Source organism: Megalobrama amblycephala, linkage group LG10 (assembly GCF_018812025.1).
Source record: "Megalobrama amblycephala isolate DHTTF-2021 linkage group LG10, ASM1881202v1, whole genome shotgun sequence".
Lineage (NCBI taxonomy): Eukaryota > Metazoa > Chordata > Actinopteri > Cypriniformes > Xenocyprididae > Megalobrama > Megalobrama amblycephala.
Genome location: NC_063053.1, coordinates 20121799 through 20265977, shown reverse-complemented (window position 1 = coordinate 20265977; position 144179 = coordinate 20121799). Strand labels below are relative to the sequence as shown.

Here is a 144179-nt window from a genome sequence, read left to right as displayed (position 1 = left end):
TTCGCAGTTGTGTCCAGCATGGAAAAGCAACACAATGTTAATTCTGGTTTTAGCTCTTTTCTGATCCAGACGTTTTTTAGTCGTAGCCTTTTCTAAAGGCCCGTTCACACCAAGAACGATAACTATAACGATAACTATATTTGCATCCACACCAAAGAACGATAACGGTCTGTTTTTTTCTGCGGTTTCAAAGTGTGTACGACATGTTTTTGCTGTTCTTGTTTCATTTACACAGCTTTAACCAGCAGATGTCCTCAGCATGCTATGTTTCGAGTAAATAGCTAGTGTAATCGATCTAATCTAACAGTGAATTTAGCTGACAAAGTCAATATAGTGTAATCAAAACAACACCTAGTCTTTTTCACTGCAACTTACATTTACATTTATGCATTTGGCAGATGCTTTTATCCAAAGCAACTTATTGCATTATACTATACATTTTTTGTATCTGAGTATGTGCAATCCCTGGGATCGAACCCATGACCTTGGCATTGCTAGTGCCATGCTCTAACCACTGAGCTGCAGGAAAGCAAGACAATGCTGGATACCTGAGGTAATTTTTATGTTACACTGTTTGCTAGCTTGGCATATTGATCTCCTTGTATACTTATCACCATTTATTCTGAGGGTATGACTGATAGTTTTCCATATATCCATTTTCTTTAAAGTATCTTTGAAAAGGGGGCTTGACTTGTCAAAAAGTGGTGGCTTTTTCTGGACCGTGGCTGTTAACTTCTCCGCAATGTCATCTGCCATTTTAAATGTGCGAGCACTTAAATTAGAACGGATTCTGATTGGCTGTCAGTGTTTTATCGTTCAACAGCTGGAAAAAAAAATAGTCCTGAAAGTGATCCCAACGATATTGTTTCTCTATATCGTTATCGTTATAGCTATGGTGTGGACTCTGCTATTCTTTTATATTTAGAATGATTTTTAGAACTATATCTTTATCATTATCTTTATATACCGTTCTTGGTGTGAACAGGCCTTAAGACTGTTTTTCTTTTCATTGCCAGTGCCACTTGATGTAGGTTCAGAAGGAAAGTTGGGTTGTTGCTGTTTACCTGCCATTCTCCTTGGTCCTGCACCTTCCACAGATTATATATATTTATATATTTTTTTTAGTGATGGCTATCAGGATATGAGGAGACTTTCAACCAGCATAACAAAAATGTAGAGAATCACCTATTGCACCTTAATAGATTGTGTATTTAAACATTTATGTAGCAAGAAAACAGGTTGGAACAGATTCTAAATGATGGAACAATTATGAATGCAGCCAAAAAAAAAGCAAGAATTTGCATTGTAAAACAAACATTTTTGGACTGCGCACAAAAAATTACGATCTGTGTCACTCAGTTTGGATACACATGCAGTTAACAGTATCCCTCAGCCATGTCCTAGTGTTTCCTGTGGCCCCTGTTCTGTGTCACCGCTCCCTCAACATACAGTAGGCACTGTGTGGACACAGAGAACAGCCACCTGGGTTTCTCACAGAGAGTCGTTAGAATCCTGCAATTCCATGGAAACTCTCTGGTGTTTAACTTAAGTTTGAGCTCTGTGTCCGTGAATGCTAAATCAGGTCGTTCTGGCAGACTGTAAGGGTCTGGTTAGATCAGGTGCAGTATGTTAAAGTGAGACACCTGCAGACACTCAAAAACATTGTTTCAATAATTGTGTAATTGTCTGATTTCAGCACAATTCTGGATATTAACATAGTTTTGTTTCAGACAAATAGTCTTTAGTACATTCTAACCTCATTTTAGATGCAATTTGTAGTGCAATTTGAGAAATGCACAGCACAAGTCTGTATATAAGCCAGAATGTGACTTGGCTCCTTAATGATCAGGTTATGGAAGATGTTTTATACATACTTTGACTTGTGCTCAGCTGTGGGGGCAAATCATACCAAGTACAGTTGTAACCCCAAAGCCAGAACGCAAAGTTTCTGTTTCCTTGGATCGCGTTCAAAACACACAGCCCATTCTGTCGGAGACTGTGCTTCCAGGCTACCTTTGCATGAGCGTTTTCAAGCTGGGAAAATTTGTAGCAGATGCCACCTGCCTCATCCAATCAGTCAGCCTGACGGTTAACCATCCACCTGATTTGTACAGCAGCCAAGCGTTGCCCTAAAAATGCTACACCGGGGTCAACTCAAGGTGTGTGTTTTACTGTAGCTCATGCAGAACACAAAAGGGGTCATCATGAAAGTTTAGGGAACACATGTCAAATTTTATCACAAAAAAAAACTAAAAGTATTGCAATTTTAGTACAATGACAAGTGTTTCTTATGGATATTATATCTGCTGTAGACACGTATGGTTAGAAACCTGTTAGGTCACTAAGTTTTATCCCCAATAAGGTATTGCTTTCCTCCTGAGGGGAAAACTTTCATAATGGCTCATTATGGCATTTCAGGGTCTGAGAAAAATAGTAAATCTCAAAGAAAACACCGCTAATGTGACTGTTTTTCATTTTTCATGTTATCTGATAAGCTAGCTTTAGTAATTCATCAGGCCTGACAGGCAGAGGGAAGGTGCTGAAATGTGTATTAATGTAGCTCAGTTATGAGGAAATGAGCTGGAGTTGTAGCCAGCTCTGTGGTGGCGCACTGCGGCCTGCCAAGGGTGGAACGGACCTCTAACATGAGCTCCCCATGCTCGGCCTGTCCTTTCCAAACCGACACCGCTGACCTCTCCTTGATGACTCACTCTGGCCAAGAGGACAGCGCTGCCTTGCGGCAAGAAAACCCCTGATTATGTCAGTATACAGGCACTGTCAAATAAATACAATGGCTGTGCAGCCAAGTTGTTATCTCTTTGTGAATCTGTATCTGTTCACAAAATGATCTGTATCTGTGTTTGGATAGAATTGGATGTGGGCAGGGATTAAACAAGAAGTTATTCATAAAATTTCTACAAGCCTTAAAAGAATTTAAAGAAGAGGTTCTTGGAAGCTTTGAACATTAGGGGTTAATAAGGTTTAAAACATTAACATTTCAAAACATAACATGATATTTAAGCATTATCACACAAGCAAAAAATATTTCTGGCATTAATGTGGCATTTCTTTTGGCATTAGTTCAATATACAAGTTAATTCTGAATAACTTTTAAACACTATATTGTCATTCTTGTTTTGCTTCGCCAACAAAAATAGTTCCAGGCAATGCCACAGCAGAAACACATAGTAGTGTTTTGTTCCGTATCAGCACTTTTGAAGGAATAATTTCTGTGAATGATTGAATTGACCAAAATCGCATACTCTCTAAGTAGGTACTACTTTGTGACCATTAAAAAGTGTGTTCTATATGAATGTGTATGTGTGCTACAGTACATTCATCATTTTGTCATTCACAAATCCTCTCCAGTGGCCTCATGGGATAGTAAAGTATCCAATGAATGTGCACTTCAGAATCTCACTAGAGGTAGTTGTTCCTCCAGGTACTTTTTGCCTACTATTTTATGAATACTAAAACTAAGGACATACTACTTTATTCACATATTTTATTCACTATATAGTATGGAAGTATGCATATTCGGATATAAAAAAAAAATGTCTACACATTATTCTGTGGTAATGTGTCTTCTAACATACTCATTGTACCATTTATACTAAAGCATGCTATTGGATGTCCAAAAAAAAAATTTGCATTTGGGAAAAGCACTGAATCTCTGTGCCATTCCAAATAAGGAAATAATTATAATGCTTGCTTGTATCTGCTCTAAGACAAAACACTGGTATGAGCTGCCAGGAAGGTTTATTTTAGGTTTACCTTTGGATTGAACTCAAGCTCTTGAGGACCTTCCTTAACTAAAGTTGAAGAGTGTGAAACAAAGTTCTAGCTGAAGAGTGATCACCAGCAGTCAGATGAGAATTCCCACTTGAACAAGGGACTTCATGATGCACTTGTGACCTCATTCTGTCTGTGCTTAGCAAGAGTTAATCGAAGACATTTGTCTTTTGACTGACCCACTCCACCCACCCCATTCTGTGGTGACTGTTTCTGCACAAATCTCTAACCAATCATACTGGTAATACCACCGCTGTTGGATAATTATCCCCCTGGGGACCTGGGAACCCTATGCTATGTAGTTTCCTTCACTTGCTGGCCTCAGTCAGGCTGGGCCAAGCGGATGGCAGGAGGGTAAACAAGTTGCTTGGGTTTGTGCCCAAATGCCCTAGAAGCCTCATTTTGATAAGTCCCATTCAAGAACAATTTTCCTCGTTTCTCACTGGAAAAGAAGAACTTGTCAGGCAGAAACTTTACAACTAAAGTAATGACACTTTAGGGATATCCCCGCAAGACAAATAGATGAATAAAAGTTTATGCTTTAGACGTAAAGCTAATCTGTGTTGGAAAGCAATGTGTCCATGCATTTGAATGGAGTCTGTGGCTCAGCTGCCAAGCCAGATGTCAAGGCCCTGCGTGAAGGATGTTGGACGTACAGATTACGGAGAATTATTTGGATTGCCCGTCAGGCCACAGAGCAGACACACATCTGTTTTTATTCAGGGATCTTGAACAATCTGTGCACTGCGCTGGCTCTGCAGGCGTGGAGCCGCGTCCCTCTGCGGGATTCACCTACCCTGAGAACAATACTCTGGACCTGCTTCTGATAGTATTTCAAAATGCCTGAAAGATAAGGCTGAAGCTTTGCACCCTCTTTTTCTCTTCGTAGAGAGTGTAATTTACGGTGCGCTCCCTAAATTAGAAGTGCGCTGAAACGTTGGTTTCCCAAAAGGCACATTTGTTCATCTCAGGATAAGCGAGGAACACCCGGGTCGAATGCTCTCGGGGAGAGGCACGGTGAGAGGAGGTCTAGTTATTGTTGGGACGGCACTGTGATGAAGTGTTTAGAATTGTTTTTCCTCTTGGCCCTTTTTGTCACAAACTGTAAACTAGAGCCGTGATCAGCCAAGCGGTAAGTGTTTCCATCAGCGTTTCCTGGGTGAAAAGCAACGACCCTTCATAACACTGTTTGGCAGCCGTTCCAGCACTGCGTGATTTTGGAACCAAAACGCCAGGAACCAAATATTTGCAGTCGGTAGGGCCTGCCTGGAGATTCACCAATTAGGGAAAAAAAACACCAAACAGCTTATTTTCATTCTGATCGTTGATACTCATGTTTACTTTTCAGCTCATATTAAAAGTCCCAATTGATTTCACTCCTATTTTCACAACCCAGGACGGTGTTGTTTTGCAACTTAGTCTTTCCAAATAGTCTTTGCACTTTCTATATTAAAACCAACTTTTTTCAATGTTTTCATAATTTTGCTACTTTTACTTATGCTACTTTTCAAATTACTTTTATCTAAAGATTTACATTTCACCCTAGTCCCAGGGCCAGACTTAAAATCTTAAAATACAAAAATCTATCGTAATAATATGAAATATTAAAATGATTAGATTTAAATTTATGTTAATCTGAACAAATGTGAAATAAACCATTTCAGTATTTATGGTGTGAAAAATATTTCAATTCTTCAGAAGTCATTTCTGAACTATTGCTTCTAATAATTTTTTTTTTTATCAAAAGTTACTGTACTTGTTTACAGCAGGTGACAATAGAAGAATGCTTGAAATTATATGAGATGAGATGTGTGAGGAAAACAAACCAAACAAACAAACAAACAAAACAGTAAAATTAGCCTTAGCATGGCCATTTTTATTCCATAAATGTTAAAATATGATTTCAACGTCATTTACTATTACACAGGATGCATAAGTGAGATAAATGACAATGACTGTGGTCGGAATGTCCAGGGCGTAAATGAAAAAAAAAAAAAAAATTTGATTGATAAACGAGAATGTCAGAAGTTTCCTGTGATGCATATACTGTATGTCCATTGTTGGACATTGTTAGTGGATAAATAAAGTTTGAGTTTGAAAATTGTGTTTTAAGAGAGTTCATTTTCTAATAAGAGTCTACAGAGCCAAAAGTGCCCAAAGTTGAAGAAACAACCTTTCATTTACATTACATTTATGTTCTTAGCAGATCAACAAATCAAATTCCAATACAGCACACAAATCACCCTCAGCCTGCAGAAACATGTTCTAAGTGCTTGCATGGTTAGTATTTCCAATCAAAATGCATTGGCACAATTTACAAACACTGGCAAGCTGAAAAGGTGAAGTAGTTCATTTAATGATTAAAGCCCCCAATCAAACATATGTTACACCACAATCACTCTGCAGTGAACCAAAGCTGAATACGTAACACAAACATCCTTCAGAAGTTTTTTTTTTTTTTTTTTACCAAATAGATTTCTACATGCCCTCTTGCATTCAAATAATTATATTCTGCATTAAAGCACATGGGAATGTGATTAATTCATTAGATTTGAAGGCTATAAAAAAAGTCTGTTTTAATTATTGTTTTAGATTATTTTATCATTTCTGACAGGCATATGGTGCATCCTGGGATGAATTCTGCCACTTTGAAGCAGATCCTCTCACAAATACATCCAGGGGATTGGTTCTTTTCTCTGGATCTGAAAGATGCTTACTTTTACATCCAGATAGCCCCCCATCACAGGCGCTTCTTGAGATTTGCCTTCGAGGGGATGGCATATCAATATACAGTCCTTCTGTTCGGGCTGTCCCTAGCTCCCCTCACTTTTACAAAGTGTATGGACATGGCTCTTTCACCTCTGAGACAAATGGGAGTCTGCGTGCTAAATTATCTCAACGACTGGCTCACTCATCCTAGTGTCACACAGGTCCCTCCTCCTCAATCATCTAGAGTGTTTAGGGCTCAGGGTCAACTTTGCCAAAAGCTCATTGTCCCCCATCCAACGTATCTCGTTCCTGGGGACAATTACTGACTCGACCAATATGAAGGCCATAGTCTCGCCAGAGCGCGTTCTGGCCATACAGCAGATTGTGGCAACCTTCACAGCTGGGAATTCTCTGTCACTCAGGGTATTTCAGAGGATGCTTGGTCTCATGAGTTCAGCTTCACCAGTACTACAGCTGGGCCTGCTTTGCATGCACCCACTACAGTTCTGGCTGAAGCCCAGAGTCCCGCCCCATGCCTGGCGTCTCGGACGCCACTGCATCAGGGTAAATCAGTCGTGCGTCACGGCCCTTGCCCCCTGTTGGTACAGGCAGGGCATGACAATGGGAATGACTGGCAAAAGGAAGGTCATCTTCACAGATGCTTGCAAGACAGGTTGGGGAGCCCTGTGCGACAGGCACCCGGCCTTTGGCACCTGGACGAGCACAGAAAGCGAGCTGCACATCAACAGTCCAGAAATGATGTTGGTATGTCAAGCTCTTCATGCTTTCCTGACACTTCTGGTGGGACACCACGTCTTAGTCTGCTCGGACAACATGACGGTGGTCTCCTTCATAAATCACCTTTACGCTCTGGTGACGGGTTTACTGGAGTGGGCTCAGTGCCACTTGCTCTCCCTGAGAGCAACACATGTGCGGGGCGTACTGAACATAGGGGTGGACATGTTGTCATGGAGCACTCTCCCCTCAGAAGAGTGGAGGCTCCACCCCAGACAGTTTAGGTGATATGGAATATCTTTGGAAAGGCAGAGGTCGACGTCTTCACCTCCGAAGACAATTATCCCTGCCCAGCTTATTTTTCAAGGAGCAAGGATGCGCTGGCCCACAACTGGCCCAGCCTTCTCCTGTATGCTTTTCCCCCAGTCACTCTGATTACCCAGGTCATCAAGCGAACCAGGGAGGGGAAACACAGGGTCCTCCTGGTGGCCCCTCTATGGAGGAACCAGCACTGGTTCCCAGACATTGCCCAATTGCTGTCAACAGCACCATGGCCAATTCCCCTGAAACAGAACCTTCTCTCTCAGGCGAACAGAACAGTCTGGTACCCCCGTCCTGAGCTGTGGGCCCTACATGTGTGGCCTTCCGATGGGAGCCAGCAGATCTCCCAGAGAGGGTCCTGAACACCATTTCACAGGCTAGAGCTCCGTCCACAAGATGTCTCTACACACTTAAGTGGTCAGTCTTCACCGCTTGGTGCACAACCCGTGGTGAAGACCCGTTCACATGCAACATATCTCTGATATTGTCCTCTCTGATAAGTCCTTCAGGACTTATTGGATAGAGACCATACACCCTCTACCCTTAAAGTCTATGTTGCGACTATAATAGCCTCTCATGCTCCTATAGCTGGGCAGACAGTGGGCAAAAACAACCTAGTTGTTCATTTCTTGAAGGGCTATAGAAGAATGAACCCTTTTTGAATGAACCCTCACCCCTCCACTGTCCCCACGTAGGACCTGTCAACGGTTCTGAGAGGGCTGAAAGGCCCTCCATTTGAACCACTTCTGGCTGCCAATTTGCGTCCCCTGTCACTAAAGACCACTCTGCTCCTAGCTCTGGCAGCTCTGGCATCCCTTCTTGCCTTGAGTTCGGGCCCAACAACTCCAAAGTCATCCTGAAACTAAGACATGGTTATGTCCCTAAGATCCCCTCCACCCCATTCAGGGCACAGGTTGTTACCCTCTCCGCGCTTCCTCCATCACAGGATGAAGTTGAATTTGCTCTGCCCAGTCAGAGCCCTAAGAACCTACATTGACCGTTCCGCCTCATTTAGGCAGTCGGAACAGCTCTTTGTATGCTTCGGAGGCCGCATCTAAGGTCACCCAGTCACTAAGCAGTGACTATCCAGATGGATAGTTGATGCAATAGCACTTGCCTACTCCTTCTTAGGACTCCAGTGTCCTATTAGTTACAGCACACTCCACTAGGGGCATGGCCTCTTCTTGGGCCTGGTCCAGTGGTGTGTCTATTGCAGAAATTTGTGGGGCCACCTAGACATTCCTGCGTTACAGGCTCAGGTGCTTTCTGCGTGACTCTCAGCATGAAGCTGCACTATACACGGACGACTCGGGCTATGCCTGGGTCGCCGGCTTTAGCTTCACTGCTCCTCTACACGATCTTAGTCCCCATTTGGGCACCCAGGCTGTGTAGGGCTCATGGAACGACTGTAGTATATTCATTCCCGACTCAGGTCTGGGCCACTTGCGTGACCTTTATGTGTCTGATCATAAGCCCTTCCAGTACTTACATTGGATGCATCCATCATTCCCCCTCATAGCACAGCGTGATTGTACTGTCCCCTATGCGTCTTAGCCTACAGCTAGTAATACAAGTGTAGTATCCAAAGGGAACATACTCGGTTATTTATGTAACCTCGATTGCCTTAGACACGGAATGAGTACTACGTACTTTGCCGCTTCATTCGAATAAAATCAGTCTGCCTAGGTGAGACGCTCGCTTATATAGCGAGTTGCCACACCTCTTTTGGCAGGCTCTGGCAGATTCATTCACCATATCCATTCACGTACCAATGGTCGTGCATTTTCAGTGTGTGATTTAAAAAGGCTTCAGAAGTCTGAGAAAAGGAGTTTTTCCCATGAGTCTTAGCCTACGACTAGTAGGCGCAGTACTCGTTCCATATCTAAAGGAACCGAGGTTACTTAAGTAACTGAATACGTTCTCGCATTCTTAATCATTCAGTGTTTCCTGCAACGTTTGAAGTGTGGTGATATGGCATAAGAAATAATAATACACCCGTCACCTGAGTTGTGAGCTTGTATTCTGAAATAAATGTGATATGGACAAAAGTCTGTGTACAGGAATGAGATGACAATACATCTTTGACAATACAAGAAAATACATCTTTCTACTAAATTGTGCTTGCAGTCTGCAGGATAAAACAAACAACAAACCAATATAGCACAAACAAATTAATCTTTGAGTCGGTTCTTTTAGTGAATCAGAAATATACAGTGCAACTAGTGTAGACCAACTGATTCCCGAATAAATTTCTCGAGCCGGGTCTCTTGGCCCAAAAAGAATCACAAGGTACAGTCTCACAAATCATACTAAATGATGTCTTTTTTGCTTAAATTACCAGCTGAATATACCAATGGTCTATCAAAAATAAAATACAAATATGGATAAATGTTCAAATGTGATAACCTATTAGTTAGTACAGCTATGATTTTTGCTTTAGATGCATTTGGTCAGGGTTAAAAACCTGAAACTTTTAATCATATCAGTGGATTTATTAGACCTTATGCGCCAGAAAAACAAGTGCACAGTCATCTTTAGAATTTTGTGTTTGAATATATTTCTATGGCATCGCTGTCGGAAAGTAATTAGTTGGTAAAGTGGATTTACTTATTGTAGAGTTAACTAAGGTTACCATGAGCATTATACATTTTTAAATGGATGTCATAAGAAATGTAAGTTACTCTGTAAGATTTTAAAACGAACAGTTCATTCATAAATCCATAAGATCTTACCTTCATGTTGCTGAAATACAACCCGGAAGACAAAACACAACAAGCGCAGTGCTAAAAAGGGACGAGGCTACATAGGTCTATAAATGGGGCATATTAGGTTTAACAAACTACTTTTTTTTTCTTTTCTTTTCTTTTTTTTTTTTTTGACTGTGCAACAAGGCATAACATCAACGAGGATCTTCAATGTTTTTCTGAAAACATTAAGTGTCCTTGCTTGGGTGATGTGGGAATGAGAAAATTGTGATGCAATAGTTTGTATTCTGCCAATTTGACTTTCTCCCACATCTGTCATTGAAATAATTTCACATTTGTATTCCGTTACACATTGTTGATAGAGATCATGAGGTTAGATGTGCTCCATGTTTCTGGTCATTTGTCAGCTAAATGAAGTCTTTCAGAGTAAGTGTAAGTAATATATTCTTGGGGAAAAATGAATCAATCACATTATGGGTACAGCTCTTCGTGTGTGTTTATATATCCACCAGAGATCTTGCAATCTTCCTCTTTCAATGACCAAATAATCATCTCTGAATGTGAAGTATCTCCGTGTGTGTGTGTGTGTGTGTGTGTGTGTGTGTGTGTGTGTGTGTGTGTGTGTGTGTGTGTGTGTGTGTGTGTGTGCGTGCGTGTGTGCGTGCATATGTGTGTGAATGCTTGTATTGCCTTACACTGGATCAGTCCTTATCTCCACCAATCTGACATTAGTGCCAGATGCCTGACCGTGGTTAAAACGTCATAACAGCACTCTTGAGGGTCGTCCATCTCCAAGCTGCAGAGAAGTGTGTTTTCTGTCGCCCTCAACTCTGTGTGTGTAACCACGGTGATGAACTCTGATGCCTCCGCTGGGAGTTTAGAGTGAAGAAACCTTGAGGTGTTATTCCTCAGCACTCACAAGAGGTGTGTCTTTGCGTGTGTTTAAAAAGGTGTTATTCTTTCATTCGTTGGGGAGTTGCTAAACTTTGTTCCTGAACCCTGATTTAAACCTTTGTAATCTTCCGTAATTACAGAAAAATGTGCGCACTGTCTCAGCTGGAGATGTGTGGTACTGTGTTTCTTAATCTGAACTTGTGGTCATGGGGAAAGATGTTGAACAGGGTGGAGTGTGATGACGAGATGTATTTAAACCCCATCACTCCTGATGACGACTATAGCAGAGGGATATATATCCAATGTGTAGATATATTGATTAAAAGTTTTATTGTGAAGTGTGATTGATCACGTTAGATTTTTATATGAACACTATACAGTTGTTAAAGTTTGATATCTGCAAGTTTTTTTTTTGGGGGGGGGGGGGATTTTTTGTGGAAACCATGACTTTTTTTCAGGATTCGTTGGTGAACAAAAAACACCATTTACACTGTAAAAAATTATCATGATTTTAATGGTAAAAGACTAAAAATGCTATGTTAAAAAACAGTTAAATGGTGTACAGAAAGTTTCCGTACTATATACGGTGAATAGCTATAACGTAATTTTAAGTATAAGTAAAGTTTACAGTTTTTGGAAGTAAAAAATAACAAGTCATTGTATAATTTACAGTGAAAAACCATAAATTGACATTCCCACAATTCCCTGCATGACACTTCACATTTGTTGTATTTTTGTTGAAATAACTCTTTCTTCTTAGTTTTTCTTAGTTTTTTTCTAATCAGTTATGTACATTAGGGTTTTATGTTACATCTAATGTTATTAAATTGATGTTTATTGCATTTTTAAAATGTCGTGTTACCATGATGGTGTTTAGTGTGTGTGTGAATGACACTGTGTGCACCTTCTATATTAGTACTGTCCTTCTCAGCTTTTGGAAAGCTGCTTGTGATGAGCTTGGATTCATCATGTGACTCTCATCACCACTCTGTTTAGTGCTTGTCAGTGTATTATAAAGGTACACAACAGATATTAGTACTTCAATAGGTTGGAAAATTAACATTATATCAGTTAATGAAATACATTTTTTTACTGAAAGTTTCAGTGTAATATGTAAAATCTAAAATGTTGCTACTGTATTTTTTACAGGTAAATGTATGGAAACCACAGCTGCCAGGTTTTTTTTTTTACTATAAATTTAAAATATTTTTTTTTACAGTGTGTAAAAAAACAGTAATCATAATTATTACAATATAAACCCTTAAATTATAAGATTTTGAACTGTAAAATAGACAGTAAACTAAGTGCTGTCACGTAAAACCTAAAATGTTGCTACTGTATTTTTTACGGTAAGGTTCTGGCAACCACAGCTGTCATTTTTTTCCGTAAATTTTATGGGAATTTTTTTACAGTTAAATTTTTTGTAGCAGTGTAGTCTTTACTGTAACTTTTGATCAATTTAATCATCCTTGCTGAATGGAAATATTAATTTCTTTAAAAAAAAAAATCTTACTGACCACACATTTACATCATGCTTAAAATTCTGGGCTGATTTCAAATCCTTCAGTGGTGGAGAAAGATTTTTGGGCCAAAATGGGACAGTTACAGCATTTACCAGCATACTAACAAGCCAAACCTTGACCCATTGACTTCTAATAAAACATGTACAGGTGAATCTAAAAGAATATTTTAATTACCGAATAGCTACAGTATATGACTCATCTATAGGTTCATTCATTATAACTCAATAGGGGTGTATTTTGCCTGTGTTGCTTTTAATTTTTTTTTTTATTTGTTTTTTTTTCACTGTTTGGCATTGAACACAGACCCGACAGCAGGATTCTATCTTTCTCCTTTTCTTTCTTCTCTTCTGCCTATTAATATCATCACAGCAGCTCTGATCCACATAAACTTTTACATTTGGCTCTTTTAATAGCTGCCATTTCTTTTATGCTTTGACGTTATTTTCCAGAAACTGTAATAATTAAAAAAAAAAAAAGAGAGAGAGAAAAAGAGCTAATAGAAAATTCTGCTGGGGAACTCAAAAAAAATAAAAAAAAATAAAAGGCAATTGTTTTCATGTGACACTACAGAGGGGCCTGGGAGAGCCGTAAGCTTTGTTTAAGTGTTTTCATTTTAAATTACAGATCCTGCGAATAGAGGCCATGGCAAAGTGAACTGTGAATGGGCGGAGAACAGCAAGGACTCCAGCTCTGACCTGAGGGGAAAAGCACAGCCCTGCCAAGAACACAAAGAATGACAGCGACTATGCTGAGCAATCCCACATTAAAAGTGCCAACCTGCCTGCATGGAGGGAAAATGGATTGCCTCTTTAAGATCAAAACTCCAGTCTCCTGATGCAAGTAGTGATTTTGCATTTGCATGCGAGTGTTTAGGACCTCGTTAGTTCTCAGACAGATGTGTAAATGCATCGGTTAATGCTCCAACACTGATCATTCATGCCTGTAAAATACGGAGAAATGCTTTTAATAGAACTGATGCACTTGACTCAGCTTTACCAGTGTCTTTGTAATGCCTCCTTTCCTCTAGTTTAAATCAGTCTCTTTCCACCCATGGTATAATGATTGTGGTATTGAGTGTCTAAATTGCATCTTAATGAGAAGGCTGGAGGTGCAGTAGATCTCTGCATTCGTTTTGGTGGAATTATTTGGCCCCAGCCTCAAAGACGGGTTCATGTTTATGAGAGACTCTGGCACGGGCCTCTGGGGTCTAGTACAGGACTGCTGTTGTTGTTTTGTAACAGTGTGGGTGTGATTTCCCCAAAGCAGTTTGACTTCTGAGAGAGAGAACGAGAGCTCTGTGGAGCATGCAGAGTAGTTAATGTAAGCCATGTTAGGGTAATTATTATTTGTTCATGAGTGTGACTGTGTTGGTAACCTAATATTAGTGTGATTCAATCTTAGAAAAATTTGCATGTTCATTAATTCTAAGAAGACAGGAAATCCTTTACATTACATCACAAAGATCTGCTGTCATCCTCCCTCGGGCTTAGCGGACATGTGTTTTTAACATGCATTAGAACAGTGAGACATCTCTGAGGTTTGAAAGTGCTGTGTTATGGGCTTTTGTGTGTGTCTATGAGGTGTTTCAGAAGATGGTGTAAGCCTGTAAATGGCAAGTAATAGTCAAAAACAAGAGGTGTCATACAAGATCACAAGATGTTCGTGGGACCTTAAAAAGTCTTAAAATGTCTTAAAGTTTTCCTAATATAAGACCTTAAAAGTATTAAATTGTCTTAAATTCAGATTCGGAATTCGGAACGTCAAAACATCCATGGCTATATGATACGAAAACTACGTTTAAAGAAAAACGATAAAGAACGTACGATAAAGAAAACCAGCGTCTCGCTAGTGAAGTTTTGATGAATGAGGATTGCAATCAAGGTAAAGACGATTGCGGTGACTTACAGGAATCGTACAGTAAGCACCCATTATATTGATGCACAAACAAACCATGTGTGCGCTTTCTATGCACTGATCGCACATTGTATTTATGCACATTTACACATTTCATTACATTCACGTTGTTTCCACATATTCAGAATAATGTTTTGATTTTTCATGATTATTTTGCTGTGTTTAGTAATTCTGAATGGTTCTGTGACACTGTAGTAGATAAATGCAGTCAGGTCAAGGTGGTTGGTTTAGGGTTTTTTTTTTTTTTTTTTTTTTTTGGCATCTCCATGTGGTCCTGTTCTGTATCGCAACTTGACTAAAATGTGAACACGCTCTTTGCTGTTGCACTGTACACACACTATACACTGTGAATTCTGAATTTTCCTGTAATGTGTACTTTGGGAGTCTCCAAGCGTCCTTTTTTGGAAAGACACCTAAATTTACCTTGAAAAAAGCTTGCAGAACATACAGTTTTGTGAGAATCACCCTTCAATCTCATGGTTTACTTTGCTGGATATGGCAAATGATGACAAAATTAATGTGTTAAAGGGGTCATGAAAATCTGAACTTTTCCGTGTTTAAAGGGATAGTTCACCCAAAAATGAAAATTTGATGTTTATCTGCTTACCCCCAGGGCATCCAAGATGTAGGTGACTTTGTTTCTTCAGTCGAACACAAATGATGATTTTTAACTCAAACCATTGCCGTCTGTCAGTCTTCTAATGCGAGTGAATGGTAACACAATTTATAATTCAAAAAATATGCATAAACAAATCCAAATTAAACCCTGCGGCTCGTGATGACACATTGATGTCCTAAGACATGAAACGATCGGTTTGTGTGAGAAACCGAACAGTATTTATTTTACCTCTAATACACTACATCCTCTAATACATGTCCAACTGTGTTCAGCATTCGCTTAGTGAGGTCTGATCGCGCTCTGACAGCGGAAGTAATGTCTGGCACTCATTGAAGTATACACGCGAGACATCACTGCCGTTGTCAGAGCACGATCAGACCTCACTAAGCGAATGCTGAACGCAGTTGGACATAGTGGTGTATTAGAGGTAAAAAATGATATAAATAATGTTCGGTTTCTTGCACAAACCGATCGTTTCGTGTCTTAGGACATCAATGCACCGCCATGAGCTGCAGGGTTTAATTTGGATTCGTCTATGCATATTTTTTGACTCTTATAAATTGTGTTACCATTCACTCGCATTATTTGACTGACAGACGGCAACGGTTGGAGTTAAAAATCAACATTTGTGTTCTACTGAAGAAAAAAAGTCACCTACATCTTGGATGCCCTGGGAGTAAGCAGATAAACATCAAATTTTCAATTTTGGGTGAACTATCCCTTTAAGTGCTATAATCGGATCCCCAGTGGATCTACCAACCCAGAAAACATGAAAAAGGACAACCCAGTAACTTTGTTTTGGCAAGCCTTTCTCTGAAAGCATGTGAAAAAACAAGCCGCTCAGATTTCGCTCCTCTTGTGACATAGAAAGGGGACCTTATTATAATATTACCGCCCCTTAATCTGCACATTTCCACCCACAGTGTCTTCATTTTGTTTTCTCTTTTGGAAAGAGGGCAGGGAGCAGCAGCTCATTTGCATTTAAAGGGACACACAAAAACAGACAAGCTATAATAAATGATCTGTGGGGTATTTTTAGCTGAAACTTCACGGACACATTCTGGGGACACCAGAGACTTATATTACATCTTGTGAAAAGGGACATAATAGGTCAAATTGTGTATGCTTAATTTCACAATAAGTGTGCAATTAATCACAATTAAAAATGGTAATCTATTGACAACCCATTTAGCCCATTTAGAGTCAGGTATTTCCATTGCAGGTTTGGTCTTAAATTTCATATAAAGTGGTATTAAAAAGGTCTTAAAAAGTCTTAATTAAGTGTGTTAACATGCACATTAAAAGTTTGATTTCAGTCATAAAGCAATTAATCATATTTTTAAAAACGCAAACACTTTAGTCCTACTGAAATCAGTCCGGTTTTTGCTTAGTCGATACATTGTCCGATTGATGAAACGGTATTTTTCAATAGAAATGATCCAATGATGAAAATGAGTTTGTTATGAGTTTGTGTGAGTTTGCTCACACTCTCAAACATAAACTTTTGATTCTGAATCATAAAGTTTGATTTCAGTCAGACTAAAGCAATTAATAGCCTTTTTTAAAATGTGAATGTTTTAGTCCGACTGAAATCGGTCTAGTTTTTGCCAAGTTGAAAATACCTGAGATACCCCATCTGATTTGCCGCACATTTTATTTTTTAATAGAAATGAGTTTGTAAAGTCCAAAATTCTTAAACAGTTCATTCAGCCGACATGTTGGCATATAAAAACAACAATCAAGGTCAAACGAGGTTCTGACCTTCTGCTAAACTTCTCATGTAAAACGATAACAGCATCTGTGATGCTTTGCTGTTCGAAATATTTCAACAATCAATTCGCCAAATCCACAAGCAGTAGAGCCAGGCAGTTCTAACTACACTTCCCAAAACCGCAGGAACAAGCAGGTCCCTGGACTGCTCTGCATCTCTTGTCCTGACATCTCTATCCCACCCAGGCCTCCGACCAAAGCCCAAGCGGTTACGGCAGCTCTGCGTTCCACTTCTGGTGGTGGAGTGAATGAAATAACAGTTTAGAATCGCCCACAGATCTCTGGGGAGTGACCGAATCCATGGATACCCAGATCCTAAACCAGAAAATGTGGGTGAAGAGGTTGTGAAATGCCTCAATAGAGTTGTTTTAAGCTGTTGGAAAATTCACATAATCTCTTTGCTCACCTTGTAAAACCAGGTTTGGCACCTCAATGCTAATGAGAAGCGACGTTTGTGTTGTGTCAATTCGACCCTGGATGCGTATAGGAGAGAAAAGAGTTTATGTAGAGATTAGAGTTGATCCTTTAAGTGCAGCTGTCTGAACAGAGGTGCTTTATCGCTATTGAAGCTGGCTGGCGTTAATGCTACATGCGCTATCTTTCAGTAAAAGTGTAAAGACTCCGGGTCTGTCTGACAAAAGCCTGACTCTAAGTTACTCAACACATGTGAGCTTTTCTTCTCTAGAGCTGCACCTGAGGTTGAAGGTCTTTTTTGAACATCTCTCATTTTATTACTGGACATTTAAGGGCAAGATATGGAGAAGAGAGGGAAACAAGATCAGGAAATGTTGAGTCAGATTCATATTGTCCATTTGAGCAGCATGGCAGACACCGCTAAGCTACGGCTCTGGCAACTAAGACTCTTTACCTCAACAAATTAATAAGTCATTTCCTTCGATTTTTAATTTATAATTGATTGTAATCATATGTTTTGTCTGTGCATTTGTTTTTATTATTAATGTACACATGCATCAGGCAGACACCTTTGGCCGTTGAGTCTCATCTTGCTGTTTTTTAGCATCTTGCATCATGACTGACACATTTTTAAGATGCCATGTAAAGTTCATGTTACTGGGTGTTTCATGTTTTTCAATACTGGAATTTCTAAATTCAATATAATAATTAAAAAAAAAAAATCAAAACTTCCATATACAGGTGCTGGTCATATAATTAGAATATCATCAAAAAGTTGATTTATTTCACTAATTCCATTCAAAAAGTGAAACTTGTATATTATATTCATTCATTACACACAGACCGATATATTTCAAATGTTTATTTCTTTTAATTTTGATGATTATAACTGACAACTAAGGAAAATCCCAAATTCAGTATCTCTGAAAATTAGAATATTACTTAAGACCAATACAAAGAAAGGATTTTTAGGAATCTTGGCCAACTGAAAAGTATGAACATGAAAAGTATGAGCATGTACAGCACTCAATACTTAGTTGGGGCTCCTTTTGCCTGAATTACTGCAGCAATGCGGCGTGGCATGGAGTCGATCAGTCTGTGGCACTGCTCAGGTGTTATGAGAGCCCAGGTTGCTCTGATAGTGGCCTTCAGCTCATCTGCATTGTTGGATCTGGCATATCGCATCTTCCTCTTCACAATACCCCATAGATTCTCTATGGGTTAAGGTCAGGCGAGTTTGCTGGCCAATTAAGAACAGGGATACCATGGTCCTTAAACCAGGTACTGGTAGCTTTGGCACTGTGTGCAGGTGCCAAGTCCTGTTGGAAAATGAAATCTGCATCTCCATAAAGTTGGTCAGCAGCAAGAAGCATGAAGTGCTCTAAAACGTCCTGGTATACAGCTGCGTTGACCTTGGACCTCAGAACACCAGCAGATGACATGGCACCGCAAACCATCACTGACTGTGGAAACTTTACACTGGACCTCAAGCAACATGGATTGTGTGCCTCTCCTCTCTTCCTCCAGACTCTGGGACCCTGATTTCAAAAGGTAATGCAAAATTTACTTTCATCAGAGAACTTAACTTTGGACCACTCAGCAGCAGTCCAGTCCTTTTTGTCTTTAGCCCAGGCGAGACGCTTCTGACGCTGTCTGTTGTTCAAGAGTGGCTTGACACAAGGAATGCGACAGCTGAAACCCATGTCTTGCATATGTCTGTGCGTAGTGGTTCTTGAAGCACTGACTCCAGCTGCAGTCCACTCTTTGTGAATCTCACCCACATTTATGAATGGGTTTTGTTTCACAATCCTCTCCAGGGTGCGGTTATCCCTATTGCTTGTACACTTTTTTCTACCACATCTTTTCCTTCCCTTCGCCTCTCTATTAATGTGCTTGGGCACAGAGCTCTGTGAACAGCCAGCCTCTTTTGCAATGACCTTTAGTGTCTTGCCCTCCTTGTGCAAGGTGTCAATGGTCATCTTTTGGACAACTGTCAAGTCAGCAGTCTTCCCCATGATTGTGTAGCCTACAGAACTAGACTGAGAGCCCCTTTAAAGGCCTTTGCAGGTGTTTTGAGTTAATTAGCTGATTAAAGTGTGGCACCAGGTGTCTTCAATATTGAACCTTTTCACAATATTCTAATTTTCTGAGATACTGAATTTGGGATTTTCCTTAGTTGTCAGTTATAATCATCAAAATTAAAAGAAATAAACATTTGAAATATATCAGTCTGTGTGTAATGAATGAATATAATATACAAGTTTCACTTTTTGAATGGAATTAGTGAAATAAATCAACTTTTTGATGATATTCTAATTATATGACCAGCACCTGTATACTGCCATATATAATTTTTTCTTATCTCATTATTTTATTTATTTATTTTTTGATAATTTTGGTGATTTTGTTGCAATAGCTTACAGCACAAAGAGGCTTTATTTGAAATTTTGAACTGAATTTACAAAAAAAAAAAAAAAAAACAAGTAAACAGTCAATAATAAAATATGAATACATAAATGGCACACAATAGCACAAATAAATACAATAGAATAAAGAGACAAATGAAATAAACATGGCTTTATGTTTTTCAGGTGAGTCTAACAGTAGTATTCAGGTAAGAAATACCTGATGTTTTTTTTTTCTTAACTTAAAGGGCACCTATTATGCAAAATTCACTTTTACATGGTGTTTGACCATAAATGTGTGTTGGCAGTGTGTGAGCAAAACCACCCTAGAATGAGAAAAATCCACCCAGTGGTTTTTTTACAATCTCAATAATTCATAAGCACTGTCTCAGAACGCCCTGTTCTAAGATTGCTCTCACTGTGACATAGAATTGCGCTAAGCCCCACCCACGTGGTTTGATTGACAATCTGGTTTTGGCATAGACCCCGCCCTCGGTGATCGGTCAACCATCCTCCATTGTTTCAACGACAGCCGGTAATGTCTCCTAAGAAACATAAGTGTTCTGTTGTGGGATGCAATAATGAACATAGTAGTTTTCACTTACTTCCGACATCAGAGCCACTGAAAACGCAGTGCATGGATTTTATTTACGAAGGAAAGGCGCCACTCAAAATTCCAAAATACGTTTATGTTTGCGCGAATCATTTTTTGACTGACTGTTTTGAGAACGAGGGTCAATTCAAAGCAGGTCTTGCTTCAAAGTTAATCCTCATTTGTATAGTGTGTATCCACACGTATATATATATTTTTTAAAGATATTGTATTAAAAACTGTGCATGTTTACTTAGCAAACGTTATCACAGTATTTGTGTTTGTAGTTTCAAAAAATTGCGCGAACGTTATCACAGTGTGTGTGTGTGTGTGTGTGTGTGTGTGTGTTGCACATCCATTATTGCAAAGGGGACGCGATTAAAACTCTATAAGTACATAAATGTATCAAATAACCATTCAGAGACGTCCTTCTCCATTCTCAATTGTGTTTCTTCTGCCGGAGTCTCTTCATCATCTGGGTCTGATTCCGGTTCAAACATGTACGGCTGAATGCCATACAAAACAGCGGGTCTCTCACTCTCAGCCATTCTGCTTCTACCGACTGTTTATTGCCATAGGTATGCAAGTTACGCCCTCATCCAAAGGCAGGGCGGGGATATGCAGCTCATTTATATTTAAGGTGGTACACACCAAAACAGCTCTTTTTAAAACAGGCCCCAAAAATGACATTTTCAAATGGTTATAATAAATTAACTGTGGGGTATTTTGTGCTGAAACTTCACAAATACATTCTGGGGACACCCAAGACCAATACTACATCTTGTAAAAAGGGGCATAATAGGTGCCCTTTAAGTTTAAGGTTTTCATCTAATGTTTATATTTTATTTTATTTCAGCTTTATTTCAATGACTGAAACTGATTTTTAATAGTTTTAGTTAATAACAACACTATTCTGCTTTTAGAACTGTTCTGACATTTTTGTTGCCTGGCAAGGCCAGACTGATATATCTTCTACAAGATATTTCAGTCTGGTCAGTCCGCCCTCCGTCGCGATTCGAGTCAACTCCAAACGTACCATGCAATCAGATTAGTTTATTTCAGTGACGCAAACAGCGTCACTCTAGTGCGGCGAAAGTCCCTTCAATATCAACAAAGATTGCGCACGGGAGACCCGAGAGTTCGTTCTATTCAGCCGTGAATTCAGTTTTAAATTACCGAAAACACATTAATTATTTACTTTTCGCTGCTGACTCTCTTGTCGCTTTGCTAACGTCATATCTGCCCTTCTCTGATTGGTTTACTCCGCTTCTTGTTTGCTCGGATTTGCTCTGCCCTAGAAATCGAATTGATTCAATGGCCGACCAGATTCATCCGCTGGTACAGTGCTTAGGCTGGATTTTCCAGGCAAACATTTTTGGCCACATTCTAAATTTCTCCTTTTGTTTTCCACAGAAGAAGGAAAATCAGGTTTGGAACAACATGTGAGTGAGTAAATGAATTTTCATTTATAGGCCAACTATCTTTTTAAGCACTGGGCTTAAAGAGCTACTTTATGTTTTGATGGACAATTGCTGATTCAAATGTGCAGTAAGCATGTAATTGTATTAAAATACATAAGCCTAATCATTGATAATGAGTAGCTGGAGATGAGAATGTGTTGTGCATTAGACATTCAGGACTTTTCAAAACTCTACCAAGAGTCTCCATAAGACACATGTAGCTGTCTCAGTAGTAGTCTTAGGAAAACACACACTTAGTTACACATATAAAGACAGGTGTCACGCCAACCAGAAACCATTAAAATTGGGTTCTTATAATCTCTTTTATCACACTGGCATGTTCCTTTAAAAACAAGCATGATCTCATGCACTTTTCTTCAGAGAAGACCAATACAGGGCTGTCACACAGACAGGAATCACTGCAGGGGGTTCAGAGGACAGCCATGAGTCACTGTAATCAACACACAACAGACTCTGCCATGATGTCACATTTAGTTTCAAGGCTGATATGAGAGATGCTGATGCTCTTGTTATTTGGGTTGTTATGGTGAGAAAGCAATAAACAAAGATAACTATGGTGTGCTGGCGTTCCAAACTAATATAACTCTTTCTTCTGCGGAGCACTATAGGAGAAATTCTGAAGAAAATTCCATTTCATGCAATAACTAATTTTGACTGAAGCCACGGATGCAAAAGCACCCTAAAAGTAGCAACATGAAAGTAAGGCATACAGCTTGTGCACTATATTACAAGTATTTTGAAGTCATACAATAGCTTTATATGAGAAACAGACCAGAATTTAACATTATTCACTGATAATCTCCAATAAGAAACACAGTGACCAGATAATTGAATCAGTTAAACTTGACTACCATATCAGTCTGATGAATGAACAAATCATTCATTGTTTTCCCAAAAGTAAAAATTCTGTCATCATTTACTCACCATGATTTTGTTTTGTTTGACTTTCATTCTTCTGTGTAACACAAAAGGAGATAGTTTAAAGAATGTTAGTAACCAAACCATTTTGGTGACCATTGACTTTCATTATTTGGACAAATATGTGTTCCACAGAAGATGAAAGAAAGTCATAAAGGTTTGGAACAAAATGATGGTGAGAAAATGATGGCAGATTTTTCATTTTTGGGTGAACTAACCCTTAAAAATAAGATTGAAAAGAAGGATTCTTTTATCAAATCTTACATTGCATGAACTCTAATGAACCTGTAAAGATACACAAAACAATCATGTGACTTCAAAATACTTGAAATATAGAGCACAAGTCATGTGGACGATACTGTTATGATACTTTTATGGGGTTTTGTTTCCTTTTTCAAGCTTGGAAGTCCCGATTCATTGTAGTTGCATGAAAAAAAAAGTAGTGTTTAAAAATTGTAGTTGCATGGAAAAAAAATGAAAGCCATTCGGGTTTGGAACTATATTATTTGGTTGAACTGTTCCTTTAAAATGCTATAGTTAAAAGAAAAGCAGATATATAAACAAAAGTCTCTTTGAAAAGTGTCTATTGGCTACAGCTGCTTGGAGACAGAATGGTTTAGTAACACACATAAACTATATAAAGATCAGATGCCATTATATGCGCTTAGTTTGTATGTGAATGATCATTTTAAACACGAACAGAACAAGTAAATCATAAGCAAGTTAGACGTTTTCCTCTACTCTGTTGACCGTCATGTGTCCACTTCTCCTAAAAATTCTTTTGGGAAGTCCCTCAGCAAAGACGGCACAAGAGAGAGGAAAGAGTGGATCACTAAACGAGTGTGGTACTTCCCCATCTCTCTCTCTCTATAACTGTAAATGTGTGCAGCTGTGCTTGGATGGGAAACAGCAGTATTCTGAGGAATGGAGAGATGAAGGGAAGACACATGTTAGAGTAATCTCTTCGTCTCTCTCTGTGAGTTACGAGCTCTCTTTCTTTCATTCGTTCTCTCTTTCTTGCATTGAAGTCACAAAAATGGGAGCGTTTCGTGAGGTGAGACAGAAGAAATATGAATTCAACATCCTTCAGAGACTTTTGGAAGGAATCAAATTTATTTATGCTGGTTACTTCCAAAATAGCATGTGATTATTATTATTATCCTTCATCTGAAGCAGTTTTGATTGCTACTTTTAAACATCTCTGGCATGTAGCTCAAATCCTCTGGGAAACAGATTACAGTATAAACTGAGAGAAAGAAAGTGATGTTCATTCATGACATCACATCAGACATATAAATAACCTGCTTGCTGTGAAAGTATTTCTGCCGGTTTAATGTTTTTGGACACCCCTCATTTCTGCCTTCGTAAAAAGAGAGAGTGAGGAGGGGCGAGGGCGCTTTCACTCGCCTCTTACATCTTACAGTTAGCTCATGGTCTGCCATGTTTGATCACATCCTGGCAGGTCGCAGTGCTAAGCATGTTGCTCGCAGGTGTTTCGCATTTTTACGCGCAGTGTTGCATTTATGGCTCTCTAAGACATCTCCCTCACTCCCTCTGTCTGCCTCTCAGAGGTTTTAGTGGAAATGAATGTGTCATGTGTAGTGATGGGCATATGGATGTTCTTCTGAGGCCTGAGCAATATCCTAGCGCCCCCTAGTGGATAAAATCAAATCTTTAATCCAGGAGGATTAGATCAGGATTTGATCGTTAGATGTGATGTGAGTGTGAGATACAGTTTGGATGAGTCTTCTCTTCATCTTCTTCTGTCCTGCAGTGCCATCTCATCCCAGCCTGGCATTAATTACAGCCTATATATAGCTTTATACATTATTAAATCAGAAGAAAGGAGCAGGCCAAGTTATTCTACTCAAGTTGCCCAATGATCAATAGCAGTTTGAGGTATTAAATGTCTTGATTTGATACACATGTCCAAATCAGACTGAGAAACTGTGGTAAATCACTCATGCCAGTTGGTCAGTTGGTATCTGTTCAGAGTTAGTCGAACGCTTCAGTCAGGTTTTAATTCGTCTAATGTCATGTGAGAGTTTGTCATCTTTTCCAAAACATACTTAGCGGATTTGATCGGAATTTCAAAATGCTCGGATTGAATGACAGCTGATTTGTAACCCTGCCAGAGCTTTGCATGTGTGTCAGTCATTTGATGGGATAGTTATTTGATATGGGTGGTAATTTTTCTGCTTGCTATGATTTGGACTGCTCTGTAAATGATTTTTGTATAATCCTATAATCTTAAATACATTAATAATTAATGTAGAAAGTAGATTAAGCAAATGTGTGTGTGTGTGTGTGTGTGTGTGTGTGTATATATTTTATTATATTATATTTTATATATTTTATTATATTTTATTTATGTATTTTATATATATATATATAAAAGAAAAGTCAGTCAGTCTCCAGAATTTAAGGAGGCATAAAAAATCCAAACACCCATGGGGTGCAGCCAATGTTCAACATGCCCAAAAGATTTCATCCAACAGTAGCAACGAGAGGGAAAATACCCTGTTATTTCCAAATGCAGCAATGAGCGTGACGAATGGTCCATTTTCCACAAGCAGAACTGGAGAGAGAGAGAGAAAGAGTGGATTTGGACAAGGGTCTTTGCTCCTTCTCTGCATGGCCTCTCAGCGGGTGGTGACACAGGTAAACCCCTAATCATCTTTTCACAGTAAACCTCATTTATTATTTTATTTCCAGCAAACGCATTTCCCATCATTTCTACAGAACTGTCTGCGGCGCTTATGTGAGTTTCACATTAGTACCTAATGTTTTGTTTTGTTTTTTGCACAAAAAATCAATTGTGAATGGAGATTGAATTCTTAACGGACAGGAAATAGTGTGTTGTTGATTGACTGGGTATAGTGTTGCATGTCGAATATGTCTTATTTGTTGAAAACACATGTTTTGATTTGAGTGTATGACCCTGTGGAAACACCTCCATCTTTTCTACAGTGGAATAGAAAGCAAATCCAGTGTGTCAGGACTCCAGCTGGACCTCTCCATTTCTTCTCAAGGATGTTTATCTAATTAACATCCTCACAGCATTTTTCTCAAATTCTTGATAAGACTGCGGAACAGAACAGTTGCAGATGAGGCCTAAGAGAGATTATCTTCAGCTCTGTGGCTGATTCTTCCTCTGCTGCACTCAGCATTGGTAGGGGAAAGTGAGGAGTGTTGTAACACATAGCGAATTGTAACACCATTATTTAAACCCATTAGATATGAGCTACAGGTGTGAAATCACAAGAACCAGCCTTGTCTCCTAAGGTGAATTTTGAGGTAAGGCAATTCCATATCTGAAGTATAATTTGATTTGATTCTAAGTCAGAACGCTGGCTTATTATTCGCAGATGCTGTTCACGTGAGCAGCACAACACATGCGTGTGATGCTGACACAGGAGCTGGCCAATAATGAGCCGGCATTCTGGCGTAGAACCCGGAAGCGCTGCACTGTGTTGCTACATCAAGACTGACATGGAATAGAAGAAATCATTGAATGAAGTTGTTATTTTTGTTTGTTTGTTTTTTTGCACACAAAAAGTATTCTTGCCGCTTCATAAAATTAAAGTTGAACCACTGTAGTCACATGAACTATTTTACCGATGTTTTTACTACCTTTCTGGGCCTTATGAACAAAGATCTGGTCCAACTTTATTTTATGTGGCTTTAACTACTATGTACTTACATTTAAATTAATCATTTGGTACAAAGCACTTATTGTGTACATACATGTTTTTACATTGTACTTATATTTTAAAAACACCTGCATGTAATTACACCTGTAATTATTTTCTGTAATTACATTTACAATTACACTGTTCACCCATCCCTTACACCTTACCCCTACCCATAAACCTACCAATACCACCAAAGCTTTCCTAATAGCAGCAAAAGTGTTTTGCAATTCAATATGAACCCAGTAAGTATATTGTACTTATTTTTTAATGTAAGTACATAGTAGTTAAGGCCACTTAATATAAAGTGGGACCAAAGATCTTACGGGTTTGACATGAGGTAGAGTAATTAATGACAGAATTTTCATTTTTGGGTGAAATAACCCTTTAAGCTGTAGCAGATAAAGATGAGAATCAGAGTTTGAGAGATATAGAACATGAAACCACTGAGTTACAGACATTGGAAAATATGCTACACTACTCTCATATCTGAAGGACAGCAGACACCGGACTATAAAAACTCTTTACAAGGGGAACAGCACACCTCGCTTTAATTTTCAGTTTGCACCTGTTCATTAATGTGGCTGTCTTTCTCTCTCTTTTAAATGATTCTTCTATATCCCATTCTTTTTTTCTCTTGCAGACAAAGACTCCTGCAGCTTTAACACCTTCTGTGGCTCTTCAGGAGAACCAGGTGCGTCTGTGCTGGAGGAGAGCTGGCACCAGGGCTGATGGGGCTGGTACTGGGCGGGTGATTTAGGGAGCCGAGCAGCACTCCGGCACGCCCCCGAGGTGAAAGATATACGTGAGATTGGTGTTAACAGCACTAAACAGCCTATGAGTCAGAACATGGTGTGTGGAGTTTAATATGATGTGCATCTGCAGTTGATTAAAGGTGGATTCCATTAGAAAGAGGTGTGTGTGTGTGCGCGCATGTGTGTGTGTGTGTGTGTGCATGTGTGTGCGCGCAATAAGGAGAGATTTGTTGCTAATAATAGTCAGTTACAATGGAAACTTCATTCTCACTGCTGTTGTTTAACAGGAGGTATTTTGTACCCCTGCACCTGCTGGCTGAAAGGTAAACATTGCATTTTCCATTGTGTATTTCTTATTTAAGAGGCTCAATAAGTGCCCTCCCCTTAGTCAGTCTACACAGGACATCAGGCTATAAGCAAATGATGTGATTCACCACTTATTTAAAAGGACCACTGCGATCCAGACAGCCTAAAGCTGAGGTATGAATTAACTGTTTGAAGTTGGTTGATTCTTACATTTCCATTAATGTCATCAATCAATTAAAAAATTGCTTTCTAGCTGTCCTACATGACAACCTAGGGGCAGTTCACACAGAACAAGCTCTCATGTCAAAAACACAGAGGAAAGGAAAAGAACGCAGGGTCTCCAAATGAGTTTTTAAAAGTAAACAATGCTGTTTTCCACCGTGCTGCTATTCTTCTATGTAAGCATGCACTTGACAAACGTCTTTGGTCGTTGTGCCACAAGCTGCTTTTTTAGCATCTAACATTTTTTTAAAAGGTTTTCTTTAAACTTGACACAGCATTTGGATACAACTTGAATAACGACTTAGTTCTTCATAATACTATGACTTTATTCTTGTAATTTTTACTATTCTCAAAATATTACAACTTTAATCTCTAATTGACCCTTCGCCGGGAGTTTGATTGACAAGCGATCTAACCAATCAGAACGCAAAATCCGCCATTTTGTCCGACAAAGCAGTCAGGAGTTAGAAGATTAGGGGGAGGGGGGGCGGGTCTTTGCGAAGGGTCAATTGCTACAATACTTTTAACATAATACTAAAACACAGTCATAGTACCGTACAGAGCCCCTAAAGGGACATGGTTATGGGAACAAAAATATGAGATGGGAGGAAAATGTATGGCTGTGTCTTAATCAGTTCCCTAGTTCAGTAGTCAGGGCACTTATCAGGGAGCCATTTTAAGGGCTGTCTTAATTACAAAATCCTTCCAGGGCATTGAAACGTTCGCCCCCTAAAAAGCCACACAATACACTGTGAAAAAGGAGCATCAATGCTCACCGTGTTTCCTTAAAGCTATAGTTCACACAAAAATGAACATTCTGGTTGTTCAACCAGAACCTCAAGTTGTTCCAAACCTGTATAAATTTCTTTGTTTTGCTGAACACAAAAGGACACAATTTGGAAGAATGTTTGTAACTAAGCAGATCTTGCCCCTCATTGACTATGGTAGTCAAGATCTGCTTGAACTGCGGCAAACTATCCCTTTAATATGCAAAACAAGAAAATCGCACAATTAAAATGTTACAAATATGTAACAATCAATCATAATGTACTTTAAGTAACATTTAAACAATCAATGTCTGGAAAATATCAGTTCTACCAGAAAGACTCGGGAAGCAAAGAAACGTTTGAATACAATTTATTCAACAGTATGAATGTAAATATCAAAGAAATGATAAAGTTCTTTGGCGTAGGCCCCGTCCATAGTACAATCGGGAGGGTAGCAGACGTTTGCAGATCCTGCCTGAAGATGAAGGCAGGGGCGGAGCCTACCCCCGACGTATATGGACAGGGACCGACCTGGTGGTGGTGGGGAGGATGGGGGTGAACGCCGGAGATGGTATCTGCGAACATGATAGTGGGTGGGAACAGAACTTATATCCTCAGGTGATGTGTAATGATTGGTTAGATAATGAGCAATGACGTGCATTAGAGTCTTCCGGGTAGAACTTCCGCTAAACGCTCCCATTTCTGCTGTTGTTCATAAATACCAGTGACATTGTACAATGAGGATGCTGTCATGTCAACATCAGTGTCCTAATGTTCAATGCTTTTGCAATGAGGCAAGAAAAAGCAGCATTGTGTTCTTTCTCGAGGGAAATGAATGTAAAAGCATTTAAATATGATTTTTTTTTCCCCTCCAATTTTATATTATTTCAATCACTAGACCTTTTGTGGGGTTTACCTGCACAGCTCTTACAGCTGATATACATTACATAGAAAAACTATTAAAAAATGCTTTTTGTGTGAACTGGCCCTAAAATACAATCTCTTTTTCCTACTATGAATTTTTTTCAGAAACAAAACAAAAACTTCTCTCCGCAGGGATTTGCAGTGAGTCACTTTCTAATATGGCTCTGTTTGTTTATGCTAAGTATCAAGGAAACAATCCTGTTGGATCCACTGTGAGATAAACACCTGTAGCCAAAAAGATTCTGCATTGTTAAGGCTGTTTCTGTTCAGCTCGGTATGATGTCTATCCTTATGCAAAGTTTATAAGTGACTATGTATATCCATAAAAAACAACAGCTGGGAAATGCTAACAAGAAATGGTCTAAGACAGTTGGTTGATGTCAGAAGACATTAATTAGGGCATAGCTGTGTTATTTTCTGTCTGATGCAGAACACACATACCACGTTTTAAAAGGGGAAGATTTTTTTGTTTAGAGAAGTGCTGACCCATTTTCAGACCAACAGAAAGTACATCGTGTTTAATTGTTCGGCTTTGTTTGCGTTAGTTTATGTGAGGGAGAAACCTACAAACATCTGTCGGCCAAATGAGCTGGTGTTTCATCAGTCGAGTATGCTCTGTTCTGAGCACACTTTAAATGAGATGCTACACAACCACTGCTTGGGCACACATGTACAATTTTCTAAAACAGTGCTTATTATCAGTGTGAATGAAATTTACTGCCCATATGCTGTTGGAACAGTTAAACTACAAGAAGTAATTTTTAAAAATCTGTGTGGTAGAGGACTCATTGATACTCTTCACAGTGTACCATTCAAGATATTTTAAAATGCTTAAACAAAACAAAATAAATGATATTTATTTACTTACTTTTTAATTATTTATTGCACAATGTTTGGCCACTATGGTTAAAACCATGCAATGTTTAAATGCCAGTAAAAATGTTCTGTGGATTGCCAGTCCAAATAGCCATTAGCAGCACAAAGCCCACCTGTACAAGAAAAAGCTTCTCCTACCTGGCCAACAACGCTCCTCACGGTTATCCGCTATTCTGTTTCCCCTTAGCTTATCATATTGTGCCAGGTCTCCTCTGTGGTTAGGCCCTGGGCAGCAGTGTGTTCCCCAGCAGGGCCCGAACTAATTTATTAGCTCGTAAAAGCCTGCGCAGCCTCCAGTAGAGCTTTGATATATTCATCACAATGTGCTGGCTTGTAAAAATACTCAACCCCCTGAGAGATTTCAGCACTTTGTTTACAAGGACCTGTTGCAGGAGGGGGCGGAGGGAAAAACAGAGGGATGAAAAAGATGAGAGGAGGACTGCAGAACAGGTGTTGCTGGAACAGGTAATGGCTTTTGGCTTTGAGAAATCGGAGTTTTGATGCTTCCCAAATGGTTTTTACTGTCAGGTGTCTGGTCTAAAACCAGAACCTGAAGGGTAAGATCTTTCCAAGGTCTTGCTAAGACAACTGTTGAGTGTGATACAGACACCTTGGCTGTGTGAAGTCCAGTTCCTAGACCGGATTAATAAATCCCGTTGTTACTGACCCAGTCAAGAGACATAAAATTTCCTTGCCTTGAGACAAGAAGGCTGATGTTGGGCAGTAAATGTTACTTTCTTTCTTGGGAGTACGAACAAACATGCCAAACAGATGTACTAGATCTCCATATTTGGAACTGCAGTGTAATTCGCAGCATATAAGTAGAGCAGCTCAACACCACCACAGATTATTGCCGATGAAAGTTGCCTACAGCACTCGCATCGCCTGATTTTCAGAGGTTTGACTTGAGGTTAGAGTAGGTGACGCTATAGCAACCAATTTGAAAACACTACAAATGCACTGCAAATTAGAATTGACTTGAGCATGTCACCTTTGACCTTTAGGATAAGAACTGCCCTGTTTCTGTGGCTCTGACTCCACTAAGATCTGCCCAGTGATGATGGTTTTGGCCTGACACGAGGAACAGAATTGCTTCACCCCTCCCTTTGGCTTTTTGGAATTAGAGGCGATGCAGATGTTAAGTGCCTTCACAGAACTGTACTTGCACTGGCCCTTTATGTCCAGGGACATTAAAACAGCGAGACCTAAATCTGGCCCGACATTACACAGGCAGTGGTGTGTACTGTATGTGTAGGCGACGTACTAAACCTCATGTGATTTTTGGTGTACTTCGCCTTCCACCCACGCGGTCTTGACGAGGTCTCGCCTTTGCCGACAGTAGCTGAGCGTAATGGCAGCTCTTGGCACTTGAAGCTGCCTGATTTCGCCAGACAGCGCTGCTCCCTTCTCACTGCTGTGGTTTAGGTTTGGCTCATGGCATGTGGGGGATTTGAGACATTGGAAAGGCATTTCCCTGTGTGACCACAAAGACTTGCCCTCCTGTGTGAGAATGAGGCAGGTTCTGGCACCTAGGCTCCGCTAATGAAAGATTTAATTTCAGTTAAGGGCTATAGGAGGGTCACTCGCTTTTCCGTCTGACATAATGCAGATCTCGAACATGCTGTTGTTTTATTTGGTTACCTAGCTGTGTTGTCCCAGCCACACAGGGAACGATGAGAAAGGCTGAATCTTCCTACACTCGTAATTTCCGCTGTGTCTAATCGTCTCCACATTCACCATAAGGCCTGAATTATCCAATGTCTGAATCAGCTGCATTCTGCCACTTCTTTTGGTTTGTTTGCGGCTATTTTTGCAGTCTCACAGAAAATGTGAAGACTCTCAGCTTCATCTTTGAGTTTCCCATGACTCCCACCTCAAGTGTGAACACGGTTTTGATTCTCTGTTCGCTCGTTCTCTGCACCTTCACCTAAATAAACCCTCAACGCAGGTCTGAAGCCAAAGGAAATCGAGTCATATTTGAGATAGACCCATGATATGTGATCCTCTCACAAATATTTTTTGGGTTACATCAGGAGAAGTTCCAAGTTTGTATTAATTTTGAAACTAAACAGAGCGGAAGGTATTGTGAAGGCTCTCATATGAGCAGTAAGTATGCCAAGGGAGGAAAGGTCATGAATAGCTGTAGCAAATCCACATGCTAAAATGGCAAAGTCAGAACCTCTAGTCAGAACCTAAGGACTGTGGTCTGTTTTACGAGTGTGTGCTGTGTTCAAAAGTAGTTTGTTCCTGAGCTTTAATAGATTTAGTCTGTAGGCAGGGTCACTGGTTCCCCTGAGGGAGGTTATTGCCTTGTAAACTGTGTTAACATGTATGTTAATGTTACTGTATTTCGGTACAGGATATGAAGTCCCAAAAGTCCTGTAGCCGCTACATGAGACTCCATCTCAAACTTACAGCTTTTAATGATTTGTTTGGCACCATGAAGGAACATAGTTAACGTTTTTATTATTATTAGAGATTTTTCAAGAGTGATATCAGAAGTTAGGCCCATTTCTGGCAATGTGACAGTTAGCATTTTAACCAAGGCTTTGTCTCTATGTGGTACATGTGTTATGGTCAATGACATGACGCTTGTTTGTTTTCCTATACAATAATTAATACAAGAATAAATTAAAACTTCAGTTAACATACAGTAAATATTGACTAGAAAACCTCTTTTATAAAGATAAACAAATTTTTGATTTAAAATGAATTTTGATGTTTGGAGTGTGTGGGGGCGGGGGATAAAGAAGGAGTGTAAAGTAAAACAAATTGTGGGTGATACAACTGTCCTGATATCATACTTATGAAAAGTCGATTCACTAGATATTACTCATCTGGTATCGTTTAAAGCCCTTGAAGCTGCACTGAAACTGTAATTTTGACCTTCAATCTGTTGGTAGCCATTGAAATCCACTGTAAGGAGAATAATCCTGGAATGTTTTCCTCAAAAACCTTCATTTCTTTTCGACTGACGAAAGAAAGACATGAACATCTTGGATGACATGGGGGTGAGTAAATTTATCAGGAAAAGTGTATTTAAAAGTGGACTAATCCTTTAATAACAGAGATAATATCAAACTACTTAAAGGATTAGTTCACTTTAAAATGAAAATTATCCCAAGCTTTACTCACCCTCAAGTCATCCTAGATGTATATGACTTTCTTCTTTCTGATGAACTCATTCAGAGTTATATTAATAAGTATCCTGACACATCTAAGCTTTATAATGGCAGTGAATGGGGCCAACGAGTATGAAGTTGAAGAAAGGGCATCCATCCAAAGCAAAACATCCTCCACATCCGGCTCTGGAGGGGGGTTAATAAAGGCCGTCTGAAGCAAAGCGATGCATTTGTGTAAAAAAAATATCCATATTTAACAAGTTATAAAGTAAAATATCTAGCTTCCGCCAGACCGCCTTCTGTATTCAGCTTAGGAAGAAAGCGTAATTGACGTTGTGTCAGTTAAGTTTTTTTTTCGTAAGTTGAATACAAAAGGCACAGGATGTAGCTTAAGCATTCTGAATTGCGAGACGCTTTCTTCGTAAGATGAATACAGAAGGCGGTCTGGTGGATGCTAGATATTTTACGTTATAACTTGTTAAATATAGATATTTTTCTTACACAAATGCATCGCTTCACTTCAGAAGACCTTTATTAACCCCCTGGAGCCATGTGGAGTACCTTTTGCTTTGGATGGATGTACTTTCTTAAGCTTTATACACGTTGGTCTTGCTCACTGCCATTACAAAGTTTAGATGTGTCAGGATATTTATTGATATAACTCCGATTGTGTTCATCAGAAAGAAGAGATTCATATATACCTAGGATGACTTGAGTGTGAGTAAAGCTTGGGCTCATTTTCATTTTAAAGTGAACTAATCCTTTTAATTTCTTTCTTTTAATAGTTAAAAGAAATTATTATTTGCTAATATAATATTTTACCTAAATTGGTTTTGATTATTAATATTAACTCATCAGTTAACTTAACAGTCATAGTATATCAAAATCCTTACTACTCACTACTGAGTCGATGTCGATGAGTCGATGTCAGAAATTATATTGGACAATTTGACCTTTATATGACAATACAAGTTGTAAAACTTGTTTAAATTTATTTTTAAATTGTAATTTATATTTAGTAATGAATAAATATTAAAAATATTTATATACATATACATAAAAAGAGTAGATATTTAAAAACATTGCACATCTTCAGTTTTTCCTTCTTTTTTTTTTGTAACACTCTTACATGGGTGGATGTTAAAGGGTGGCACACAGTCTTGGTTAAATGTGACAACCTATGCAGCAGATGCACACCATATATCAAACTACACCTTGTTAATTGACTGTTTAGACATGAAATAAGAAACAATCAACAAGATGCAATTAGCACATGGTCACATGAGGTCAACCTTGGGAGGAGTTACAGTCATTGTACCATGAATTAAGACTGCCGTAAACCTCGTTTAAGAGCATGGAGGAACCTTGGAGCTCTAGACGGCCTGATCACTCTAGCTGATAAGCGACCGCAGATTGCAGCTGCTAGCAGTAGCTCTGGACTGATTTGCTGCCTGGTTAAGGGGCAAAGAAAAACACCAGCCCCAGCCTCCAAGTATGTTGGCGGTAAAATCTGGAACATGTTTGCTTTACTGGTGCGAGCTCGGACACTCGTCCGCATTCCACTGACCCCCACTTCACTGTTTTCACAGGAAATAAACAGAGGCTTGTTGCGGCAGCGTTATCACTCTCGGCCTGTTTGGAGTGGAACCAAGAGCTACAAATCTGCAGAGCCGCCCAGTGGTGGACGAGGGTGAAATAACTCATCAGGTAATGTGCGCAGTCGTTTTCAAGGGGTGACTGAGTAAAGGTGGCTGTATTAAGTGTGAAAGGAATCAGGGCCAAGTGCACAATCACCCTCTGATTAGACTGATCTGATTTTTCCACCACAAATGGGGAAAAAAGCATTCTGCATTTCTGAAGCAGCATGTCATTCACAGACTGTGCAGAACTGCCTTCAAAATAGGCAAATCTAACATAGGAACGATGGCGAGACATTACCAAGTATGGTATAAGCTCCAGTACTAGTATTCTTTTTAGCTAGCATTAAATATTAATTTATAAATATTAATATATATTTAATTTATTCATATTTATTCATGCATGTTAAGGTTGTTTTTTTTGTTTGTTTTTTAACAAAATTTCTCTTTAGTGATGTATGCTGGATGTATGTTATTTACTTTAGCTCATTCAGCTTAAAATTGCCCAAAAGCCTTCTAAACAGCAAACTAGCTTAACTTACTTTAGGGTATTTTTTCAGCAGGGACACATAGGTTTTACTTTAGCTGTGTCAGAAATTGTAGGTACAGTATACCCTTATATATTGCACTATTTGCATGGACAGCCGTAATGTTGTAGTGGAGGTTATCAAGTGCACTCATTAAATTCCAAAATGCACCATAATTATGAATGTACAACCTGTTAGGGTCTGAAGCTGGTGTCCACAGTCCACAGTGTCTAAATTCACTCACTCATTTCCATTCACTCCTTCAAGTGGACTTCGGTATATTAGTGAGTAATAGGGAATAGTGAAAGAGAGTAGGTGACGATTTCAGATACAGTCCTTGTTTTTCCACTTTCAGTTTTCAGACAGGTATCATCATAGCAGAGGTGTAAAGAGTACCTGAAAATTATACTTGAGTAAAAGTACAAATACCTTACAGCAAAAATGAATCCTTTACAAGTTACAAGTCACCAATTTCAATACAAATGAGTAAAAGTCTTAAAGTATCTAATTTTAATAATTGTTACATAACTACCCCTAGGGATGGGGAGCCAGTAACAAAATAAGAAAATAAATAAAAAAATAACTAAAGGAAAAAAAAAAAGTCTTGGAGAGAGAACCGGGGCAATCCAACCTCCCGTCCCAGAATCAACACAAACACCAGTTCAAATTAGTTCTTTTTTTAATTGAAAGAATCTCAAAACGTTAACAAAAGGAATTGGGAACAAAACTTCAGGGGAGGGCTAAGCCAACATAACAAACAAAACCCAAACTAACTAACCCAATAATTTTCTAACTTACCTGGACAAAGATAACGCACAAATAAAATACATATATCTTCCCTCTCTCCCTCCCTGGCCATAACCAAGAGAAAAAGGTAGAAGTACAAACAAAAATGGCACCCTCCCCCTACATTCCCTTAAAGGAAAAAAGAACGTAAATCGTTAGCAAACATAGGCAACGTAAAACAAACAAAATCAAAGAATATTAAACAACGTCAATTCTCTCTCTGGTAAAGAGCACACCTAAATTGTTATACTGAGTTCACTCACTCATACACAATATACAAGAACTACAACAACAAATGAGTCTGGGCCACGGGAGGAAGTGTTTGCCCCGATGAAAGGAAGTCTCTCCCTCTTCTCCAGTATTCCACCACGTCTTATATCCTCACTCCTTCTCGTCAACATCCAATCACCCACGACCGGATTGAACCCAACTGATTGGAACACCTGTTTCATAACGAGAGGGAAAAAGAACAGGAGAGAGAAAAAGCAAACAACCAACTCCAACACACACACCCATTACAACACAATGAACAGTAATTAAGTATTTTTGTACTGTATGTAGGCTCAAAGATGCACTAGTCCTCAACACCTAAGAGACATGCCAGTGAAAACAAGAAACAGTTGATTTGTGAGGAGAGCAATCACATGATTATTTTCTAAAATCAAAATCAAACTGAACACTTTAATATTGTAATAAATCAATTATTAGCCTCTTAAACGCCTACAAACACTCAAGTCTTAGTTACACTCAAATGCTCAAATATCCAATATCCTTCAAAAAGGTCTCTTCAATATAACTGATAAATAAAATAATAATGTTGAGTAAAATTTAATTGTCAAAGCCTACTTGCACTGAACTGGTTTCGACTGTAGCTATGTCCTCATCTCATCTATGAAACACCTGCGATTCAGCAACCTGCTAATGCACTCACATTTGCGTGTAGCCATGTTGACGAGCAAAACGCACAAGATATAGTATCTTCAATGCCCTGTAGATGGTGATATTGCTTCTTTTGAAGCAGAAATAAACTGCTGCAGAAAAAGTTAGGCTCAAATGTATTGGAGTAAAGAGTACATATACTTATTAAAAAATGTGGTCAAGCATAGAGAGTAAAAGTTGCTTATATCTTTGAAACTGTCAAACTACAAAGTAGCCACAAAGATATAAGTACAGTAATTAATTGCATTTACTTAAATACTTCACACCACTGCGTCATAGCTCTCACCTGAATCTGGGCCGTTCTTTATTTGTGCCATATTTGGAGCTCTTTTTCTCTCCTTCAGTCTATTTTTCTCTGTTTTCCAGTTTCACTTTGGTATTTTGGAGAATTTTTGTGGTCAATCAAGTCAAGGAGATTTTGTTGGTGATTGTTTGGAGTTTTCGAGGTGTACGCTGCCGCTTGCCAACCCACAGTCGAATCAGTGTCCCTGGCCACATCACACACACTCAGAGAGAGACTCTCTCATTAGGTCATTATAGTCCATGGCTCCCTGCACACTCACATTGATCTGTGTGTACACAGAGTTAATGGGTCAGATTAGAGGAGAGCTGTACAGTAATAGCTGCCGCTTCAGCTGTAACACTGTGGTAACCCAGCGAAGCTCATTAGCTTGGTCCCTGAAAGGCAGACCATTTGCATTTCAGTCTCAATGTGGGAACAATTTAGCTGTCTAATTGGACAGATCAACGAGGGTGCCGTCACCGGCTCTATAACTCCTCTTGCCTATTTTTTTAAAGCATTCTGCCTTTCATTATCTTTGTTCTTCAAACTCTCTGGATGATTTTAGCTGCAGCTTTAAAATATGTTAACTTCAGCAATACGAATATCTAAACAATTTCTTGATTACCCTACAATGGACAAAGAGATATATGCATGCCAAATGCTATCAGCAAAGCAACATTTCAGAAAGATAAGTCCTTGTATCTGGTTACCTTTCTAAATCATAAAGTAAACTATTTTCTGTTTGTATGTATGTAGACGGATTTGAGATGTTTTCGCAGCGGGATGGTTTGGCAAGGCATAGAATCCCTAGCGAGGGAGAAAGAAAAATGACGGGTAGCGGAGAGAGGAATGAAGTCTTATTTGGCTAGAGACTCACAACCACCCACCCACCCACATACAGAAGAACATGGACCCAGTTGGCTGAAGTTTCTGATAAACCACTGCAGTGTGGGAAAGCTCATCACTCATCTTCAAATGGTTATCAGAAGAAGAAAAAAAACGGCACACACTGGGCGACTGTTTCTGAAAAACTTCCAGTAGATACAGAGGAACCTGTGCTCGCACTTAGCATGCATTTACACTACCATTCAAAAGTTTGGGGGCAGGAAGATTTTTTAAGCAGCACAACTTTTTTCAACATTGATAATAAGAAATGTTTTCAGCATATTAGAATGATTTCTGAAGGATCATGTGACACTAAAGCCTGGAATAATGGCTGCAGAAAATTCACCTTTGCCATTGCAGGAATGAATTCAATTTGAAAATATATTAAAATAGAAAACAGTTATTTTAAATAGTAATAATATTTCACAATGTTACTGTTTTCACTGTATTAATCAGTCAGTCTTTTTGCAGGTTACACTTGTTGCATCAGTAGGTCTTTTTAAGTGAATGATATTCAATAAACCATTTCAAATCAAAAACACTGATCATTCAGGAATCCCACTTCTGTGTGTTGGCCGTGTTACTTTCCAAACAAAGTAAACTGGTAATATTTTCTAAGACATAGCTGCTCAATATTAACTTCTTGTTTATTAAACTGAGAGTTGGTGTAAATGTAATCAGATTACTTTTTTCAAGTGACTAGTAAAGAAACACATTTTAAATTTACAGGAAGTTACTTTTTCAAATAAGTAACGCAAGTTACTTTGTCTTCCCGTTTATAGACTGACATGTCTCCTGTCCCCATGTTGAAAGAAATGAATGAAAACAGTGAAATGCAAACTTATATTCATAAACCTGCAATAATTAAACATGATAACACAAATATACTTTCTTTATTTAAACGAATTAACTTTATTAACCAACGTCTTTCCTGCTGATCTTCGATGATCTAATTCAACCATACTAATCAGCAAAAAATTACTTTAGATAAACATCAAATTTGTTTCATTTTTATTGCTGAAAAAAGTGTTAAACATTACATTGTCTTTACATTTGCTTTGTTATTAAAAAAAAAACAAAGCAATCAAGCCCAGCCCATGTGAAAAAAAGTAACGCAAAAGTAACATAATGCATTACTTTCCACAAAGAGTAACTAAGTAACACAATTTGTTACTTTTTAGAAAGCAATGCAATAAAAGTAACTTTCCCCAACTCTGATTAAACTATTGTATAAAATCTCTGTTTCTAGTGATCCAGCATGTCTAGCTGTAAAAGAAAAAAACTTTTATTAAAAAATGAATGAATCAGTCAAGAATTTTATAGACAGACTCTTAGCACTTTGTCATACTAATTGTTTCAATTCTTTCTTTCTTTTTTACTGACTGCTAAATCAGAACAAACAGTAAGACAGTTTTTGTTACTGCTTGGGAGGAGGATGGGTTTCATTCAAGGCTCTAAGGGAGTATTTGGCTGAACATTTGGGTGTTCAGGCCTCAAGTACTGTGAAACTGTCTGAGACAACAGTTTTGATCAAAAAGCTCTGATTTGAACTTAAACTGATTGGCTTTCACAGAAACCAGAGAACTGCAGCTGAAGAACTACTTGGCATCTTCTATTGAAACCCATTAAGAAGAAACTGAACGTGTTACCGTTCCTGTTTTTCTTGTCACTGCTGGACCTCTAATACTGCTGTAATCTTGTTAAATTGTTCCTTTTCTCGTTATCGTGGTCTCCTCTGGAGCTTTAGTCATAGCTTATTTTCCTGAGAGGCTTGGAAATATGATTTTCAGAGGAGTGAAGCATTCAGATTGTAGTATTAATCAGACTCGATTCTGAGATTAGCGAAATCCCTTGTTAAAACAAATGACTGACCTCAGCCGAATGCAGACTCTCATTGTTTTCCCTCAGACAACAGGGAGGAAGCCTCCGACCTTCGCTCCGCTTTCTCCATCTTTTCCTCTATCTATCTCTCTATCGCTGACATCACAGTGGAAGCCTTTTGACTTCCTGTTCCCTGGACGGCCTCAACTTCTGGAAATCTTGCGCTGAACTTTTGATGTCTTCCGCAGTTTTGGCATAGCTGCGGGGTGTAGGTGATTGAGAAATCTCATCTCTGGTCACAAGAGACGCAGACATCATGAGTCCTAAGTTGTTTTTGTTGATAGGATCATGGAAAATGTGAATATGTACAGTTTCAGATGGAGCTCTAATCAGAAGCCTCAGAGTCATCTCAGACTCTGCCGCACTAGACTAATTTCATTGAGATTTGTTTTGATTTGTTTTGATTTTTGTTTTGAGATTTTATCCACAAAAATGTGATATGTGAGGGGAGGGGATGGGGGGGTAGTGAACGAGTTAGTGAGACAGATCCAGATGGATGCTATTTTTGATTTATGGGAAAACATTTCTGCTTTTTACCTTACTGCAAAGAACCAGATTACAACTGAACAAACCCCAAGTACTCAGATAACATCGCAGAGTAATCCCAATCTGGCAAGGGCACCGAACAAAAGAAAGAGGGAAAGGCAGGCATACAGAAAGAAAGAGAGTGAAAGCACGAAGGCTAAGAGAGAATGATGGAGGGAAATGGAGATATAGGGAAAGAGTAGCTTAAAAGAAAAAGATGACACGCTGAAAAGATGTAATGTTGTAGGTATGCTTGTCATCACTTGGTGAGACGGATGTTCGAGCTCTCGTAAAGTTAGTATGCTTACGAGGACCTCTGCTGGAACAAACATGTAATTCACCACAAAATTTGATGACAGCTTTGAATAGGTTGCTTTAGAATAATAGCCAGGAAATATCTGAAGATATTTCTTAATTTTAATTTTAACATTAGCCTCATGTTTCACACTGATCAATTTGTTGTGGGTTAGTAGGCCTAATTAATCCTGGATTGTCAGGTTTTCGATATTCCACACTATACACGGTAACCCATGAGTTAACATTCTCATTTGCATATTTATGTACAGTATGCAAAATGTCTGCTGTGATTGTTTTAAAATCTTTCTAAAGACACTACAAAAATGTCTTCACAACTCCAGTAAATTCAGTTGCACCCTCTTTTTAATTGTTTCCATTAGATGCTGAAACTAAACACTGTGACTTTACAGTATATTGCACATGAATATTTAATGAGGTAAGTTAACTATGGCAGTTTTTGATTCATTGGTTGTTCTAGCACTGCATTGTTTTACACTGTATATCTTTGTAAGACTGTTTTACATTTTACTGAAAGTAATGTTGCATTACTTTTTTTCACGAAGGCTGGACTTGTTTGTTTTTTAATAACAAAAAAAAAGTTATATTTTTAGCAAATCTTCCGTTGGAATTATAAGGTTCTATCTGACATATTTGTCAAAATTGAGTTATTCACATATTCTTATTCTGTGACAACCTGTTTTTTTAATGTTGTGTACATTTTGGGACTTTATTCAGAAAACAAAAAGGTTCTATCTACAAAGTTGAATGGAATGCAAACAATTTGAAGCTCAATATCTCAAAACTGCTCAGAATGCAGATAGAACCTCATAATTCCAATTAAGGGGTTGAAATGTGAAGGCCCTTTAACACCAGAAGTGAAATGAATAAGCCTCAGTCTGAAGGAAAAGCAAATTCACACCTGTACGGTTAATAAAGTGAGATTAAATACATGAAGTATATGTGTTATTTATCATATTTTATATTTGCAGGTTTGCGTAATATTCTGAGTTTACATTTCACTGTTTTTATTCATTTTGAGGAATACTGAAAATGTCTACACGGCACACACTTTGCCTCTGCAACTTACTCTCAGTTTCTTTCAACATGGGGACAGGAGAGCTGTCAGTCTATAAATGGGAAAACAAACTTGTGTTACTTATTTTAAAAAGTAACTAAGAAATTTTACTGCAAATTTATAAGTTATGTGTTACTTTACTAGCTACTTGAAAAAAGTAATCTGTGTTACCCCCAAGACTGGAGTTAAGTGTAGTAAAAGCCTATATTGTGAAAAGGCCATAGAAAGCACGGGAGAATGACATAAAATGGAGGAAACAGCACTGTAAAATTTATTTTTCAAAGTTGTAACTAAAACAAAGCTTATTTATATTTTACAACAAAATACTATTCAGTCTTTCTTTTTTCAGTCTGTTTAATTCAATGTGTTTCTTGCCATTTCTTTGTAATTAACTGTGAAATTTACTAGTAATTTCTCAGAGAAAATTGTTTCTTCACCTAATGTTTTAGTGAGTAAGAGTACTAGTCTTTACTTTAGATAAACTCAGGGATTTGATGGACAGCATGGCAGCGGTTTGGAGAGAGCAGAGGAGCAGGTTTCACACACTTACAGTAGAGCCTTTGTTTAAGACCGTATTATTGTTTTTACTGAAGCTCTACCACAGGGAGCTGAAACACACCCTCACATACAGAGTGGTGATAAGTGTAAATTTGAGAACTGTCAATATTGATTTTGCAAAGCAGACATTGATTTGTCATGACTTTGTCAAAAACCTGATGGTGGATTTCATCTCATTCTGTGTTTGGACTTTTTCTATGTTTTTCCATCATATACATACATATACAATGACAATAACAGATTTCTGTTTTTCGTCGTCCATTCCAATCAATGTAAACTCTGGATTATAATTCATTTTAACATTTATGTGTGTTGTGGACAGTATTTTTAAGAGTTCCCAATGTCTTGGCCAGATCAAAAATAATGACACAAAACTGGAAATGCAGATTTAAGGAAAATATTTTTAACACATGTAGACTGAAGATAAAAGTTTCTGGAACAGTACAAAGGTCAGTGTTAAGTCAAATAAAAGAGATGGTCGTAGCATGAAGAATGCACACACACACACACACACACACACAAAAATCATCTCATGAGAAATCCAATATGAGGGAAAAATTAAGGCCAGAAATCATACACATTTTGTTCATTCCAACATGAATGTTTGCAAGCAGACAATTAATTCTGCATATAAAACACTAATAACAACTTATACAGTTCACATACATTTATTAATGTATCCATCCATTTTACAAATAAATATTTGTACACTATTAAACATAATGTATATAATGAATCGATACATATTTATATAAAGTATATATTATATATTTAAATCACTATAATCAAACATGTGACCTATTTTCATGATATCATCATCATAGTGGTCACATCACAACAACATTGCAAACAACTGTCTAGAAACTACAGTAAAAATGTCTTAATTCTCTGTTTATTAGCCAAATATCACAAGATAAGTGAATACCTTTTCATTACCCCTTCATAGGGCTGAATGAAGTGTGTGTGTATATAAGAGAAAAATGAATATACTATGGTGGCTATAGCCTGTCTAGAGCCTTTCAATCAGTGAACATCATAGCTGATGACGTGTGCTGAAACTTCCCTTGCTTGTGCAGGGTCAAAGGGCAAAGTTTAGGGGCTGCATGCTGGGTATTAAATTTGCAAGATGGCCATCCTGACTGTTCTGTGAGGATGGTTCGATGCTGCCTTCACTGATTACACCATTGACATTCAGAGGAGATGACAGTCTATGATTGAGCTGAGAACCTCCTGTTGACCTTGTTGTGCCCCTGATGGAGTGAGTCTCCTGAGGGTCTCTACTTCAAGAACCCTTGCCCATCTCCCCCTGTACAGAAAAGCTTTGGCCCTCCTTTCTCAGCTCTAATCAGGTCTGTTTCAGTCCCGTGGCTGAGATCCCTCAGTAATGAACCACAACTAATTGGACAGATGCAATCACCGTGACAATCGGGTCGTCATGGATACCAGGTTACCAGGGCCTGATATTTGATAAATAGGTGGGAATGAAACACAGGCTGGAGCAGTGATATGTCAGACACATAATCATGTTCGTGCGATTGAAAACATATGAAAGTCTTGGACATGCATGTGGACATTTGCACACTCCTGCCTGACTCAGACTTTCCAAAAAGTTGTATGGTATTACAGAGGAAATTAATGTATGGTCCACTTCTGTATCATGTTGTGAACACCTCTTAAAATCTATACATTTAAACACAGCTTTGAGATGTGGGATGAAATTACTGGTAACACTTTACAATAAATTCTCATTTGTTAACATTAGTTAATGTATTAACTAACATGAACTAATGTTACTAAATATGCTAATGTTAACAAATACAACATTTGATTTTATTAATGTATTAGTAAATGTTGAAATTAACATTAACTAAGATTAATAAATGCTGTAGAAGTATTGTCAATTCTTAGTTTATGTTTAAGTAGTTATCTAATGTTTACTAATGAAACCTTATTGTAAAGTGTTACCAAATTACTTTTTTTATCTTACGTTTTTCTTAGATTTTGTGCCAGAATGCTGCCAGGGACTGTTCATTTTTTAGCAGATGATGAAAATTGATTCTGTTGACTGGGGCCTTAAAGTACATGTTGTTCTAGCTAATCAAAAGAGCTTTTTAAAGCAGTCAATGCTATGTTATGCTAAGCTAGTTTAAGCAGTAGCAAAGGCAAACTGACAACACAAAGGAAGTGAAATCTTTCATTTGACAATTTTTAGCTTCAGTAATATAATGTGATTTAAAAGACATGAATTATAATTTGATAGTTCACACAAAAATGAAAATGAAATTCTCACCCTCATGTCGTTTCATGTATGACGTTTTCCTCTGTAGAACACACAAAAGAAAAAGATATTTTGTTCGACTTTCATTGTATGGACAAAAACACTGACATTTTTCAAAATATCTTTTGTGTGTGTGTTCCACAGAAGAAATACAGGTTTGAAACTACATGAGGGCTAGTAAATGATGACCAGTCTAAGTTTCTGAGTGAACTATCCTTTTTAAAATGAGATACACAGTAAATCATTTTTTCTATCATTTATAATCAGGCACAGAACAGTCTTTGGTCTCTTGTGAACCGAGTGTACTCAAGACGAAAAGTGAACATTTTTCTTCACCATGTCCTTCCATCTGTTCCCTCAGGCCTGCTTTCCCAGGGAAAGATGATGAAGGGAAAGAAAATAAAGTGAAATGAAAAACAGAAGAATAAAACAGCTACAGCTCGAAGAGCTCAACACAAACTGTTCCTACTGCGCTGCTACACGGCCTACTGTTCTACCACCTCAGAGACACTGCGAGAGAGAAAGAGGGCAAGAGAGGAGAGGAGGAAAGAGACCCTGACAAGGACATGCCGATTCCACCCAAGAGAACAACGCTGGAAGAAAGAAAAGCGAATAAGAGATTGGATGACAGAGTTCCAGCAGAGAAAATAAATGAAGAATTTAGGTAGAGTGTTGACTTTTTACTCAACAAGTTCTTAGTTAGAAATAAAGAGAGAATGGACAAAAAAGGAGAGAGACCAGAAGCAGAGTTTATATTGATCTAGTGAAATGATACTGTGTGTACGCAAGAGATTAAGTATGGGATTTCTGTGCCACTAGCGACACCCAACGGACCTGCAAAAATGATGATTGTTTTGAAACAAGTTTCCCAAATACTCACCCCTTCTGCCATTGGTCATTCAAATGGATAGCCCCACCCTAAACTCATGCCAGCGGTTGAGTCACTGTTGCTGTGTCGGGCTGGTCGGGAATTCTCAAACAACAGAAGTGTTTTGACAAAATTTAGAGAAATCAGCCTAATAATGGTGTATTGACTCCTTGAATCTAAGGCTGTTCACAACAATATTGAAAGATTAAAATAAGTAACTACAATAGCTATTATTAAAATTAATTTAATTCATTTTTTTAGAATTCCAGAAGTTTGGAGGTGAATACAAAATAAGAAACATCTTGATTTTTAGTTGTTTTAGCTTATTTCAAAACTTGTTTTGACTTATTTTAAGTCATTTTAGGTCATCTTGAGGCCCCTTTGGAAGTATGCTAAGGCCTCCTAGTGGGCCCCGGACCCTGGTTGAGTTCTACTGCTTTAGAGCAAGGTTCACTAACAAAAAATAATAATAATAATAATAATCTAAAACCTTTTAAAAGTTGCATTGGTTTGCAATTTGTTGAGTAGGACTTTTCCCCCAAAATATTCTTTTCTACTTGTCTTAAACAGGTGCATTCAGATGGAAGATTGAGGAAGACTATAGTGGGGTGTATCAGGAAGCTACAAACCTCATTCCACAGAGTCAAGGAAACACAAACCATTAGACAACACTTTCTTTCAGAAACCAGACAATACCCTTTTCATTAGTGAACAATGTCTGTGTGTTGTGTGTCTGCACATATTTTCTGACAGGCAGGCACGCCTATGCGGGTAAATTGCTTTTTCTTTTTTTCTTTTTTGTGCCATCCTGTTGGCAGCTTCTCTCATTCAGGTGTCTGTTTGTTATTGCAACATTTGGCACTATCCAAATAAAAAACATTATATAAAAAAGATCCTGCTATATTGGCAGGTGAAACTTGTTTATGTTCTTAATACTTGCACTCTCATGAGATTTCCTTCAGATAACAAACTGACACTGTTGTAATTCTCAGTGCCACTTTAAATGCAAGTATAAAGTTGGTACGGAAAGTATTCAGACCCCCTTATATTTTTCACTCTTTGTTATATTGCAGCCATTTGCTAAAATCATTTAAGTTCTTTTTTTTTTTCCTCATTAATGTACACACAGCACCCCATATTGACAGAAAAACACAGAATTGTTGACATTTTTGCAGATTTATTAAAAAAGAAAAACTGAAATGTCACATGGTCCTAAGTATTCAGACCCTTTGCTCAGTATTTAGTAGAAGCACCCTTTTGATCTAATACAGCCATGAGTCTTTTTAGGAAAGATGCAACAAGTTTTTCACACCTGGATTTGGGGATCCTCTGCCACTCTCCAGTTCTGTCAGGTTGGATGGTGACCGTTGGTGGACAGCCATTTTTAGGTCTCTCCAGAGATGCTCAGTTGGGTTTAAGTCAGGGCTCTGGCTGGGCCATTCAAGAACAGTCACGGAGTTGTTGTGAAGCCACTCCTTCGTTATTTTAACTGTGTGCTTAGGGTCATTGTCTTGTTGGAAGATAAACCTTCGGCCCAGTCTGAGGTCCTGAGCACTCTGGAGAAGGTTTTCGTCCAGGATATCCCTGTACTTGGCTGCATTCATCTTTCCCTCGATTGCAACCAGTCGTCCTGTCCCTGCAGCTGAAAAACACCCCCATAGCATGATGCTGCCACCACCATGCTTCACTGTTGGGACTGTATTGGACAGGTGAGCAGTGCCTGGTTTTCTCCACACATACCGCTTAGAATTAAGGCCAAAAAGTTCTATCTTGGTCTCATCAGACCAGAGAATCTTATTTCTCACCATCTTGGAGTCCTTCAGGTGTTTTTTTAGCAAACTCCATGCGGGCTTTCATGTGTCTTGCACTGAGGAGAGGCTTCCGTCGGGCCACTCTGCCATAAAGCCATGACTGGTGGAGGGCTGCAGTGATGGTTGACTTTCTACAACTTTCTCCCATCTCCTGACTGCATCTCTGGAGCTCAGCCACAGTGATATTTGGGTTCTTCTTTACCTCTCTCAGCAAGGCTCTTCTCCCTCGATAGCTCAGTTTGGCCAGACAGCCAGCTCTAGGAAGGGTTCTGGTCATCCCAAACGTCTTCCATTTAAGGATTATGGAGGCCACTGTGCTCTTAGGAACCTTAAGTGCAGCAGAATTTTTTTTGTAACCTTGGCCAGATCTGTGCCTTGCCACAATTCTGTCTCTGAGCTCTTCAGGCAGTTCCTTTGACCTCATGATTCTCATTTGCTCTGACATGCACTGTGAGCTGTAAGGTCTTATATAGACAGGTGAGTGACTTTCCTAATCAAGTCCAATCAGTATAATCAAACACAGCTGGACTCAAATGAAGGTGTAGAACCATCTCAAGGATGATCAGAAGAAATAGACAGCACCTGAGTTAAACATATGAGTGTCACAGCAAAGGGTCTGAATACTTAGGACCATGTGATATTTCAGTTTTTCTTTTTTAATAAATCTGCAAAAATGTCAACAATTCTGTGTTTTTCTGTCAATATGGAGTGCTGTGTTTACATTAATGAGGGAAAAAAAATGAACTTAAATGGTTTTAGCAAATGGCTGCAATATAAAAAAGAGTGAAAAATTTAAGGGGGTCTGAATACTTTCCGTACCCACTGTAAGTTGAGTTTATAAATTTGTGAGAACTAGTGGGCTATAGAGACGCTATACGTGTTAATGTCTTCAGCACTCTGAGTACAGTCCATGGTACATTCCTGCCATTGAGATTCGTTCAATGTAAAGTCTCAGCACTTGTATGAAAGCCACAACACATGCAGACACAAAGGAGTGAATTAGTTCTAATCATAAAGTTGTCATCGGCGGCTTTGGAATGTTCCGGGTTGCTGTGGGCAATAAGTGTGAACCGTCACTCATTTAGACAGATTACATTCCATCTGTGGTTAACAGACTATCTAAACAAATACTACCAGGTGAAGCATTTTAATAAAATGTGTGCACACAATTTACTTACCTAACTTAGCTAATCTAAATAGGGACATACCATACTATAGACTTCTGTTTTAATATAAAGGTATTTATAATTATATTTATAAATATTCATAAATAATATAAAAAATATGTAAAATTTTATATATAGATAATTATATCCCAAACTATAGCCAAATATTTATACACACTTTATATATTTATAACCCTATACATTATGGGGACAAAAGACAAAGATGGCCATACCTGAAATTTTGGTCCCCATGAGGAAAATAGCTTATAAATCATACTAAATGATGTTTTTTTTAAGTGATAGAATATACAGTTTTTACAGGAGCATGAAGAATCATTTTCACGTATAAATTGGCACTGACCTTAACCTTAGTGTAAGTTTTTGGGATGTGGTGGAGGTGATTTTACAGAGAGCTCATCTCTTGCATACAAGATATTGACCAAAAAATGATGCACCTCTCGATGGAAATAAATGTTGTAATGTTATTTCCATCAAGAGGTGCATACATTTTTGGTCAACATCTTGTATTTACAATGCAAGAGGTGAGCTCTCTGTAAAGTCTTCTCCAGCACATCCCAAAAACTTTCAGCGAAATTAAGGTCTGGACTCAAAATGATTCTTCATGCTCTCTGAACCATTCATTCACAGTTTTAACCCTGGTGAATCTTGACATTGTCATCCAGGAATATGGCCATGATGTGTCCTCCTACATGGTTGTTTAAGAAATGAAAAGCTACACACTCCATCTTTAAGGGTTAAACCATTGCCGAACATATAACATATTAGAAACATAATAATCACTGTAATAATGATCCATTCATTGATTCTTAAGTACACTGTTAGCCCGGATAAGTTGAATTTACTTAAAAAATTTGGTTGCCTTAAAAAAAATTAAGTAACGATTAAGTAATGTGAACTTAATAATTCGAGTTCATTTAACTTAAAATGTTTTCTAATATTAATTACTTTGTTACACATAGTATATTTAAGTTCAATGTACTAAGCAAGTTAACTTGCCACCAATCAAAATTCATCCATGCCTCCCATCATGCATTGCTGCATGAATAAATTATGAGCTGAATTGTCTTAGTAATTTTCTTTATTCTCACTATTTAAATTTTGCTGTTTTTTGTGACTTTTTAGTAGCTTGTTTTCTAGTGTTCAGAGTTGATCTGTTGAGATTCATACGCTGATTCTTGATGTCTGTGTGTGCCTAATATATATATATATATATATATATATATTTTTTTTTTTTTTTGTGTGATAAGGACAACTTTAAAAAAAAAAAACAATTTTATTGTAAAAGTTGATCTTCCGCTTCAGAATCACAGTGCTGCTATCAATAATGTAAATCTAACTCAGAGATGGGCTCCAAATGACTTCAGTGATTCAATCATCAAATAATGATTATGTGAAAACATAATCAACACCACCTGATCATCTTTTAACTTTGCTTGTCTGGTTGGTTTTAATGCAGTTAAAACTGCCCAAAGAAAATCTAATATTAAAAAGTCAAGGGTCAAGAGCTCAACTAAAACAAACCCTGACCTCGATGATGGTAACTTAAAAATTGTGATTTTCTCCTTTGGTGAAAAACTATAAAAGGTAAATGTTTGGAAAAAATGTCTGTAGAACAGCCAAAACAAATGTTCCAACTGCTCATCAACAGCTCCTTGAATTCACACATACCACGACAAAATGGCGTCATTACCTGCCTCAAACCAGTGTGTAGGAGGCGTGGTCAGGAGAAAAACTTCATAATTTAAGTGCATTTAACTTACATTTATTAACACATTCAAATACACCCACAAATTAGTAGAATATACTTATATTTTATAAGTAATGCAACCAAACTTAAATATTTTAAGTATATTGTAATTATATTTTTAAGTAAATATAAAATCCGGGCTAAGAGTGTATTTGCCTATTAAAATATATATATATATATATATATATATATATATATATATATATATATATATATATATATATATATATATATATATATATATATAAATACTTATTTATTTTTTCAAATAGGGACATCTTTAAATATTTTTTTTAATATAAATAGGTGAGGTTTTGTCAGAAATAGCACATTTGTATTAACAAAGAATTTCCCTTCCCGCTTTTTCAAATGTTGTCTTGCTAAAGATGCATTAGCATTAGCCCTGAGTTCAGGTCAATGTTTACTGAAACCCCAGGTGTGGGATCTCAGTCTGCTGGACATTTAGGCACAGTCCCAATGTGACTTTCTTCAACACATGTCAGCCAACTGACTTCACATGCGCAAAACGTCCAACAACAACAACTTGTAAAGATTTTATATATCACCCTATGCTTACGTTACCGTCTACATTGCCTGTTTGTCGCTGTCCGGCCCGTAGTCTACCCCATATCACATGTCTTGTGCTGTCTTCCATCTTTAGCCCACTATCTGCCCCATGCTAACACATAAGCCACTATCTGCCCCAGGCTGAGTGTTTCTGTAAAACTAACTCTGCTGCCAATTATTGGCGAAAGGCTGTTTCATTTTGATGTGGGTAATTTAACAAGAGTCCCGTAAACGTCTGCATTTTTCTTTCAGAGTGCTGTAGTTTTGTCTCTCATTTCTTTAACAAGCTGGAAAACACTTCAAGAGGAATCAGACTCCAACACATGCAAACCAGCTGCAACAGGTCAACACAAATGATCAACAACGGGATTTGAGCATTTTGGATCCTTTACTGAACAGAATAAAGATTTTCTGTGTAAAAAATGAAGCCATTCCATTAAGTTGGAAATTGGATAAATATTTGCTCAATTAAATGTAATTTGGGCAAGTAAGTGCGATTGATATGTGTGTGTAATTATTGTAATCTGAGAACGTTCCGATAATTATGCAATTCATTTGATGCCAGTTTTGGAACAGGCAGAGAATATTCTGAACACTGCTCTTGTACTTCTAATGAAAATTAATGCTGCTTCATCCTCTCGTCTCACCAACAAAAAGTGTTTGCCTGTTATAAGACAGTTTTATTAAATGTCTCCAAGTGTGGGTATCTGCAGGTTGGTGTAATGGCTGTGGCGAAGGTTGGGGTAGGGTTAGGGATTAGTTTCTGTTGTGTCAATTCACCTTTCGGCTCACCTCCTTTCGGCACATTACTCCAACCTGCAGCTATCCCTGTCTCCACTATCCCTGTCTCCATGAATTAATAGATTAACATTAAAGAGCAATGCCCTCTAGTGTCATGGAAAGGAACTTGGCTTAAAGGAATAAAAATAACAACCCAAAAAAATGAAATTATATTCTATTTACTAAGCCTCAAGTTGTGACAATCTGTGAGCATGAAAAGGTGAAATTTGGAATGAAACCATTCTGTTGTGCTTTTTCCCCAAGCAATTACACTGATGGAGACTAAAGCTTTTAAGCTTCAAAACAGATGCAAAGGCACCATAAACCATATGACTCGTATGATCATTTCCATGCCTTCTAAAGCGGAATGCTTAGTTACCTGTACCATAATTATTTTATAAATTTAATATTACCATAAACATAATTTTCCCTTCCAGTGTGCTGTAAAAGTCTGCATATAATCTAGCGTAGCGTCAGTTCTGGCAGGTCACGTCAGTCAAGCTTGCATCAGCTGACACCCAGGTGACTTGCGTCTACCTATAGGAATACGACGCCTATTACGGCATCTATATATAAGCTCCTCCGTATTATCAGCAGCTATTGCATTTCTCAGGAGCAAATTACCCTCCTCCATCCCCAGCTTCTCCTCTCTTCAGTCAGGATTGGCCTTATTATTTCCCCTGAATCAGACTAATTCTCGAAAAATGTGTATGTTAAATCATGACATTTAATGATATCTGCATGTTGGTCCTGTTCTGTTTACCCTGGGGGGTTTATTGCTGCTCTCCCTGCTCTTATCCATGCTAGGCTGCATGGATGCGCAGGGAGTTCTTGCCCAGAACAGAACCATACCGCCAATACAAACTCTATGCATTATCTATCATATATGACGATAGTGGTCCTGACAGAAATGAAAGTTCACCTATTTTCTAAATGCATGTTCTAACTTATAGGGATAGTTCACCTTCACATCAGGCTAGAGGTCACTCTTCCACCGGAACTAGATTCGTGTACGGCCATTGCCGGAAGCCAGTGATTATAAAGTTTTAAATGTTGATATTTTTCTTACAAAAAGCCATCACTTTGCTTCAGAAGGGATTTATTAACCCGCTGGAGTCGTATGAATTACTTTTATGATGGATAGATGTGATTTTTGGAGCTTTACAAACTCAGGCGCCATTCAATCCCATTACAAAGCTGGGAAGAGCCAGGATATTTTTTAATAAAACTCTGTGTTCAGCTGAAAGATTAAAGTCATACAGTATGGCTTGAGGGTAATTTATGGGATAATTTTCATTTTTGGGTAAACTATCCCTTTAATGTGAACAATTCATCTGCGCATATGTTCAAGATCTGTTGCAACTTCCGTGACTTTTAACTGCTGCAACTAGATCACTGACATAGTGAGATCAAATCGAGAATTTTCAAGAAACAATACAAACTGAGAACTACAAGATTCAACTACAGCAACCCCACTATTCAACACACATTACATGAGATACATAAGGGAAAATTTGACAAATAAATACAAAACAAGTTGCACACACAAAGCTTTATCACAGGAAGTGGCCACGAGATTCTTGGCCTACGCTTGTTGGGACGGCATTTTCGGTGGTGTTCACGGACACTCACCTCGCCTTCACGCTGGCACCCAACCGTGTTTTTCTAACCTTTGGTGTGTTTATGACTCACCCCTGAGCTGAGATGTGTGTGGTTCATTTGTTTCACTCCCCTTGTTTTCACTGGCCTCCAGCCCTGCTGTTATTCATAGGCACCCTAATCACCAGCAGGGAATATGCTTTATAATCACAGACCACATGTTCTCAGAGGCTGGGGGGGAGGTGGGTCTCTCAGGGAGAATTAAATAAATAAATATATAAATAACTTTTAAAAAATGTCTCCGTATTTGGTAACCACACATCTGTTTTCATTGAATGTTATGGAACAATTTTCAATGATCAAATCAATTACATACATTCTTACACATGCTCTGGCCAAGATATTTTCGGCTGCAGTCGAGTTAACGCACATCAAACATCAGTTCTGCTCTGATTCTGATGAACACCCGATACGTCTGCTGCACCTGAACGGATGGTGAGATCCATTCCTCCACGCCTGCAGTGTTTGTAATTAGTTAAAGCTGTGTGACGCACAGCCAGAGGAAAAGAAAAGTCTGATTCCTTGACTCTTAGGGGAATGATAGGCTAGAGCATTTTAAAGGCACTAATCATGTTGTGGCAGAACATCTACTAACGTAACAGTGAGAAAATCTCAAAATGAGGTGAAAGATAAACCAATGACATGATTCTTTTGCTTTGACAGGTGCTAAAACATCATTGAATCAGGCCCACTGTGTGTTCAGTAATCCAGCCTGTGTTTGTGGAAGCAATTGAAATGATAAAACCTATTATTAAAATGTTTATTTTAATTTTTGGGTTGATTTTTTACAGAATATTTGCAAATCTGTGGTTTCTTTCTCGCGGTACTACCTTTATTCCAAGCCGACAGGTGGCGACAGAGTGTGGTGACACGCTAACTATTCGTGAAGAAAACAAGGGCGAGTTACACACGTGTGTGTAGAACAGAAACATGGGCAAAAGAAGGCGAGGAAAACAAGAGGTTACAAATTTAACTAAGAAACAGAAGAAACATCTAAAAGAATTTGGAGAACAGCACCCTTTTCACGATAAGTAAGTAGTGCGATGTGTTGTTCACAAAACAACAGACAGTACTAGTTAGCATTCAAGTTAGCTTCAAGTAGTAAAATTACTAAAACTCACACTTGTTTTGCTTCTTAGTGTTGTTGATAGACCGGAGAAGACTCAGATTGTGCGCTTGGTAAGTAATAATAGACTAGTAGTCTTTCTTGAATCGTGACTCTGACTTGTTTCTGCAAGTCAAACAACCTCCTTTTGATTCCAGTCAATAGTCCAGGTGAATGAGGAGCATTTGACAGCAGATAATGAATCTGAATGCATGTACACCACGAGTAACATTACATAAAGGACAAAAAGGGTCAATTGTATGTTAATAGAAATATGTTTGGCTAGACCTGATAAGTATGGATACCTGATAAGCCTATTTCCGCCACGTAAGAAAAAAAAAAATTGTTTGGTAAATCTTAATTATGATATAAGTCGAAATCATGACATTTGTCACAATATCGACTTTTTATAAGTATGTATTTATAAATATGTAATAAGTATAATAATTATGATTTACCAAAGCATGATTTTTTTTTTTCTTATGTGGTGAAGTGGGCTTCCATAGATAAGGGAAGCTGTCCCTGGTTCAATCGTACTGCTCAGGGTAGCGTTTCCCAAAAGCATCGTAAGCCTAAGTTGATCATAGCTCCATTGCTTTCAATGGAGCTACGATCAACTTAAGCTTACAATGCTTTTGGGAAACGCAGCCCTGGTTGAAGTTCTGCTCTTCATGTTATAGGGTTAGTTCACCCAAAAATGAAAATTCTGTCATTTATTACTCACCCTCATGTCGTCCACACCCGTAAGACCTTCGTTCATCTTCAGAACACAAATTAAGATATTTTTGTTGAAATCCTTTGGCTCCGTGAGGCCTGCATGGGGAGTAATGACATTTCCTCTCTCAAGATCCATAAAGGTACTAAAAACATATTTAAATCAGTTCATGTGAGTACAGTGGCTCAATATTAATATTATAAAGCGACGAGAATATTTTTGGTGCGCCAAAAAAACAAAATAACGACTTATTAATAACGACTTTCAAAACACTGCTTCAGGAAGCTTCGGAGCATAATGAATCAGCGTGTCGAATCTGCTGTTCGTAGCGCCAAAGTCACGTGATTTCAGCCGTTAGCAGTTTGACACGAGATCCGAATCATGAATCGACACAGAAGAATCATAACTCTCCGAAGCTTCCTGAAGCAGTGTTTTGAAATCGGCCATCACTATATAAGTCGTTATTTTGTTTTTTGGCGCACCAAAAATATTCTCGTCGCTTTATAATATTAATATTGAACCACTGTACTCACATGAACTGATTTAAATATGTTTTTAGTACATGAATGGATCTTGAGAGAGGAAATGTCATTGCTGGCTATGCAGGCCTCACTGAGCCATCGGATTTCAACAAAAATATCTTAATTTGTGTTCCGAAGATTAACGAAGGTCTTACGGGTGTGGAACAGCATGAGTATGAGTAATAAATGACAGAATTTTCATTTTTGGGTGAACTAACCCTTTAAAGTGCTCTGTTTTGTTTCAAACGATAAAATTAAAATTTTCTGCAATCTGCACCTTAGCGGCCGGACAGTCCACAGCGCCCTGAACCTGACAGTGAGGAAGAAAGTGATATAGAGCAGCAGTCTGCTTATCAGAAACTGCTGTCCACCATGATCCAAGGTGCTGATGACAACAGTGAAGATGAAGAAAGTGAAGATGAGGATGACGGAGAAGAGGTTGAAGGTAAAATCAAAATCATACTTTCTAATAGACGGGTTTCCGTGCAACATCATCACAGTGATGCGCACAACTAGGGGGCAGAAAGCAATTGTCTCACCATTACTTAGAGTTAATTTCTTAATATAATTGGCAGAGTCTGCGCTACCTAGGCTTCTAAAGTAATAGATACTATACATTTCCTCACTGCCACACACCTAGCTAGCTGTCACAGATCTCATGTCTTGCACAGTATGTTTAAAGTAATTTAATTTTAGGATAGAAAGGCTCAACAACCAACAAAACCAGGTAAGTTCATAGGGTATGTCAGGTCTTTATGATTAGCAAACTTAGTTGGACAATTTCGTTTGAGACCTGATGACTAACATTATAACTTAGCCTACTAGTCAGTTAACGTTATACATAATGTTTTATTAATATGCAAATGAAACAAACGATCCAACTCTGAAATGGCAGTTTATTATTGAGTCAACAATAATAAACTGCCATACAGAAACAATGCGAAATCTACGTTAATTACAATGGTTGATTAATGTTACAATCTTCTACAGGTGTTATGTCGAGTTCTACATAACGTTACATGCCAAGAATTGCATGCACCTCCAAGTACTGTTTAAAAACGCTATAATATTCTTTGTGGAGTTCATAAATAATTTGGCAGAACAGATGTTGTAGGCTACCTGCAGATATTTGCATTCACCTCTTTTCTCAGCATAAATGACCGTTACCTCCCGTGAGGTGCATGCAGAAAACGTTTAACGTGAAAAAGCTTAACGTGGCTCAATACTAAGGCAGTGACATTAAAAGACCAAACTTAGTAAACACTATACTAATAAAGCATACTATACAGAAACATTGGTTTGTGCTGAATTTGATCTTTTAAAGGTGCCCTCGAATTAAAAATTGAATTTATCTTGGCATAGTTAAATAACAAGAGTTCAGTACATGGAAATGACATACAGTGAGTCTCAAACTCCATTGTTTCCTCCTTCTTATATAAATCTCATTTGTTTAAAAGACCTCCGAAGAACAGGCGAATCTCAACATAACACCGACTGTTACGCAACAGTTGGGGTGTACGCCCCCAATATTTGCATATGCCAGCCCATGTTCCCAACATTATGAAAGGCATTAGACAAGGGCAGACATTAACGTCTGGAGCAGCACAGCTGAATCATCAGACTAGGTAAGCAAGGAAGGACAATAGCGAAAAATGGCAGATGGACTGACATGATCCATGATATCATGATGTTTTTAGTGATATTTGTAAATTGTCTTTCTAAATGTTTCGATAGCATGTTGCTAATGTACTGTTAAATGTGGTTAAAGTTACCATCGTTTCTTACTGTATTCACGGAGACAAGAGCCGTCGCTATTTTCATTTTTAAACACTTGCAGTCTGTATAATTCATAAACACAACTTCATTCTTTATAAACCTCTCCAACAGTGTAGCATTAGCCGTTAGCCACGGAGCACAGCCTCAAACTCATTCAGAATCAAATGTAAACAATATAACAGTATACAATACTCACATAATCCGACGCATACATGACGAACACTTTGTAAAGATCCATTTGAGGGTTATATTAGCTGTGTAAACTTTGTTTAGGCACTGTTTAAGGCAAGCGCGAGCTCCGTGGGCGGAGAGCACGAGAATTAAAGGGGCCGCAGCATAAATCGGCTCATATTTAATGATGCCCCAAAATAGGCAGTTAAAAAAATGAATAAAAAAAAATCTATGGGGTATTTTGAGCTGAAACTTCAGACAAATTCAGGGGACACCATAGACTTATATTACATCTTGTAAAAAAACGTTCGATGGCACCTTTAATATCGCTATCTTTTAATATTAGTAGGCTACATTAAGCGACGTTAAGCTTTTTCTTTATAACGGTTTTCTATGGGAGGAAAACACTTAACGTGTAATTAAACGAATTGCATTCATATTCTGGGCTCAACTGCTTTTCTGTACATAGTATGGTTTATTAGTCTGATGTTTACAGAGTTTGGTCTGTTAATATCACTGTCTTAGTACATTAAGCCACGTTAAGCGTTTTTTTTTTTTTTCTTACCGGTTTTGCCCCCTGAATGTGCGCGCATCCAGTATTGTTTGTATACAGGAAACCCGTCTATATTCATTGTGGTGCTTCGTCTGAAAGAGTCTAATGGCCTGTAATTAAAAATCATTCTCAAGTAGGAGAGAGTGGTGGAGAAGAAGAAGAGGAGGAGGAGGAAGGTGATGATGCTGAGGAAGATCTAGAGGAAGAGGAGGGTGAAACACCTGGTGATTCACAAGATAAAGAACAGCCTGAAAAGACAAATGGAGATATAGAGGAGAATAAAACGGGAGAGATGGAAGAAGAGTTTACAGATAAGAATGAAGGTGCATTCTGTCTGGAAACCAACCTGCCTGCAGAAGGGGAGGAAAACACGGGAGAGCAGGAACAGGAGGAAGGTGAGGCATTCCCATGATTCATCAGTGCGGTTCTAAATTCTTAATAATTGCTGTTAATGTGGGTTTTTTTGTTTTGTAAACTCTTTAAGTCTAGTACTCAAGATTGAAAAGATGGTTTAACTTTAGAAGCAAATTGAAAAGCTAGGCCCAGCTATGCCTTTGTGACTCTCTGGTTGTTGTAGACATGCTTGTGAAGCACCAGGAGATTGAACTGAATGAAGACGAAGTGGGCCAAATCTTGCAAGGATCAAAGATCAAGACTCAGGTTAAGGTATTCCAGTCATCAGTTTTTATTTGGTACCTTGATTGTGTATATATGTGTGTGTATACCGGATTATGAAGATAAGACATGTCTCGTGCACATCAAGGCTGCATTTATTTGATCAAAAATACAGTAAAACAGTAATATTGGGAAATATGATGACAATTTAAAATAACTGTTTTCTATTTTTAATATAAAATATAATATATTCCTGTGATGCAAAGCTGAATTTTCAGCATCATTACTCCAGTCTGTCACATGATCCTTCAGAAATCATTCTAATATGCTGATTTGCTGCTCAAGAAACATTTCTTATTATTAATATTGAAAACAGTTTTGTTGCTTAATGTTTTTGTGAAAACCATGAAACATTCTTCAGGATTCTTTGATGAATACAAAGTTCAAAAGAACACCATTCTTAAAAAATAGAAATCTTTTGTAACATTATAAATGTCTTTACTGTCACTTTTAATCAATTTTAAAGCATCCTTGCTGAATAGAAGTATTAATTTCTTTAAAACAAATTTCAGTTATTTTTTCCTTCTCCCCCTCCAGTGGCCAAAGCTAGGCATTCTGCAATGTTTGTGTCCACTGGAACGTTTCCCAACCGTGGGTCAGCCTTCATCTGCCCCTGTTCCACCCATTCACAAAACCCTGGAGGCAAATTGGCACTTGCTAAACCAGCCCTTTGGACCTGAAGGAGGCGCTCTGACAGATATCACAGAGTTGCAGAAGGAATTGCTTGGGCTTATGGGTATTTCAGCAAAATTAAAATAATTTATTATTACACCACACATCCTAGTATTTAAAATGACACTTTGCTGGTTTTTTTTTTTTTTTTGTAATCATTTCCCATATTTTGTTTATACAGGTACTTACAGGGATGTGTATTTTACAAATTGCTCTCCTCTAAGAGAGGCTAAGGAAGTACGGAGTGCATACTGTCTTCATGTGCTGAACCACGTGTTAAAGGCAAACAGTCGTGTGCTTAGAAATAATGCCAAGTTGAAGGAAACTAAAGATGTGAATGAGGATTTTCGGGATCGGGGCTTAACTAGACCAAAGGTACCACTGTATTCCGATTTATACCACCGGCATGTTGTTTATTGATTTTTTTTTTTTTTTTTTAACTCTTTCCCTGCCATTGACAATTTTCTGGCAATCCATGTTTTCACTGTTATACGGTAGGGGCCACAATGATGCATCTTCTGAAAGAGTACAGAATCTCTGGATCAAAACACAGGCAAAGAAGAAGCAGAAATAAGCGATAGAAGCATTGCTTATGCACTTGTAAAATAGCACGATCATCAAACATTAAACAGCATATAAATTAAAACTGCCTGTCGTTACAGAATGAAACATCAACCCTGAAAGTGGTATAGGGTGGTGAAGCTTTGGGGATGTTGATGGAAACGATCTACTCCATCTATGTTTTGATTATTTTTCTAAATCTCAAGTAGTCTTTGACAACTTGATTTTCTCAGCTTTTTCTTCAAAATGTTGAAGAAAATGCAACATTTGAAGAAAATGTTTTTTAATGAAATTTACCCACATTCAAGTGTTGATTAAAAAAAAGAATGCTAGAATTTTTTTTTTTTTTTTGTTATTTAAAAGCAGAGGCTCTGTTATTTCTTTTGATTTATTGCATGTTCAGATAGTCATACAACAAAATGTTCTGGGGGCCATGAAAATTTGAAAAAATTATCAAAAATGCTTCTGGTAAACACTGGCTGGGAAAGGGTTAATAATTCATAGTTTGATTTTCAATCCATTTTTAAATATTTTTACTACATTAATAAAAATAGCTTTAAATTAGCCATCCACATTCTTATAATTAACTCTTCATCTTCTAGGTTTTGATTCTGGTGCCGTTCAGAGATGGAGCGCTGCGAGTCGTCCAGACCTTCATAACACTATTGGAGCCCAAAGGCAGGAAGATGGACGTCAGTAACAAAAAGCGATTCAAGGAAGAGTTTGGAGAGGAGCCAGGTGAAAGGCCACCTAATCTGCACAGACCTGACGACTATCATGCTGTCTTTTCTGGAAATGTGGATGACCATTTCAGGATAGGTATGATAACTGAAAATCTTAAACTATAATGTTCCATGTTTGCTCATGTTTTTGTGTTAGAATGTACTTTAAATGTTAAGAGAAAAAAAAATTGGGGGAAAAAAATCTTAAATCTAGCTATAGCATTCTTTTAAATGTCTATCTTTTTTTTTTTTTATAAACGTACTGTATTGAATTCAATACTGTATCAATCCAATGTTTAAAGGTGCCCTAGAACTTCTTTTTAAAAGATGTAATATAAGTCTAAGGTGTCCCCTGAATGTGTCTGTGAAGTTTCAGCTCAAAATACCCCATAGATTTTTTTTTAATTAATTTTTTTAACTGCCTATTTTGGGGCATCATTAACTATGCACCGATATATAGGTTGCGTCCCCTTTAATTCTCGTGCTCCCCCTCCCCCGGAGCTCGCGCTTGCCTTGAACAGCATAAACACAGTTTACACAGCTAATATAACCCTCAAAATGGATCTTTACAAGATGTTCGTCAAGCGTGCTGCTTGCATTCATCGGATCATGTAAGTATAGTATTTATTTGGATGTATTACATTTGATTCTGAATGAGTTTGAGGCTGTGCTCCGTGGATAAAGCTAACATTACACACTGTTGGAGAAATTTATAAAGAATGAAGTTGTGTTTATGCATTATACAGACTGCAAGTGTTTAAAAATGAAAATGGCGACGGCTCTCTTGTCTCCGTGAATACATTAATAAACAATGGTAACTTTAACCACATTTAACAGTACATTAGCAACATGCTAACGAAATATTTAGAAAGACAATTCACAAATATCACTAAAAATATCATGTTATCATGGATCATGTCAGTTATTATCGCTCCATCTGCCACTTTTCGCTATTGTTCTTGCTTGCCTACCTAGTCTGTTGATTCAGCTGTGCACATCCAGACGTTCTGCCCTTGTCTAATGGCTTGATCATGGGCTGGCATATGCAAATATTGGGGGCGTACACCCCGACTGTTACGTAACAGTTGGTGTTATGTTGAGATTCGCCTGTTCTTCAGAGGTCTTTTAAACAAATGAGATTTATATAAGGAGGAAACAATGGAGTTTGAAACTCAGTGTATGTCTTTTCCATGTACTGCACTCGTTATTCAACTATGCCAATATAAATTCAATATTTAATTCTAGGGCACCTTTAAAGTTTCCCTTTGGTTCCCCTGGTGACAGAAATAACACAATTCCCTTTTAACCCCTGATGCTAGTTAGAATGAAGAGTTTAACTTTATTTACCTTTGTTAAATGTAACCTTTTATTGTGCACTATATTTATTTTTCTCTCTGTGTGGGCAGGTTTGTCTATCCTGAAACGCAGTATGCGTCTCTATGCTCCGTTCTACTCTTCTGACATTATCATTGCATCTCCACTGGGTCTGCGTACAGTTCTGGGTGCCGACGGTGAAAAGAAGAGAGAATTTGACTTCCTGTCTTCGATTGAACTTCTGATTGTGGATCAGGCGGATGTTTTCCTCATGCAGAACTGGGAACACTTGCTGGTGGGTTTCAGTTTTCCAAAGGTTCTTGTTAGTTTTCATTTAAAGGTGCCCAAGAATGCTTTTTCACAAGATGTAATATAAGTCTAAGTTGTCCCTTGAATGTGTCTGTGAAGTTTCAGCTCAAAATACCCCATAGATTTTTTTTTTTATTAATTTTTTTAACTGCCTATTTTGGGCATTTCTGATTTTTTCAGCGCGCCGCCCCTTTAATTCATGTGCTCCCTGCCACACGAGCTCTCGATTATATTACAGCACATTTACAAAGTTCACACAGCTAATATAACCCTCAAATGGATCTTTACAATATACATGCTGTATGCATGCTTCGAATTATGTGAGTAAAGTATTTATTTTGATGTTTATATTTGATTCTTTGAGTTTGAGGCTATATGCTCCGTGGCTAACGGCTAATGCTACACTGTTGGAGAGATTTATAAAGAATGAAGTTGTGTTTATGAATTATACAGACTGCAAGTGTTTAAAAATGAAAATAGCGACGGCTCTTGTCTCCGTGAATTCAGTAAGAAACGATGGTAACTTTAACCTCATTTAACAGTTCATTAGCAACATGCTAACGAAACATTTAGATAGACAATTTACAAATATCACTAAAAATATCATGCTATCATGGATCATGTCAGTTATTATCGCTCCATCTGCCATTTTCGCTGTTGTTCTTGCTTACCTAGTCTGTTGATTAACCTGTGCAGATCCAGACGTTACTGGCTGCCCTTGTCTAATGCCTTTCATAATGTTGGGAACATGGGCTGGCATATGCAAATATTGGGGCGTACACCCCGACTGTTACGTAACAGTCGGTGTTATGTTGAGATCCGCGTGTTTTCCGGAAGTCTTTTAAACAAATGAGATTTACATAAGAAAGAGAAAGCAATGGAGTTTGAAACTCAATGTATGTCTTCTCCATGTACTGAACTCTTGTTATTAAACTATGCTGAGGTAAATTCAAATTTTGAATCTAGGGCACCTTTAAATTTTAGATTTTGATAATTGTATTGTTGTCTATTTTAACAAGTTATATATGTTTATGTATTTTATATTTGCAGTCAAATGAGCTTTTTACTTCTGCTTAATTTCCCATGGTCCTGTGTGTGTTCCAGCATGTGTTGAAGAATTTGAATCTGCAACCGTTGGACTCTCACGGTGTTGATTTCTCTCGTGTGCGCATGTGGAACCTGAACAATTGGGCGGCACATTACAGACAGACGCTGGTGTTCAGTGCCATACAAGAGCCCCAGATCACCAACATCCTTACCAAACACTGCCACAACTACAGGGGACAGGTGCTCAAACAAACACCCTGACAATTGTTCATATTTTGAAGTACTTGTATTTTGGGGGGAGGCTTATCTGATTGTCTTAGCGTTGTTTTAGAACATTGCTGAATTCATACAATATCTTTATATAAGTAGATGCACATATTTAAGTTTGGTTTAGCTCAAACAGTAGAGCTATCAATGCCAAAGTCATGGGTTTAGATTCCCTTAGAATGCATAAACTAATAAAATATACACCGTATGGAATGTTAGTCTAATGCATAAATGTAAGATAATGTTCTTCTTTCTCTCAGGTGTGCAGTAAAACCATTCCAAAGGTGGGCTCAATCTGCCAGGTTCTCGTGCAGCTACCGCACGTATTCCAGATGTTTCACTCTGACAGCTTCGTGGACCAGGACGCCAGGTTAGAGACTGCTGCAGTTTTTCATTCTGAGCACAAGAGGGCAGCAGTTTGCAGTCTGCCCAGAGGAACCTCTTAGTGAAAACTTTAGTGTTATAATTATGAAGTAATTGGTACATTTCTTTGCATACATTTATTGTCGATCGACCTATGATGTTTGAGAATTATATGCAAATATTTAAACTACATTACCCATGATTCTTTAGGTTCCAGTTCTTTGTGGATAAGGTCCTGCCCCAGTATAGAGACTCTGTTATGTCCCACACTTTCATCTATGTGCCTTCGTACTTTGATTTTGTTCGCCTGCGAAACTACCTGAAGAAAGAAGACATCAGTTTTGCTAGTGTCAGCGAGTACTCGCAGAGATCGGAGGTGTCTCGAGCACGACATTACTTCCAGAAAGGAGAAAAACAGTTTATGCTTTTCTCTGAGAGATTCCACTTCTACAAGAGGTGTGTTTGTATTATCATTTGCATACTTCATGTACATTATCGTTCAAAATTTTTTTTCAGTAAATCTACATTTATTCAGCAAGGCTGCATCAAATTGCTCAAAAGTGATAGTAAAGACATTTATAATGTTACAAAAAATTCAAATAAATGCTGGTCTTTTGCATGTTTTTATTCACCACAGAACAATTACAGTTTCCACAAAAATATTAAGCAGCACAACTGAAAAAAAAGTTTCTTGAGCAGCAAATCAGCATATTAGAATGATTTCTGAAGGATCATGTGACACTGATTTTTCAGCAGCAATTGCTCCAGGCTTCAGCTTTGCCAACACAGAAATAAATTGCATTTTAAAATGTATTATTTAGATTTGTAATAATATTTAACAATATTTGTTTTCCAATTTTATTTTATTTTTAATTTTTTTTTATTTATTTTTTTATTCTCTTTCTGTCAGATACACGATCAAGGGCATCCATAACCTGATCTTCTACGGGTTGCCCACATACCCTCACTTCTACAGTGAAGTGTGTAATATGCTTCAGGCTGGTGTCAGAGAGGGTGGTGGTTCTGTCAGCTTCACCTGCACAGCCCTGTACTCCCGATATGACATGCACCGGCTGGCTGCCATCACCGGGGCCGACCGTGCCGCTCAGATGCTCCAGTCCAAAAAACCAGTGCACCTTTTCATCACAGGGGAGGAGAAAAACACATGAAGGGGGACTGTGAAAATCTAATGTGACATTTCTAACCTTTCAGAGAAAGAACATAATCAGTGTACACGGTAATGTACAGAAAGATGTTTTCACTTTAATTCCCCTAAAATTCAGTCATAAGACTGAATGTAATGATGTTGTTCTCATCCTTTTGTGTTCTTATTTTAATATAAAGTCTTCTTAGTCACAGCTCAGACTATTGGAACCAATGTGTGTGTTTTTTGTTTGTTTTTGTTTTTAGTATTTCCAAAAGGTTTACAGGACTCAACTATAAGGATAGCCTCATGCCAGTATTAATGCCAGAGATTCAGACTAGTCACCTCTCCTGTCAGAAAAGTGCTACGTTCTCCTTTCTTACTTTGATCATGTACTGTTCATGCATCTTATATCTCTACATCCAAGAACTAAACTTTTGGTTTCTTCTTTGGTTTATTGAACATTGTGCAGTGTTGTCAAGCAACCCACACTGACATGTGCTCTTCAGTAGAGATTAGGATTAAATATCTTTTCAAGTTAGTTCTAAATTATGGTAAAAGTCATCAATTTTAAAGGATTAGTCCACTTTTAAATACACTTTTACTGATAAATTTACTCACCCCCATGTCATCCAAGATGTTCATGTCTTTCTTTCGTCAGTCGAAAAGAAATGAAGGTTTTTGAGGAAAACATTCCAGGATTATTCTCTTTACAGTGGATTTCAATGGCTACCAACAGGTTGAAGGTCAAAATTACAGTTTCAGTGCAGCTTCAAGGGCTTTAAACGATACCAGATGAGTAATAAGGGTCTTATCTAGCGAATCGATCGGTCATTTTCGAAAAAAAATACAACCGTTTATGCTTTATAAACAAAATATCGCCTTGAACGTACTTTCCGCTTCCGCATTCTTTATAACGCTTATGCTGAATGTCCTACGCCTTCCCTATTCAAGAAAAAAACGAAACTGGCGCCGCGTTCGTTCCGTAAGTAGAATAGGGAAGGCGTAGAACATTCAGCGTGTACTATTTAAATATATTTGACAAAGTAATTTATTCCTGTGATGCAAAGCTGAATTTTCAGCATCGTTACTCCAGTCTTCAGTGTCACATGATCCTTCAGAAATCATTCTAATATGCTGATTTGCTGCTCAATAAACATTTATGATTATTTTCAATGTTGAAAACAGTTGTGTACTTTTTTTTTCAGGATTCCTTGATGAATAGAAAGTTCAAAAGAACAGCATTTATCTGAAATACAAAGCTTCTGTAGCATTATACACTACCGTTCAAAAGTTTGGGCTCAGTAAGAATTTTTATTTTTATTTTTTTGAAAAGAAATTAAAGAAATTAATACTTTTATTCAGCAAGGATGCATTAAATCAATCAAAAGTGGCAGTAAAGACATTTATAATGTTACAAAAGATTAGATTTCAGATAAACACTGTTCTTTTGAACTTTCTATTCATCAAATAATCCTGAAAAAAAATATTGTACACTAATATTTTGTACAATTGTACACATTAAATGTTTCTTGAGCAGCAGATCAGCATATTAGAATGATTTCTGAAGGATCATGTGACACTGAAGACTGGAGTAATGATGCTGAAAATTCAGCTTTGCCATCACAGGAATAAATTACTTTGTGAAATATATTCAAATAGAAAACAGTTATTTTAAATTGTAATAATATTTCACAATATTACTGTTTTTTTACTGTATTTTTAATTAAATAAATGTAGCCTTGGTGAGCAGACGAAACTTCTTTTAAAAACATTAAAAATCTTAGTGGTTCCAAACTTTTGGACTGTACTGTGTAATATATATATATATATATATATATATATATATATACTGTGTACTGTATATATATATATATATATATATTTAAGTTGTAATAATATTTCACAATATTTACTTTACAGACTCTTACAGACCCCAAACCAATGCTTCTTATTGTAGTTGTTGGGCCACTAAAATAAAAAAAACTTCTGGTCGGCAGAAAAAATTATTGCAGTCTGTATCCAACAATTGATCTTTAAGATTGGGTGTAGCAAACACAATATACATTTTTTTTTTTTTTTTTTTAAATCATAATCTCTGAGTTTTATTGTGGCTTGTAAAATGACATGAGCATGAGTTCACCTCTAATGATCATGCTGGAAATTATTCATCTAATTACCTCCCAATGTGATAGTTTGGTTGTCAAATGTTCTAACTCCCCAGTGATCAGATGCACTTTTTGTGTTTCTGCTTTCTTTATTCCATTTCTCTGTCTCTACATTTGAAAAATGGAGCAGCTGTTTGGCACACAAACACACACACTCTTTCTCTCTCTCTCGCTCCATCTCTCTCTCTCACAGATGTGCACTCTTTCGCATGGTGGCTGCCACACGTATACACTCACATGTCATAAATAATAAAAGAATGAGTGTGTGAGTTGTTTGGTTAAGGCCAGCATCTGACTGTATCAAACAAAACCATTGATCCATCCTACAAATCTCCTCCTAGTTTTTTCCCTGAACACACAATCATGCTGTGATGCTTTCTGAATCCTCTCAAAACTCCATTGGGATTCATATGCTGTCCTCTGACCTCTCTCACAGTGAAAACAGTATTTCTGCTGAGCTTGCATATTAATATCCTCTATCATTTTGCAACTACAAAATCTGAGGAACTGTATCTGAATAAACTCATGTATTTTTGGATAGATGCTAGAAATTACTTGGTGTAGCTCTTTCATTGAGCTGTATGTTATGAAATATTAAACAGTAAAGCTGGTGTTTTAGGTGCTTTAGCTAAGGCAGTGTATTGCTGCAAACATGGATGAAGTGTGCATATCTTTGTAAGTCTGGCATGTATGTGCCCACTTCTGCTTTTGAGCCCCATTTGTTCTCCATTTAGAGTTTTTGGGATTGTTTTAAATATAGAAAATGTTTTTAAAAAAAATATATAGAAAATATTTCATACAAGAATTCCCCATGTAATCACAGCAGAAAAGCAGTTTTCAGTTTTATTCCTCTCATATTTTGAATCTTGACGATAATAACTTTAAATATTTTTGCATCTATAATTTTAATCAGGCCGATTGTGCGAGAAGGAATAGATGACCTGTGAAAACAGACGTGACCAATAAAGGTGACATTTTTCTCAATTATGCACACTCTTATTCTCCATCTGTATGAAACACTCCATCTTCCTCTTTCTCCTATGTGCCCAGCCTTTCTTGTGTTTATTGTAGTGTGGGTAGTCTGTTGCCTTGGAAACTCCTCTGTGCTCCCATCATGACTCGTGTGTGTGTGTGTGTGTGTGTGTGTGTGTGTGTGTGTGTGTGTGTGTGTGTGTGTGTGTGTGTTGTGAAAGAGTGAAAGCTCTGACCTGTGTTTGGAGCTCTGCCCATCAGGTGGTAGCGGGTATCAGAGCACCTTTTCTTTTCACCTGTACTTGGACTGGAGTGTTTAATCATGTGTCATTTTGCATTATACAACAGCTAGGTCTGGTCATCAAATCTGATTGGCCTAGTGGTGTTCCAAGAGCACTGATAAAACAGTTCAACAGCACTCAATTTTTCACTGTTTGTGTCACTCAGCTTGTCTGTGTATATGCGTTTCAGACCATTGTCGTTACTGTTAACTAAAACTAAAAATATTTAGTATCTAAAAATATATATCACCATGAAATCAAAATTGACTATTCTTCTTTTTTTTTTTTTTTACAAAATGTTGCAGCCCTTTTAGTGATCACTATAACTCCTTAATCTTTTCACATATGTAATATATTAGTTACTTGGACTATCGTGTTATAGGGAGCTGTTCATGAAAACTGGGTTTGTTTTTTGGGGATGGAAGGGATGACTGCATTTTAAGAAGTAGATGAGCTAAATAACAATTAGACATTCGACCTGAATTATCATAGTAACACAAATTGCTTTCATTTATAGATGACATCATACCCTCGGCAGCAGGCACAGCAGATTCCCCAATAGTCATTGCCTGTGTTGCATAGCGTGTATGTGGAGCCATCAAGATAGGGGTGTGATCCTTTTGGGTAGGGGTGTGTTTGTTTTGGTGACAGATAGTTCTGCCTTAACCTGGTTTTGGACAATTTTCATTGGTGGAGCAAAGATGGACAAGTAACTGGCAGTGTCTAAAATGTAAGGTACTCAAATGTTATCTTGTTGTTTATGGAACACATATATAGAATAATTTTGGTCTGAATATATATGAATATATGATCTTTAGAACAGCACTTGTGCTCCTCTGATTTTATAATTAGTATGTAACAAAGTTGCAATTAAGCTAATCAGCACAAATAATGTAGCCTACTATTTCTTGCTGTCTTAATTACTTGACATGTAAGATCAGGTGATTTTTACAGCTCCTGCACTCAAAAAAATAACTCTTTGAACGAACATAAAAAGTCATGGACAGGATTTCCACATGATTAAGTTGCTTTATTTCAGCATTATGCAATTCTGTTATTCCAATGTAATGTACTTACGTTGAGTCAACTTAATTTATTAAGGTTGATTCAACTTATTTACTATGGTTGTGCACAGCTTAATTTAATGGTGTCAGCCCAACTAATTTGCAATGTTTTGGACCAACTCATTTACTTAAGTTGATCCAAACTATGCAATTTAAGTTAGCCTAACAAAAGTGCTTAATGCTGAAAGAAAGCCATCTAATCACACGGAAATCCTTTTCATGATTTAATTACATTAATTCAATGAATAGCTTTTGAGTGTTAATAAATTAAAACCTTTTTACCATACACTCAAAAAAATGACACTTTAAACTAACTCAAGTCAATTATGGACAGTGTTTCCACACAACCAACTTAGTTTTTATTAACATTAAAGGTTTATTTTTACTCTATGCAAAATCCTTGAGTTGTGACAAAACAACTGACTAAGGAAGAATCTATGTAAAATAGTTATGTCCAACTTACTCAATTTAATCATGGACAGTGGTTCCACATGATTGAGACAAGTAAAATCCAATAGAATCAAACATGTTAAATTAACTAGAATCAATTGTGTTCATTTAAAATAAAATAAAAATAAAAAGCAATAAATAAATAAATTGTTATATACATTGATTTTTACAATTAATTCTTCTTGTTTAATTTTGTGATTTACATAACTTTTGTGATGTTCTATGTTAGAAATCTAGATGCAATACTGGATTCATCCTAAATTGCCTTAACCTAAAACATTGTAAAGCCTAAATTGATCATAAGTCCATTGGTGGCAATGGTTTTACAATCAACATAGGCTTACAATGCTTTTGGGAAATGCAACCCAGAGCACTACCACAGTGATTGCTTTCTTATTAAAGTAATTTGAAAGTTTGTTAGCAGGTCCTCAACCCAAGTACAAGTGCAACAATTCGCCACAATGGTAACCCTAACTATTAATTAACAGAAACTTTTAAATACCAACATAATAGAACAGTAAACATTAAAAAGTCTTTCTTCCTAAAAACTGCTTAAAATAACACTTTATTTCAACATTTACACTCCTAGTTCAGCCCCTTTGCAAAGCATGATGGGAAGTGAAAATCCTGTTTGATTGAGTCCTGGTTGGATTTACTTGATTGAAACATGTTATTTTAATATAAAAACATCAAGTTAAGTCAAAAAGTAATTGTTTCAACTTAATTTAACATGAAGCAATTGAATTTGAACCAGAAACCTAATACAATGGTGTTGAATCAAAATAAGTTGTTTAAATAAAGTGAACAGCATCAAAAAAACATTTTTTTCAGTGTGGGTAAATTGATAGTCACTCTCCAGTAGAAAGTCCTCCAAAGTGAAGCTGACTGGCTGGGGAAAGTATGTCTCTAAAACAGACAGTTCTGTCTTCTGATAGGTTATCGGTTTCAAAGAAGAACTCAAGTAACTCGTCTCTCTGACAGAAACCGACATGGTTAGGAGGGACATCCCTTCCCGGTTTACAAGCCCAGGGTTCTTTTCCCTAAAAAAGAAAAGATCAGATTTTTCTTACAGTTCAACATGTATAGAAGGTTGTTAATATACATGGAAGTTTATTTTAAGAAAAGATCCTGTTAGCCGTTTTCTTCATCTCTCCCAGAGAAAAGACCAGAAAGCTGTATTGATTTGTCTGAAGTCAAATCAATCTTCCTCTTCATCTCTTCCTGAAACTGAATGGGTTAATGGGTGTCTGAGTGTTTCTATGACAACACAGATGAGACTGATGAGCACAACCATTTGGAAGAGGCTCTCAATTCAGAATCCAAAAATAACCACACACAAAACAAACCTAAAGAGATGGCGAGGGAGGAAGAGGAGGTCAATTATTGATAGAGAAAATTCTGCCAAGACATCCAAACCACCCCAGTCTGATAACCTCTCACACCGACTGCTACTCAACTGCTAGTTTTAGACTAAAACAGATCTCGATGGCAATCTGCATCCAGCTTGGCATTTCCTTAATGCACAAAGAAGACAGATGCATTAAAAGTTTCTCTCTAAAAGTTTTGCAAGTTTTAGCCCTGAACAGATCCTGCCTGTTTTCATTATCTATAAAACACATTTTTAAATTTCCTTTACATACCCAATATGTTGAAGCAACTCTGTGGAGACCAGATAGTGGGGGAAGGATGGTAGAGGAGATCTCAGTTGGGCACCCTCACCCCCATCCTGACGTTTCATTGGTGAGCCCACGACGACTCCAGAGGGCTCAACAGCAAATTCTGGTGTCCCAGAATCACCTCCTCCATTTCCTTCCATGCTATTATGTTACGTTGGGACCCAGCTAGGATCTTACTTTTTCATCCATAGCCACAAGCTACTTCTTTCTGCTTCCTCCAACAAGGCTTTGGTACAAGGCGTAAGCTTCGGCCGCTAATCCCCAGGTCTCTGAGGAGTCTGATCGTCAATGCCGTCACAAAGCCTCCATATTGTCCACAGTGTACACTTCGGCTCTCCAGCTATCATGCAGAGCCTTAGCAGCTACCTGTGCATAGCGCAGATGTTTGCATTCAAAGGCCTCCTCCACTCCATCCTCCCAGGGTAGAGTAAGTTCAACATCTAGAGGATTCTAAAGGAAATACGGTAACACTTTACTTGAAGGGGTGTGCATAAGACTGACATGACACCTTCATAATCTTGACATGACACGTGTCATGAATATGAAGGAGGTTTTATGCATGTTTATGACAACTGTCATTAAATGTCATTCGCTCAATTATGTCATTTTTAATGCAAAGATGACATTGTTTGAGATGTCTTTGTTACGACAACTTGACATTAGCAAAACATCATAACCTGTCATAAACATGACATAGCAGATTAATTATCAAACTTAAAAAAACTATTTAGCTTTATGGGTTAACATTACATTACATTATTTTGGTAACACTTCAGTATAGGGAACACATATGTAAACAATTAACTATGACTTTTCCCTTAATAAACTTAATTTACTGCTTAGTATAGTTAATTGTTAGGTTTAGGTATTGGGTAGGATTAAGAATGTAGAATAAGATCATGCAGAATAAGGCATTAATATGTGCTTTATAAGTACTAATAAACAGCCAATATTTTAGCCATATGAATGCTAATAGTAATAAGCAACTAGTTAAAAGACCCTAAAATAAAGTGTTACCATTATTTTATAACAGTGTCATCTTTTTTACGAAATTTGAAATTGTCTATTATCTGACCTTCTGTTGGAGGAAACTTAAAAAAACAAAAAACAAAAACAAAAAAAACATGAAATGAAAAATAGTCATGATGCTGTTATAAAATTATTTGTCAGAGTATTGTCACTTAATGACATTTTAATGACAAGTTCAATTTGTACCACTGTACTTGAGCTCAAGATACATATTTATGACACTATTATAATGGCCTCATGTCAAAACCAACTACATGACAGTTTAATGTAATCTTAACCCATAAAGCTAAATGATGTCAAGTTGTCATGACAAAGACACTGACAGGTTACGATGTTTTGGTTTATGTCAAGTTGTCATAACTCGGACATCTCAAACAATGTCATCTTTGCATTAAAAATGACATAATTGAGCAAATGACACTTAATGACAGTTGTCATAAACATTCATAAAACCTCCTTCATATTCATGACACGTGTCATGTCATGATTATGAAGGTGTCATGTCAGTCTTATGCACACCCCTTCAAGAAAAGTGTTACCGGAAATACCAGCTGTTTGCTGATGTTAATTAGCATCTTCCAGTCACAGGCTAAGTAGAGCTGGCCTCGCTTTAGTGGTGGGGAGACACTCCTGGTTGCCTGTACAGGGTTTATTACTTGAGGTGAAAGGGAATTTGCAGTAATTTGTTTATTTTCCTGGATGGAGGCGAGGCTCTTAGGAGCTTGGTTGTGCCGCCAAGTGTGCTGTCTCTGTGTGAGACTCACCTTACAAATATATGTTTGAGGGAGTACTGATGAAGAGTGGCTGGTGTTGGAAAGATGTCATATGTAGATCTGATGGTAAAGCTCAACTGACCTGCTTCTGTCACCCACAAATCCTTCCAGCTAACCTTCCTCTTCTCCACACCATCCCACTTTGTTCATTTCCCCTGCTTGAGACTGCCTTGGCACACCATTCAGCCTAATCATGACAAGATACTTCCTCCTCCACTATCTTCCTTCGCTTTGAGACTTGGCCTTATTCCAGCTCGGTCAAACTGTTACAAGCCCAAAGCCTCCCCTTCCTTGCTAGCAATGTCCCACGATGTCTGCATGTTTCATCACCACCATTGCACCCTCTATTGCTTATGCTGGTCCTCACTTGCACCCAGCTGTCAGTGTTGGTGTGTTTGCTGCAATGGGGTATTGGCAAGGTCCAAGAAGTCTACATGGAGATCTTTCTATCCTGCTTTCGCCAATTGGATCTGGAGGCAGATCATGCTTGTATGCTCTAGGCATCCTGAGAATGCTGATATCCCCAACTTTTGTACAGATGTATCAATCTATCCATTCCTCTGAATGTATTCAGACGCCATCCTTGCAATGACTTCAATGAAGTTTTTACCTTCCACATTCAGCAGAGAGATTGGTCTAAGCTGACCGCATCTTTTTTCTTTGATATTAGGACCCCACATAGAGATATTAGTATCAAATAATTAGGGATGATTTAACACATTTATTTAATTAATTAGCTGTGGAAAAATAACGCGTTTAAAATAATTTAATGTACACGCCCCACCCCAGATCGACGTAGTTTATCTTACATTTCATGTAGTTTACTGGTGACAAACATGATGCAGGGCAAAAACTCACTGTGTGATGTAGCCTAAAGAATGCCATTATAATGCCCCTAAAGTTCAAGATATCAGGGCAGAAATGCCCCGTATGAGTTTTTGTCTCATATATAGGCCTATATGATATAGTTAAGCAATTAATTGCTTGAGCAATCACATGAGTAATGAGCACAATATCACACAAGTGCTGTTTTTATGTCTATTAACATGAGTGCAAATGTGATATTGATTTTATACAACAGTTAATATTGTGATATATTAACTAGAGCAGAGCTGTTGTTCATCTCCGAGCAACACACAGTGGTGTTTAGTTTCTGAATGAATCTGCATTTTGAGCGAATCAATTGGGTGAACCAGTGATTCAATGGCCCATTCATAAAGAAAGCCATTTGGAGTGTTCAACTTGAAGAGGGTTCAAGAATTTGTTTTAAGATACTCAAAATAATGTCAAGAAAGTCTTTCATAGTAAAGCAGTTGTTTCCATTGATTTTGTGTGTTGGGATCATTGTCTGTTTTCGCATTTAGCTGGTGGAGGGGGGTGTGTGTCCTTGCATTTGCTCTGTCAATTATTAACAGTCAATTGGAGAATAAATAGAAAGAGATGTGAGCAGTCAAACCCCATTATTCCAATTTACACCCAGAGAAAAAAATGGGGATCAAAATTATTTTGTTATTTCTGTGTCTCTTAATTGTCAGTGACATTTCTGTGATGTTATAGCTTTGGGAATTAGAGTAGATGACCTCATACACATCATTAAACCTCAGTCCCCAGCTCCAGTTAATACTGAAAATGTTTTTGTTTCTATTTTAAGGCTGGTATTAAATGTAAAATGTAAAGGAAAGACTGAGGGGTCCAGTGAGCCCATACAAAAAAGAATAGGAAATGATGGTATGGATGGAAAGAGAGACTGATGGGGGACTGTTATTTCTAGCATGATGGCACGTGCTTGTGTTTTTAACCAGAACAATGGGCACGTGGCAACAGCGGGTAACCATGGCGACTTTTAAGGTAGCCGGATGGGATTATGATAACAGTGCCAATTTTGTTAGGTTCACATCTGACGAAGTACTTGTTGGTATTTCAGACACACACTGTTTTTCCTTGGACACTTTGAAAGAACAAAGCTGATTTCCCAAATGTGTTTCTCTCACTCTCCCTTTCATCGTTTCTCCTGTAAGTGCTCTGAATGGCTTCCGGTACTTACAGAAATCTAATGACTTACAGAAATCTAATGACATCCCAGTTGACAGGAAATACACAAGCACTTCTATCAGAACAGAGGAAAAGGCGAAGACGGAGAAAGACCAGTTTACAACAATAATGCAATTATCAGTGCTGAACAATGTCTCACAAATTGGACATGGTTATATAATCATATTAGGTGCTAAAAGATTTTTTTATATAAATTTAACTTCAAAATCATGTGCAAAATTATGTGGAACAATATAGAGCCGCTTTAGACTATATAAAAAGCTGTGTATTTAATTGCTTTTGAATGCAGATGCTTTCTAAAGGTCACTGTCGTTAGGCGAGATGCCCGCTGTTTGGCTATGAATTTTTTAAAAGCCCAGGAGAGGTGGTAGAAATACTGAATATAAACCATCATTGCTAATGTTGCGATATATATTTGCTCGGTGCTCAAAGCATCAAAGTAGAAAGAGTTAATATAGTACAGAGTATATGTCCTGTCCAAAACTATATGATATACTGACTATATTATCCCTATTAATACAAGGATGGATGGGTGGACAAAAAGTGCTTTAGTATAGTGAGTAAAAGTGTGTTTGAATGATATTATAGCCTACATTCTTGCCATAGGCAATGATTTTTATTCATAAATATTACAATATTTCGCTAAATACTGTAATTAACAAATCAGAATCAAGTATTTCAAAAAAGCCGTAGTAGCCTAATAATAATAATAATGTTATCATAAGATATTTTTGATCTTAGACTCACAATTAACCGTCAGAAACGTAAAGAATATAACGTAATAAACGTAATAAATCTCTAGCTGTGCCTTGTATAATATTCCACCATTTACTGCTTTACATAAGGCAACAACTGACTGACAAATTCGATAGATCGAAATCATATTTACTTAATTGACTTGTTAATTCCCGGTAGCTATAACGCATAATTTTGGTTTTCGACTGCTGTCTTCTAATTCATCCCACCCTCAAGCATTATTATTTGAAAACAGTTAATCAGCATCCTGCTAAGGGGCACAGCAGGAACCCAGCATAGACTTTTTATCATTCCAGAATGTACCATCTGATGCGCGTCCCCCTCTCCTCCCCCTGCGCACTGGAGCGGTCGAGCCCACCCCGTCTTAAGCGCGCGCCATGGTTCAGTCCAGACCAGAACATCATGGCGATAGATGGTAAGTAGGCCAATAACGCTCTCCCGCTCTCAAACTCTCTTCTCTTTCAAACCCCCGCGCGCTTCTGTGCGTGCAGTGGTTAAATTCGAATGTTTTCCCGCTGCTTGTGTCATTATGTGTTTTTTGTATTGGGACGCTAGTGGTAAAGTTTGTGTGGAGTGAAGTGATTGTGGTGCTGAAAGAACAGCTCCCGCACTGGCGACTCCCTGATCAACTCATCGTTATTTGATGGTTTCTTCCACTATAGTGCGAGAGAACCGGCGCTCTCAGCAGGTGCCCGTCGCTTCATTGAGGAAATCCGGTGGTTTCACTTCTCCATTTGAGAAAGTGCCGCCGTCTGTGATATCTGTGATAAACTCGGAGATATTATAGAAATTGAGCCTTATTTAAAGTCCGTGTTCAGTCTTTTAGTGTTATTTTGAGACACTCATACAGGTTGCTCGAAGAGTCGCGCGATGTCCGTTTAGCAGAGATTTCCTCACTGAGGGATTACGTCGATCTCTAATCTTTGCACTTAAGTAGTTTTGCCTGTTTGCATAAGTATTAATTGTTCATTTAATTGCGTTCTGTTTCTAAATTGCCTTCACATCGAGAAGAATTTAAAAAAAAAAAAGCATTTGCTGTTTTGAATGTATGAAGTAGCCTATATATTGTATGTAGGCGGTGTGTGTAAGTGTCAGTTGGCTCAAGTTTATGAATATGTTCTTTCGTATTTAAAGACTGTTTCTCGCTGTGAGACTGGATTATGATTGTGTTTAAAAAGCTTTTTTTGACCATGACTGCAAGCCAGTACCATCACACCCACACACACACATCCTCCACACCAGAAGAGATGGAATTATTTCTTATTGAATGCGCCATGCTTAGTTCGTTTAAATTCTGCTGGTTAAGAGAGATTAAAAACATTTTAACTTGATTTTAAAAATCAATTTCAGTTCATTTAACATGTTTTAGATATGCATGCACATTAACTTAGCTGTAAACGTTTAGTAGGATCTGGTAGGAATGCAAATAATGTGCTTTTATGTATGTTTTTAATGGGTATTTTAGCTAATAAAAGTACCAATATGGAGAAAAAAAGCATTGTTAACTGGTTTAGCTTGCAAAATGGGCCATCTGGTAAAATAAGTTTCATGGTTGATTGCCTTTTAAATATGTACATTGTCAAGTTTTTACTAGAGATGCACCGATATGAAAATTTTGGCCGATAACCGATAATTCTTTATATTTGAAAGCCGATAACCGGTATATTGGCCGTTAAATCTAAATTCAAATTTTTATATAATTTCTGAGAGCCTGATTACAAAGACAAAAGTTTCACCATTAAAAAACATATCCCAAGCACACAATTATTATGTTCTCATAATTATGACAGACTTGTGCTGCACATGTTGCACTTAACTGTATTTTCCTTTTTGAAGTGACTCCAATCATATTTCAAGCAATTCAAAACCATTATGGTGAACCATGTGTATCTGAAGTGTCTTAGCTGAAGGAGATAATCCATTATTTATCAGCTTTGATATATCTGCCAAATTTTCTTATTGGGCCGATAACGATAACTTTAAAAATGAACATATATCGGCCGATACCGATATGGTGGCCGATATATCGTGCATTCCTAGTTTTTACAAATAACTGATCTGAACAGGTACATGGAAAATCACATATTATCACCTATGAGTTAACTTTTTGAGTGCATTGAACTAATTTGACAAATTTGTTTCAGTTTTCATAGAATAAAATTGCTTTAATGTTGTATTTAAAGTGCAGCAAGCAAATTTGCTATATCGATATGAAATCACTGTCCCACTTTTGCTGATGATCTGTCACAGTTAACCTGGAAAAACATTGAAAAACAGTGCATGTGTTTTTATCATTGTCACATTGAAGTTACATAAAATATTTTTGACTATTTGATGTGCTGAGAGTAAAAAGCTTTTATCAGTGCTTTTTTTGAGATTATCGTTCATCCTAAAGGAAAACAGTTTTGTTCCACCTCAAATTCTGACATTGGACAGGGACTGAACTATGCTTTTGTCTTTTTTATTGTGATGTCAGATGCAATGTCATATCTTGACCTTACCAATATTAATGATTGTAGCTACAATGATAAACCATACCTTAAGTTAACAGCACTGCAGAATCCAGTGTTCATGCCTTCTGCCAGAAATCAGGAAATCTGTAAGAAGTGAAAAGGGGAAAATCTATTTTACAAAGGCAATAAGTAGTCTACTCAGATTCTGTGTAAAGGTTAATATTTAATAGAAATGCAGATGTGTCATGTAGAGATCCGAGAAACCCTGCAATGCTTACAGGGGCTGGTTATTTTGCTTTGCGCTGCAGGTCAGTTAACCATATTGACACATTGACATCCAAACAGACCGATTCTGCCTCAGGACAATCAGATACTTTATCTCCTCTCCTCTCCCCTCTCAGCTGTTGGCACAGTGAGTCCACATCAAATATTTACAGCACTTCACTGCTGTTCTGCAGAGAATAAAACCCAAAATCATGTTGGCATAACAAAAGAGCTGCACATCAAGCAGGATGTGGATTGCCGATAAGGAAGAATAGGATGAAAAAGAGGCTGTTGAGTGTTTGTTTAACTGTTATCACTTCAGTGAAGAGTGTTGCCCCTGAAAGAGCTTGAGCTTTTGTTCTTTTCTGTTTGGTTCCCATGAATCTCTTGAATGAAAAAAAATGAAAATTTTTACTCTTTTTATGGCAAACATCTGGTGTGTGTTGTTGTGAGGCTGTATTTGCAGAGTAAGAGTTTGGTGAGTTGTTTACTTTTCTAGATAAATGCTGTAAGGAAGAGAACTTGATGGCCGACGTGATGGATTTTGAAAACATGGTGCATTAATGTCACACGTCACTTACTGCCTTTTGTTTCACATGAAGAATGATTTTTGAATGATTACGGGGATTAATTCCGCCATAGCCAAAAGAAGGCACTTTATCATCAGCGCTGACAGGTGAATTTCAAACCCTGATGGATCTCTGTAATGATCGACCTTTAAAACCCTTCTTGCATGCAAGATTGCATTGTTTTAAAGTTGTTTTTATTTAATCTGGAGGTGGATGAGTCTCACTGCTTACCAGTTCATGGTCTCATCAGTCATTTGGCTGTTAACACAATTAGAGCCTTACCTCGTTTTACCTGTAAATGAGAAAATTAGCTTGTCAAAATCTGACAACCCTGTTTACAAGAGATGTTATTTCAGAGCACTGGAGGCAACATACTCTCAGGTCCTTAAGCTCCATTGCTAATCACATTAAATAGCTGCCATTTCCTGTTAACACCAGAGTGACTGCACAACACAAAACTAGATATAATTATTAAAAGATGTGCCTTTTTAGATCTGCTGTCTGGTTTCTACTTCTCTGCAGAGGTACGTGGTGTTTTTTTTTTTTTTTTTTTCTAATTTACTGTTTTACCTGTTTCTGAATGTTCTTGACAAAACAACCATAGTAACACATGACACACTGGGGTGTGTTTCCCAAAGCCAACTATGGTTGCAAGTTCCTTCATTATCAATAGACTTCAATGGAATTTGCGACCATATTGGCTAACAATGCTTTTGGGAAATGCACCCCTGGTTAGTTGAACTCTGGTTTAGAGCTGGTTTAGAAACTAGTGTAGAATCAGTAGAGATGTTCTGTGAATTCCATTTTCCATTTGGTTCCTTTGACATTTTGATAATAACTGCCTTTGTATTCCACGTTCCAAATTAGTCATAAGAGTTTTGAGTGATGGTGGTAGATGATGACAAATTTTCATTTTAAAGCAAAGTAATCTGTGGATGATGTGACTCGGTTGGATGAATCAAATTGAGAAATGAGTGGTGATTTTTCCTGCAGTGTTTTAGACAATGTTTTCTTTTTTTCTTTTTTTAAACAATATACCCATACTGTTCAAAATAAGTTTTAATGTTTTTGAAAATAGTTTTTTGCTTACAAAGGCTGCATTTATTTGATCAACTACAGTAAAAACTAATATTTTGTGGAAACAGTGATACATTTTTTGCAGGATTATTAGAAAGTAAATAACAATATCAAGGAATAAAAGAACATATATTTGAAATAGAATGTTTAATCATTTGATACAATGCACTTATTGTGTACATACATGTTTTTACATTGTACTTATATTTTAAAATTACCTGCATGTAATTACATCTGTTATTAATTTCTCTAATTACTTTGATAATTACACTGTTGACCCATCCCTTACACCTTAACCAACCCTTAAACCTACCCATACCACCAAACCTGTCCTAAACCTTAAGGCAGGAACACACCAAGCCGACGGTCAGCCGTCGGGCAGTTTTTGTTCATCAGCCGACTAAGTTTTCTCAGTGTGTTCTGCACCGTCGGCTGAAGTTGGTCCTCGTCGGCTTTTTTTCGGGCCGATTCGACACGTCGGAGCTCGTCGGGCCATCTGATCATTCCGATTGGCTGGTCAGCTACTGCCACCTGCTGGTACGGAAAGGCATTTTATCTTACGCAGGCGCAGAATGGACGTACTACTTGGCTGTCGAGCGTCAGTTTGGTGTGTCAGGGCAACTTTGGACCCAGACACTGCCGACATGAGCCAACCCCGCAGTCTGCTTTCGTCGCCACTAGTTTGTCGGCGTCGGCTTGGTGTGTTCCTGCCTTTACGCGTATCCCACCTCAATAGCAGCAAAAGTGTTTTGCAATACAATATAAACACAATAAGTACATTGTACTTATTTTTGATTAAAGTACATAGTAGTTAAGGCCACCTAATATCAAATGGGAATGAAATAATAACTCAACTTAATTACCAATTTCCAAAGTTCAAATACTTTTTTTTTTTTTTTTTTTTGGAAATGGCATTCGAAATCAACTTCCAAAAATCTGGAGGGTGGGCACTTCTGAATGGTCATGGTGCTGGATAAATCTCTTATTTAAATAAATCTCTGGATAAATCTCTTATAAATCTCAGGCTGTATCTCTATTTCTCTCTCTCTCTCTCTCTCTCTCTCTCTCTCTCTCTCTGGTTGTTTCCTGCTGCCTGTGGGATGTTGATGTCTCTGCTTGGCCAACTGTGGTTTATCCCAAAGAGAATCTCACACACTGGATTTCTAATCTAGCAGTACACGTTATGATTTGCATTTTTTGTTTCACATCAAATGGAACATCAAATTTCAAATTTTGCAACACTGATTGATTAAAACAAAAAGATATGCAAATTGGAAAAACTGACAAGATTTGCCTGTGCTTTGCCAGTAGACAGACATTTACATACAAACCCACACGCCGGTCTTTAGGGGCATATTGTGCACAAAATCAACCACATCAGCTGCACCACCTCAAGAGTTTGACTTCTGCAGAGTCTGTTTTCATGACTCAGATCAGTGCAGACCAGTCATGAACCTGATCCAGTGTAAAGTCTGAATGCAAAGTGTGGAGTTGGTGAAGTCCCAGCAGAGTCTAGTCGCCAAAACACACCCACAGAGCCCCACTTCTTCTCCCGAAGGCAGCGGAGGACTCCAGAGAGCGGAGGTGTAGAGCCGTAATTGCTGTGTAGTGTTGGTCTACTAGGCGCTGACTGAGAGAGCTCTTTATATTTTATGAAGAAGAATGCAAATAAGTTTCAGCTTTTTTCTCTCTCTTTTGCCATTTCCAGATTAGCAGAGTGAATGTCACTCACAGATTACGAGATTTAATTGTCTAATCAATAAATCATCCTTGAAATCAAGTGGCGTTTATTCAGTGTTATTTAAACTAGCTGCGCTTTTAAAAATCTTCACAGGACCGTAAGCAGCCTGGAGGAGTTTGTGGAGAGAAGGCATATGCCAGCAATCAGAATCTTCTCTCTAATTGGTTTGGGACTTGAGATCTAGTGCAGATTTTAAGACTTGTTTGCAAATGCCCATTAGCTTTTACGTGTCTTGACTTAAATTGCTTTTCTCTCTCCCTTGAGGAAGAGACAGACAGAAAGAGAGAGAGAGTGAGAGAGTGAGTAAGAAAGAAAAGGAGAGAAATTTAGACGGTCCTGTGAATAGGATCTCCCTTAGAGGACCAAACTGTTAATTGCGGCGTTGTGTGTCAGACTGTTAATGTGTGTGCAGGAGAGAGGGAAAGAGTGAGACTCTCTAGGGCAAAGTTGTCTCTTCTCTGTCTGGTTATCAGTCTGGGTCACTGTTAGTCAAGACAGCTACATGTAACCGATACTGGAACCCTCAACCCAACATCACAGAACAGAAAGAGAAAAATCTTGCAAAGGTAATTTTATTTTTGTTCTTCCAATGAAAATAATTTCAAACAAAGCCACAGCAGAATTAATCATTGTGCATCTCCAAGCATCACACAATAGTGGTGTTCCTGAATGAAGCAGTAATTATGAAAGAATTGGTAGATTGAATAATAAATTATTGACTCATTTATAGAGGCATTTGCCTGCTTTGTAATGGCTCACTTATAGTTACTTATATTTGTTTTGTTCCCGAATGTAGTTTTTGAACATATTGGTCAAGTCAGTGATTCAATAACTCACTTTTAAGACATTTACTTGTTTCTTTCTTAAATGAATCAATGTTTTTTTTTTTTTTTTTTACAAATCTATCGAGTCAATGACTACGTTTACATGGACAGTAGTAATCCGATATTAATACTATTAAGACAATACTCTGATTAAGAAAGGACCATGTAAACAGCGATGTTTTATTACCTTAATCCGGCTCGAAGTTATACTCGAAGTAAACACAAATCGAATTAAGACAGGTGGAGTATTCCTATTTTAGTCGCATTATTGGAGTGCATTATAGACATGTACACACCTTAATCATACTATTAACGTCATGTGGGAGTTTTCGCCGCACTTTGCTACAGGACACATAATACACACGGCAGTGGTCAACCATTTTGACGGCAAACAAGAGAGCAAGCTTCAAGCAAGAAGCCACAAATCTCGGTGGCATGAATGAAAGTTGCCGAATTAAAGTACAGGAGGCCTGTTTGCTGGAGAATTTGTATCCACCGTTGTCTTTTTACAGAGCCCCACACATGAGAGGGAAAATAAATAATAGCCTAGGCTAAATCGTGCGAACGATTTACTAATTTATTCCCTCAATTTATAAATCATGCACATCATTTATAAATCGAGGGAATGAATTAGTAAATCGTGCGCATGATTTATTTATTTATTCTTGCATGTCACGTGCGGGGCTCCGTATCTATTTGCACGTATAGCATGTCAAATAATTAACTGCACCTGAAGCTTTTGTCAAATTAAAAATTAAACACCCAAAAACTGTATCATACAATAACGAAGACGAACTGTGTAGTGATATGTGAAATTCTGTAGAGAACGTCTGACGGCATGCCGTGGGGACGTAATGACGTTTGCCATTAATTGATCTATGTTCTATAACATGTAAAACGGGAACATAAAAGGAATATTCTAAAAGCAACTCATGTAAACACCTTAACACAAATATTGTATTATTCAGAATAAGGTCAGTAATTAGATTACTGCTGTCCATGTAAACGTAGTCAGTGATTCAATGAATCACTCATAAAGGTAGTAACTTTTCACCACCTACTGGCTTAAAGGATTGGTTCACTTTCATATGAAAATTAGCCCAAACTTTACTCACCCTCAAGCCATCCTAGGTGTATTTGACTTTCTTGTTCCGGATGAACATAATCAAAGAAATATTAATAAATATCCTGACACATCCGGGCTTTATAATGGCAGTGATAGGGTACGAGTATGAGCTAAAGAAAAAGCTTCAATCCACATCCATCCATCATAAATACCTCCACATGGCTCCGGAGTGTAAATAAAGGCCTTCTGAGGCGAAGCGATGCATTAGTCTAAAAAAAAAAAAAATCCATATTATGAAGTTGTATCTAGCTTACGCCAGACTGCCGTCCGTATTCAACATACGCAGAAAGTGTAAAGCTCTTTCAGTTCACAAAGCTTACGCTAGAGTATATCATGCGCCTTCCCTATTCATCTTACGGAAAAGGTTTAAGCTTAAGTTACAGACCTGTTCGCTGTTTCCATGGGTCCTTCGCAAATTGGTATATGATGCAACTTCCTGTCTTTGAATGGATTTCAACATGATTCAACATGATTTTTGATGGTCGCGCCACATGATATTTCATAAAATTGACATCATCGGACAAAGTTTGTTTGTATATTATGATGGAAATATAAATACGAATGCTTTGCAATTTTGTACAGGATTACAAATCATGCCAATTAGTGTAGAAAATGAATTTGAATAAATTTAGAGTAATTTCAAAGACATTTCCAAAAACAGAAGTTATGGCCGGACTGTCGCACCACATGATATTTTGACACTTTAAATAACAGAAAATTACAAATAACTAATGTTTTTTTGAAAAATTAAAGTGATTACAGGAAAGGTACTACATATATATGGTATCTTTTTATGCATTTAAACCAAATTTTATCTGGAAAAAAAAAAGGCACTGAACAGAAAATGTAGGCGTCACATCATTGACCCATATACCTGGATGGCTTGAGGGTGAGTAAAACTTGGGCTAATTTTCATTTCAAAGTGAACTAATCCTTTAACAATGCAACCTAAAGAGTCACTGAAACACCTCACCACTAAAATCAGGCGAACACTGACAAGCAGATTGATACAAACATGAGAAAGTTCCAGTGCTGTTAGACTGTATATTAGCACTCCTGAACCAACATTGTGGATCAAGGCACGTCACTTTGAATAAAAGCATCAGCTAAATTAGCAAATTTCTTAGTCGACGATATTGAGTCATTTTTCTTTTATAATCACATTTTGCTTCAGATGAAATTAAAATTGTAACCGTGCCAGACAAAAGATGACCCATGTTCATTTAGGGCAGTTTGTAATATCTTACTTTGAAAGCTATGATCTCTCTGGAGAGTCTGGTCTGGAAGGGTGATAATTGACCCTGTGAATCAGCTCTAATGATTCTTTAATGGAGTTGGCAGAGGTTTAAACTGTTGGCCGATAGAGTTGGTTCATATTAAATGACACTACCCAACCCTCAGCCCTTGTCGTTAAAATGAAAAAGTGTGTATTTAGCTATTATCATGCCAGATTTGAAGATGCAAATGGCCTAAAATGAGTCTTTAACTGCTTTTAAATCAGTTGCTATAAATACTTGAAACTGTCAGATATTATTCTTTTCCTAAGCTATTGATAATGACGGCATATAATACTCTGCAAACCCTTAAAATAACGTGTTGATTGGACTCTGACTTTAGACCTTTTCTTTTCCACATTTCTTTTCCTATTATTAAGTCATTCTGATTGGTAGTGATATACTGTAATCTGTTTTCAACAGTTGCTGCACTGTTGCATTATTCTAGTGTTGCAGAATTCTAGTCAGAATTCACATTATGAACCATACAGGTTTTTCTTCAGCTATGGGCACTTCCACCAACCTCTATCTTTTTGTTAAATTAAAAAAATTTCATCTGTTGTTTTACTACAAAAGAAATAGTTTACTAAATCTAATAAGAATGTGATGTTTTCTTTCAATTTTTTTTTTTTTTTTCATTCATTATTCACAGGGCCAAAATTTCCTATAGCTGAAAAGAAGAACATTTCAAATGAGCTTCCGTACTAAGTCAGCAAACCCAGCATGGGATATTGGAAAATCACAGGTTTTTCTGTTCCTCGGTGGCAGTTTCATTACATCCCTTCTGGTGAGCCGTTCCTGTGTGCTGTTGTTTTTGAAGCCAAAGCGGATTTGTGTGTAAATCTGTCAGTCTGTGAGGATAAGATGTTGTTTCTTTACAGAGAATGAGTGATGGTGAAAATAGAACACATGAAATCTTGAGCTGTTAAGCCCAGGCAGGAAGGATTCTAGATATAGATATGATGTAGCTATAGTGGTAGGCAAAGGATATATTTGAATCTTTACCTTGGTCTCACTATAGTTCTGGTTGGGAGGTCAGTGTTAGTTTTTATAGTACTCAAAGTTACTTAACTCTCCTAATGAGCTGAGAAACTGCACTCACCTCTGATCCTTGGGACAAATTTAAAATGCATTATGAGAGGGAAAATATATTAGTACAGAATATTGAAGGAGAAATGCTATTTATATGAAAATAAATGAAAAGGAACTTTTCTGTTTACATAAATCAATTTGGGCATTTCTTAATATCTAATAAATTTTATTTTATCTTTTTGAAAATAAGTTGTGTACATCTTAGAGCTATGAATTACTTTACTTTATTATGGTATACTATGGTCCTCTGATGGAAACATGCTTTTTTGTTTTTTCTTGAGATTTGAGATTCTTCTCTGAGGAGACAAATGTGTGATTGGTTTTAGCAGCTAAGGAGATGCAAATGTTGGCTTTACAAAAGTGTGATTTCCAGGTCCAAGGGCAATTCTCCCCTCTCTCTTTTTCTTTTTTACTCAGTCCAAGATTTGAAAACTAGATAAATACCTGTGTAAAACTGGGACGGGCCTCTATAAATACAAAGCAGCCCTGTCTGAAAGGGGGAGATGGATGAAAGAGAGAGAGGACAAAAGTACTTGGGGCTTAGCCCTGCAACCTCACCTTGGCTTAGTTTACTTACTTTATTTACAGACTTGGCATCAAACACATTTCCCTTAAGACTGAATCAGAATTGGCTTCCAGAGCAGAGTCCTTGGAGATGAACCACAGGCCTCAGAAATTCTGACTTATCTGGTCCACTTTGCAGCTTAATCTGACCATGAACCACTCAAATAGAACTGAAAAGTTCACAAAAAGTCTGCAAACTCAAATTCAGCTAGATCTTTCTCATATCTGCTCATTATAGTTTACGAAACTGGTTCTTTGTAAGCATTATGCACTCCAATATCCAGAAATTGTGTTTTAAGGCAGCCGGTCAGATTGGAGCTTTCAATGTTCAGATGTTTCAGCCATATTATGTGCAATGTGCATTAGATGGTCTCTAAACAATGGGCGGGAACTGAACTGCAGATGGAGGGATTGCAACAGGAACTGTTGCTTGGATATCACAAATTATGTGAGTTCAACTTCAGTTCAACTAGAATGGATGTTATTGCATATTTAGCAAAGCTGTTAGACCTTAATGTGATTTTAATCTGCTTTATACACTGTGGGTCTGAAACACTGGCTGTGTGACAAAAGACCTTGTAAGTTCAGTGTGACTGTGGAGAAATCTTTCTCTCTCTGCAGGCTAATTCTGTGTTAAAGGTACATTTGTCAGGATTCCATTTAAATATCCACTGGATGTTATTTTCATCATTTTTGCATATATACCTTTTTAATTCTTTTATTTTTATATGAAAAAATTAAATTGTTGCTCATTTTACAGTGTAAACAGCTGTGCAATGGATATTTACAGCATTTTTGGGGTTATGATTGGTACGGTAGTTAATTGACCCAAAATCATTCTATCGAAATAGAAAAATCTAAACTGGCAGGGGATACAAATTTCACTGGGACTCTCTGATTTTTCATCCAGTGGCGTCAATTCGCCAAAAGCCTGTACTGTATGACAAACTCTGAATGACGTAATCAAATCTTACTTCCTTGACATAACGACAATTGTGTGTGTGGTGGATGAATTACATGTATCTTTGAACATAACCCAGCAAATTACACAGTTCACACAACTTTTTCCATCACTTTAAAGCTCAAAAGTCTGAATATTATCCCATTTAAATGTTATATTTTAATGTAATGACCAATTTTTTTTATTCATCATTTAAAGATTGTCCACATTTGTAAAGCTAAAAGATTCACAATGTAGGAAAACTAACACTTGGTGAAATACAAACACTTTTATTTTAAAATTTAAAAAATACATGAAATTACCACTATAACCAGTAGATGGCTGCAGAGGAGCACTTAGACCAATTTGGTGTTTGCAAACAGCGATGACGTTTTTTGTGGGTGGAGCCTAGCTGGTAGTTGAGCAGTAGCAGTCTATGGAAGCCACGAAATAAAAGAATAAAAAAAGTTAATTTCGAGTTTATATCTCACAATTCTGACTTTTATTTCTCGCAAATCTGTGTTTATATCTCACATTTCTTACAAAGAAAAACAGAGTTGTGAGATATACTCGTTATTCTGTCTTTTCTGAATTGCAATTTATCCTGCAATTCTGACTTTTTCCCCCTCAGAATTGTGAAATAAACTCACAATTGTGAGTTATAAAGTCCGAACTGGGAGTAATAAACACGCAAATGCAAGAAAAAAAGTCAGAATTGTGAAATAAAAATTATGTTTAAAACTTATCCATGTAAAATGTTGTATCAATTTAAATTATTTTAATTATAATTATTTCATGCTGTAACTGCTATGTATGTATGTCCTCTGAACTGCATATGTGAATATTATGTAGACTTACTGTTTACATCAAATTCCTGCTTTAATAGTAGACTAATCCTTGCAGGTGTCATCAGTCCAGTCTGTGAAACGTCTCCGTTTAGCTTCAAAGGACGTTTTCTACGATGGTTTTCTTTAAAAATGAAGACTATATTTTTTGCATTCCGATTCCAACAGCCAGAGGCACAACAAAACATTTTTCTCTTATTCTGTGGATTTTGCACATTTTCCTTCAATTGCTACCGCTATTTTTCTGCAACCAGTATGCGCGCACAGCTGCAAGTGACGTAATTGTGACGTCTGCTCCAAAGGGGTCTATTGGCTCATTAGTCATTTCCACTCCCTAACATAGTTTTTCACACATATTGCTTTTGAATTTATTTTCAGAGAATATCAAACCACTATTATAACATTTTAAAACTATTTTTGTCTCTTTTTTTTGTACTGAAGTGTCAAGCATATGTTTGTAGGAAACATCACATGAAGTCTCTTGAATAACAAAAACTTTTCTTCAAATTGTGAATGAAATTACACAGACAGTGAGTAAAGATCTCTTCCTTTATAATCACTGAAGCTGTCAGTCAGCACACATTGAGTGAAGAAACTCCTATTTTAATCAATGAATCTGATTAAACTTCGCAATGAATCTTTTATTTACATCATGTCTCTGCTTCATTTTTTTAAAACGAGAGTAGATTCTCACTACCGGTAACTTAAACGCCTATGATTGTTCATTATTTTCAACAGAAATGCCTGTGATTGGCTACAATACTCAATGCTGCAAAATCATGTTGTAAATAGACACATTTGCAGTGCCGCTTAACTCATGTGACACAAATATAACAACCAGATCACTTTAATTTACTTGCTTTTCTCTTTTATTAAACAATTTGAAATATATGTTACACATACTGATATAACTCCGTTAATCCTGCAATAAAAATATTACTTTGCACTGACCTGACCAGGCAGGTATGGCAGCCACCATTCCCAATTGATGCCCCTGCTTTCATCATAACATTATGTGACTTGCAGTGAGCAGTAATCTAGATGATACCTAATTACAGTACTGCTATAATATCAGTGAACAAGCTTCATTACCATGGAAAGGTCCACATTGTGAAATTTAGTCTTAGATGTAATTCCACCATGATTAGACTCCACATCACAGATGTCTAGGGTTTCGCTCAGGTTACAGCTTGACAGCACACATTAAGAATTCATAAACTGACATCCTTGGCTGATTCCATCTCTCTCCTCCAGAATGACCTTTACTCACCTTCTCACAAACAACCACTGCAGGTCAGCTGAACATTACAACCCCCAACAGGCTAAAGGCCAAAAGTAACGCTCGGCCAGAATCAAAGCCAGCACTAATCAGATTTAAAACACAAAATGAGAAGCGGTCTTAAAGTCAAACACATAGATTTTGCTTTCCATTACTGTACACTGTACCTTTACCTGGACATTATTCGTATGGACGTTACTTTGACAGTCACCTCTAACTGATAACAGGATACTTCTCCATTGTAACACTGAAACTTCTGTAAAGCTGCTTTGTAATGATATGTATGTGTTGAGAAAAGCGCTATTCAAATAAACTTGAATTTAATTGATTTTTTTAAGGTCACTAAACCCTTCAACTCAATGTAGTTTAATAGACTTGTAGACAAAAACAAAGCGTCCCCTTTGCAGTTGAACACAGAGTTGAATAAAGCTCTTGTGATGCTCATTCAGGACTCCGAGGGTTCTCAGACTGTAGTACCATACAATCTGTTGTTCAGCTTTTAGTTTGAGAATCACTTGAAATAAATGGGTTCAAATGGGTCAATTTTGTCTATAGAGGTTTGAGAGACCTGTCAAGGACAGTGTCATCCAGTAATCACAGTTATAATAATATTTATTTGACAAGTATGTTTATAAAACAGAAATAATATTATAACATTAATTTTTAAAATTATACTTTACCATTCAAAAGTTTGGGGTCAGTACGATTTTTTTTTTTTTTCTCTCTCTTTAAGGAATAGTTCATCCAGAAATGAAAGTTTTATCATGTACTCAACCTCAAGTTGTTTCAAACCTGTATGATTTTTTTTTTTATTTGAACAGTTTATTTGAAAAATAATTTTTAGAGTGGTGTAGTGCATCCTTACAGAACAAAAAAAAACTTCATTTGTTTAAAAAAAAATTATTAATTACATTTCTTTTAATTTGCTGGCCCTCACACAGACAGAGACCAAATATTTTACCCCTTAAACATGGCTTCATGTTTAAATGTAATGCTTAGCTCTGGTGTAAGGTATCACTTAATTCAGTCCCAGGTTTGAATCCAACCACTGGCAACTGAAATCTTCTGCAGACCATCTTGGGTTAGTCTTACGCTGGACATAATGGAAACTACTTTTTGCTGCTTTCTAATGCATGAGTGTGAGTTTCAGCTTTTAAGGCATTTCTGACCTGAACTGGCCCAGCAAACACCTGAGCACAGCTGCAAAGTGTAAAGTGAGCCGTTATACTGAGGTGATGTCTGAGATTGTGTGTCTGAGTTTTAATTGCACTGAGTTCAGATTCACACGCTGGTGATCCCTGTTTGAATTCATTACTTGGGCAGAGATTAAAGAATTAACATAACTGTAGGTTATGTTTGCTAAAGTTGGATTCATTGAAAGGTTGTTCGGGGAACGTTGATGCCACAATTTTTCAATGTGAGCATATTGAACATATTTTAAATATGTTATATATTAAAACATTCACTGAAGGCCAAATGCCATGTGATAGTATAATTCAAGGGCACTTGAGGTAAAATGACCCCCATACAAAATATCAATAAAGCACCGCAGGGATGTGCCAGAAGCCTAAATCCAAATTCAGAAAGGCACAGAAAATGAGTAATGCATTCTACTACGAAGCCCCTAAAGGGATATGACTAGGCTTGCTGCAGTAGTTGGTTAGATTTCACTTATCAAGATAGTAAGGACAGATGACTGACAAGACGATGTCGGATGATTTGGTGCGCAACAGATCCTGAGACAATTGACGTTGACAAATATCTTATATTGTAAAATGTGTGGTCAGTACCATTTCACCCCATACACAGACTACGCGTGATCGCGAATTGGAAAGCGCACATTCAAAAGAGATTTCAAAACCCCGCCTATTGATAGCGGCTCCCTGATGCCCACAAATTATATACAATATAATTACTCAACTATATAATTGCGAGAGAACGCAAAAGCATTGAAATATATTTTTCCCACCATCTCATATTTTTTTCCATCACCATATCCAGTTTGATTTCGAAATAATTTGATTGGACATTTAATATTACAGATTTAGTTGCTAATGAAAATCCCTGAAATTATCACATATATTTGGTGTTATGTTAGTATTATTTATATACTATATTTCTTAAAGGTGCCCTAGAATCAAAAATTTAATTTACCTTGGCGTAGTTGAATAACAAGAGTTCAGTACATGGAAATGACATACGTTGAGTCTCAAACTCCATTGCTTCCTCCTCCTTATATAAATCTCATTTGTTTAAAAGACCTCCGAAGAACAGGCGAATCTCAACATAACACAGACTGTTACGTAACAGTCAGGATCATTAATATGTACATCCCCAATATTTGCATATGCCAGCTCATGTTCAAGGCATTACACAAGGGCAGCCAGTATTAACGTATGGATCTGTGCACAGCTGAATCATCAGACTAGGTAAGCAAGCAAAGACAATAGTGAAAAATGGCAGATGGAGCAATAATAACTGACATGATCCATGATATCATGATATTTTTAGTGATATTTGTAAATTGTCTTTCTAAATGTTTCGTTAGCATGTTGCTAATGTACTGTTAAATGTGGTTAAAGTTACCATCGTTTAGTACTGTATTCGCGGAGACAAGAGCCGTCGCTATTTTCATTTTTAAACACTTGCAGTCTGTATAATGTGCAAACACAACTTCATTCTTTGTAAATCTCTCCAACAGTGTTAGCCACAGAGCATATAGCCTCAAACTCATTCAGAATTAAATGTAAACATACAAATAAATACTATACTCACAGGAATTGATGCATGCATGCAGCATGAATGACGAACATCTTGTAAAGATCCATTTGAGGGTTATATTAGCTGTGTGAACTTTGTTTATGCACTGTATAACTGCACTTATAGTCGAGAGCTCGGGAGGGCATGGAGCGCGAGATTTAAAGGGGCTGCTCAACCTGAATCGGTGCATAGTTAATGATGCCCCAAAATAGGAAGTTAAAAAAATTAATAAAAAAAAATATATGGGGTATTTTGAGCTGAAACTTCACAGACACATTCAGGGAACACCTTAGACTTATATTACGTACGTTCTACGGCACCTTTAATATTTTGAATTGCTTTTATTTTTATATTTTCAGTTTTCATTTTACTCTTTTTAAATTTTAGTAAATTTGTTCAAATATGTGCTTAGTTTGAGTTAATAATAGCAACACTGGTTCAAGGTGTTAAATATCAACACAAAATAGTTCTCTTGTGTGAAATCTTACATTTGTTTCTTTGAAATCCATTTCCTGGATTCATTGTGTCCAGTCTTTTGTCATTGTGATGAAGTCTTCAAGTCTCATGTGCATCAGTTATAAATGTCTGTTTGTTTCTCTGTGTATGTGTCTCTGTTTAATGTCTTGTTGCACGTGTGTAGCGTTTGTCATTAAATGTTGCTTTGTTTCTGCAGGTGGAGAGCGGAATTGTGGAGTACATGAGCTTATCTGCATCAGAAAAGGTAAGCGGCCAGTTTAAACATAAAATGGCTGCCACCTGTCCTGTACCATTGCTTTGAATCCAGACCTGGCACATTTACGCTGGTCTGGAGTGATGTCTTCCTGTCTTCTTCTCAATGTGTTAGTAAGGTCACACTATGTTAATGTGTCTTTATTTGATCTTTAGTGCACTTTCCTTGTTGTATCTGTTGTTTTGAGCTTTCTGACTTATAGTTTTTCATTTTTTTTTGTTGTCTGTGTATTGTCAAACCTAACCATTTGTCCATCATCCTCTCAGAAAGATTTCAGTGGTGTGATGTCTTTTAGTTTCTTTAGTATCTTTGTAAGTGTAAACGAAATTAAATAAAGACAATATGTTGTGGGAAATATTTTATTGTGCACTAGAGATAAACTAAATTTACTGAAGGATTTCAGTGGATGAGACATAAAACCTTTTCTTTTTTTTTTTCGGATGGTGCTGTTGTTCTTGAGTTCCTCTGGGGTTTGTCCAGCTGTCTTGTTTGTTATCGGCTGGCTGCGTGTTTAGTGAGAGCTCAGTCTCTGCAGATTTAACATCATTAGTGAGGATCTGCAGTCCCAGTGTAATAAAGTCTCATGTTCCAGGTGGACCGGATGAGCGCTGGGTCTCGGCAAAGCTGTTCCTGAGGCTGTACCAATCAGTACTGCCAACCTACTGATGACCCTATTTAGACATGACTCCAACTGCAGAGCTTAGTATGCATCTTTGACCATGCAATTTTTTACCCTCTGGTGCTGCTCATGTGGTGGTCAAATATGGCCGAAAAAGATTTTTTATTTCAATTAAATTATTGTACTATATTTTAGTTCAATAATGTGTTTTTATTGAATTTTATGGTGCTAAATTATATTTATGGAATAGTTATGATCCATTTATTACCTGTTAAACACTTTTTGAGCATAGACCTTAACTAAATTAGGTCTCTTTTTAAAGAAGACACTTGGCAGATTGTAAATTTTAAAAAAGCTATAGAAGTTTAAAGTCATCATGAAATCAAAATTGACCCTATTTACTTTGTTAGCGCATATTACTAGTCTTGTGGTGAGCGATTAATCCGTACACAGGAAAAAATAGTTTGTCGTGGTAATCTTTAATCAAAATCTGAAAAGTTACTTCTGGTCTGGAATGGCGTTCCTTCTCTGATTACGTCAGTTTGACGGCTTTAGTTGAAAATGCTTAAACCACTCCCCTCCAACCATTAGTCTGCTATGAGTGAGAGATGGAGAGGAGGAAAGTAAAACCCTGTCCTCTATTCAATATTCCTTTTCACAGACAAATACGTCACAACACTGGAGAAAAGTCTGCAACTTCTGGTTCACGGGGACTAGTGACCAATCACTAAGTTTATTATTATGATTTTTTTTTTTTTTAAATATGAAATATATATTTTCCAAAACATGTTTTACTCTAAAACTGTGAGAAAATCAAAGCCATAAATCTAAACAAGTGGTGTTCCAAATTTAAGTTTGGCATCTCAAGAAATGTGAATTTGCTTCCTATTCATTTCCAATGCAGTCATTTTTGACCGCAAACAGTACAAGTGTGATTTTTTTTTTTTTTTTTTTTTTTTTTTTTTTTTTTTCCAGGACCATTAAAGGTGCCCTAGATTCAAAAATTGAATTTACCTCGGCATGGTTAAATAACGTCTCGGTTACAAAGGTAACCCTCGTTCCCTGAAGGAGGGAACGGAGACGTACGTCGGACAGACCGACGAATAGGAATCTCGCTAGAGAGGCCAATCTACTTCGAGTGTAACTAAAACGAGCCAATGCACATTGGCATGCAATCATATGCATCAGCTGCTCGCCTCGCAGCGCGGGTATATAATGAGCAGCAGGTGCGTTGCATCTTCAGGTTTTCGCTGAGGAGCCGAACCGGATAGGCAGCAGCATCAGCGGGGTACAGCGACTGTGGCGACGGGACGTACGTCTCCGTTCCCTCCTTCAGGGAACGAGGGTTACCTTTGTAACCGAGACGTTCCCGTTCAGTCGGTCACGTTCGACGTACGTCGGACAGACCGACGAATAGGAATCCCTACCAAAGCGCCACAGGAGCTGCCCCCTTCCAGCGCTCTGTAGTAAGCCACCTGAACCCCCTTGCCTGAGGATGGTGGGACAGGGCTAACACAGAGAGAGTCGATCACTGCTGTTCCCCAAAACCCATTCAGTGAGACTTTTGGATAACGCTGGGAAAGCGTACCCTTTCGCTGGGAAAGGAACGCTGCGGAAGCCACATCCTTCCCCGAAGGAGTTATGTGGAGAAGTACATATGGACTAACCCTGTAGGGCTGTGCTACATATGGAAGAGCTGGGGTGACTCCAACCCGATGAAGGGTAGGTTCTCCCAGAGGGAAAGACACGGGCTTCGTTTAGGAGCAACCGTGGAACCAACCATATGGGATCCCCGTAGGGTCACACATATGGAACCCAGCCTAAACCCGGTTCTCAAGGATACAACGGAGTATAGGCCTGGCGCCAGACGCTCCGCCACGTCGGCTGCCGAAGGGATATCGGAGGACTCGACAGGGTCTGCCTTGTAGGGACTCTCTGGAGAAAAGAAGCGCATGTAGCGCAGCAAGCCGACACTAAGCCGGGGCCTCTCCGTGCCTCTGACCTGTGGCGAGAACACGGGAGGAGACCGGCTGGACACGAAGGCTATAGTATCTAGCGAACGTGTAGGTGTCGCCCAGCCCGCAGCTCTACAAATGTCTGTCAGTGAGGCGCCACGAGCCAGCGCCCAGGAGGATGCGACACCTCTCGTGGAGTGAGCATGCAACCTGAGCGGGCAGGGCACGCCCTGAGCTTGGTAAGCCAGGGCGATGGCATCCACTATCCAGTGGGCCATCCTCTGCTTGGAGACAGCCTTTCCCTTCTGCTGGCCTCCATAACAGACAAAGAGCTGGTCTGAGGTCCTGAGGCTTTGGTCCTGTCTATGTACTGTCGCAAAGCGCGAACTGGACAGAGCAAAGCCAGGGCTGGGTCTGCCTCCTCCGAGGGCAGCGCTTGCAGGCTCACCACCTGGTCCCTGAAGGGAATGGTAGGAACCTTGGGCACATAGCCAGGCCGGGGTCTTAGTACCACGTGGCTATCACCCGGCCCGAACTCCAGGCACGATACGTCGACCGAAAATGACTGCAGGTCCCCTACCCTCTTGATGGAGGCCAATGCAACCAGCAGCAAAGTCTTCATAGACAGAATCTTTAAGTCTGCCGATTGCAAAGGCTCAAAGGGAGCAATCTGAAGTGCTCTTAGCACCAGAGTGAGGTCCCAAGAGGGTATGGAGGGGGGACGAGGAGGATTTAACCGTCTCGCCCCCCTAAGGAACCTGACGACCAGGTCGTGCTGACCAACAGATTTGCCATCTATGTGGTCGTGGTAAGCGGAGATAGCAGCAGTATGGACTTTGAGGGTGGAGGGGGACAGCCTACGCTCCAACCCTTGCTGCAAGAAGGAAAGCACGACTCCGATCGAGCATCCTCGGGGGTCTTCTCGGCGAGAAGAGCACCACTCGACGAACAGGTTCCACTTCGAGGCGTAAGCACGTCTCGTAGACAGTGCAAGTGCCGAAGTGATGGTGTTAAGTACCTCAGGGGGTAAGTCACCTAGAACCTCCGCGTCCCGTCCAGGGACCAGACATGGAGTTTCCAGAGGTCTGGATGCGGGTGCCAAAGAGTGCCCCGTCTCTGAGAAGAAGGTCCTTCCTCAGAGGAATGGGCCAGGGAGGGCTGTCGCAAGGAGTGAAAGTTCTGGGAACCAGGTCTGGTCGGGCCAATAGGGCGCAACTAAGAGGACCTGCTCCTCGTCCTCCCTGACTTTGCACAGGGTCTGTGCAAGTAGGCTCACTGGGGGAAACGCATATTTGCGAAGGCCCCGGGGCCAGCTGAGTGCCAGTGCGTCTGTCCCGAGTGTTCCCTCGGACAGGGGGTAAAACAACTGGCAGTGGGAGGTTTCCGGTGAGGCAAACAGGTCTACCTGAGCCTCTCCAAACTCTCTCCAGATCAGCTGGACCACCTGGGGGTGGAGTCGCCACTCTCCTGGCAGCTCAGCTCGTGATAGCTCGTCGGCCACATGGCTGAGCACACCAGGGACAAGAATGGCATGAAGCGACCTCAGACGCTTCTGACTCCAGAGGAGGAGATGGGGGGCGAGTTGCGACATGCGACGGGAGCGTAGACCACCTTGATGGTTGATGTACGCAACGGTCGCAGTGTTGTCCGTACGGACCAGTACATGCTTGCCCCGTAGCGGCCCTTTGAGGCGGCTCAGAGCAAGACGTACTGCTAGCAACTCGAGGCAATTGATGTGCCAATGCAGATGGGGTCCCGTCCAAACCCCTGACACTGCATGCCCGTTGTACGTGGCACCCCAGCCGGTGGCAGGAGCATCTGTGAATACCACAGCATGCCGGGACACTTGTTCTAGGGGCACTCCTGCCCGGAGAACAAAGGGTCCGACCACGGACTGAAGGCTTGGCGGCACTCCTGAGTGATTAGCACCCGGAACGTGCCGCGTTGCCACGCCCATCTCGGGACTCGGCCGTGAAGCCAGTGTTGAAGCAGTCTCATATGAAGCAGACCAAGCGGGGTTACTGCCGCCGCGGCCGCCATATGCCCCAGGAGCCTCTGAAAGAATTTCAGTGGGACCGCTGTCCTGCCATTGAACGTATTCAGGCAGTTCAACACCGACTGAGCACGTTCCTCTGTGAGGCGTGCTATCTGTTCGACCGAATCCAGCTCCATACCGAGAAAAGAGATCCTCTGCACAGGGGAGAGTTTGCTCTTTTCCCAGTTGACCTGAAGACCCAACTGGCTGAGGTGTCTGAGCACCAAATCCTTGTGTTCGCACAACTAACCCCGGGACTGTGCTAGAATGAGCCAGTCGAGGTAGTTAAGAATGCGAACACCCTGTTCTCTCATGGGAACAAGGGCTCCCCCTACGACTTTCGTAAAGACGCGGGGAGACAGGGCCAGCCCGAAGGGTAGGACTCTGTACTGATATGCTCGACCTTCGAACGCAAAGCGCAGGAATGGCCTGTGTTGCGGAAGAAACGAGACATGGAAGTACGCGTCCTTCAGGTCGATCGCTGCAAACCAATCTCGGGGACGGATGCACTCAAATGCGCTTCTGCGTCAGCATTTTGAACGGTAGCTTGTACAGGCTCCGATTCAAAACTCGCAGGTCCAAGATCGGTCATAACCCACTGCTCTTTTTGGGTACAATGAAGTAGGGACTGTAGGACCCTGACCTCATATCGGCTGGAGGGGCCGGCTCCATCGCGTCCTCCGCCAGTAGGACTGCGATCTCCGCACGCAAGACAGGGGCAACGACATCTTTCACTGTAGTGAAGAGGACGTCCCTGAACTTGGGGGGATGCCGGGCGAACTGAATCGCATAGCCGAGCCTGATGGTCCGAATGAGCCAGCGAGACGGACTGGGGAGCGCTAACCGGGCTCGCAGAGACCGTACAAGCGGGACCAAAGAGACCACCGGCGTACCCGCAGCGGGGCAGCGAGGTGGAACACAGGGACGCGGCTCGGGGGGCTCTCTTTGTGAGGCGGCCCGAAGCGGCGTCACAGTGTGCTAGGCAACACTTACCTGGTTCCACGGATGGACAGAGGGAGCAGTCGAGGCTTTGGCTGCCCGCTGCTCGCTGCTGTCCGCTGGCGACAGAAGAGGGGGATGAGAGTGGTGAGGTTTTTCTCCTCCCACTGCTCTCCAAACCCTCTTCAGACCTGGAAATGGAGGAACTGCTCTTTTAATTTTGGGTACCACTGCCTCTTGGGTCAGTGGCGGAACAGAAACAAACCCAATAAAAGGATTTACCACCCGGCCCTCCTCCAGGGGTGGAAGAGCAGCCCCACCCATTTCTGGGTCGCCCGTCTCAGGGGTGATTCTCACCAACCACTTAACAGCTGCAGAGACGGGAGGCGTCATCTCCCCGCAATGGACACAGCAGAGCCTGCTGGGCCAGAGTTTCTTGCAGGGGACGACACCCTTGGCGACGAGCAGACCGAGGGGCGGCCCAAGAGGAACTCAATGGTTTGTCATGGGAAGCTCCCCGATCCGCTACTAACTGAGGAGAACCGCTGGGCTCAGTCCTCGACAGTGTCACCGAAAAGGCCACCTCGTAAGATGGGAGCATTGAGAAAGCATTTAGCTTGACAACCTCTCGCACCTCACAAGGTAAGCCAGGGGGCACTTCTGGACCACTGAGGTGGACATCGTCTGGCTGAGGGCCTGCGCCGTGACTTTGATCACGGTTAGTCAACAAGCGCAGCTCAACCCCAGTACAGAACTACCCTCATGCAAAAAGAGTGCCTTGGCCTCACATGCAGGGTGGGTGTGGTCTGTGTACAGCCACCCCAACCAAGAGGGTAGTGAGAGAGGAAAAACTTATGCAGATTTTGGCACTTTTGGCATTCCATATTTATGGCACCAACATACCCCCATACTGCCAAGTTTTCCATGCACATCTGGAAGACCCAGGAAAGCATGGCTGTAAACTCCGAATCTGAGTCAGCATAAGCACACACCATTACAGTGGGCAGCGTCACCCTCATTTCCAGAGCATAACAGCACTCTCTCCGATGCTGCAATCGACGTCTGTCCCTCAGCTGGAGCTCTGAATGAAATGCTAGGTTCCACTATGAGTAGGACCAGCAATCCAATCCAGAAACTGCACAGCTTGCAATGCGCTAGAGAGGGAGGGGCCCTAGGGGGTTGGTTCCCCGAAGGAACCCCTCAACCTCATGTCACCCAAGCCATATCAGCAAAGTAGACCTCTTCTGGTGCACCAGAGAGGGCGCTACAATGGAGATTATGCAAGGGAACCGCGCATCTAGAGCGCCGAGCGAGCGCTGGGTTGCCGTGACAACCCGCGCTACAGCCCGGCAGCTCGACGGCACACGACACACAGAGGAGCGAGAGGTTTGCTCTCGCTGATCTCCACGGTCTTCCCAGAGTGTCGGGCAGACCCGCGGCTGTGCTTTTACACACAAGCGGCAGCTGGCCAACAACAGAGGGGACTCAAGCTTCCCGGAGAAAGAAGAGTCACGACCGGCGTGTCGACGTGATCATGTTCTCATATGAAAACATGAAACACCCACAAACATCATTTCAACACGCGCCCAGACATGTGAAACAGTGATCGTGGCCGTCAGTGAGGACAGGAACGACCGCATCCAGAAACACAAGTAGGATGTCATCTTTAAAAAGACGCGAATCTACTTGTGTAAGCTCTTTCAGGGACTTTACTCTTTTAAAAGTGCTGAAGCACGCAGGGGAACGGCCGCCGCAACACAGACAGGGATTGTGTGCAGCCTGTCGTGTGCTCTCTCTCTCTCTCTCTTTGAAGGCGCTCACTCTTACCAGCCGTAAAAACGGCTTTTCAGCGCTCAAAAGCGCACCGTACCGGCCGTGAGAACAGCCTTCCGACGCTGTCAAAACAGCTATTTGCTCAAAAACGGCAAACGAAACAAAAACAGAAAAAGAGAGGACTTCAACCCCGCTGCTGTGCTGTTCGCCTGCACTCGGAAAAAAAGAGAAGTTCAACCAAAAAGCTTGACTCGTCTTCTAGCAGACACTCGCTTGCAGAGAACAGGAACAAACACCGTTCGGCTCCGAAGCGAAAAGCTGAAGATGCAACGCACCTGCTGCTCATTATATACCCGCGCTGCGAGGCGAGCAGCTGATGCATATGATTGCACGCCAATGTGCATTGGCTCGTTTTAGTTACACTCGAAGTAGATTGGCCTCTCTAGCGAGATTCCTATTCGTCGGTCTGTCCGACGTACGTCGAACGTGACCGACTGAATGGGAACAAGAGTTCAGTACATGAAAAAGACATACAGTGAGTCTCAAACTCCATTGTTTCCTCCTTCTTATATAAATCTCATTTGTTTAAAAGACCTCCGAAGAACAGGTCAACATAATACAGACTATTACGTAACAGTCGGGGTGTACGCCCCCAATATTTGCATATGCCAGCCCATGTTCAAGGCATTACACAAGGGCAGGCAGTATTAACGTCTGGATGTGCACAGCTGAATCAACAGACTAGGTAAGCAAGCAAGGACAACAGCGAAAAATGGCAGATGGAGCAATAATAACTGACATGATCCATGATAACATAATATTTTTAGTGATATTTGTAAATTGTCTTTCTAAATGTTTCGTTAGCATGTTGCTAATGTACTGTTAAATGTGGTTAAAGTTACCATCGTTTCTTACTGTATTCACGGAGACAAGAGCCGTAGCTATTTTCATTTTTAAACACTTGCAGTCTGTATAATGCATAAACACAACTTCATTCTTTATAAATCTCTCCAACAGTGTAGCATTAGCCGTTAGCCACAGAGCACAGCCTCAAACTTATTCAGAATCAAATGTAAACATCAAAATAAACACTGTACTTACGCGATTAGACATGACGAACACTTTGTAAAGATCCATTTTGAGGGTTATATTAGCTGTTTGAATTTTTTTTTATGTTGTTTAAGGCAAGCGCGAGGTCTTGGGGCGTGGAGCACGAGAATTAAAGGGTCATACACCCTGAATCGGTTCATTTCTAATTATGCCCCAAAATAGACAGTTAAAAAAATGAATTTAAAAAAATCTATGGGGTATTTTGAGCTGAAACTTCACAGACACATTCAGGGGACACCTTAGACTTATATTACATCTTGTAAAAAAAGTTCTAGGGCACCTTTAAACTTTTTAACACAAACAAAATATGTATTGACTGTGAATGTTCAGATTAACAAGTAGAGATACCATTGTTTTTTTTGTTTTGTTTTTATTTTTAAGAACATAATTGTATCATATCACAGACAAGATTTCAGTGAACAATGTTAGAAGAGGAGTTAGTCCCCGCCTGTGTGCATAGTGTGTGTTAGTTTGTACGCTTCTCAGGCAACATCTGTCAATCAAACTCATAGGTATTTGTTCACTGCATGACATTATTGCTGTGGCTAATACCAATTTCCTGTGAGTTTCTGGGAGTAACTAACTAAATGTGGGATGCTACAAGCTTAACTATTTCAGTGATGAGAGTAGTTTAGTTTAGCTTTTCCAGTAACAAGCTTCTTTTTCCAACAAGAAGCAGTTTAGCATTACAAAATGCCATACATCGTTTTTAACTGAGTAAACTTCAGTGATAATCAAAAATGTCCTCCATCTCTGATATGAAGCTATAGGAAGTCTGATTCATTTTAAGTTAATATACAGCAGTTAGCTACAGTTTATTAGTAGCTTAACGTAACCACTTTAAATGATGAGTAGCTTGATAGTTTGACAGGAGAGAGAGAAAGAGAGAGAGAGAGAGAGAATGAGGGACACAGAAAGAATTCAATGGAAGAAAATGAGGCGCAGCACTGCAGAATCTTTGTAATGTTCCATCACTGAAACTGGTTCTGTTTTATAATGAAAACACTTTAAGATTGAATCCTGTATAATGACACTGATGATATTTTAACGTGTTTCAAAAGCAGTTTATGAGGCTGTTTATGTCTCTAATCAAGTATGATTAGACTTTGCGTGTGTGTTTGTGTGTTTGCAGCATCACTCAGCAGACATGTATGTTTGTGTTCAGATTACATTGCTGTATATCTCTGAGTGTACACACAGCGCTGGTGTCTATGTGTTTGTGTCTGTGAGAGTGTGTTATGACTGAGGGCGTGCATGTGGGCCTCTGAGAGCAAGGTGTGTTGTTTTGTGGGAGTTTACAACAGCGTTTAAATGTTTTTTGTGAGTGTTTTTGTGTCTGTAGTATTTTGTAATTCAGGGGTGGCTGAGCATCCTGGCATGCTTTTATCTGTTTCTATGACAACAGAACCAGCCAACAGTATCCGAGAAGCAGAAAGCTATAATAGCATGATAATAATTTACCATATTTGAATCAGTGCTACACACAATCTCAGAGAAAAATCTCAGAGACTCCGTATTAAAGAACAAGCTACTAATTATGTTTAGAATACATTTATATGAGGTGGATTTATTTGAGGTAGTTGTGGTCACTGTGTATATTTTAAGGGTTAGATTTAGTGTTGTCTCAGTTTCTCTCCTCCTTGGCCTGCTTTCTTCGGTTTGAATGGCTCAGCAGTGTCTTTACTCCAGATGCACCTGCTCTGTCCAGATGTACATTTCTGGCTTCCTCTCATTGGCCCAGATTCTGCCTGGCTCAGGTGATTTTCTATCTGATGACCTGGATTTAAATCAGAGATGCAGTTCTGCATCGAGCAACAGGTGTGCAGATTCTTACCATTGACTTGAGGGGTTTCTCTGTTTCATACACATCAGAGGAAAAAAGCATGAAAAAACATGCTTACTGTGTCCATTTATCTCTTGTTGCATCCTTTCTTTCTTTCTTTCTTTCTTTCTTTCTTTCTTTCTTTCTTTCTTTCTTTCTTTCTTTCTTTCCTTTTTCTTTTTATGTTTTTTTTTTTTTCTAAGAGAAATTATCACTTTTATTTAGCAAGGATGAATTAAAATGATCAGTGACAGTAAATAAATTCATAATGTCAACAAATCAGAATATTACAATTATTTACTGGAATAATGGCTGCTGAAAATTCTGCTTTGCCATCACATGAATAAATTACATTTTAAATTAAAGCTGAAAGCAGCGATGAAAGGTCCCTCACACCTGGGGCCACTGCCACCTGGTGGCCTTAGGAAAACAGTGAATAGTGGGTGACATGCATGTAAGCGAGTAAATACAGGAGAAATATAGCAAAGTCATTTCGACATGCCACACTTCCTGCTGCCAACAAGTGGTGCTTTGACTATAACTGAATATTGCCATGTATATGTCTTCAGGCCAGGACTATTATAAAACATGTGAAGTTTGGAACAGATCGGACATTGTATGCCTGAGTTACAATAACTTAGTGTTTCATGGCGTTAATCGCATACTTTAGCACTTCGCCAAGTGTTGCATGATTTAACGTGTTTCTAGCATTTTTGGCACTTTATGGCATATGCAAATGTGTGCAAAGCATGCCATTTCCTGTTGCCAGTAGGTGGCGCTATGACTAAATGAATATTGGCAAATAGATGTCTTTAGGCCAGGACTCTCATCAAACATATGAAGTTTGGGGCAGATCTGACATTGTTTAACAGAATTACAACAGCTTCCTCTTTCATGGCGAAACATCAAACTTTGTCAGGCCGCCACGGACACGCCCTTCAACGAAAACTCAAGATCTTCGCAAGTTAACATCATTAAGGTCTTAAGATTAGATTGACCAAATATGATGTTGATCTGGTTACATCTCTATGAGGATTTTACTCTATCACAGAGTAAAACATGTCATTTCCTGTTGCCCACAGGTGGCGCTATGACTGTAACTGAATATTGCCATGTAGATGTCTTCAGGCCAGGACTCTAATAAAACGTGAAGTTTGGGGCAGATTGGACATTGTATGCCCAAGTTACAACAATTTCCTGTTTCATGGAGAAACATCGACTTTCGTCAAGGCACCACGGCCACGCCCTTCGATGGAAACTCTAGATCTTCGCAATTTAACGTCACAAAGGCCTTTAGATTAGATCTGATTGATCTGAATAAAGCTCTAGGTGGAGTGTGTTAAATTATAACGTCTGGAAATGGCAAAAACTGCAAAAATTTTGCAGAGAAAATTCAAAATATCTCACTTCCTGTTGGGTTTTCAGATTTTGCTCCCAGGGACTTTTTTGTAGGTATTGGGCTGTTACATGTTTCTACCGAATTTCATACTTGTTCATGAAGCATAGCACGAAGGATGCTTAATTGAAATACTGTAGGTGGCGCTATCGAGCCATTTTGCCACACCTAATTCTGAAACCCATATCAGCCGTAAATTTTCACCACATCTGACGCGTGTGCAGTTTCATGAGTTTTCGAGAACGTTTAGGCCCTCAAAAATGCGATTCATTTCAGAGAAGAAGAATTGGCCGAGCAATTACAATAGGGTCCTCACACCATCGGTGCTCAGGCCCTAAATATGTTAAAATAAACATAAATAAATACATTTTAAATTATAAAACAAAATTTAATTATAATAATATTATAAATTAAAATGTTTTACTGTATTTTTAATCAAATAAATGCAGCCCTGGTGAGCATAAGTGACCTTTGTACGTTAGTGTATTGCCAGAATTTGTCCTTTTGTGTTCAGCAGAAAAAAAATCATTTTTTTAAAAAACTGTTTTGGAATGACATTTTATTTTTGGGTGAACAGCTCCTTTAAAACTTTGCAGGTTTGGAAAGCCTACTGTAAAAGTTTCCTCTCTGAGCACTGGGCCGTACTGAGGCTGTCGGTTTATCCTGTCAGCGCCCCTCTATAAGTGTACAGAGACTGACAGTAAGAGCTCTCAATACAGTGGATTATTGATGTCTGTCACTCAGGCCTCGTTGACTAAATTGGCATCTGACTGCAGGACTTTCACAAGGTCTTGCGACTGATGGATTTTTTTTTTTCTCCTTCTGTAAGGTGGCTAAATGCACCTCACGGCAAGTTAAATATATTTCAATAGAACATGACAGGACACAAACCAGAAATAATTGTAAAAGACAGAACAGAAGGAGGAAACATCAAGGGGGAGAAGAAAAAAATGTGTTATCAGGGAAATGTTTTCATTGCATTGATCAGAAAACACACAGGCTGTAAATCAATTAGCATCACTAAAAATAGCAGATGGAGGGAGAGCTGTTTTATAATGTTTGTTTGACCAAAATCACCTCATATACTCAAAAGGCTGTATTAACTCCCTCAATGCCTCTATTCATAAACAAACATGAAAAATAATGAAGTGTATTAAAATGTAGCCTGTTTTAGAACATTTAGGACCAGGCTTGTAATTATTTATTTCTTGCATACTGTATTCATAATGCAAATTTGTGAGTCATCTACCAGTGCTGTGGAAAAATGTCTCATGTTGTTAGTGCTTTCTTGGGCTATTGATGTTTTACCGCAGTTTGTAATCGTTTAGAAGCATGTCTGTGTTGTCAGGAAGCACTGTGGCAAATATCAGGAAAAATTAGATTTTAAATTTCCTTCGGCCTATTACCGTCACATGTACATCAAATGTGTTGTGTGCATGACTAGGCTAAACAAACAACAGAAATGAGCTAATTTTGGTAGTTCAGTAATGTCTAGTCTAACTCTTCACAGTCTACATCATGAAAAAAGAGTGTTGTCATTTGCATTTGGCCATTGATCAGTTTGTCCTGTGTTGTGACGTCCTCCTGCGTGCTAAAAACAGCAGCAGCTAGCTGGTGTCAATGCTAGATTGTGCAGTTAGCGGTTAACTGGCTAAACAGGATCAGTGACAGCAGGAACTCTGTTGCCATGGTTAAGAGCTGTTGTTATGTAAGAAAGATCATTCCATTGAACATTGCTGTTATTTTTTTTCCACACTCTGGAATGGAACATTATGGATTCGCTTTATTGGCATAATAGTGTTTTTAATGACTTTTGACCTCATCTTACCTTGATTGGCCCTCGGCCGCATTTACAAATTTATCATCAATAAATTTTGTAGTTTTATTTATTGGCAATTTTTCATTAGACTTTACAGCCATAATAAGATTTTGTAATATTTGTAGCTCATGGTAACCTTTTTTTTTTTTTTTTTTTTAACCAGCAGCCTAGAGTTAAAATATATTTTAGTTTGAATTGAAAAGCACAGAGTGGTACAAGATCACTCAGTGTTGTGATTGACCAGTCAGAGCCACATATTCTAGATGGCTGTAATTTAATAGAGTTTTAAAATGAATAAAAAGTAGTCTACAATGGATGGATTTCTCCTTTTAATATTTCAGTCTGTTCCTGTCAGACGGCAGTACTAAAACTGCCATCCTGAGGGGGAGAGAGGCTGATGGGACAGAATCACATTGCATAATTTGTGTGAATAATTCACACTTACTCTTGCAGATGGGTATGTGTGTGGAGCTTTAGAGTCAAATCCACTCACACAAAGCTGTGATACAGTTCAGTGCAGAAATCATCTCTGGTAGGTTTATTTATTCTCGAAGTGGGTAACCAACCATCTGGAATCGGGTCATTTCCCTCTGTCATCCTGAAATATGTGGCCACATAGAGCAGAACTTGGGCAGTTACATTATATCATTTCTGTGGTTGGTGTTAATAAAGGAAGGTGGTCAGGTCAAACCCTTTTCACTCATTGTGAACATTTTCTTATTGGTATTTTTCTGCATTGCTGGTCTCTTTGTATGAGTACTGATGTCTTTCTCTTTATTTTTAAGTGCTGATATGTGATTGATTAATTTACCAATTCTAGATCAAGCAAAAATCTGCTTCAGAAGAACTTAAAAACATCTCTTGTTCTCATTGTCTCAGTAAACCTGGATTTTAAATTTGTTTTTCCAAGCCTGGAAAAGTCAAGGAAAGTAAAAAATAAATTAATTAATTAAATAAAAAATACCAAATTTGAATTGAATCAGAAATTAAATCCTGATCCTGTAACTCCAACCGACTGGAACGGTCATGGGAATTGTTTCTATATATTTTCATAAATCTTCTATCCTCTCTTTCTCTCTCATTTTTAGTGTCCCTTATTGTAATAGTAAATGAATCTCTTTTTCTCTCTACAGTGTCTCCTGAGGCTTTGGGGTTCCTGTCTGGCATTGGCGTGTTCATCTTTCTTGTGATTGTACTCTTTCTTTACCTCAATATCAAACTGTCCCTTGAGAGTGCCAACCAACTGCCCAGCCTCGACCAGTACAGGAAGAGCACAGAAGCAGCAGGTTTGTGTTTGTTTTTCTCCAATTGTGTGTGAGTAACATACAGTGACCCCTCGATTTGGAAACTTAAATCACACTTATAATTTATAATAAATAATGAATTATATACACTACCATTCAAAAAATTTGGGGTCAGTAAAATTTTTTAAAAATAAATTAATACTTTTAATCAGCAAGGATGTATTAAATTGATGAAAAGGTAAAGACGTTTTCTTTTGAACTTTTCTATTCATCAAAGAATCCTGAAAAAAAAAAAAAAAAAAAGTATCATGGTTTTCCACAAAAATATGAAGCAGCACAACTGTTTTGATGATAATAATAAGAAATGTTTCTTGAGCAGCAAATCAGCATATTAGAATGATTTCTGAAGGATCATGTGACACTGAAGACTGGAGTAAAGATGCTGAAAATTCAGCTTTGCCATAAAAAAAGTTATTTTTAATTGTAATAATATTTTACAATATTACTGTTTTTACTTTATTTTTCTTACAGACCCCAAACTTTTGAACTGTAGTATATATTGAAATATAGACCTACCAGGACATGTGCTTGAGGGGAAATGACTTCATACATCTATTAAATATTTGTTTTCATTTGGTGTTTTGAATGTAATGCATTGACAGAAGTGTCCAAAATACTTTTAAGGGACACTTTTGTAACCAGTAACAAATATTAGTAGTTCAAAAGGCAATAGCGAATTTTATTTATTTTTATTTTTTTTTCCCCCACTGGTGAACTGGTTGAGTGTTAGTTACAGTGAAGAGAAACAGAAATGCCGGATGTACAGTATGGATCATTGAGCTGGATTGAGCAAGAGTGTGTGTTGAACTCTTCACACTGGTATTTTTAGCACAGTAGCGGTCATTCAAAAAAAAAAAAAAAAAAACATGATTTATTTCTTTCATTTAGATTAAAATAACTTCATAACACTCTGTAATGAGACCAAATCTTGTTTTTGAAACTGAGAGGTCCAGGATAACATGAATCCAAATTCCCAAACACTGCATGACAATCTCCAGAGAGGTAATTATCTGCTAAACTTCAGATCAGAGTCTCTGAGAATTACTAACAGAGCTTAATTAGCACCACTTAGGCCTTGGAGAGGTTTGTTAGACACGATTTGGTGGTTTGGAATTCTGGGATAGGCCGCACACTCCTTCCTGTTTGTCTGTCAGACATGGTGACGTGCTGAACTGGTCAGCTTGTGATCTTCAGCACAGGATGTTGATCAGAGAGGACAGATGCCACTGGCCAATTATTAGATCAATAGTGTGTGTGTGTGCGTGTATGTGTGTGTGTGTGTGTGTGTGTGTGTGTGTGTGTGTGTGTGTGTGTGTGTGTGTGTGTGTGAAAATGAATGAAGGGGATCATGTAACAGCCTGAGAGAAAATCTGGGCAGAAATCCAAACACACTCAGGATCAAATGTCCACATTGTCAGTCTACATGCGCGCGCACACACACTCACACACACAATAAAATTGGCTTGAATAAACTCAATGAACCAAACACATTTGTACACACAACTACCTATTGTTTAAACCATGAAGCACTCAATCACACCTACACACTTATACTGTTGACAGGGGCACTTAATGCCCACACACACACACACATCCTACAGACAGGTTCTAGATCCAGGCATCACTGAGCTGCCCACACACAGGGCTTTACATAACTCTGCTAGCATCAGAATCAGTGGCATAATAAGAATGACATTTACTGGATAAGTATGTTTGAACTTATTTGACCTGGTGAGGCACAATAAACATGGATGTGTATTAAACTTGAAATTGTAATGTTGTAGCATAGTGCAGTGGTTCTTCATTTACTGCCAATGATTGTGATAATTGTTATCCAGAAATCAGTTGCATGTTTTTCTAGAGTCACGTGAACAGCAGAGGAAAAACAATGCTGAAAGCAAATATAAAATGCAGTTACAATATAAAATGCATCACCATTCCTTTTTAAAAGTTTGGGGTTGGTATATTTTTTTTTTTTTTTTATGTTTTTGAAAGTCTTTTATTTAAACAATAAAGTAAAATCAGTAATATTGTGAAATATTATTCAAATTTCGAAATTCAGTTTTCGGTGTCACATGATCATTGAGAAATAATTTTAAAATGCTGATTTGGGGCTCAAGAAATGTTTCTTATCATTAAAAATGTTGAAAACAGTTGTGCTGCTTAATATTTTTGTGGAAACAGTGATACATTTTTTAGGGATGTCCAATCCGATCACGTGATCGGAAATCGGGCCCGATACGTGGTTTCAATCGATCGGAATCGGACGTTACCTCCCGATCAGGACTCGGATATATATGTATTAGGGGTCACGGTTCTCCCTTATGGTTCGGTACGCCTTGCACCGCGGTCCATTCGAATGACGAGCATCTTTGGTTAATATGGTTTGTTTAAAATAGCAACATGGAAACAGACAGACAGAGTTAAAATATATATGTTTCAGTCGATGGATGCGCAAAACGTTACAACAACGATTCAGAAAGCGTGGACAAAACAGTCACTCTTTGTAAACTGTTAACTGCGGGTGCCGTCTGCTTTAATGTCCAGTCATTTACGCCGTCATCACCCGGGTGTTGATACAGGTGAATGAACAGCACAGGTTGCTGTCTGTGTTTAACTAATCATTTAAGCTGTGTTTAAACTAACTCATTTAAGCCTTGCTGATTTAAACCTTCAAGAACAAGACGCGAAAGAGAACTCGCACGCGCTGTGAGAAGATTTGTGTGCGCTCATCCGAAGCGCGAAACGCTTATTCAGTCAGCGCGCAAAACTGAGTTCTCTTTCAGTCTTGCGCTTCAGCGACAAATTCATACAAAAATTATGTCAACTTGCCCGTCTTACAGTGTCCTGCAAACATATCGGTTATGTCTTAAGTGAGAATTATCGAGAAAGACAGCGCATGTGTAACAGTTATGTACTGGATCGTGCATGCTTATAGGGAAAAAACTATTCCTGCTGCCTGTATTTAATGTTAAATCAAACAACAAATAACAAAGAAATCACTCACTGCTCTTGACTGAATAGTTTTTGTAACTTCAATAATGATTAATCTTTATTTATTTTTCAGTAAAGATAATATCAGTGATATTTTTATTTGATTACTTTATCCATTTTCTGTACGTGAAAACGACTGTTAGATACCTGAAAAACCTGAAAAGCACTGTTCCTGGATCTGTTTTTTCGCTCTTCTTTATTCTTTTTATGTATTATAGAAGTATCGGATCGGGACTCGGTATCGGTAGATACTCAAAACAAAGACTCGGATCGAGGGCAAAAAAACGTGATCGGGACATCCCTAACATTTTTATTTGAATAATATATATATATTTTTTTTTTTGTATACAATGTAAAAGTCTTTACATTTGATCAATTTAATGCATCCTTGCTGTATTAATCCTTCCAGTATTCATTTCTTTCTATATTTCTGACCCCAAACTTTTGAATGGTATATTTTCCCTCGTTGAGAAAATACACTGTAAAAAAAATCCCATTGTTTTTACAAAAACAAATCCTGGCAGTTGTGGTTGTTTTCACTCCAAAGTGAAAACAATCATATCGGATATCCCGTTTGGAACGCACCATTTCTATGGCTTGGCCCTGTGTAATTTCACAGCTGGACCACCAATCACAGAGCTGAAAGCTTTAGGCGGAAACATCCTAATATAGAGAAAACGGACGTCTACGCAACACAACACAAACTGAATAGACAGATTTGAAGGGTTTATTTCCTCAAAAATATTTAGATGTTTATTGTCAAATCATAAATTCCTAAAATAACATCAGAACTGATGACTTTTTATTAAAACAGTTTTTACTTAACTATTACTGTAAAGTTTGTAAATATTACTTTTACAATAGTTTATAACAATAGTTTACAACACCCTGATGGCTCCCCTCTGATACAATATATACTTATACTAAATGTTCTCTATTAATTGTGTTTAAGTGTAAATGTACACTGACTGAGACAGTTTTTAATGTCATCTGTAGTCATTTAGTTTTTTGCTGTGCTGTATGTCTGATTGGCTGTGCCAGTCGAGGGTATTGTCAGATGTGTTTCATGTCTTTGCTCCAATGTCCTGTAGGGATGCTGGCCATGATTCCTCTGTCACTGTCAAAGTGGATGTCAGGTCATTTAGGTATTATGCCAATAAGTAGGGCACCCTCTTCAGCACTGTTATGATGGAGGTATTCAAACTTACACCCTGCCAGAAAGGACCTCCCATATGGTGTTCTCTGATTATGTACAGAACTCATTTGCCCTCTTCCTCAGGGGAACATTTACTTATGTTTGCTGCCAAATTTATCTCCAGTAGAGTAAATATGCTGGACATGTCCACGAAAACTCAGAACCTGGTGTCCGTGGTTCCCTGAACCATCTGCTGCATGCATTACAGCTGCATAAACTACAATCATTATACATAATTACAATTATACATCGTAACATACGCACATCTGATTGTGTTCAGAGGCAAATTGGCTCATTCCTGGTTCACTCTGTGTGTGGTTTCTGATGGATTTTGGAAAAGCATCAATTACTGTCATAATGATGAGAGATCTCTCTGACTCACTTCACCTGTGTATCAGAGTCAGAGCACTTTTGTGTACTGTTATTTAGTTGCTTTATGAATCATGAGTTTATAAATATGGAAATTGTGTGTTATTTAAAGATAATTTGTTTTTCATTTTTCTTTCTTTTTTTCAGGTGTTCATATAATTTTGGTTTACAATAGTTTTTTGCCATTTGAAGTAGTTTTAAACTGCAGATTTAAAGTAGTCTAATATTATGTAAATAAATTTTGTTTTGAGTATTTTGAAATGACCTTCCATCGATGATAAATTTAAGACTGGGCTGGAAAGCTTTCAGAGAAATCATAAACTGAGCAATTACATCAAAACTGCAACATGGCATTTTTTAAGAGCTTCCAGCAAAGTCTCCCCTCCATGTCTGCCATGTTGGAATCCGTGACCGAGAAGGTCGATGACCTGGCTTATGCGCTGAGTGACGTCACGTACACAGTGAGCGGAGAACTTGCCGAGCATGTGAACAGCATCATTCACAAAGTCCAGGCCGAGGAGCTGAAGAGGATTCGTAAGAAAGAGGCGGAAGAGAAAGAGGCTGCAGCACGGCAGGCCCAGGAGAGAGATCCTTTTCTGTGTAGGACTGAAATCCAGACCCAGGCTGCATCTCAGCCTCAGACTTCAAGCACCGACAATGGTTCAGTGCTGTCAACTGAGACCTCTACAGAAAGCGACCTCTCACAGACTCCTGACACAAAGTTAAAGTCGCAAAATAGTGCTGAATCACCTTCTGTACTCCAACAAAATGGATCCTGTGTTAAAGAAAGAACCAGGTATACTAAATTAAAAACAAACAGAAGCCCAGTGGATGGTGGTGAGAAGAAGAAATCTAGCAATAGGGACAGATGTGCTGAAGGTGAGAGAGTGAAGCTGCTAACTTTTTCCTTCCATTCTCTGAACCTCATTAGATGACTGTGTCTAAAAAAGGGAGCCACCGTCTTTTCTTTCTTTTAAATCTGCCTGGGCTCTTTCAAACTGCTCTGATCTCTTCATCTGGTGGAAATGATCTCTGCTGCGGTCAAAATGCTGTTTTGCTTTCCCTTCCTTTTATCTCTATGGGAAGACTTGAACTCATTGCATTTTATGACACTTATTATGCCTCACTATTTTATGCTCTTCTTCCTGTCTCTCTCTTATTTCTCATTCTGTGTAAAATGTAGGGGATTTGGATTTTCTTCCTCAGTAGCCTATAAATTATTAATGCTTGGCCTCTCTAACTTAACTTTCACAGATGTTAATTCATAATTTTGGCTAAAAGAGGATATACATATTACTGTATTACCTTCTTTGAGCCCCTTGTTATGTGCGAATGTGTTTTTATTGTTAAGCTATATCGCCCTCTAGTGTTTGTGCTGAAGATTGGAGGACAAATCAAGATGTTTATCTGCTTTCTTATACAGTTTTCCTCTTTTATTTGGTGACATGCCAGTGCTAAAATGTATAAATACTGTTGAGAAAAGTTGGAGAACATTTGACTATCATGAAAATTTCTCAAAACTATTTTCGCTTTCTTCTCGTGCTTAAAATACAATGGCATTTTTGTTTTTCTAAATTGTCCCCCTTTTTCCGCTCCTTCTCTCAGATAAGAGTTACGTGAATGCAGACTATCACTGCTCGTCGTCAGACAGTGATGATGAGGTGATTGGCCAGTACCAGGAGGCTGTGTCTCGATCACAGGGTCTCCGGGGGGGCTCAGCGGGGACTAACTCACACCACCAGAAGGGCTATGGCTGGGACACGCGGAAGAAATACTGCCCCCTAGCGGCTGAATATGATGGCTACAGCAGCGAGGCCTCAGCAGATGACGGTAAATGTACATTTCACACACACAAAAAAACTTTGTTGTGTCTGTGCTTGCTGAACCTCTGCCATATTAATGCAGATAGGATGATCTCTAGTGAATATCTTTTTTCTAGGTATGACAGACCACTGTGGATAAAATCAAATATTCTATTGTTACTTTAAGGAAGTACAGTGGGTTGCTGAATCATGTTGATTTCAAAAGAATTATGATATTTTTATACACTGCTGTTCAAAAGTTTGGGATCTTTAAGATTTTTTAAATGTTTTGAAAGAAGTCTCTTATGCTCATCAAGGCTGCATTTATTTGATCAAAAATACAGTAAAACAGGTATATTGTTGTTAAATACAATTTAAAATACACGCCTTCTATTTTAATACATATTAAAATATAATTTATTCCTGGGATGGCAAAGCTGAATTTTCAGCATCATTACTCCAGTCTTTAGTGTCAGATGATCCTTCAGAAATCATTCTTATATGCTGATTTGGTGCTCTTATTATTAACAATGTTGAAAACAGTTGTGCTGCTTAAAGAGGTGATATAATGCCACTTTTTCAAGATATAAAATAAGTCTCTGATGTCCCCAGAGTGTGTATGTGAAGTTTTAGCTCAAAATACCCCACAGATCATTTTTTATAGCATGTAGCATATATAGCATGTATACACAAGGGTAGGCAGTATTAACGTCTGGATCTGTGCACAGCTGAATCATCAGACTAGGTAAGCAAGCAAGGACAATAGCGAAAAATGGCAGATGGAGCAATAATAACTGACATGATCCATGATAACATGATATTTTTTTTGATATTTGTAAATTGTCTTTCTAAATGTTTCGTTAGCATGTTGCTAATGTACTGTTAAATGTGGTCAAAGTTACCATCGTTTCTTACTGTATTCACAGAGACAAGAGCCGTCGTTATTTTCATTTTTAAACACTTGCAGTCTGTATAATTCATAAACACAACTTCATTCTTTATAAATCTCTCCAACAGTGTAGCGTTAGCCAGTTAGCCACGGAGCACTATCAAACTCATTCAGAATCAAATGTAAACATCCAAATAAACACTGTACTTACGCGATTAGACATGCTGCATGACGAACACTTTGTAAGATCAATTTTGAGGGTTATATTAGCTGTGTGTTTATGCTGTTTAAGGCAGTAACGAGCTTGGGGGCGGGGAGCACGAGAATTTAAAGGGGCTGCAGCCTGAATTGGCGCATATTTAATGATGCCCCAAAATAGGCAGTTAAAAAAATGAATTAAAAAAAATCTAGGGGGTATTTTGAGCTGAAACTTCACAGACACATTCAGGGGACACCTTAGACTTATATTACATCTTTTGAAAACACGTTCTACGGCACCTTTAAAAGATTCCTTTTCCTGTGGAGAACATTAATATCACAGCCTTCATCTTTCAACTGAAATGGCTGATAGTTTAAAATTTGCTGTTAGCCTCCTCAGCATATATTCATAAAACTAAACACGTTTCTACATGGAGAACAAGTCATTTTGAGCAAAGTTTGGACTTTATATAGGCATAATGGGTCATATTAGACCCATTATGTGAAGGTCTTACAAATGGCCTAGGAGGAGTTCAAAATTAAACGAAATTAAAATGACTGATAAAGTTTTAAGTTAATCATAAAAAAAATCAGATTTGCTATTGTTGGGGCTTAAAGCAAGAATTCAAAAGAAACAAGAATTTTGATTGTCACACATGATTGCAGAGTTATTAGCTAAAATGTAAAGTTTATTATAGCGCCACCTTGAGGCCAATTTCAACACCATATACAAATAAATTATTTGCTATTAGCCACTGAAATTTGATTGGCTATTGTCAGCCATGTTATTTTTAAGTATCCGAATCATATTGGAGGATATGTTAGGATGTCCACCAAAGAAGATGCATAACCATTTTCAAATGGATCATAAGGTTAATGAGTTATAATGTTTTTTTTAGTTGTAGTGCCCCCTATTTTTCGAAACTTGGTTCATGTCCTTAGAATGTCCTGTTGCCTATTTGTGTCGAATTTCATTAAAGGAATTAACTCAAAAATGACAATTCTGTCATCATTTACTCACCCTCAAGTTATTCCAAACCTGTATGAATTTCTTGCTTTTGCTGAACACAAAAGAAGATATTTTGAAGAATATGAATAACCAAACAGGTGATGGGCTCCATTGACATTCATAGTTTTTTTTAGAATGGGCGTTGCCTCAACAATTAATTAACTTATAACTTTGCAACGCTTTGACTTTTTGCCAGCATTGTTCCTAGCTGCTCTGGTATTTTGGTAAAGATCAGCCCAACAGCCTAGGAAGACGTTTTTAAGAAAATCTAAAGTGGCGGTAAAATATTATAGGCGGAAATTAAATCAGAGATACACATTTTGTAGTGCTTGACTCAAGAATTCTGGGTGGAAAATTTTGTTTCTAGCCCTTAGGGATCAAAATTTATCCAAAATGCAAATTGCCTTATTATAGCGCCACCTAGTGTCATATGGGTTTGTGTCTGTGTGCCTGAAACCATCCTGCCAAGTTTTGGTTCTTTACAATTTATGTCTGTGGCAACCATACATTTTTAGGGCAGAAAAATGAATGGTAAGTGGGCAAAGCAAATAGATTGGAACCCAGATATAACCACCAGATGGCGCTGCTTAACTACAAATCCTTTGCTTAGGGATGTTTGTTTTTCACTGGAATTTTGTTATGACACAGAACTTTTTTTCCCCCTATTTTTGAAGAACATTCAGTTACAGACAGTAGAAAAATCTGAATGAAACCTGTTTTCAATAAAAAATGACTGTGGGTTGCTCTTTCTCTGGCAGGAGTGATTCTTACAGAGAGCAAAGAGTTTAGATCATGAATATATCAGATGTCAAGTGAATTAGGACATTTCTAAAAGAAAACATTTTGGCATAAAAAGCCAGAACACTTTTTTTCTCCTTTCTCAAGATGAAAGATGAGAGAACAGAGTCAGAGAGTTCTTGGCTCTGTTCTGCTTCTCACAGAACAGGAGAAGACCAGATATTATGCTGTGTTTTGGAGGAAGATTATTGTCTCTGCTTTTATAACGACAGATGAATCAATGATCATCAGTAATGGACAGGATTAGGGTTATTTATTTATTTATTTTTTGTACTTTCAATTGTCTATTCAGTTGCCTTTATTCCATTCTGTGCCGAAATCCCTCCTGGAATCATTGCAGATGCTCAAAGCAGGAAGATTATGGAGGACGATGAAGAGAAAGAATGAAAATGTGTCAAAGGAAATCGCTGTCAGAAAGAAAAAAGCAGGAAGCTGGTGGATATCTCTCTGATTTCACCCTCTGCCTCTGTGAACTACTGCACAGAGAGACAGATAGATCTGCATGCTTTTCTCATGAGCTGTTTTCCTGAAGGCAGGAGAGGCTGTAGCCTCGGGCCATCTGTATAATACATGAAGAGCTAGCACACACACACATTTACATATACAATCACACACTCCTATTGCTATAGTACTCACAAGTACATAAAAACACAAACCCATACTGCTGTACACACATAACCACATTCTTACACTCATACATAACAAATGAGCCCGAGTGTTTGCAGTTGGAATCAAAGAGGTTTATAATACTTTGCTATTAGCATTAGCATTAAAGCATGAATGGCAAAGCATTAGCATTCTGAGGAAGCTGCTTGTTTGGTCCATGACCCCCAGAAAATCAAGTAAACCCAGCTGTTAATGTCTTGTTTACTAATCACTCAGAGACGTCCTGACAGTATTGAAAAAATAGTTATGGCATCTATGCTGGCATTTAGATCAAACTGAAACATGAGAGATGTCTGACATGAGAGTTGATCAAAACATCGTTGAGATATAGAGGGCTCACTCTCTCATGCACATAAACATTTTCTCTTGCTCTTGTTTATAGCCTGAGGTTGAAAATGCTGCAGTGTTTAAGATCAAAGACGTCGTTCAACTTTGAGACAGAAGACAAACGGACGTGCTCTTCCGTCATTGTAATCATAATGATGTTTCTTTCCTCCATCCTCATTAAAAATGAACTTTGATTCTAAGTTTCCATCATCTCTACTGCCATACCATGATACTTTTCCATAGGATTCTGAAATTGAAATGAAAATTAAATGTTATGACCTAAAATATAGAAGGAATATTTCAGATTCTGCACTCTTTTTAGGTCATATCAACTAAGTAAATTTGCAATGTCAATAATTATAATAATAAATAATTATATTTTATTTACAGTTTTTTTATATATATATATATATATATATATATATATATATACAATCGCTAGCACTGTGGAAGCTTCTTTAAGCCACGGAATTAAACAATTTAAAGGACAATTATGACTTTTTATCTCACAATTCTGACTTTCTTTCTCACAATTGCTAGTTTATATTCCGCAGTTCTGAATACTTTTCTCAGAATTGTGATATTTAAACTTGCAAAACCCAAAAAGTCAGCTCACAATTCTGACATTTTCTTACAATTAGAAGTCTCTTTTGAAAATGTTTTTTCTAAACTTAAAGTTCAAAACCTAACATAATACAAAATTGAATAAGACAACAATTTGCTACATTTCTACAGTAATACCATATTGAAATATTTTTTCGAATCTAAAAAATGAAATACTATCAAAGCATAGATGCAGCTGAACACCTACACAGGTGTTAGTCTTTCAATTTCATTACTATCTATACAAAAGGGGAAAACTTACTACATAATTTTGTACTGTAATGCAAACATGGGCTAACATGTACTGCAGTGATTTGTAAACAATAGAGAACAGTCATTCTTGCTTTATAAAGAAACTTCACAAAAGAAAACAATGCTACCTGTTGTTAGGTGATTGTTTCATGAGTGACAAAATGTGTTTGTTGGTTGTAAACCTTTGCTAGTGGTATGGAAGAATGTGTTTATGTGACATGAATTAAATGTTTATGAGAATCATTGTTGAACACTTGATATTTGAAATCAACCCAAACAAACACACCCCTCCCTTTATTGCTCCGCCCCCAAAATGCATGATCAAGAGTGCATGTCTCTTTATCAAAGCAGAAACAAAGCCAAATAAAGCAATGAATGACAAGGAAGAACAAAAAATGAACATACAGTACTCGAGTATATACAAGCAAGAGTTCATTGTTAGTCGCCAGCAGCACACACTCAAAACCAATGGTACTCACAAATGCAGCAGGAACAACACAACCTCGGCGTCCGTTTTCAGGCCTTCCTTAAAAGTGCCCCTACCATGCTTTTTCATATATTACCTTTCATGCAGTTTGTATTAGAGCTGTTTGTGTATGTAAAAGGTCTGCAAGGTTTTAAAGATCAAAGCACGATAAATAAAGTTATTGTCTCTGGAAAAAAATGGATTCAGAACTGCCGAAACGAGTCATCAGTAATTCCAGTATTATTTCAAAGTGTTTCAAAGTTTAGAGAAATAAGTGAACATAAAAATCTACAGCATCAGCAATGTCTGAGGTGTTTTATCCAAGCCACGCTCCAACAGAATCGCGTGTGTGTGTGCGCGTGTGAGAGAGAGAATGCACTGTATTTATGAGATCTCTAAATCTTCCTGTCCTAAGCAGCAGCATGTTACTATGGCAACAGCCACTTGGTTCATTCTCTTTACAGAGCAGTTTATATGTAGGGTGAAGGCAGGTAAATCAGGGCATGTTTTGCCATTCATTTTAATTTCAGAGACTCATAAAGCCACTAGCAGCATCAGCATATCCTCAAATTTCCTTCATTTTCTGCATTTGAAATTGAACATGCTGATTTGTCATTGAGTGATTTGTAGCTCTTGAAGGACAACTGAAACATTTATGAAGATGCTGGTGAAAGGAATATGTCTACACTGTGTGTAAAACCAGGTTTTGACCTTTTCTTGAGTTGAGCTGAAGGTTTCAAAGAACCATTCTTGTCTTAGACTTTACCAGAGACCTTTGAATACCATATGCTATATCATAAATGACAAGCCTAGCAATCTGTGCTGCTAAAGACACAAAGGCTGCAGGTTCAGTCTCATTGTAGGAGTGACACATGAATTAGAGTTTCTGAGATCATTCTGCTGTTGAGCATAAAGCTAAACTAAAAGTAAAAGTACATTCATACTGTCACTACAATTGGTACACTTTCTAAGCCACTTAAGATGATATTTGCCACCCTACACTTTTGCTCTTTCATATTGCTTGAGAACATTGAGCTAATTAACACTAAATTCATCTCTCTCACTTTGCCTTGCATCAGTACACTGTATCCAGCGGATGAGACGGACTCCGCCATTGGACGAGCTGCAGCCTCCACCCTATCAGGATGAGGATGGGTCACCACGTATGTCGTGCACGCCCTCTGACCTGGGCGATACCAAATGTGACCTTTCCCATGGGAGCGAGAGCCCCAGACACAGCTATGGGAAATGTCCAAGCGAGGGCAGCGGAGCACAGGAGACGGAGAGTTTCCTTAACAAGGGCTATGAAGAAGATGTACCCAGTGACAGCACTGCTGTACTCAGCCCAGAGGTGAGTGTTTGAGCAAAGAAGTCTGTATATGCAAAAAATCACTTACTGACGCACACACACACAGCATCCTCACCACCTGATGAGGGAGGATATGTTAATATTAACAAACACAGGACACGGAGCTGCTGCGCGCCCTCTCCCCATCCCCAAGCAGATGAACACTTCCCAAGGGAAAAGCAATCAAATAATCGATCGATCATTCAAGGCTGGGCGGGGAAAATCAGTCGTCATGGAAAAATTAATACACAATGTAAAATGCATTTCATAAATACATTCTCTTGTCTTGTCACATATTCCGTATCACATTCTTATTCCTACTATTATTTATCTATTTTTGTACACACACACAATAAATAGGCAGTCATGGCCTAATGGTTAGAGAGTCAGACTGGTAACCCAAAAGTTTATTTTATTTAAAATAAATAAATCAAGCAAAATTTTTGATTTGGACAAAATAGTTACCTCTAAAGGTGTACACAGGGCAACGTTTTGAGCAATTTTTATGATTCCATTCGATTTCTATTCACAAGCTTTCAATTCGATATTGATTATTTTGGATTTTGGATCAGATACAGTACATGGCAAATTTTCTCAAGGTAAAAAAAAATCTCAACTAATGCTGTAAACTATACATGGGAGTCAGTTGGTACTACATTACTATAATATTGAAGGTTAAAATTAACTTAAAATATACAAACACTCAAATTACACTCAAGGATGTTTTTTTATAATAAATAAAGTTTAGAATTACATAATCATATTTCTATTCCAGTTCGGTTTTTTAAATATAAACATTTAAATCGTGGCTGTAGCTGATTTATTCAAACATGCATTAAATATTGAAGAACATTGAAAATTATAATAGCTGACTAACGAGTTTATGGTCACTGAATATGTTTTTCTGAGGCGAATGTGACGTTACGTGACATTGTTTACAAGCTGTTTTATTGACGTCTTTCTACGGTTGAATCACTGATTGAGCAAATACATGTGACATGATATGGATTTCGGTAAGTTAGCAGTGGGAATTGTCAGTCTTCAAGAGTATATCTTCCCTGGGGTATTCCACAAGGGTCGATTCTTGCTCCAATACTTTTCTCCCTCTACATGCTACCCTTGGGAGCTATCTTCAGAAAATATAACGTATCTTTTCACTGCTATGCTGATGATACGCAGATCTATTTGCCCGTGAGAGAGATACAGCCAAATTCATTTGATGCTCTATTGACATGTTTTCAAGAGGTTAAGGACTGGATGGCTGCAAATTGTTTGATGCTTAACGAAAATAAAACCGAGGCTATTGTGTTTGGCCCTAGGAAGCATGAAGTAATCCAGCATTTAAATGCTACTACCCTATCAGGATCTACTAAATCTAAGGTGAAAAACCTGGGGTTTGTTTTGGACAGTGAGTTAAAAATGGATTGTCAAATAAACTCAGTTGTCAGATCATGCTTTTTTAATCTACATCTGTTAGCAAAGACTAAATCATTTCTATCTTCATCTGATTTTGAGAAGGCAATTTCAGCTATGTTTTTTTTCTCGAATGGATTACTGTAACTCCCTTTACTTCGGAGTTGATGGTAAAGCACTAATGCATCTGCAGAAAATTCAGAACGCAGCAGCGAGAATGATCAAGTCTGCAAAAAATATGACTTCGTTACTCCACTTTTAATGTCATTGAAGTGGTTGCCAGTACGTTATCAAATTGTTTTTAAGATTCTTGTACTTGTTTTTAAGGCCATTCACAATTTAGCGCCTACTTACTTATCTAGGATGGTGACAGTGTATACTCCGCCAAGATCCTTGAGATCTGAAAACAAATATCTGCTTGCCGTTACTAAGACAAAATACAAACACAAAGGTGATCGAGCCTTCTCTCGAGCCGGTCCTAAATTGTGGAACGATCTCCCAGTCGCGATTAGATCCATCAAATCTTTACCTGTTTTTAAAGCTATGTTAAAATCACATTTGCTTAACTCTGAATGCAAGTTCTAATGATGGAGAGTGATGTTTAATGTGTGTTATGTGTGTGTTTTCTATTGTTTTATTTATTTACTTTTTTTACTTTTGTTTTTTCTTGGCACTGTGAAGCACTTTGGACAACTAACGTTGTATTAAATTGGTGCTATATAAATAAAATACAATACAATACGAAAAGTTGTACTGTATCTTTTAACATGCCTTCAGATGTTCATTCATGTTTATTTTGTGTTGTAACTGGTATTAAAGCGAAGGAGATGATCGGTTCACGTGTGTGTAGTGCTGCCGCTTCTCTTCACCTGAGGCGCTACAGCGATCTGTCACGCCATTAAACAGTGCCAATTTGAAAGAAGTATTTTTTGAATTTCATAATAAAATAGAAGTCATTTGAAATCTGAGACTTTGTTTCATATCAAAACTAACAAAGCACAAAGATTGATGTGATTTATTGGATGGGAGGTGTGCTATAATTTTCCGTTCATTCATCAACTGAAAACAGACTAGACTAATCGATTCTTGGGATTTAAGAATCGATACCGGCTCGTAAAAATGAGAATCAATTAATTTTTTTTATCCAGTCTTAGTTGCTGGGCAATGTTGATTTAAAGGGTTAGTTCACCCAAAAATGAAAATTCTGTCATTAATTACTTACCCTCGTGCCGTTTTACACCCGTAAGACCTTCGTTGATCTTCGGAACACAAATTAAGATATTTTGGTTGAAATCTGATGGCTCAGTGAGGCCTCCATAGCCAGCAATGACATTTCTTCTCTCAAGATCCATTAATGTACTAAAAACATATTTAAATCGGTTCATGTGAGTACAGTGGTTCAATATTAATATTATAAAGCGACGAGAATATTTTTGGTGCGCCAAAAAAAAACAAAATAACGACTTATTTAGTGATGGCCGATTTCAAAACACTGCTTCAGGAAGATTCGGAGCATAAATGAATCAGAGTGTCGAATCATGATTCGGATCGTGTGTCAAATCGCCAAACTGCTGAAATCACGTGACTTTGCCGCTCCGAACCGCTGATTTGACACGTTGATTCATAACGCTCTGAAGCTTCCTGAAGCAGTGTTTTGAAATTGGCCATCACTAAATAAGTAGTTATTTTGTTTGCTTTTTGCTGCACCAAAAATATTCTCGTTGGTTTATAATATTAATATTGAACCACTGTGCTCACATGAACTGATTTAAATATGTTTTTAGTACCTTTGTGGATCTTGAGAGAGGAAATGTCATTGCTCCCTATGCAGGCCTCACAGAGCCGTCAGATTTCAACAAAAATATCTCAATTTGTGTTCTGAAGATTAACGAAGGTCTTTTCATTTTTGGGTGAACTAACCCTTTAAGAATGGGCAACAAATTTCTATCTGGATACTTTAGACCGAAATTTGTTGCCCATTCTCAATGGAAAAGTGCCCAAGCAACATCGCTCAGCAACATTGCCTAGCAACATTGCTCAAAAGTTGCCTCGTATATCATCACCTTAATAACACTCTCTTATTTGTCGATGATTGATTTTGCAGAGGGACACATTTCTGTTTAGCCATGGTGAGCAGAGATGCCTCGTACTTGTGTGAACAGTGCAGATAACTTCAAATGGAGCGATAAATGCTTGTAGACTATTGTGGGACAGTGACAAGAGATGCTCCATTTAATGAAGACATGAGACAAGAAGCGCAGAGTAGACACTGAATATGACTAAACTATGTACATAATAGTTTTTTTACTTTGTTTTCGTAAGAAATTTGATTTATGTAACCCTTTTGCCAATGTTTAAAGTGTTACATAAATTGGACAGATGACAGCCAGGTACTATCTACACAATGTACATAGACATAAATGTAAAAACTTATTTCTAAAACTTATAAAACAATAAAATAAAATAAAAAAATATATATCTTGGAAACAGTAGCCAATCAGTTGTTTTAATTGTCATATCTGAATTCAGGACATCAAAATACATGATAAATTGAACATTTTATCTCTGAAGCAGACGAAAAAATTGTAAACCGGTATAATCCGACAATTTCAAAGATTCAAATACAAATCAAAGATGCAAATAGCCCTCTTTGTTTAAAAAGACATGATGCTTCCTTGCTTATTCATTCAAAAACTATTTTCCAGCAGAAAGCTCATTCTGATTTTTCTTTTTCTAACTTCTGTATTTAGGACATTGCTGTCACGTGTGATTTGCAGTACATTCATGGTTTCATTACCGTAACATCAAATGCATTCAAACACAGATGCATGCACAAACGCCTTCATAATTCAATATGTATGCGCTGTAGACACCTGCGTAATAATTTATATGTTTACAGCAGTGTGATGCAGCAGTACGGATTGTACAGTACTGAGATACTTCTTTATTCTAACTTTTTTATATTAACTATAGCAATAAAAATCTCGTCTTGGCCATCAATCATCGAAAATATCTTATATCCAGTGAATATGTCATAACTGTCTGTGTTATGGATTTAAAGCTGTCGTATATGAGCCCATATGAATGTAAACACACTCTGCACATGTACCATATAAATCTACCTGCCGTGCAGAACATCAAGCCTCAGATGGTAACTGTTACTCCCTCTAAATCTCTCACTTTTTCCATCATTCATCTCTTTAGGATCTGTCTGCACGTGGATCAGCTGCTCAGCTTCCTAAAGGTTACGACCCTGAGCCTCTCGCTCAATACGGAACTCTCGACGTCGTCTTCGACTATGACTCATCTGACCAGCGTCTGTCCGTCACGATAACAGCACTGACGGACATTCCTTCTCTCAAACGCACGGGGAACATCTCCTGGCAGGTGCATCTAGTGCTGCTGCCCACCAAAAAGCAGAGGGCAAAAACCATCATCCAGCGTGGCCCCTGCCCCATCTTTACAGAGACATTTCACTTCAGCCATATCGAGTCGGAGATGATCGGGAACTATGCTGTCCGGTTCCGCTTGTACAGCGTTCGCAGGATGAAGAAGGAGAAGGCTCTCGGAGAGAAGGTGTTCTACCTCACCAAACTCAACCTGCAGGGCAAGATGTCAGTCCCCATCATACTGGACCCCTGCTGCAACATACCTGTGAGTGTGATCAAATTATATGTCCTAAAGACTCAAAAATGCTTCTTTCTAATTTACATTTTTTTTAAATCATGAAAAATTAGTTATCAGCATAATGCTTAAAAAAATATGACAAGATCTCAGAGTTAAACTGTGTCAGAAAAAAATTATCTTAATTATGTCAGGTAACACTTAAGCAAAACATGGTCAGGTCAAAGTGTCTGAATAATTTTTGGTTCCAAATTTTTATCAATTTTACTGGTAGTCCACTGTATGAAGAATTTTTAGGTATAATGTCATAGTTTACTTTATTTTGCTATCCTCACTTACATAAATGAACTATAGTGTCCTGCACCCACTAGTAAAAATATATCAAAAATATAAAAAATGCCTGATATATATGAGCAAAGGTGGATGTGAAAATAAATCTGCATTGTTTATCCTTTTGATCTTTCATTCAAAAAATTCACAAAATTATAACCTTTCATTGAAGGAAAACAGTTGGGGGGAAACTCACATTATGAAATAAATGTTTTTTCTCCAATACACGTTGGCCACAATTATTGGCACCCCTAGAAATTCTTATGAGTAAAATATCTCTGAAGTATATTCCCATTCATATTTAAAAATTTTTAACACACCAGGGTGACTAGGAGCATGAAATTGTCCAGCCATGACTTCCTGTTCCACAGGAATATAAAAATGAGGAAACACAAATGCCAAATTCCCTTAATCATTCATCACAATGAGTAAAACCAAAGAATATAGTTCTGATGTCCAGCAAAAGATTGTTGAGCTTCACAAAATAGAAAATGGCTGTAAGAAAATACCTAAAACATTGAAAATCCCCATTTCCACTATCAGGGCAATAATTAAGAAGTTCCAATCAACTAAACATGTTACAGATCTGCCTGGAAGAGGACATGTGTCTAAATCGTCCTAATGCGCGGTGAGGAGGAAAGTTTGGGTGGACAAAGACTCTTCAAGGATCACAGCTGGAGAATTGCAGAGATTAGTTGAGTCTTCAGTCTCAGAAAGCCTAAAAAAATATCAAACAACACCTACATCCCCACAAGTTGTTCAGGAGGGTTTCAAGAAAAATCCTCTGCTCTCATCCAGAAACAATCTCCAGCATATTCAGTTGTCAGTCAAGACTGGAACTTCAAACTGGACCGGCTTCTATGGTCAGATGAAACTAAAAAAAGAGCTTTTTGGCAGCAAACCCACCAGATGGGTTAGGTGCACACATGGATAAAAAGTACCCCATGCCCACGGTTAAATATACTGCTGGATCTTTAATGTTGTGGGCCTATTTTTCTGCTGGAAGTCCTGGACATCTTGTTCAGATACATGGCATCATGGATTCTACCAAATATCAACAGAGAAAAAATCAAAACCTGACCACTTCTGCTAGAAATCCTATAATGAGCCATGGTTGGATCTTCCATCAGGACAATGATCCAAAACAAACATCAAAACCAACACAAAAATGTGTCACTGAGCACAAAATGAAGCTTCTGCCATGGCCGTCCCAGTCCCCTGATATATATATACGAAAATAGTTAACAATGCTTCTCTTGATAGATACATATATAATAAATAAAAATAAATTCCAAAATAGAAAAACAAAATCTCAAAGTTCTGACATTGTAAACGGTGAGGAAATAATTGACATCATTGTTAGCCCTTAGTTTTTACAGTAACGCAATCAGAAACAGTTTAAATAATGTGTATATATTCTGTAAAAACTTTTTAAATGTTAAACAAAAATGATGTGTGTCCCAGGGCAGTGACTCTCAGGCAAGCGTATCAGACGTGTCGTGCAGCGAGACGGCCTCGTCATTCCCGTCTGCAGGTCAGGGATCGGCTCCAGAGATCCTGCTGGGGCTTGTGTACAACGCCACTACAGGACGACTCTCTGTGGAAGTCATCAAAGGAAGCCACTTTAAAAACCTGGCGGCAAATAAACCTCCCAGTGAGTCCAAGAGCTGCTCAACGTGATTGCTTTGAATAGCCGTTCCAGATCACTTCACCATCAAATTTGTCTTTGTATTTCCTGTATCATATTATATAAGGTTTGCAGGATCAAATCGTGTCACCTCTCACCTTTGACCCCCAAAGGTGCCCGTAACAGTATGCTCCCTCTTTCTTTCTTTCTTTCTCTCTCTGTAATTCTCTGTCATACTACCCTTCTGATAAACGCTGCCCTAAATGACCTCCTAACCTTCCCAAAGCTTCCGTCACACTTCAGTCAAAGAGCGCAATATATAAGCTTTATGCCTTCAGAAAGCACTCATAACTCCATGTCATTAAACGATATTCAGCCCATAGATTCAGACAGCATTATAAAATGGAGACGAAGGCTGCATGTTTCTCTTATGCATTGGCCCTTAACCTGAAGTGATGCTGTGTGCTTTATGAACACATTACATCTGACCTAATGTGATGTCATTGAACCTTCAAACCTTTTGACCTGCTCTTTTTCTCCTGCTGTTGTTGATATTCTCTCTCTCTCTCCTTGATGACTGCCGATCCCCTCTGCTCTTGCTGTCACTCCTCTCCTGTTGTCAGACGGTTTGTTCTGTTGTCTAAAGCACTTGATAGGTGGGCAGGTGTACATAATCCGAGGTGAGTTTTCTGTGGCTACGGCGTCGGACGCTGTTCATCCATCTTTCTGTTTTCACGCTTCCTCTTTTCATCATCGATCCTTGGTGTTAGACTGACGAACGCTTCTACATGGATGCTGAAGGTTTGATCTGTGGAAAATTTGAGCGCAAATTAATATAAAACTCTATACATAAGGAAGATTTAGAAAACATGTGAAGCATGTTATCCATTTAGTCTTCATCCATGGAGAAGGTTCAGACGCTGTTATTTTAGACTACGTTATGTTGGATGGCATTATTTTCTGTCCTTTGTAGTGATGTTTGCATGCGTCCCCTAACCTTGTCTTTTTTTTAATTCTGGATTTTTTTTTTTATACATTTACTAGATCATTTGCTTGAATCATTTGAATCTTTCCCATCATGTGACTGGTAGTTCTAGTCCAATATGCCAGAGAGATCTTTGTAGGCATGTAGCCATGTGAGTGGTTCTTCTATGTTTGCAGACAGTGGAAAATGTAAGATTTTTTTTTTTTTTTTTTTTTTAACTTACAATGTTAAATTAAGATATTAATTAAACACTTTTTATTTTGATTTAGATTGGTTTGTGATCTTTGTATCATGCTTCATTAATATAAATAATTTTCTTACAAAAAATAAATTAGTCTGTAACTATGTTTATACTAGGGCTGTGAATTTAATGCATTAGATTAATTAATTACGGAAAAAATAACGCGTACATTTTTAACGCACTTGCCCCGCCCCCAGACCTACAGGTCATCTGACATTTCATACAGTTGACTGATGATGAATATGATCAAAGTCCCTTTCAAGGAAAGTCTGTTCACTCGGCGGCCATATTTGCAACGCCTCTGGGCAGCTATTTCAGGCATCCAAGACCAAGTCCTATCTTTTTGAATGGGGGAATCCTGAAATCTCAAAAACTGCTTTGCAAACTCACATTTAAATAAAATATTTCAAACCAGCAACAAAATCTGACATGAACTGTCCCATAAATGTTGATGAGCCAATGCGCATGTGCAGTCCTAAGCGCGAGTCTCAGGTTTCTATGGGAACCGCAGCCTCTTACGGCAGCTGCAGTGATGCAATGACTTTATCAATCAGCGATTGGCTCTTTTACTTAGAAGGCAGGACGTGTTCCGCCATATTGCGCGTTCGTTGCAATTTCTCCCATTCATAACTAGAAGTGTGAACAGTCTTTCTATATCTATAGTCTTTGATATGATGCAGCGCAACAACTCACTGCGTAATATAGCCTTAAGAATGCAGTTAGAATGTCCATAAAATTCAAGATATGAAAGGCGATTGATTTGAACCCTTTAAAGCAGTGGTCGCCAACCCGTCGATCGCGATCGACCGGTCGATCTTTATCACTGTTCCAGTAGCTCGCGAAAATAACAGAAATATGAGTACAAAAATAGCCTACATTACATTTCTCCAGTCTTTGTACTGCATTTTTGTATTTATTTTTCTGTTATTTTCGGGAGCTACTGGGACAGTGATAAAGGTAAATAGCCCACATCATGTCTGAGTCTGTAAACGGCCGTAAACAAGAGGCCAGAGACGCTGAAGACGGACGCAAAGAGGAGACAATTCTGTAGCAGGCAGAGCAGCTCACTGTTCATGATGCTCGCAATATAGGAAGAAAATATAAATATTGAATTAAGGGTAAAGGGTTATATGAATGCACCTCTAAAAGGAATTACTGTCTTCAGAAAAATTTCGAAGGCAACGGCATTTTATTTTCATCTTACCTCCGAATAAAGTAACTTGGCTAATTATTAGAGCAATTCAGCTTTGTTTACAGTGGTAACCAAGGAAACGCTGTTTCACTGCTGCTCCATAAGCGCCACCTGCTGTCAGAGAGTGAATTTGCATCTCATTCAGCCTGCTGTTTTTGTTTCATGCTTTTTTGTGTAGCATATAATTTCACAAAGATAAAGTCAGACCGTTGTTTTTTTCTTTAAATCTTGAAATTAAATCTCAATTAATTCAAATAAAAAACAACTGCTCATGCATTGTGATAGCATCTTTGTTTCGATTGTGATTTAAAAGCAGTGGTTCCCTCTAATTTGAAATGGCTATGTATTTTTGTTTATAATAATAATAATAATAATAATAAATATCTGCAACCAGTATCAGAATCGGCCAATTTGCTTGTAAAAATAAATAAATAAATCAGAATCTAAATTGGCCACGAAAAAAAAATAAATAAATACAATCAGGGCTGTCTTTTTCGATCAAGTAGATCTTGTCTTTCATAAAGGTCGAGGTCAGGGATCTTGGGCTTAAAAAGGTTGGTGACCACTGCTTTAAAGTGTACGGTACAACAACACCAGTAAGATCAGAATGTTCACTGCTAAATTCAAACAGACACTAGGCCTGTATTTGAGAGCACACGAGTTTTGTGGAGAGATTCGTGGTTGATGCGTTGATGTATTACACTGATGCGCACTCAACATGTGTCGTTAAAAAATACCATAGTAACTGCCTACTATACTATAAAAGAACATCGTGTCTGAAAGCTGCAGTTGATATATATTGGTTAAAATTAATGGAGAATATCTCATATTTATCCGTGGGTGCTCAGCGCCTAGCCAATAGTTCATGATAGGCTATAGTTAACAAATTTGTGAATATTTTGAATAAAAAAAGTAAAAGCCAAATAAAAGTGATACGTCTGTCATACAGCACAAGAGTGCCTCAGGGATGATGCATTTTTGTAGGCAAAATCCAGAAGCGAGTTAGCATTTTAGGACTTCCGGTTCCAACACCGTAAAGTCTATGGGTTTTTTGAATGGGTTTTTGCTAAATCGCCTGAAATAAGGTCTGTGGTTAACAAAGCCTCTAAATACTTTCACGTTTTGATCTATGACATAAAACACACCAGTTATAACCTGCTTGTGATTTTTTAAAACTTTTACTGTGTCTTAAAATCGGCGGTTGCTAACAAATTGCTAAAAGGGACTACTTCCTTTGGCGGGGACTTTAGACGTCATCATGACAAACAGGACATTTGGACAGCATTTCTCATGAAAAAGTGGATAAGTATTCATAAACAGCGCAGATCATAACCAGCGAGCATGTTTTTAAATAAAGTTGTTTTTTAAATACAGTTTGAGGAAGCTTGGTGGTGACGACGTTGATCCGCGACCATGCTGTGCTGTAGTCCGTTTATAGCCTACTGTTAGCCTTTTATATCTGACGACTTTATTTAGGCTTCAAAATCTATAAATGTTGTGTTAACTTGTAAAGATTATCTTAATAGACAAAACGTGTAAGTGTCATAACCCTTTGTTAAACACAGAGCTTATTTTCTGCAATTTTCCAAAAGTCTATGGGAAAAATGCATAGGCTTTCAACCGAGGGAACCCGTGCGCCGCTAACTTCCGGGTTGGCCTACAAAAACGCGTCATCCCTGGGGCACTGCGTGACGCATAGCCCCCTACATTAATAATAAATGTGCACATATTGTGAATTAATTTAATAAACTTAGTAACCTAGCTTTCTTGGTAGCCCTCAGAAAATTAACTTCTCTAAGAAAATGATTCATAAAACATCAGTTGATCATATGTTTACTTTCAATTTCATATTTCCGTATTGATAAAAAAAAAAAATCAAGAAACAGTTCACCCAAAAATTTAAATTCAGTTATCATTTACTCAACCATTATGGTCCAAAAGTTTGTGTAATAAATTCTATGTTGAATCAAATAAAATATTTCTTTCCAAATCTACTTTTTGTAATGTCTATTTGATGCTTTACACAATAATGACTTCAAATTATCTTTTGGGGATAATTTCTTAGCCAAATTTGATGTACGATAAATTTGCAATTAATTATATTAATTAATAGCCACATCATGTAATTAACTAGATTAAAATTTTTAATCGCTTCTCAGCCCTAGTTTATACACTTTATACAAGTATATACATATACATAATATATATATATAAAATATATAATATCAGCTTTTATATTTTGGAAAGAGAGTGCCTCACAAAGGCATCTTCACTTTTGGGATCAAAAAATTGCAAAAGCTGCTGAATGGCACAGAAAAAATATTGCTGTGCTTAGTTTATTGCAAATGATAATGAAAAACAATAACTTTGTCTCATTTACATAATAAGCTTAGCATAGATAAATGCTAACAGATACATGTAATCCTAGTGTTTTCCATAACTGTATTAATGCAGATGACCAGTATTTTATGAAATGAGATATACTGTAGAGTAGACTACTGAAGGTTGATTTCTGTGGCAGGAAGTGTTTAGACTCCTGAATAACTGCATCACAGAGGCTAATCAGCCCTCTTGAACCGCTATTGAACTGTTTGACATTCAGCTCGAGGAGCTGGAGATGATTTCCTCAGTGCCAGGTATGAGTTTGTGTTCCCATCTCTAAAATCAGCGCTTCTTTAGATCGGCTCTTCTATCAGTTGGAAAAATAGAGGAGAGTGAAACATTTTTTTGAAAACACAGCAAGATGACTCCACAGGAAGCCCGCACTCGACGGTTCTGCCCTGACACAAAGACACAGAGAATACTAACGTCTGTTGTATTCTAGTGTATTCAGGCAGGGCAGCAGAAAGCACTCTGAATGAAATCGGGTGAAAGGCCCCGAGCTGCAGCCTGAATGCATCTGTAGAGTCGCAGTTCAAAAGGTTCTGAAAGGAGGAGACAGAGGAGTGATGCGGGACTCAATTATTAATCAGTGAGCATTGATTTGTGCCGAGCGTTAATGCAAAAAGAAACTGAATGGCCCGTTTTCAACCATTAAATTTCATCCTGTATTAATGAATGGAATAATCAATTGCTTTTCAGATAAATTGAGAGATTGAAGCATTGCCAGGCTGGAACTGTGGCATTGAAAATCTCCATGCTGGCAGAAGAACTGCACCACAACAATATCCCGTTGCTTAATTTAACATCTCAACTTCCGAACCTACAATTTTTTAAATAGTATTATGTTTTTGTAACTAATTTTTCTGGCTGAAAACTGTGATTATTGTATTGTTTTGTTTTGTTGGGGTTTTTTATTGTTTATACTTTTATTTTTTTATGTTTCGAATGCAAAAATTATTTTCAAAATCTGTATTTTTGTCTTGTTTTCCAGTAAAAATATCTAAACAGTCATATAAAACAAGACATACTTTATAAAATTAGGTTTCTTTATCTTATGTCACTGAAACTTTTTTTTTTTTTTTTTTAATAAATAATTCCAACAAAAATATGTGAGCTTTACCCTTAGAAAACAATTTACCAGTGGGGTAAAAACTAATATACTTAATTCAAGTTATATTTTCTGTCTTAATACTAGGTTTAATACTAAAATTTATATTAACAAAAATATATTTTATACATTTTATAAGTATAAAAAAAAGTATATACAGTAGTCAACATTTGAAGTGGATCAAAACCTTTCATCAAAGTTGTCCTAAAACCTTCTTCTTAGGACAACTTTGATGAACTTTTTTGATCCACTTCAAATGTTGACTACTATACTTTTACATATTTTTTACTGGAAAACAAAATCAAAATACTGGTTAAGATTTTTTTTTTTTTTTCCTCAAATTTCTCATGGTCAAATCAAATGTACTCTTGACTGATTTGATTGTAGAAGTTTTAGGACTATTGATCACGGAATGAACGGTTCTCTGGCTGACATCCTGTTCCATCCTGTTTCAGACACCTATGTAAAGCTGACTCTACTGAACTCAATGGGTCAGGAGATGTCCAAGTGCAAGACATCGATTTGCCGCGGCCAACCCAACCCCACCTACAAGGAGACCTTTGTGTTCCAAGTAGCTCTGTTTCAGCTCTCTGACGTCACGCTCATCCTGTCGGTCTACAACAAGCGCAGCATGAAACGGAAGGAGATGATTGGCTGGATCTCTCTGGGGCTGAACAGCTCCGGGGAGGAGGAGCTAACACACTGGACTCAGATGAAGGAGTCAAAGGGACAACAGGTGTGTCGATGGCACAGTCTATTGGAGTCCTAGAATGTCAATAAGTGACGGCAACGATATGTGTAATGGGGTGGGGGACCGAGAGCAGGTCAGGCCCTCGAACGGCCCAAAACCGACAGAGCTGGCCCCCACTGCAGTGCATTATGAGAAACGCGAGTAGTTCCGGGGATGTAATCTGCTCTCCTTCCCAATGCATTGCAGGAAATGGGTTAGAGAAAATGATGAAAACAGGGTTAGATATGCCACACCGCTAATGGTGGAAACACTAATGAGACAGAGTTTTATGTTTATTTAGATATTTATTTGTATATTTTTTGACTTGACTTGATGTTTCTATTTTTGTTCTGCTTGAGATGGTTGTTTCTAAAGGGGTTATAGGAACAGAGAAAGAACAAAGACGAGGTGAGTTAAAATGTCTTCGCTCAGACGATAACTGGCGTTCTGAGATTACATTGCTTTGACCTTAAAGCAGGGGTAAAATTTCTGTCCGGTTGATTATATGCCATTCTGAGGCATTTTAATGGATACTCTGACAGATGTGCAGTATCTGAATGAATGTCTGGCTTTCCTCGACATGTGATCAGATTGTCTAGATCTCATTCTAATACATGATGTAGTTCATTCCACTTTGAAATCTACCATCAGAGTGCCAATCCAGACTTCACTGCACACAGCCTGAGCCTGTCATCCAGCGTTATATGTCAGCTATTTTATTCCACTCATTCTAAATGTAATACCTAGCAATCAGGAACAAACCCCAAAACGAATAGATAATAGAAAAACATTCTTTTCATTCTCAGTATGACATTAAGAGGCAATAAGTATAGAACTTTTCTTGTATTAACTATACATTTCTAGAAACACCTTATAATATTGATTTAAAGTAATATAATACATGTTTATTATAATGATACCCTATTAATAAAAATATGAAATATGTAAAAAATATATTAAATATATTAAATTATACAGTCTTGATTTGAAACACATATTAGTTTTATATCTATTTATACATGAAAATCTTGTAAAATAGAAGCATTTATTAATTTATTTATTTCAGTTTACCAGTAAATAGCTAAGCTAAGTGAACAGCTTTCTATATTTTAATTAAATATTATAGAAAAAGCCCTTACAATAAAATATCATGTAAATAAAAAAATTGTAATTATACCATACTGACCATAATGTTTTCACCACTGTAAAGGCCTGTTTGCACCAAGAACAACAACTATAAAGATAACTATAATGATAATTATAGTTATGGATACGGACGATATGTTCTGTTCATTGTAAGCGTGCACTGTAGAGCTTGTTAAGTTGGGTGGATTCTGATTGGCTGTCAATGTTTTTGTCATTCATAAGCTAGGGAAAAAGTCTTACTGAAAGCGATTCCAACAATATCGTTAACACTGTGTTGACTCATAAAATGAGAATGGTTATACAAACGTTATAGTTATAGTTATGGTCCTTGGTGTGAACAGGCCTTAAAGGGTTAGTTCACCCAAAAATGAAACTTCTGTCATTAATTACTCACGATCATGTCATTCCAAACCCGTAAGTCCTTCGTTCATCTTCAGAACGCAAATTAATATATTTTTGATGAAATCCAATAGCTGTATGACTCCTCAATAGACAGCAATTTAACAACCACTTTCAAGGTCCAGAAAGGTACTAAAGACATTGTTAAAATGATCGACGTGACTGTAGTGGCTCAACTTTAATTTTATGAAGTGACGAAAAAATACTTTTTGTGCGCAAAAACAAAACAAAAATAACAAATTTATTAAAAAATATCTTCTGTCCTGTGTCATTCTGCTATGTTGTTTATGTCCAGCGCTTCCAGGTTCTACGTCAGAACGCCGACTCATTATTGTCCGGCTCTTGCGTCAGCATCACACACATGCGTCATGTTGCTCACGTGATCAGCTTCAGCCAATACTGAGCCAGCGTTCGGACTTAGAACCTGGAAGCGCTGAACGTAAACAACGTAGCAGAATGGCACAGGACAGAAGATATTGTTGAATAAATTCATTTTTTTTGTTTTTGGTTTTGCGCACAAAAAGTATTCTCGTCGCTTCATAACATTATGGTTGAACCGCTGCAGTCACATGGACTATTTTAACAATGTTTTTAGTACCTTTCTGGACCTTGAAAGTGGTTGTCAAATTGCTGTCTATTGAGGAGTCAGCTTTTGGATTTCATCAAAAATATCGTAATTTGTGTTCCGAAGATGAACGATGGTCTTACGGGTGTAGATTTTTGGGTGAACTAACCCTTTAAGTCCTGTGTAATACAGTAAACTCTTTGTTGACTTAGCTGACTTTGTCTGGAACCAAATCAATGTCCTAGAGGCGCCAATGCTATGAGGTTTGACAAATGGGATTTTTAAAAAAATGATGAAGAACAATGAGCAAATGCATCATCAGCTCTTACTTCGACTTCAGAGCCATGAGACCTTACGAAACCATTTTTGAGTAGTTGCTAATATGTGGTTAAATGAAGGCGGCATTTACAGTAAGTTAACGCCATACTTTGATAACAGACTGTTCCCTTCTATCTTTTGTATCGAATTTGTGTGATCTTACGGTCCTGAATGTTCAAGTTTAGTAAATGAGACTCAACACTCAGTACTGCAACACTAGAGATTCAGAATGCCAGTGTTCTGGCTGAATGTCCATTAGAGGACCAGTAATGAAACTGTGTGGATGTTTGGAGTACATGATGGTGAGGAGGCTTCTCAGCGCTTTTGCTCTGTCTTTACAAGTGTCCTGATCTCTGTGCGGTCAACCTGTGAAATCTGTCTTGATCTAGTTTCTTTCCTTTCTTGAGCGATGGTTAACTCACTCAGTGATTGTTACGTACTGTAAACAGCACATAGATTTTGCTGATCTATTTTTGTATCTATATATCTGAGAAAATGGACTCACTTTCTTGGTAAATGTATGAAGCTCTGTGAGCAGTATGGAGTTGTAGACTTTGTTCTACTTTCACAGTTCAGTTGATATTTGGTAATCTTTGGTTAAAAGAACTGTTTTATTAGTGAATGTGTCACTCATTCAATGTGCCGTTTCAAAATATGACAAGATAAATGTTCAAAAAAAAAAAAAAAAACTTCTTCCCTGTTACGGTTACAGGTTGATAGAAAAAAAGTATGAGTGTGAAAGAAGAGGGTGTAGTTTGTGTGATGTTACATACTGTTATATGTACTCTTAGCTCTGTTGATGTCGTCATTTCAGGTGATGATGTATGAACCTGTTTACTCCCCTCCTTAAAAAAAAAGTGAGAAGAAAAAGGTCAGGTATGGCAAGTTGCTCAAATCTTTGTAAGACCTGAATTAAGCACATTTTTAGGGCACATAATGGAGTCATGAAACACATCTTGTGAAAGAGTCAGACTGTGATGGTCCTCAGAGAGCCACAACTGGACAAATATCTCCCTTACAGACCATCTCCCCACAAAACTCACAGCTGGGCTGAGCTTTCTCTCTCACGCTGGGAGATGTTCTCAGTTCCTTCTTGGCAAACTGAGTAAACAGTCCCAAAATTTTATTTTACCATTCTGTCAACTATTAAGCCTGAGAAAATGCCACAGCTGTCAAAATTACGATGACATAATACAGCACAATGTTGAAATGTAGGATGATAAATGCATTATGACTAGAAAACAGCTGTGTCACAAACTGACATAAAGAGGCTGCTATGTCTCACTTGTGACAGTTTTATGAGTGGCTTGGCTTCCAATTTATTTTCCCACTATAAATGAGAATCTGACTGTACCTTTAGTTAAATATGTTGGTTATATAATGGCGCTGCCAGCCCGAAGTCCCTCAAGCTCAACCCTCCCAGTAGCTTCAGGCCTGTCCATCTTTAAAGGTGCCCTAGAATTAAAAATTGAATTTACCTCGGCATACTTGAATAACAAGAGTTCAGTACATGGAAATGACATAAAGTGAGTCTCAAACATTGTTGTTTCCTCCTCCTTATATAAATCTCATTTGTTTAAAAGACTTCTGAAGAACAGGCGAATCTCAACATAATTATGTACGCCCCCAATATTTGCATATGCCAGCCCATGTTCCCAACATTATGAAAGGCATTAGACAAGGGCAGCCAGTATTAACGTCTGGATGTGCAAAGCTGAATCATCAGACTAGGTAAGCAAGCAAGGACAACAGTGAAAAATGGCAGAAGGAGCAATAATAACTGACATGATCCATGATATCATGATATTTTTAATGATATTTGTAAATTGTCTGTCTAAATGTTTCGTTAGCATGTTGCTAATGTACTGTTAAATGTGGTTAAAGTTACCATCGTTTATTACTGTATTCACGGAGACAAGACTGTCGTTATTTTCATTTTTAAACACTTGCAGTCTGTATAATGCATAAACACAACTTCATTCTTTATAAATCTCTCCAACAGTGTGTAATGTTAGCTTTAGCCACAGAGCACCATCAAACTCATACAGAATCAAATGTAAACATCCAAATAAATACTGTACTTACGCGATTAGACATGCTGCATGATGAACACTTTGTAAAGTTCCATTTTGAGGGTTATATTAGCTGTGTGAACTTTGTTTATGCTGTTCAAGGCAAGCGCGAGCTCCGTGGGCGGAGAGCACGAGAATTTAAAGGGGCCGCAACGTAAATAGGCTCATATTTAATGATGCCCCAAAATAGGCAGTTAAAAAAATTAATTTAAAAAAAAATCTATGGGGTATTTTGAGCTGAAACTTCACAGACACATTCAGGGGACACCTTAGACTTATATTACATCTTGTAAAAAAACGTTCTACGGCACCTTTAAAGGGATAGAGTTTCTATACTATTGAATATTTTGTTGTCATTTATGCACTCTCGTGTTGTTCTAACCTTGTATTATTCTATGAAACAGATATTAGGCAGAATGTTCAAGATGCACTTTTTCGCTTCTGTGTCAGAATATGACTTCTGTGCTGTTTTCCAAGTGCTTTCAAGAATATATATGGAACTTATATGGTAGTTTGGATGGAACAGACCAAAATTTAAGTCATTGTTCACTGATAATCATCCCTCTGTCAGAGCTCATCATGTGTAGAAGTGCCCATTTTTTTTTTATTGAATAAAAGCACAAATAACATTTGAGAGTTCTGACAGAAGGGAAGATTATCAGTGAATATTGGCTTAAATTATGAACTGTTCCACACACAAATCTATCATACACTATCATTCAAAAGTTTGGGGTAGTTATGATTTATACATATATATATATATATATATATATATATATATATATATATATATATATATGTGTGTGTGTGTGTGTGTGTGTGTGTGTGTGTGTATATATATATGTGTGTATATATATATATATATATATATATATATATATGTGTGTGTGTGTGTGTGTGTGTGTGTGTATATATATATATATATATATATATATATATATATATATATATATATATATATATATATGTGTGTGTGTGTGTGTGTATATATATATATGTATATATGTGTGTTTTTGAATGAAGTCTCTTATGCTCACCAAGGCTGTAAGAATTTGATCAAAAATACAGTAAAAACAGTAATATTGTGAAATATTATTACAGTTTAAAAGAATTTTAATATATTTTAAAATGTAATTTATTACGTGATAAAGGGCCATACTCTGAAAAAACTCCGAAACCAGAAGTAGTGTATTTGGCACAGAAATCCAACTCGTGTTTTGAAACTTTGGCCATGTTTAGCATGAGAATGCAACTCTTTAACAGTGTAACTAAGTCAGAATGCAGAAGTCAGAATGCTTTTATATTTTTGTAGGAACTGTGATGGATTGTTTCAGGGTTCGAATAGAAAGTTTAAAAAAAAAAATGCATTTATTTTAAATAGATTTTGTTGTATCAATGCAAATTATTTGCTGTAACTTTTGATCAACTTAATGTATCTTTGCTGAGTAAAAGTATTAATTTCTTAAAACAAATCTAAAAAAAATACTGACCCCCCCAAACTTTTACAATAGTGTATTTCTTTAAAAGACTTGGAATATAGAACATATGGCATTTAAATTGTCTTTTTTGTTTGTTTATTTTTTTGTTTTTGTCCTTTTTTGGATCATGGTGAATCACTATCTGCTTTCATCATAATAGAATGTCCAAGCTGTTATTTTGTATAAAATATCATATATATAGTTCGGGAAGAACACATTCAAATGATCGATCCATCAGCATGAGATGAGGCCAATCTATATATATATATATATATATATATATATAGGCGGGTTCCTATCACAGCCAATGATATGGGGGGAGTACTCTGGGTTCAGGCCAAATACCGAGCTTGGAGCCCTGATTATTTGTAAGTGTGAACTTGTAAATTAACTGAAAAGCAAAAAAATAGATCTGGGGTTTAAACAACATGAGACTGAATAAGTAATGACAGCATTTTCATTTTACTAGGAACTAGACAATGTATAATTCTTATTCTGGAATTCTCAAACTACTTTAGCCTGAACAGACACTGGTATGCAAAGCAAACGCTCTGCTGATCTATCTGAGGTGTCTTTAAGGACAGTCGTGTCTTTACAGCTTTGACAGATGAAACAGCATTTTCTCTTCTAATGTTTAATGTGTGTGAATGAGTCCTACCAGTGCCTGATAAAAACTCACAGCTGTCACAGCTCCTCTCCCATAAGGCTTTCCGATGCTGTATGTGAGAAGAAGACAGACTAGTGATGGTCATTTTAGGAACCCATCTTATTCTGAACTCAGTGACAGGAGTTCTGTTCGATTTACAGAACCAATAAACACCAGCATAAAAAATGTTTTAGGATTTATTGCACAAGAAGCATAGCACACTCTCCCTGTGCTCTCTATGTATCCCAACATGATTCAGGTGTAACATGCCACTGACACCTTCAACTTTCACAAGGTGTGTTCCAACTAAAACCAGTTTTAAACATTCTATACATGTTCTGAACATTGTGTATATGTTTATATTTCCTGATTCTTTTTATTTTGCTGTTTCACTTTACTCTCAAAATGCTTTAAATGAATTGCCTATATACCCACCGATTCAGTCGGTGCCTTACTTTTCTCTGGAGAACGTTTTTATGATGTTTTTGAAATGTTGCAGCGTTGCTACAGCGATGTTGTGTCACCTTGTGTATTCATACTTCTGTACAACCTCTGTAATTTGATTTGTAAATGAAGTCTTACACGATGACACATTAAAAAGATAAATTTGTATGTGAATCTGTTTTGAAAAGAAACACATCTGCTAATAGTCTTTGTCTGCCTGTTTTATTATGTGTGATTCCCTCAGGTAGACCAGAATTTCATTTTTAGGTTTTAGTCAGTCTTGATTTACAGTGTCTTATGAAAATCGATGAGCATGACTTAGTTATAGTACAAGTTATGCTTGGACACACTACTTAATCTTAAAGGTTTTTTTTTTTTTTACAATTTCTAGAACACATTTTTAATACTTAGTTCACATTTTCAAAATATATTTCAGTGTGGTATTACTGTAGAAATTTAGCAAATTGTTGTCATTCGGTTTTGTATTCTGTTAGGTTTAGAACTTAAAGCTGTAGTCTGTAAGTTTTGCCTCTTTGTCGCCATCTCTGTTTGAAACCTGCAATTGTAGTTATTTGCGGAATTATCATCTTTATGTGGGTTGTGTATCAGCGCGACGACTCAGCGCGGATGAATCTAATGTTTGCTGTCAGTCACCACATCGGTGTGGATACTGTACTTTGGAATCACAGATTCGACGTCTTGGAAGTATGACCAAAATATGAATTTTTCACCAGAAAATGTCACCTGAACAAATAAGTAATATGTCTGCCACTTTTGTTCTGACAAACTGAGAAAAAAGCATTACAATAAATCGCGCTGCCAATGGTGATCTAACGATTGCTTAGCTTGGATCACGCCAAACCTTGCAAATTATTATTATTATTGTTATACTTTGTTCTCAAATTGTTAATGTTAACAACGTTAGTATTGCGTGACTATGTGTATTTGGTGTGTATTAGCGTTACCTGTAGATTTCAGTTTCTGTAGCCACAGTCCGAAGTCTTTTGCTTTTGACTACGGGTGAATCTCCAGTTGTCACTGATTATTGGACCTTTCTGGATTACAATCCGCCATCAAAATAAGTTTTTAATTATTCCAGCTGCTGTGAGAAAAGGTTTTAAATGATCCGCTGCCGGCAGCATCCTCCACATGCCATATAGCCTACTATCTGGGACTCCTTCTTTATGTAAACAGACATGACGTAATGATGCAAAGACAGCTGCATGTTTGAATTTTCCGTGGAAACCCACCAGTACCACTCCAATTAGAAAACATTTCAAGCTTCCCGTTGTGAATCGGGTTAAGGAAATTTGAAACACTGGCTGGTTATGTACTTGATTTTGATTAAATTGATTTTGAAATTAATTTTTA

The 144179-nt window shown here is 38.0% G+C and overlaps 2 protein-coding genes and 1 long non-coding RNA gene across 7 annotated transcripts; 2 read left to right on the top strand and 1 right to left on the bottom strand.

The window, feature by feature from the left end:
* The first annotated feature begins 54610 nt into the window (after positions 1–54610).
* On the top strand, positions 54611–65880 carry utp25 (UTP25 small subunit processor component). Of its 2 annotated transcripts, none has more exons than XM_048205322.1 (13): positions 54611–54777; positions 54886–54925; positions 56370–56532; positions 58725–58982; positions 59165–59253; positions 59800–59998; positions 60116–60309; positions 61098–61314; positions 62624–62826; positions 63945–64127; positions 64415–64524; positions 64728–64973; positions 65428–65880. In XM_048205322.1, the coding sequence occupies exons 1-13, from the start codon at positions 54677–54679 to the stop codon at positions 65684–65686; spliced, it is 2262 nt and encodes a 753-aa protein (XP_048061279.1). In that variant the 5' UTR covers positions 54611–54676; the 3' UTR covers positions 65687–65880. The 2 variants fall into 2 exon arrangements, with proteins under 2 accessions (XP_048061279.1, XP_048061278.1); XM_048205321.1 differs by having other exon boundaries at positions 58722–58982.
* An 11112-nt stretch (positions 65881–76992) lies between these two features.
* syt14a (synaptotagmin XIVa) lies at positions 76993–137309 on the top strand. 4 transcript variants are annotated; one of them, XM_048205319.1, is made up of 9 exons: positions 76993–77297; positions 94364–94411; positions 109022–109174; positions 115356–115580; positions 121840–122111; positions 126726–127175; positions 128940–129129; positions 129726–129782; positions 135466–137309. In XM_048205319.1, exons 1-9 carry the CDS (start codon positions 77180–77182, stop codon positions 135777–135779), a joined length of 1827 nt encoding a protein of 608 aa, XP_048061276.1. In that variant the 5' UTR covers positions 76993–77179; the 3' UTR covers positions 135780–137309. The 4 variants fall into 4 exon arrangements, with proteins under 4 accessions (XP_048061276.1, XP_048061277.1, XP_048061274.1 ...); XM_048205320.1 differs by lacking the exon at positions 129726–129782; XM_048205317.1 differs by lacking the exons at positions 76993–77297; positions 94364–94411 and adding an exon at positions 113898–114629 and having other exon boundaries at positions 109041–109174.
* Positions 129061–139734, bottom strand: LOC125277082. The gene is made up of 3 exons (XR_007186806.1): positions 139523–139734; positions 138942–139013; positions 129061–129910 (listed from the first exon to the last, which is right to left on the bottom strand). It is a non-coding gene; the product is annotated as an uncharacterized LOC125277082 (long non-coding RNA).
* Between the last annotated feature and the right edge of the window lie 4445 nt (positions 139735–144179).

What these genes read in the sequence shown, in the direction of transcription:
- utp25 (XM_048205321.1), top strand. Translation starts at nt 54,677, where the DNA reads ATGGGCAAAAGAAGGCGAGGAAAACAAGAGGTTACAAATTTAACTAAG. An exon ending in CAGCACCCTTTTCACGATAA is followed by an intron (nt 54,778 to 54,885) that starts GTAAGTAGTGCG and finishes TTTGCTTCTTAG; the next exon opens with TGTTGTTGATAGACCGGAGA. An exon ending in TTCGTGGACCAGGACGCCAG is followed by an intron (nt 64,525 to 64,727) that starts GTTAGAGACTGC and finishes ATGATTCTTTAG; the next exon opens with GTTCCAGTTCTTTGTGGATA.
- syt14a (XM_048205317.1), top strand. Translation starts at nt 114,098, where the DNA reads ATGGCATTTTTTAAGAGCTTCCAGCAAAGTCTCCCCTCCATGTCTGCC. An exon ending in CTGCTGTACTCAGCCCAGAG is followed by an intron (nt 122,112 to 126,725) that starts GTGAGTGTTTGA and finishes TCATCTCTTTAG; the next exon opens with GATCTGTCTGCACGTGGATC. An exon ending in GCAGGTGTACATAATCCGAG is followed by an intron (nt 129,783 to 135,465) that starts GTGAGTTTTCTG and finishes ATCCTGTTTCAG; the next exon opens with ACACCTATGTAAAGCTGACT.